Source organism: Sciurus carolinensis, chromosome 5 (assembly GCF_902686445.1).
Source record: "Sciurus carolinensis chromosome 5, mSciCar1.2, whole genome shotgun sequence".
In the NCBI taxonomy this organism is placed as follows: domain Eukaryota; kingdom Metazoa; phylum Chordata; class Mammalia; order Rodentia; family Sciuridae; genus Sciurus; species Sciurus carolinensis.
The window spans coordinates 116,269,777-116,413,955 of record NC_062217.1 but is presented as its reverse complement, the minus strand read 5'-3'; the positions used below and the strand labels follow the sequence as shown (position 1 = coordinate 116,413,955).

The 144,179-nt window shown below is 36.2% G+C and overlaps 1 long non-coding RNA gene across 1 annotated transcript; it reads left to right on the top strand.

Annotated features, from left to right (window-relative positions):
* Positions 1-35,426: 35,426 nt before the first annotated feature.
* Positions 35,427-132,445, top strand: LOC124985835 (uncharacterized). The gene is made up of 4 exons (XR_007108877.1): positions 35,427-35,885; positions 112,401-112,463; positions 129,158-129,256; positions 131,962-132,445. It is a non-coding gene; the product is annotated as an uncharacterized LOC124985835 (long non-coding RNA).
* The last annotated feature ends 11,734 nt before the right edge of the window (positions 132,446-144,179 follow it).

The following is a 144,179-nucleotide window of genomic DNA, read 5'->3' as shown; positions in this document are numbered from 1 at the left end:
ATACATAAATGGAGTGTAATTTCTCATTTTTCTGATTGTACATATTGTAGGATCACATAGGTCATGCAACCATATATGTACATGAGGTAATGTCTGTTCTGTTGCACTTTTTAATATTTTCTTTATTTTCTGTGATAGGCATTTTGATTATGATGTGTCTTAGAGAGCTTCTCATTTGATTAGGTCCTTTTAAGTTCCTGTAAGCCTGTAGTATGTGGATATCTATCTCATTTCTGATATGGGAAAAGTTTTCTATAACTATCTCATTAAAAATGTTAATCCTTTTAGCTTGTACTTACACGTTCTTCTTACACCAATGACTTCAAGTTTGATTTTTTGTATTTTCCCAGGTTTCTTGTATATTCTGATCATATATAATTTTTTTTCCTTTATCAAATTGTGTTCTCCAGTTTATATGCCCTGTCCCTATTTAAGGCCTGAAGTTCTGTCTTCAAGAGCTGAGTTCTATTTTTCTATCATCTAATCTATTAGTAATGCTTTCAAGTGAATTTTTAATTCCATTGACTATGTCTTTCATGTCTATGAGTTCCGATTGGTTTCTTTTCATTGTTTCTATTCATTGAAGTGATCTTTCATCTCCTGTATTTGGTCTCTTAATTCATTTCTTAGATATTCTTTTATTCATTGAACATTTTAACAGTTTTTAATATCTCTCTGGGATTTTGTCCACATTTATATCATTGGGTATCTTTTGGGGGGATTTGTGAATTTGGGGAAAAGTTTGTTTTTTCCTATTTCCCCATGTGCTTAGAGGTCGAGGAGTACATCAATTGAAATCTATTCCCTATCCTCTTTTTATTATACATATCCTTTGGTGCGTAATTATCTTGTTTGTTGTAGAACTTTCCTCTGTTGTTGATATATGAGTAGTTGTCAAGGGGTGAGACATGTGGTCCCTCTCTTGTGATTCCTCATTGGGTCATTATTATTGGCTTGGAGTTTTTGTCTTAGTTTTTTGAGTTGGAGTAATGTTAGGACTCAGGTGATGATGGATTATGTTTGGAGTGAGATGCACTATTGCTTGGCTCATACATGGGTATTTCTCAGTTTCAGGGTCTCTATTCTTTGATCTTGAAGAGTTCCAATCAGTTTGCAAACCCTCTTAGAGGTACAGGGAGCCAGGGATGGCAACAATGTCAGCAACAGATGTACAGCCTTTAGAGAAATGCCCAGTGTCTATTCTGACATTTATACAGCAATTGCCAACTATATACAAATGGGGGATCCATATTTAACACAGTATGAACAATAAAAAAAAATATGAACTAGATCAGGTTTTCTACAGCAGGTATCCACTATGTTGTCCTCTATATTAATAATAACAACTTAAATGGAGAAGAAATTACTTAGTCTACACAATTTCTATTATTTAATGGTATTGCAGTTTCTTAAGAGAAAATAGGGTAGGAAAGCAAGAAAAAGTTTGAAGTGTTTGAAAAAGTGTTCAGAGGAGAAGAAGGAAATAGGGAGCAGATGTCATCTGTAAGGAAGAAAGAATAATAAGTTAACTGAGAGTAATGAAAAAAAGAAAATGAGGAGGTGGAAATATGAAATTTTGGCTGATACTGAGGGAGGAGAATGAAGAAAGGGATCTAGGTGGGTCCAGAACCTAGGTATAAACATATCAGCAAATGTAGGATCAAAATAACTTTGATCTTCATATAAATGTATCCCACTTAAGTCTACTAAAGGCAAAATAATGAAAACATGAAAGACAGAGCTATTAATGCACAAGTAAAGTTATTTTTGTGTGTTGTATGCATATATACATATATATATTTATAAAACATATGTATATATAAAAGCTATCTGTGCAGTGAGAGCATACACAACCACACACAAACACAAATACACACACATACATTCACACATTTATCCATAATGAAAAATGTGAAAATAATAAAATATGACAAAATGATGTTTGAAGAAACTGAATAAAATTTTAAGATTAAATAATTAAAAATGGCTTATCTCACTTAGCATGATATTCTCCAATTTCATCCATTTGCCTGCAAATGCCATAATTTTATCATTCTTTATGGTTGAGTAATATTCTATTGGATATATATATATATCACAGTTTCTTTATTCATTCATCAATTGAAGGACATCTAGGTTGGTTCCATCCACAATCTGGCTATTGTGAATTGAGCAGCTATGAACATTCATGTGGCTGTATCACTGTAGTATGCTGATTTTAAGTCCTTTGGGTATAGTCCAAGGAGTGGGATAGCCGGGTCAAATGGTGGTTCCATTCCAAGTTTTCTGAGGAATCTCCACACTGCTTTCCAGAGTGGCTGTACTAATTGGCAACCCCACCAGCAATATATGAGTGTACCTTTTTCCCCACATCCTTGCCAACACCTATTGTTGCTTGTGTTCTTGATAATCACCATTCTAATTGGAGTGAGATGGAATCTTAGGGTAGTTTTGATTTGCATTTCTCTTATTACTAGAGATGTTGAACATTTTTTCATATATCTGTTGATTGCTTGTACATCTTCTTCTGTGAAGTGTCTGTTCATTTCCTTAGCCCATTTGTCGATTGGATTATTTGCATTCTTGGTGTAGAGTTTTTTGAGTTCTTTATATATTTTGGAGATTAGTGCTCTATCTGAAGTATGATTGGCAAAGATTTTCTCCCACTCTGTAGGTTCTCTCTTCACATTACTGATAGTTTCCTTTGCTGAGAGAAAGCTTTTTAGTTTGAATCTATCCCAGTTGTTGATTCTTGCTTTTATTTCTTGTGCTATGGGAGTCCTGTTAAGGAAGTCTGATCCTAAGTCAACAAGTTGAAGATTTGGACCTACTTTTTCTTCTATAGGATGCAGGGTCTCTGGTCTGATTCCGAGGTCCTTGATCCACTTTGAGTTGAGTTTTGTGCAGGGTGAGAGATAGGGGTTTAATTTCATTCTGTTGCATATGGTTTTCCAGTTTTCCCAGCACCATTTGTTGAAGAGGCTATCTTTTCTCCATTGCATATTTTTGGCCCCTTTGTCTAGTATGAGAAAATTGTATTTATTTGGGTTTGTGTCCATGTCCTCTATTCTGTACCATTGATCTACCTTTCTATTTTGGTACCAATACCATGCCGTTTTTGTTACTATTGCTTTGTAGTAGAGTTGAAGATCTGGTATTGTGATACCCCTGCTTCACTCTTTCTGCTGAGGATTGCTTTAGCTATTCTGGGTTTCTTATTCTTCCAGATGAATTTCATAATTGCTTCCTCTATTTCTGTAAAGTACATCATTGGGATTTTAATTGGAATTGCATTGAATCTGTATAGCACTTTTGGTAGTATGGCCATTTTGACAATATTAATTCTGCCTATCCAAGAACATGGGAGATCTTTCCATCTTCTGAGGTTTTCTTTAATTTCTTTCTTTAGTGTTCTGTAGTTCTCATTGTAGAGGTCTTTCACCTCTTTTGTGAGATTGATTCCCAAGTATTTTATTTTTTTCGATGCTATTGTGAATGGGGTAGTTTTCCTAACTTCTCTTTCTGAAGATTCATCACTTATGTATAAGAATGCATTGGATTTATGAGCATTGATCTTGCAACCTGCTACTTTACTGAATTCACTTATGAATTCTAAAAGTTTTCTGGTGGAATTTCCTGGTTCCTCTAAATATATAATCATGTCATCAGCGAACAGGGGTAGTTTGAGTTCTTCTTTTCCAAGTCATATCCTTTTAATTTCTTTGGTTTGTCTAATTGCTCTGGCTAGAGTTTCAAGGATGATGTTGAACAGAAGTGATGAAAGAGGGCATCCCTGCCTTGTTCCAGTTTTTTGGGGGAATGCTTTCAGTTTTTCACCATTAAGAATGATATTAGCCATGGGCTTAGCATAGATGGCCTTTACAATGGTAAGGAATGTTCCCACTATCCCTGTTTCTTCTAGTGTTTTGAGCATGAAGGGATGCTGTATTTTATCAAATGCTTTTTCTGTGTCTATCAAAATAATCATGTGATTCTTAACTTTAAGTTTGTTGATATGGTGAATGACATTTATTGATTTCGGATGTTAAACCAACCTTGCATCCCTGGGATAAAACCCACTTGATCATGGTGCACTATCTTTTTAATACATTTTTGTATGCGATTTCCTAAAATTTTGTTGAGAATTTTTGCGTCGATGTTCATTAAGGATATTGGTCTGAAATTTTCTTTCTTCAATGTGTCTCTGTCTGATTTAGGTATCAGGGTGATATTGGCTTCATAGAAAGAGTTTGGGAGGGTTCCCTCCTCTTCTATTTCATGGAATACTTTGAGGAGTAATGGAATGAGCTCTTCTTTAAAGGTTTTGTAGAACTCGGCTGAGAATCCATCTGGTCCCGGACTTTTCTTTGTTGGTAGGCTTTTGATAACCTCTTCTATTTCATTGCTTGAAATTGGTTTATTTAAGTTGTGTATGTCCTCCTCGTTCAGTTTAGGTAATTCATATGTCTCTAGAAACTTGTTGATGTCTTTGAGGTTTTCTGTTTTGTTGGAATATAGATTTTCAAAATAGCTTCTAATTATGTTTTCTATTTCACTCATATCTGTTGTGATATTTCCTTGTTCATTCCGAATTTTAGTAATTTGAGTTTTCTCCCTCTTTCTCTTTGTTAGTGTGGTTAAGGGTTTATCAATTTTGTTTATTTTTTCAAAGAACCAACTCTTTATTTTGTTATTTTTTGATTGTTCCTTTTGTTTCAATTTTGTTGATTTCGGCTCTGATTTTAACTATTTCCTGTCTTCTACTCCTTTTGATGTTGGTCTGCTCTTCTTTTTCTAGGGCTTTGAGCTGTAGTGTTAAGTCATTTATTTGTTGATTTCTACTTCTTTTGTTGAATGCGCCCCATGAAATAAATATCCTCTAAGTACTGCTTCAATAATGTCCCAGAGATTTTGATATGATTTGTCTTTGTTCTCGTTTACTTCTAAGAATTTTTCTATTTCCCTCCTGATGTCTTCTGTTATCCATTCATCATATAATAGTGTATTATTTAATCTCCAGTTATTGGAGAAGTTTCTGTTTTTTATTCTGTCATTTATTTCTAATTTCAATCCATTATGATCTGATAGAATACAAGGTAATATCTCTATTTCTTGTATTTGCTAACAGTATCTTTGTGGCATAAAATATGGTCCATTTTAGAGACGGATCCATGTGCTGCTGAGAAGAAAGTATATTTGTTCTTTGTTGGATGGTATATTCTGTATATGTCCATTAAGTCTAAATTGTTGATTGTGTTATTGAGATCTATGGTTTCTTTATTCAATTTTTGTTTGGACGATCTATCCAGTGGTGAGAGAGGTGTGTTAAAATCGCCTAGTATTATTGTGTTGTGGTCTATTTGATTTCTGGAATTGAGAAGGATTTGTTTGACGTACATGGATGAGCCAATGTTTGGGGCACAGATATTTATGATTGTTATGTTTTGATGATTTATGCTTCTCTTAAGCAGTATGTAATGTACTTCTTTATCCATTCTGACTAGTTTTGACTTGACGTCCACATTATCTGAAATGAGGATGGATACTCCAGCTTTTTTGCTGTGTCCACGTGCATGGTATCTTTTTTCCCATTCTTTTACCTATAGTTTATGGGTATCTCTTTCTATGAGATGAGTCTCTTGCAGGCAGCATATTGTTGGATTTTTCTTTTTAATCCAATCTGCCAGTCTATGTCTTTTGATTGATGAGTTCAGGCCATTAACATTCAGGGTTATTATTGTGATATGATGTGTATTCGCAGTCATTTGACTCATTTTTGTTTTTTGACATGATTTGGTTTCTCCTTTATTTGACTATTCCTTTAGGTTAGTTCCTCCCATTGCTGATTTGCATCTTTGTTTTTCATCTCTTCCTCATGGAATATTTTGCTGAGAATGTTCTGTAATGCTGGCTTTCTTTTTGTATATTCTTTTAGCTTTTGTTTATCAAGGAAGGATCTTATTTCGTCGTCAAATCTGAAAGTAAGTTTTGCTGAGTATAAGATTCTTGGTTGGCATCCATTTCTTTCAGGGCTTGGTAAATGTTCCAGGCCCTTGTAGCTTTTAGGGTCTGGATTGAAAAATCTGCTGATATTCTTATCGGTTTCCCCCGAATGTAATTTGATTCTTTTCTCTCGCGGCCTTTAAAATTCTGTCTTTATTTTGTATGTTAGGTATTTTCATAATAGTGTGCCTTGGTGTGGGTCTGTTGTAATTTTGTATATTTGGAGTCCTATAAGCCTCTTGTACTTGGTTTTCCATTTCAATCTTCAGATTTGGGAAATTTTCTAATATTATTTCATTGAATAGATTGTTCATTCCTTTGGTGTGTTTCTCTAAGCCTTCCTCAATCCCAATAATTCTTAAATTTGGCCTTTTCATGATATTCCATAATTCTTGTAGATTCTGTTCATGATTTCTTACCATCTTCTCTGTTTGTTCAACTTTGTTTTCAAGTTTAAATATTTTGTCTTCGGTGTCTGAGGTTCTGTCTTCCAGGTGTTCTATCCTATTGGTTATGCTTTCTATGGAGTTTTTAACTTGGTTTATTGTTTCCTTCATTTCAAGGATTTCTGTTTGGTTTTTTTTCAGTATCTCTAACTCTTTATTGAAATGATCTTTTGCTTCCTGAATTTGCTCTTTTAACTGTTGATTGGTGTGATCATTCAATGCCTGCATTTGCTCTTTCATCTCCTCCTTCAGTGCCTGCATTTGCTCTTTCATCTCCTCATTTGCTTCCCTGATTGTTTTAATTATGTACATTCTGAACTCCCTTTCTGACATTTCTTCTGCTGTGCTCTCATTGGGTTTTATTGATATAGTATCAGGTTTGTTTGGGACATTTTCTTCCCTTGTTTTCTCATATTGGTCAGATATCAGTGGGACTCTAAAATATTGCAGATTTCCTCTATTGGCTTATAGTGTCCCTGTAGATTTCCAGTATATCACCTCCCACCCTTCAGTATCCTAAAGTCTTGGAGGAACTTGATAATGCAGTGCTTCCAAAGAAAACTGCCCCTAGCCTGCTACTTTTTCCAGGACTTGGAGCTGGCTCTGTATGGAAAGGGTCTCACTGGGCTGTCTGTTCCAAGAAGCTGGCCGTGGAAGGATCCTGCCGCCGGAGGGAGCAGGGCTGCTTGGGGAAGTCCCTGGCTGCCCTGCCCTGGTCCCTGAAGCTGCCTGCGGGCCAGAGCTCACCAGCTGGCTCCGGGACTTGGATCTGGCTCTGTGCAGAAAGGATCTCACTGGGCGGCCTGCTCCGAGAAGCTGGACATGGAAGGAGCCCGCCCCCAGAGGGAGCAGCGCTGCCTGGGGAAGACTCCAGCTGCCCTGCCCTGCTCTGAGAAGCCATCCCTGTTCGGGCCTGCCACCAGGGCCGAGCTTAACCCGGTGGGGGAGACTCACCCCGTGGCTCTATGTTAGTCCGAGTCTCTCAATGCCTCCCCTTCTTGAATCCTGGGTTCTGGAGTGACAGGAGATGCAGTCACCCTCTAGTCTGCCCTCTTGGATCTCCCCTAGCATGTTTTTTGAAATTCATCCAGATACATGTAATTTGATTTAATCAGTTTATCTGTGACATTTTTATTTAGCATACTTTATCCCTTTTCTGTTGAGGAATACCTATATTACTTCCAAATTTCTGTAATTATATATGACATTGCCATGATCTCTCTTGTAGTCATCTCCTTGTGAGTATATATGAGAAATTTTGCATATTATGTAACTAGGATTGGCAGTTCAAGACCTTAGGTTTTGTACTCATCATCTAATTACTGAACAAGGTAATTTATTTACATACTTTCTCATAAATAACATATAATCTTTTATCTGGCTTTACATTTTTACTAACACTTCTTATGATTAAATTTTTATACTTTCACTATAAGTGTAAAGTGGTAAATTGTGGTTTTAGCTAACTTCTTCTTAAGTGGTAATGATATTCTGCATCTTTTCATGTTTGAGCCACTTGGGTTTCCTGTTCTCTAATTTGATCACCCAACTTGCTGTTTTTTTATTGAGTTATTCATGTTGTTCTGATTTTTAGGAGTTCTTTACTGTAGATATGAATTATTTATGATTAACACGAATTTCTCCCCAATCTGTGGCTTGTATCTGCATGTTTTTTCATGACATTTTTTGATAATAAAAAATCTTAAACTTTATTTCATCTCAACTTATTATTTTTCTTAAAAATTCATTCCTTTCTGTTGTTGTTGACATGTTTAAGGCATAATTTCCTACTCATAAAGTGATAAAAATGTCAGTTATTCTTCTAAGTATTTTAAGTTTGCAGTGCATGGATGATGTTGGTTGTTTTTGTTTGATATGCTCAAGAACTATTTTTTTTTTTCAAAATCTGACAGTCAGTTTCTCTAGAAATATATCCTCTTTAAGTTTTTAAGTCCTCGCCAGAGAGTTGAACTAGCACTTGCTTATTTTTATCTTATTCTTTCCCAGTAACCATGATTATATCTCTTTTCTTATTTTGGTCCTTCTACATATTTTTGCTCCATCTCAATTTTCTTAGCCAAGTCAAAAAGGTTGTGTTTTCCAAAATCTAAGAATAAAAACATCTCTGGAATCCATCTTTTCAACTGTTTGAAAACATTGTTTCATATTTTGTATTTTTAGATTTTATCTTAACAATCCCTTTTCCTTTACTACCTTGATTTATTTTGTTAGCTGTTTTATCATTTCCAAAGATAGATAAGTTCCTTTATTATTTCTTTCTTCTTTTAAAATGAGATATTTAAGATAAACATTCTTCAGAGAATAAGTTTTTGTGTCTCAGATTTTACTATGAGTAATTTGACTTCTTTTTACTTTCTAGGTAGTTTGTAAGTTCAGTTTTAATTTCCTCCTTGAACAAAAAGTCATATTGAAATGTTCTTTTTAATTTCCAAGTAGTTATAGTTTTTACATTCACCTTTACATTACTTATTTTCTATTTTATTGGGCTAAGACCAGAGAATATGGTCTATAAAATTTCTATATTTTAAAAGTTGTTGAGCACTTTTCCTTTCAAAAGGCAATAACATTCTCTTTCTCTCTCTCTCTCTCTCTATATATATATATGTACCTATTAAATTTAGTTTATTGACTGTGTTTTTCAAGTCCTATAAGCTTTACATTTTTATTTCTACAGAATCCTTTCAATTCTGAAAGTGATATATTGAAGTGGTGAAATTTTTATAAACTACCTTGTGTTTATACTGGTTTTCCCATTACATTTAACTTTTATTTTGACTCATGCATACAGATTTACCCTGAGTCTACTTTTTCCATCATTTGTTTCTTTTGTCATTATAAAGTGTCTCTCTTTGAGATAGAAGTTTTACCCTTATCTTAGTAATTTTGCCACTTATCCTCTCTTAACTTGTATTTTCTTTTACCTCCTTGTTTATTCCTTTTATGAAAATTAATTTTAATTGAGAGATAAAAATTGAATATATTTAATCACATACAGCATGATTTTTGAAATATGTATACAATCTATAGTCATACCACCCAGAACATGTCATCTGAAACAGGTATACATTGTGGTGTGCTAAACTAAAATACATAACACGTAGTTACCACACATGGTTTGTGTGTGTGTGTATTTGTGTGTGTGTGTGTGTGTGTGATAAGAAAACTTAAAAATCTATTTTATTAGCTATTTTCAGAAATACAATTTAATGCTAGTAACTGTGTTAGTCACCTTTCCATTACTGAAACAAATAACTGAGACAATCAACTTTTAAGAGAAAGGTTTATTTTGGATCACAGTTTTGGAGTTTCCAATGCATGACTGGTTGACCTTATTGCTTTGGGCCTGAGGCAAGGCAGCACATCTTGACAGAAGTACATGGTAGAGTAAAACCAATTACTTCCTGGCCAGTACACAAACAAAAGAATGATTAAGTGACGGGGTTCCATTATCCCAATTACTAAAGATCTCCCACTAAGCCTCACCCCTTAAAGGTTTCACCAACTACCAATAGCATCATGCTGAAGACTAAGCCTTAAATACTTGGACCTTTGGAAGACATTGCAGATCCACTTATAGCAGTAACTATAGTTGCCATGTTGGGTAATAAATCTCTTGGACATATTCGTTCTATCTAAGTGAAATTTTATATCCTTTTACCAGTATCTCTACAGCTCCATCTCTGTCTCCCAATCCCAGACAACCACCATTCTATGCTCTGCTTCTCTGATTTTGCATTTTTAAATTCCATAGATAAGTGATATTGTGTTGTATTTCATAAGTAGCATTTAGCTGTGTTTAATTAATAAATTAGATTATCAGTATACTATAGTGATGCAGCACATCCATATTTATAACACCTCAATTCACAATAGTTAAACTATGGAACCAACTTAGGCTCCCTTCAACAGCTGAATGGATAAAGAAAATGTGGTACATTTACACAATGAAATATTACTCAGTCTTAAAGAAGAATGAAATTATGACATTTGTTGGTAAATGAATGGAACTGGAGAATATTATGCTAAGTGGAATAAGCCAATCCCAAAGAACCAAAGGCCAAATGTTTTCTCTGATATGCAGATACTAATTCACAATAAAGGCAGGGCCAGGGAAGAATAGAGGTACTTTGGATTAGACAGAGGGGAGTGAAGGTGGGAGGGGTATAGGAGTAGGAAGGACAGTAGAATAAAATGACCCTACGTGTATATATGATTGCATGACCAAAAATATTTTTTTTGATAAGTGGATGATGATACATAATGGGGATGGGGGTGGGGAGAAAGAGAAGACTGTAGGAACTTTGGATTATGTAGAGAGAAATGAGAGGGGGGAGGGACAGGAGTATGAAAGATGGTGGAAAGCAACAGACATCATTACTCTATGAATGGTGTGAATCTACATTGTGTACAACCACAGAAAGGAAAAGTTGTACCCCATTTGTGTACAATGAATCAAAATGCAGTCCTTAAAAATAAAAAAAATTAAAGATTCAGTATAATTACTAATATACATAATTCTATTCTTTTCATTGACATGCTACTTTTTTATTCTTCAATTTTGCTTTTTATTTTATCAAGTTATTATTCATCAAAAGAGTTACTTGTTCCTGCTTTTTCCCCCTGTTAATTTGAGGTTCTTGTGCACGTATTACACTCCCTTTATGAGTTTCTCACCTTGTTCCATGTATCACATCCATCCTCTCATTTTTAATTTTCTTTAAAAACAGACACTATTTCCTCCACCAAGAAGCTCTAGGTTCCTTAACTTACTCTACCACTTTAAAATGAAACTTTTAAAATACCTATATTTTCTTTCTCACTGAATCTACAATATCCTGTTCATAGTTGAGAACTTTTACATGTTTTTTTTTTTCTTTTTTTTTTTTTTTTTTTTTTTTTACGTTTACATAGGGTAATGATGTTTATTATATTTTTCCCTCCCCCCCACCCCTCTCACCCCTCCCACCCCTCCCACCCCTCCCACCCCTCTTTTCCCTCTACACAGTCCTTCTTTCCTTCATTCTTACCGCTCTCCTTAGCCTAACTCTAAACCTAACCCTAAACCTAATGCTAGCACCTCCCACCCCCCATTATATGTCCTCATCCGCTTATCAGCGAGATCATTCTTCCTTTAGTTTTTTGAGATTGGCTTATCTCACTTAGCATGATATTCTCCAATTTCGACCATTTGCCTACAAATGCCATAATTTTATCATTCTTCATTGCGGAGTAATATTCCATTGTATAAATATGCCACAGTTTCTTTATCCATTCATCAACTGAAGGGCATCTAGGTTGGTTCCACAATCTGGCTATGGTGAATTGAGCAGCAATGAACATTGATGTGGCTGTATCTCTGTAGTATGCTGATTTTAAGTCCTTTGGGTATAGGCCAAGGAGTGGGATAGCTGGGTCAAATGGTGTTTCCATTCCAAGCTTTCTGAGGAATCTCCACACTGCTTTCCAGAGTGGCTGCACTAATTTGCAACCCCACCAGCAATGTATGAGTGTTCCTTTTTCACCACATCCTCGCCAACACCTATTGTTGCTTGTATTCTTGATAATCGCCATTCTAATTGGGGTGAGATGAAATCTTAGGGTAGTTTTGATTTGCATTTCCCTTATTACTAGGGATGTTGAACATTTTTTCATATATCTGTTGATTACTTGTACATCTTCTTCTGTGAAGTGTCTGTTCATTTCCTTAGCCCATTTGTTGATTGGATTATTTGTATTCTTCCTGTAGAGTTTTTTGAGTTCTTTATAGATTCTGGAAATTAGCGCTCTATCTGAGGTATGGTTGGCAAAGATATTCTCCCACTCTGTAGGCTCTCTCTTCACATTTCTGATAGTTTCCTTTGCTGAGAGAAAGCTTTTTAGTTTGAATCTATCCCAGTTGTTGATTCTTGCTTTTATTTCTTGTGCTATGGGAGTCCTGTTAAGGAAATCTGATCCTGAGCCAACAAGTTGAAGATTTGGACCTACTTTTTCTTCTATAAGATGCAGGGTCTCTGGTCTGATTCCGAGGTCCTTGATCCATTTTGAGTTGAGTTTTGTGTAGGGTGAGAGATAGGGGTTTAATTTCATTCTATTGCATATGGTTTTCCAGTTTTCCCGGCACCATTTGTTGAAGAGGCTATCTTTTCTCCATTGCATATTGTTGGAACCTTTGTCTAGTATGAGAAAATTGTATTTATTTGGGTTTGTGTCCATGTCCTCTATTCTGTACCATTGATCTACCTGTCTATTTTGGTACCAATACCATGCCGTTTTTGTTACTATTGCTTTGTAGTAGAGTTGAAGATCTGGTATTGCAATACCCCCTGCTTCGCTCTTGCTACTGAGGATTGCTTTAGCTATTCTAGGTTTTTTATTCTTCCAGATGAATTTCATAATTGCTTGCTCTATTTCTGCAAGGTACATCATTGGGATTTTAATTGGAATTGCATTGAATCTGTATAGCACTTTAGGTAGTATAGCCATTTTGACGATATTAATTCTGCCTATCCAGGAACATGGGAGATCTTTCCATCTTCTAAGGTTTTCTTGAATTTCTTTCTTTAGTGTTCTGTAGTTCTCATTGTAGAGGTCTTTCACCTCTTTTGTGAGATTGATTCCCAAGTATTTTATTTTTTTCGATGCTATTGTGAATGGGGTAGTTTTCCTAATTTCTCTTTCTGAAGATTCATCACTTATGTATAAAAATGCATTGGATTTATGAGCATTGATCTTGTAACCTGCTACTTTACTGAATTCACTGATGAGTTCTAAAAGTTTTCTGGTGGAATTTCCAGGTTCCTCTAAATATATAATCATGTCATCAGCGAACAGGGATAGTTTGAGTTCTTCTTTTCCTATTCGTATCCCTTTAATTTCTTTGGTTTGTCTGATTGCTCTGGCTAGAGTCTCAAGGACGATGTTGAATAGAAGTGGTGAAAGAGGGCATCCCTGCCTTGTTCCAGTTTTTAGGGGGAACGCTTTCAGTTTTTCACCATTTAGAATGATATTAGCCATGGGCTTAGCATAGATTGCCTTTATAATGTTTAGGAATGTTCCCACTACCCCAATTTTTTCTAGTGTTTTGAGCATGAAGGGATGCTGTATTTTATCAAATGCTTTTTCTGCATCTATTGAAATAATCATGTGATTCTGAACTTTAAGTCTGTTGATATGGTGAATGACATTTATTGATTTCCGAATGTTGAACCAACCTTGCATCCCTGGGATAAAACCCACTTGATCGTGGTGCACTATCTTTTTAATATATATTTGTATGCGATTTGCTAAAATTTTGTTGAGAATTTTTGCATCGATGTTCATTAAGGATATTGGTCTGAAATTTTCTTTCCTCGATGTGTCTCTGTCTGGTTTAGGTATCAGGGTGATATTGGCTTCATAGAACGAGTTTGGTAGGGTTCCCTCCTCTTCTATTTCATGGAATAGTTTGAGGAGTATTGGAATGAGCTCTTCTTTAAAGGTTTTGTAGAACTCGGCTGAGAACCCATCTGGTCCTGGACTTTTCTTTGTTGGTAGGCTTTTGATGACCTCTTCTATTTCATTGCTTGAAATTGGTTTATTTAAGTTGTGTATGTCCTCCTCGTTCAGTTTAGGTAGTTCATATGTCTCTAGAAATTTGTTGATGTCTTCAAGGTTTTCTGTTTTGTTGGAGTATAGATTTTCAAAATAGCTTCTAATTATGTTTTGTATTTCACTCGTGTCTGTTGTGATGTTTCCTTGTTCATTCCGAATTTTAGTAATTTGAGTTTTCTCCCTCTTTCTCTTTGTTAGTGTGGCTAAGGGTTTATCAATTTTATTTATTTTTTCAAAGAACCAACTATTTATTTTATTAATTTTTCCGATTGTTTCTTTTGTTTCGATTTCGTTGATTTCGGCTCTGATTTTAACTATTTCCTGTCTTCTACTACTTTTGGTATTGGTCTGCTCTTCTTTTTCTAGTGCTTTGAGCTGTAGTGTTAAGTCGTTTATTTGTTGATTTCTACTTCTTTTTTTGAATGCACCCCATGAAATAAATCTTCCTCTAAGTACTGCTTTCATAGTGTCCCAGAGATTTTGATATGATGTGTCTTTGTTCTCGTTTACTTCTAAGAATTTTTTTATTTCCCTCCTGATGTCTTCTGTTATCCATTCATCATATAATAGTGTATTATTTAGTCTCCAGCTATTGGAGAAGTTTCTGTTTTTTATTCTGTCATTTATTTCTAATTTCAATCTATTATGATCTGATAGAGTACAAGGTAGTATCTCTATCTTCTTGTATTTACTAACAGTAGCTCTGTGGCATAAAATATGGTCTATTTTAGAGAAGGATCCATGTGCTGCTGAGAAGAAAGTGTATTCGTTCTTTGTTGGATGGTATATTCTATATATGTCCGTTAAGTCTAAATTGCTGATTGTGTTGTTGAGATCTATAGTTTCTTTATTCAATTTTTGTTTGGACGATCTATCCAGTGGTGAGAGAGGTGTGTTAAAATCGCCTAGTATTATTGTGTTGTGGTCTATTTGATTTCTGGAATTGAGAAGGATTTGTTTGACGTACGTGGATGAGCCAATGTTCGGGGCATAGATATTTATGATTGTTATGTCTTGCTGATTTATGCTTCCCTTAAGCAGCATGTAATGTCCTTCTTTATCCCTTCTGACTAGTTTTGGTTTGAAGTCCACATTATCTGAGATGAGGATGGATACTCCAGCTTTTTTGCTGTGTCCGTGTGCATGGTATGTTTTTCCCCATCCTTTCACCTTTAGTCTATGGGTGTCTCTTTCTATGAGGTGAGTCTCTTGCAGGCAGCATATTGTTGGATTTTTCTTTTTAATCCAATCTGCCAGTCTGTGTCTTTTGATTGATGAATTCAGGCCATTAACATTCAGGGTTATTATTGTGATATGATTTGTATTCCCAGTCAATTGACTCATATTTGTTTTTGACATGATTTGGTTTCTCCTTTATTTGGCTATTCCTTTAGGCTAGCGCCTCCTGTTGCTGATTTGCATCGTTGTTTTTCATCTCTTCCTCATGGAATATTTTGCTGAGAATGTTCTGTAATGCTGGCTTTCTTTTTGTAAATTCCTTTAGCTTTTGTTTATCATGGAAGGATCTTATTTCATCGTCAAATTTGAAGGTAAGTTTTGCTGGGTATAAGATTCTTGGTTGGCATCCGTTTTCTTTCAGGGCTTGGTATATGTTGTTCCAGGCCCTTCTAGCTTTTAGGGTCTGGATTGAAAAATCTGCTGATATTCTTATTGGTTTCCCTCTGAATGTAATTTGATTCTTTTCTCTCGCGGCCTTTAAAATTCTGTCTTTATTTTGTATGTTAGGTATTTTCATAATAATGTGCCTTGGTGTGGGTCTGTTGTAATTTTGTATGTTTGGAGTTCTATAAGCCTCTTGTACTTGGTTTTCCATTTCATTCTTCAGATTTGGGAAATTTTCTGTTATTATTTCATTGAATAGATTGTTCATTCCTTTGGTTTGTTTCTCTAAGCCTTCCTCAATCCCAATAATTCTCAAATTTGGCCTTTTCATGATATCCCATAGTTCTTGGAGATTCTGTTCATGATTTCTTACCATCTTCTCTGTTTGTTCCACTTTGTTTTCAAGGTTAAATATTTTGTCTTCAATGTCTGAGGTTCTGTCTTCCAGGTGTTCTATCCTATTGGTTATGCTTTCTATGGAGTTTTAACTTGATTTATTGTTTCCTTCATTTCAAGGATTTCAGTTTGGTTTTTTTTCAGTATCTCTAACTCTTTATTGAAATGATCTCTTGCTTCCCGTATTTGGTCTTTTAACTGTTGATTGGTGCGATCATTTAATGCCTGCATTTGCTCTTTCATCTCCTCCTTCAATGCCTGCATTTGCTCTTTCATTTCCTCATTAGCTTCCCTGATCGTTTTAATTACGTACATTCTGAACTCCCTTTCTGACATTTCTTCTGCTGTGCTGTCATTGGGTTTTATTGATGTAGTATCTAGGTTTGTTTGGGACATTTTCTTCCCTTGTTTTCTCATAATGGTCAGTTGTCAGTGGGACCCTGAGATATTGCAGTTTTCCACTATTGGCTTATAGTGTCCCAGTAGATTTCCAGTGTATCACCTCCCAGCCTTCAGTAGCCTGATGTCTTGGAGGAATCTGATAAAGCAGCTCATTCGAAGAATACTGCCCCTAGCCCCCTACTGGTTCCACGTTTTGGAACTGGCTCTGTGCGGAAATGCTCTCACTGTGGGCCTGCACCGTGCAGCTGGCCGTGTGGGAAGAGCCCACTGCCGGAGTGTGGAAGACTACCTTGGGAAGACTCAAGCTGCCCTGCCCGGCTCCGCTAAGCCACCTCTATCTGGGCCTGCCACCCGGGCTGAGCTTTACCCAGTGGGCAGACTCACCCGTGGCTCTATTTCAGTCCGAGTCTCTCTATGCCTCCCCCTCTTAGCTCCTGGGTTCTGGAGCGACCGGGGGTGCAGTCTCCCTCTAGGCCGCCATCTTGGATCTCCCCGTGAAGAGAGCCCGCAGCCGGAGTGGGCAGAGCCGCCTGAAGAGGTCTCTGGCTGCCCTGCCCTTATCCCTGAGGCTGATTGCAGATCGAGGCTCTCCGCTGGTTCTTTGCAGGAGTACACTGCGCTGCAGCGGCTCCGGGACTCGGAGCCTGCTCTGTTCAGAAAGGCTCTCACTAGCGGGCCAGTTCCGTTCCGAGAACCTGGAGAAGCTGGCTGTGTGGGCGGGGCCCACCGCCAGAGTGCGCAGGACTGCCTGTGGATGACTCTAGCTGCCCTGCCCGACTCCGATAAGCCACCTCTATCTGGGCCTGCCACCCGGGCCGAGCTTTACCCAGTGGGCAGACTCACCCGTGGCACCACTTCAGTCCGAGTCTCTCAATGCCTCCTCTTCTTAACTCCTGCGATCTGGAACGAATGGGGGTGCAGTATCCCTCTAGGCCGCCATCTAGGATCGCCTACATGTTTTTATATATTTCATTTGCTCCTGTTCCCAACTCCTACATTTTTCTGCAGTCATTTATACTTTTAATATGGTTCTAGAAATAGCCTTGCAATCTATCTATTCTATTTCAAAAGTTCTTACTTAACATTTATTATATATGACACATTCCCAATCTAGTATTATCAAGTCCTACATAATTGTTAACTACACATGTGTGCATGTTTATTGAAAGTATCATCACTGAGAATATGAAGAGATAACTAACAGGATAAGAAAAAATATTTGATAGCTACCATTCTCACAGAGGATTAATATCTAGAATATATAAAGAACTCAAAAAACTTAATACTGAAAAATCAAATAACACAATCAAGAAATGGGTAAATGAACTAAACAGATGCTTCTCAAAAGTAGAAATTCAAATGAACAACAAATATTTGAAAAAAATTTCAACATCATTAATATGATTAGGGAAATGCAAATCAAAATTACACTGACATTTCATCTCATTCCAGTCAGAAAGCAGTCATTAAGAATACAAATAGTAAATGCGGGAGAGAATGTGTAGAAAAAAGAACACTTTTACACTGTTTGTGGGATTATAAATTAGTACAACCACTATGGAAATTAGTAAAGAGTTTCCTCCAAAGACTAGGAATGGAACTACCATATGACCCAGAGATATAGTTCCTCAGTGTTTATTCTAAAGAATTAAAGTCATCCTACTATGTCAATACATGCATAACCAAAAGCACAATTCACAATAGCCAAACTATGGAACTAACCTTAGTGAATGGATGAAAGGATAAAAAAAAAATGGTATACGTACAAAATGGAGTTTTTATCAGTCAAAAATAAGAAAAAAATTATGTCATTTCCAGAAAAATGGGTGGAACTTGAAAACATTATGATAAGTGAAATAGGCCAAAATCAGAAGGTCACGGTTTGTATGTTTTCTTTTGTATGCGAAAATTTGAGAGGAAAAAGGAAAAGAAAGGTGAGGGAAGAATCTCATGAAAATTGAAGGGAGACCAGTAGGAATACAGGAAAAGGAACATGGTGAGGGAGGAGAGGAGGGAAAGGGGACATGCTAGGGAATAATATGGACTAATGTATTGCTACATTGTGTGCATGCAGAAATATGTAACAAAAAATCCCAACTTTATGTACAACAATAATACACCAACAAGATATGGTGGGGGGAGAAGTATCATTGCTCACCACTTAGTTCCTACACTCACTCTTTGCCTACATTGAAGTTGAGGCCCTAATTTGTGCTTTTTATATTTTAAATCAAACTTGAATATTTTCTTCTTATAGAGTAAAATGTTTGTATGTTTTCTCAATTCTTGTATATCCATGAATAGTTATCTTTTGTCCTGTAAAGTAGATTTTATCTCTCCAGATAACAGGACTTTGAGATACAGAAAAAGGTTATTGTATCCTCTTCTAGCTCACAATATTTCAGATAAGAAATATGAAGCCAGATGCATCATTTGCCATTGAAGATACTGCTAAAAGTTTAATGCTTGCCTTTATTAATATTATCCTGAATGCAGACAGGAGGTTTCTTAGACTGAGCAGATCATTATTTTCTTATAAAAAATTAAAATGTCAGTTCCTCTGTCCCTCAACATCTCCCTTCTGGAGGAATACAATGTGAATGAAATGTAACCCTTCCTGCAGTTGCTCTCTCATAGGTGAACAATATTGAACATAGGGATTATTGCACTTACATAGGAGAAAGACTGAGTTATCTTCCCTTCCTCTTGAGATTGTGTCCATGGAAAAGTCATGGAAAGGATCCTGGATTCTTACTCCAAACATTTGAAATATAAATAAGTTTTCCCAGGGAAAGGGTAAGACTATATTTTCTAACTTTACAACGTATGGTTTTCTGCCTGGTCCTGGGTCTCTTCCCTCTTGAAATGTAAATGTACATCTGTTCTCAGTGCAGTACCTATATGTCCATGTCTGCTGTGGGCATGCAGGTGCCAGCTCTGTTAAGTCTAATCCAGTCATTACTTTCCTTGGCAATATATACTTTTTGGAGAAGGTTTCACTTTGCTCACATATAGGAAGCACAGAAAGTAGAGACCAAAAATGTTCAAATTATAAATCCCTTGGTAGCCTCTTGTACATTAGATGTGACAGCATTTTATTTAAGTCATCTTTTTAAAATTCTCACATAAAATATCTTTGTATTTATTTAGGCTTGTTTAAAACTGTTCCTACTGATGTTTGTGTTAACAGTCAGAGCTCTGGGCCATTGGTTGTTGGAATCAATTAGCTAGTCATTCAGTGTCTGCCAGTGAGAACAGAAACAAAGGGCTGGCACCAGCACTTGGCACAGTGTGTAGAGAAGAGGACTCCAGAGGGAACCTAGGAGGTTCTCTGTGTGTAACCCATCTCTCCTTCGTATGACAGGGTCTCTCCTACAGAGTTATATTCCAGAATAAAAAGATGAAAATTGTCACCATACTGGAAGAATTTGTTACCTACTTTTGGTGTTGACATTATGAAATACCTATTAGTCAGAAAAGTCTGACAGATTTGGACATTCTATCATAGACACTTTAAAAGTACCCCCCAAGGAACTGTCTTAATCCCATTACCCAAGTCAAAGAAAAAAGCTGACTGATGTTGCAGGACATATGCAGTATTACAAATTGGGAATGGTTAGACAGGTAAGAGAAACACAGTAGTTGTTTTGGTCATAGTTTACATATTTAGCTCATGGTAAATGACTTACAAAACTGATTTAAAAATCAAAAGTTAATAAAATGATTTTAAACATAAAAAAAAAGAAATGTAAATGTATCCCTCTTACCTCAGCATAGGTAAATATTTCTGGAGTTTCCACTATCTAATCAGTTATAAACTTACAGATTTGTCCTTTAGTTCAGATTCCAAGTTTCAATAAAATTTGTTCAGAAATTTCTAGTTACATAGAAACAGAAAATTGTTCTCTAAAATCCCATAGTCAGTTTCTCTAGGTTTAGGAGATTTCTTTGTATTCTCGGAATTCAGAATTTCACCAACTTATACTAGATTTCTCATCAAATCTTACCTGAAATTGGTGGATTCTCTCCATCTGAAATCCAAGTACTTATTTAGGGTGAGGACTCCACACCTATTATTGGTTTAAGTAATTGCCTGTCCTCCATTTGGTCCTTTTTTGGGGTGGTTATTAACATGTTTGATCACCCAGCTGTATCTTTTACATCTTTTTCCATCATGACTTCAAGATTGATATTTCTGCTACCTCCTTTTCCAAAATAATTATTTTAGATACAACTGAAAATGGCAATCATTTTTTAATTAAAAAAAGATTTTCATGTGTTTATAATTTTTCTTGTTAAACTAGATGCTGCTGGTGTCTTTCAGAAAATCTACTTGATTTTACAGTCTATGGCCTCTAGATCACCTAAATTTGTCATCTTCTTTGTAATAAAAGGTAAGTCTACAAGTGGCAGTGAGTCCTCATGTAGTGGAAGACAAAATCTTCCATATCCCCGTGGACCATCACGGGGCAGGGTGATGGACAGCTTCAATAGAGGGCAGGAGAAAGTCACCCTGAGCCCCAATTTTCTTGCACAGTCTGACCTCAAAGAGTAATAGAATTTTTGTTTACCATTCAGATTTTTTTCTTTTGCATTTCCTTAAACTGTGAAATATTTTGATATAAACATACATAGTGAAATAATTACTACAATTACCAATTAACATATCCATCATCTCAAACTCTTAAATAATGATAAGAGCACCTAAAATCTATTCTTTTAGTCTATTTCCAGGATACAATACCATATTATAGTTCTGACGCCAAATGTTTAATCTCCAAATTTACTATAACTTTGTAACTTTGGCCATTATTTTCACATTCCACCCTAGCTCCCACTTTCAGTAACTGCCATTTTATTCCTCTTTTTGGGTTTCCAACTTTTTCTATAGATTCCACATTTAAGTGACATCATGCAATATTTTTCTTTCTGTATGTGGTTTAATTCACTTAGCATAATGCCCTTTAGGTTCACCCATGTTGTTACAAATGGTTGATTTCCTTCCTTTATAAGATTGAAAAATATACTAATTATATTTATGTTTATATATATAAATACATGTTATTTATATTATATAATACATATTAGATAAAATACACATACACATAAATAGAAATATGTGTAAATTGTACACTTATATACATATATTTTATATATACAAATTAGACCACAATTTCTTTATCCAGTCCTCTGTTGGTAGGCCTCGATTGTTTCCACACCATGGCTATTATGAATAATGACACAGTGAACACACCTGATTCTTTTCCCTTCTGTATACAACTAGAAAAGAGATTGCTGGGTTCCATTGTTCCACTGTTAATTTGGGAGCAACCTCCATACTGTTTTCCATGTTGGCTGCACAAATTTACATTTACACCAACATTGTACAAAGTTTGCTTTTCTTCACAACCTCAACATTTATTGCCTCTTATCTTTTTTGATAATAACTAGTCTAACAAGTATGAAGTAATATGTCATTGTGGTCTTGATTTGCATTTTCCTGATGATTAGTAGTAATGAATGCCTTTTCAGTCAACAGTTGGCCATTCATATATTTTCTTTAGAAAAATGTCTATTAGGTTCTTTGCCCATTTTTAATTGGATTATTTGATTTTATTTGCTATTGATTAGTGTGGCTCCTCATATATTTTGGATATTAATCTCCTACTAGATAAATGGTCTATAAATATTTCCTTCCAGTCCATGGTCTGACTTTCCATTTTGCTGATTCTTTGTTGTATAGAAGTTTTCTGGTGGATGTAGTCCTACTTGTTTCCATTTGTTTTTTGCCTGTGCTTTTGGTGTCCTATCCAAGAAATCTTTGCCTAGACCAACTTGCTTTTCCTATCCTATCCTCTGAGAGTTCTAAAGCACTGCTGAAGTCAGACACATTTACAGGAAACTGATATTAACCTTCTCTCAAGATTCTGTGGGGTGTTATGTTCAGATCCTCTTCCTGGAGTGCTCTGACTTTTTGTCCCACGGAGAGAAAAAACAGTTACGGTCCAGATTCCCCCAGAGGCTAAGACTGAATTTCTGCTAACCCAGCAGTTACTTGACTGGAAGTCACTGAATTAGACTTGAGAGTGGAAGCAAAAAGCATAGAGCCACAATTTCAACCTATTTCTGCAATGAACGAAGTGGTAGTTCGGAACAGAAGAACTGGATAGATGTAAAGAGGAGAAATGGACAGTGTTTACCAATGATTGTAGGTTGGGAATAAGGGAGAAGACTTGAAGATAATCAAAGACTTCTAAAGTTTTGAAAATTCTCATTATATCTGATTTCTTGATTACATTTAGGTACCAAACTCATTGCTACTAGATTTTCTGTGGTCCATACATTCTTTGAACTACACATCTTTGAAGGGGTAAAATAACTGTAATCATTGTCATGAAAAGAGAAGGATATTTAAAAATCTTTTTTATCTACAGGTTTACTTTCAGTCAGGATCATCCCAACTCTAGTGTCTAAATACACCCCAACATCAGCCCTATCATTTTGTTGCCTCTTTGGCTACTGTCAGCTGAGAGCCTGAAAATAATACTGTTGGCATAAAAATCAATCCCAATTTGAGGTTGAGAGGTTTTGTTTTGGTTTTTGTTTTTTTTTTAACTTCAGATAAAGATGTACACTGTGACACATCATGATAAATTGCTTGGCATAGTGGTACTCAGAGTGCAATTTTATAGACCTAGCGCCAGCACTTCAAAGTGTACTTTCAGATTGGGTTAATAAAGTCAACTGAGATTGCCAGTACTGAGTAACCAGTAACAGGAGCCTCACCATTCAGTTTCAAAACAGTCTGTTTCATTGTCTTATTTGTCACTATATGTCTGAGAAAGCATTGGATTTGCAGTAATTTTCCTCCCTCTAAAAGTTATTAGACTATTCTACTAGTTTACTTATGAGATGTTTTTATCCATGTTCTTTTGAATAGGAACTGTTTTCAACATGGAAATATATGTTACACTCTTGCAGCAGAAGTGGGGTCTCAAAATAATAACTATAATGGGGTAGCATCAAAAATGATAAACACTGAAAAAAAGATTAAAGGATGGTTACTAAGGGACTCGGCTAAAAGGGTGGAAGATAAAAGGGAAAAAATGTAACCAAGCAGAAAATTTCATCCTTCAGTACTATGAATGCTGAGTTAGAGAACAACTGGAATGCAAAATAACTATTACTTATTTACTTATGTATTCTCTATATTATTTCAGAAAGAACTTAGTATTCCTCACATGAATTGGACAAGATAACAAAGGAATTAAAAAAAAAGTTTTAAAAAGGGATAAAGGTATAAAACTGAAATAGTTGAGTTTAAAAATGCATATTACAAAGCCAACACACTTGTTATAGGAAGTCATGAGCTTTTCAATAGTCAACCCTAAAAGGAAAATGTGGTCAGTTACTCAATTTCCAGTATCTATAAGATAAAACCTATCCCTGTGGTGATTCTGGAAAGCAGTCTGATGGGAGTATCTCCTGGGATTCCCTGTGGAGGTAACCATACAGTGTAATGGGTCACATCCTTAATAGTTTCATTACCTGAAAGAAAAGAGTGAGATTCATATACTTATTTCTGACCTTGTCCCCCAACCATTATAAGGCAACCAAAAAGTATATTTTAATTTAGAAATAGTTAACAAGGATCTGTGTGATATAATAAAGCCACAGTTCTCAATATTAGAAGTTCTTAGTAAAGACAATGTGCTGCCACATTATCCCTAAGACTCCAGGTCTCCAGAAAGTTCTTCATGACCTTTCAGAAACTGTCCATAGACCTGCACTGGGCACCAGAACATTTTAACATGTCTTAAGAAGGCATGTTAAAAGGTTTGTTAAATGGTTTGATAGGTGAATTAAAGTCTTCATTTGATTTCAGCTTTCTTTAAACCCAACTGCCCTTGGATATGTTCCTCCTCTTCCTAAGATAAGGAAGAAAATGGGGGCTGGCACCAGGATTGGGGGTGGGACAAATAGTTATGATGCTTCATGAGGCATTTGTGATCTGTGATCTGTAACTCAGGAGGAAGCTTTATACCTGTCAAGGAAAATTCCAAGTTTGGGCCTCAAACCCAAACCAGAATTTATGGAAGCAGAGACTTCAAGAGACCAGGAAGCAAACAACAAGAAAAGAGAATTGCCTGCATCTCAAGACAATTCTGACTTATGGAGTGATGAGCAAGGGAGAGAGGATGGTGGAAAAGCTAAATTGAAATCAGTGTACCTTTTACAGAAATCTTTATACCTGGATAATGACAAATCTTTAGTATTCCATGATAAGATTCATACTACTAAAGGTCAAAAATAACAGAGTCGAGACAGCATGTGGACTAAATCGGTTTTGTTTCCAGCTTTCCTGGGTATAACTAAATCTTTATAAAGATATGTACACTGTAATTGCATACTTTTCCCTTTGTTTCTAATTCTAGATGTGAGATGCAGAAACCTTACCCAAAGTTAAAATGAAACTTATAGAGATCTAAATATTTTTATGCTACTCCTTGAAGTTTTGAAATCTGAATGAATGGGAAGCCATTTATTTTAACCTCCTACTTTCTCTGCTCTCAGTCAAGTTTTACCAATTTCTTCAGCCATTAAACTGCTTTTACCCAATGGCGAAAATATTCATAAATCATATCTTAAGACCAAAAAGCTGAAAAAGAAATGCTCTTGCCCATGGCCCTAAGATCTACTCTCCATTAAAACTAATATCAATCTTAATATAATCACGTCAGAGGCCAGACATCCTTTGATCAATGGCGTCTAGGTGGCTATCAGAGTAGCAATTGGGAGCACAGAGATAACAGCAGTGAGGGTGACCAGTCTCAGAGCCAGGTTTTAAAGTACATCAAAAAAGCAATGACAAAGACAAGATAAAAGAGCAGAGACTGTGGTCTGCAGCAGGCTGAGTCCTATAATTCGAGCATCTATGTCCCAATAGCATGATTTGCTTTGAGGAAACCAAACCAAAAAGAATAGGAATCAGTTAGTCAACAATTATAAAAGACGAGTTTCCTGCATTGCCACCTGGCATAAAGATTTCATAGTTTCTAAATTAGAAGTCTAAATCTGAAGCATTCTAGAAGTCAAAATCACTTGCAAACCATTAAGGTTGAATTGATTTTCTAATACAGCAGCATCACGTTAGAAGCAGTTTCTCCTTTGAGAACTTGTCTTGTCATCAAATTCTGGCACTAAAGATTAGCAAACTTAAGAAAGATTTAGTAATTATAAGCTTCTAATTGCACACCTGGTTCTGATGAGATGACGTGGTCATTCTGAGACTGAGCAAGTATTTTGAAAAGGCCCTAGCAGGGGTCTGCATAGAAGAGGATTTTGTTTGTAATCACAGTCCTGCTCCTACCTCAGAAAATATTTTATTAAAGTATTTGATAAAACCATGCAATATCAGTATGCTTGCTCTGCCTTTTCATAAACAAAAGCCTCATACCATAGCAAGCAGTCATGCATAGACAACCAATGGGCTTTGCACTATGCATTCTTTTAAATATTCTCTCTGAAGCAACATTTCTAAGCTGTGTGTTTCCAACAAGATACTAATAGATGTTCTGTGAGGAGGAAAAAGGGTTTACATAGTTGACTAAGCTTGGGGCTGACTGGTAAAACAAACTTAAATAGATTTCTTAATTACAGGATTTCTCTTGAGCATTAAGCCTCTCACCGAAGAAGAGGCAACATTTAGCTTCAGTTAAGTCCTTTCTTTCTTTTTTCTCCCCCCAACACCATTTTTATCTTTCAGACTTAATCCGGATAGAAAGTAAGAACATCTTTAAAAGACAATAAGAAGAAATAGATTTTCTAGTGGGATTAGTGAGCCTTCCTGAGTCTTTTGGACCTGTATTACAGACACATGATGCTTGAAGGAACTTGGTTCCACAAGCCAACTCTTCCTAGTAACTAGCTTCCCACCGATACTGGATGAGGAAACTTCATCTGAGTGTCTGACACAGGATGCCAGAATCAAACTTGTTTTATGTTGCTAGTGAATATCGCCTTTATTCTGTCACCAACTGTAGTGGAGGTATAACATTGCCATCGCTCCCTTTCTGGCTATGAGTGATTTAGGAAAGGGAAGTATAAGAGTATAACACTATATTGGTCCCAAGGGAGGTAGCCTATCAAATTGGCAACCACAGTCCCATAGGGTTGAATAAGCACATTCTTAGGAAAGCAAGCTGCTTGGTATCCATGACTTCAAATACACCTCAAACATTAGGTTTTCTTATTTTGAAAGTGTTACCTTGTTGAAGAAGGAACCTTGAGCATGGATGAGAAGCCAGGACTGCCTCCAGCTGTTTTCTGAGGTCTTTACCAAGGAAGGTCCATCAGGACTCCAGCATCCCTCCAGAGACAACAAATAATCCAGTTCAGAAGTACTCACCTCTGGCAGACATACCCACACCCAATGAGGATAAATTTTGATTACAACTTAACCTACTAAAAAATATATTCTGGCTAATAGAACCAGAAAATGGTGTCTGCAGAGACTAATGTGCTTATCCAATGTCATACTCTGGAATTCTGATAAACATATCACTTTATCCCTGTGATCTTTCTTTACATTCAGGTATATATGAGTTCAAATGTCCCTTCCTTACAGAGTCTAACTTACCTCAAGCATCTCTGTTCACATGAATCTATTCTTTCACTTTATAACATTTACTAAAATTTGAAACTATTTGTTTATATATTTATAATCTATCTTATCCTGTTTTAGAATGCAAATACCTTCTCTTTTCTGTGTTTAACATTTAAATTAAATCAAATCAAACCATATTATCAAGTAAGAAAAATCCACATTTTCAGTTTGCAAACCCCTAATTCTCAGCAAAGACTTTTCTTCAAGGCAACATTCAGTGTATATAGAGAAATTGGCATGATTTTTACCCATGAGAATTTTTAATCTCCTGCCTGAAATGATTAAAGGGATCTTCAACTTGGGGGCAAGAGGCTGATTCTTATGACCCTGTGGTGGGGGGGAGTCATCTATTTGTAACTATACTAACAAATCATTTCTTTTCAACTTCTGTGACCCCCAGCTTGGATCTCCCAAGTTCCTAAAACTTAAAAGGACTAGTGCATCTTTTTTTTTTCAAATTCTACTCTGACGCATCAGATTAATGCCAAAATTTTAATTGTCAACAATTCTAGTGAAATTCATTAAATTAGAGTCAGGCTCAACCTGATCACCTGATCAGTTTCATATTTTTCATGGTAAGTGAGATATAGCAAGAAAATAATTCAAATGAAATGTAATAAATCATTAAATAATTCCAATGATTTCCAAGGGTTGGAGAGAACACGGGATTATGTCTTTAAACCAATAAATACTCTTAGGTATTCTGACTTCCTAATATGAAATCTCTAGGTATTTTGAAATGTTTGTAGTACTGACAGAATTTTTATTTTTAACCTAGCTTTTTTGAAGAGTCAGTATGAAACACAAAACATTGTTTTTTTGACAAATCAAATTTGCTAAACATTAGTAATCAAAAAAATTCAGTAGACAGCAAGGACTGGGGTCTGTTAGGTCTGAGAAAGGGAAACCCAGTTTGAAAAGACAAAATGTTAGAACAGACCAGTAGGCAGTGGGTACAGGTATCATGAGATAGAAATAAATTCTGGTGTTCTATTGCACAGCAAGGTGACAGATAACAATAATGCATATTCAAAATATCTAAAAGAGAAGTTTTTAAATGTTCTCACCATGAAGAGATGATAAATATTTGAGGTGACAGATATGCTAATTACTCTGCTTTTATCATTCTACAATATTTACATGTATGAAAATATCACTTTGTACCCTAATATAATATATACAATTATTATTTGTCAATTTAAATGAAATAAAACAAATAATAATAGACCAATGGGACATATGTTTAATTTTATGGATACCTTCCATATGCCATTCAAGCTGTCTGAGTAAATGAAGTGAAAGATAAATTTATAAGATTTACTGCACATAGGTAACCAACCTAGGTACCCTTCAATACATGAATGGAGTAATAAACTGTGGTACATATACACAATGGAATATTACTCAGCCATAAAGAAGAATGACTTTATGACATTTGCCGATAAATGAATGGAACTGAAGACTATCATGTTAAGTGAAATAAGCCAATCCCAAAAAACCAAAGGCTGAATGTTCTCTCTGATATGTGAATGCTAACACACAAAAGTGGGGGAGGGAAGAATAGAAGTTCATTTGCTTAGAGAAAGGGGAATGAAGAGAAGGGAGAGGGATGGGAATGGGAAAGACAGTAGAATGAATCAGACACAACTTTCCTATGTTCATATATGAATACACAACCAGTATAACTCCGCATCATGTACAACTACATGAATGGGAAGTTATACTCTTTGTAAGATGTATAATATGTCAAAATACATTATACTGTCATGTATAACTATAAATAACAAATAAAAATTTTTAAAAAAGAGTCTTTGAATTGAGTTGCTATAAACATTGATGTGGCTGCATTACTGTAGTATGCTAATTTTAAGTCCTTTTGGTATAAAACGAGGAGTGGGATGACTGGGTCAAAAGATGGATCCATTAATAGCTAGATTGTGGAACCAAACTAGATGCCCTTCAACAGATGAATGGATAAAGAAACTGTGGTATATATACACAATGGAATATTATTCAGCCATAAAGAAGAATAATATTATGGCATTTGCAGATAAATGGATGGAATTAGAGAATATCATACTAAGTGAAATAAGTCAATCCCAAAAAACCAAAGACTGAATGTTTGCCCTGATAAGTGGATGATGATATATAATGGGGGTGGGGGTAGGGGAGTGAGAGAAGAATGGAGGAACTTTAGATTATGTAGAAGGAAATGAGGGGGATATGAAAAATGGTGGAATGAGACAGACATCATTATCCAATGGGCATATATGATTACACAAATGGCATGAATCTACATCATGCACAACCATAAAAATGAAATGATGTATCCCATTTGTGTACAATGAATCAAAATGCAGTCTGTAAAAAATTAAAAATAAATAATTTTAAAAAAAAGATTGCTTAGCTAGTAGAGGATTGATTAAAAGGTTGTAAGTTGTCAATAAATGGAGTGTTTTCTTTTTTGAAAAACAAAAAGTATCTTTGAAAAGCAAACTTTTGAGTTTGGGATTCAAATCTAATATTTTATCTCTTTCAAACAATCAGAGAAAGTCCTAACATACAGCATAGCCAGATTTCTGTTATTGTGACAAAATACTTGGGAAAACAAATTCAGAGGAGGAAAGGTTATCCAGGCTCATAGTTTCAGAGTCTTCAGTCCATGGTCACTTGTCCCTATCACTTCAAACCTTTGGCAAAGTAGAACATCATGACAGAATGTGGGGTAGAAGAAAGGCGCTTACGTCACAGAGGCTGAGAAATGAAAAGAGAGGAAAAGGAACCAGGGACAATATATTCCAGTCAAGAACATGCCCCAGAGACCTATGTCCTTCATCGAGACCCTACTTTTTAAAGCTTCCACCATCTCTCAAGACTGTTAGGGACCAAGTCTTCAACATGTGAACCTTTGTGGGACATCCAAGATCCAAATTATAACACATACCAACCAGTAATATGCACTTTAAAGTTAAATTTTAAAGCCCCTTAAAACCACTATCTAAATAGGTGGTCGTCATTCTCTCTTTAAAATGTTGATATTCTAACTGGACCACAAATTTGATATAAATGTGTTCCTTTTTCTTTCTTCTCTGCCTTGTTGCAACATTAAATTATGATATTGGGAGAGAAGTCAATGTAACATATAACACATGGCCCTGGGCATCTGCCTAGACCCAAACGCACAGTGTTTCTAAAGTAGGCATTCAATACAGATTTAAAAGAGTAATTTTCTCCTTTTATTCACTGATTTGAAGGGATTTCTGCATAAACATGATTTAACCAATCAAAAACTAACCATTTGAAGGATGTTTTAAAAGGGAGACAACCCTGGAAGGGTTAACCCCACTTTTGTTTTGGGTTCCTTCTTCATTAGCAGAGGTCTGCCTATCCATGGCAGTAAAAACCCACATCCTGATTCTCTTCCCTTCTGACCTTCACACACCACACCATCCCTGCTTGTCCAGCAGCACTGAATCTTTTTTTACCTGTAACACCACCTTGTAACATCATGGGATCCCCAAGGGAAGCACTAATATTGATGGATGGTGCACTGATTCCCTGAGGAAGCAGGTGCTATAAACACCACTGACCTCGATAGGCAATCGTTCGACTGATTAGGAGAAACAGCAGCTCCTCACTTGACAGGGGTGATAATGGAGAAGGACTCCTGAGTTGAAACAGGAAGGTGAGCTGCTATTGCAGTAAGAAAGGCAATTCTTTATTCTGGAAACACAATTCCCAGAAATAGGAAAGAGAAGATTTTGGTGAGACATAAAAGATTAGCTAGAGATATCAGGAGAGAAATTATTTAACTTTCTGGTATCACCACTCATCAGCATAGTCATAATTATAACAAAGCAAATAAACATCGTGTGCCAGAAAATGTGCTCCTTTATACACTGCATCATTGCCTACTTTGCAATTACCCTTTGAGATAAGAACTACATTATCATTTCAATTTGAATAGTGTAGAAATGAGTAACTATATTTTCCTAAGAATAAAGGCCTATTTTTGTAGCCAGTTAAACAAAGATATAAGAATGTACCTGAGAAAGTGAGTGACAGAAACAAGGTTGTCAGAAGCAGCTTGTAATGATATCCTTACATTTCTACCAAGACTCTGAACAGGACACAGGGAGGTGGTAGATGTGTAGTACTTGGAAATGCACCTGAATGGAGGAATGAGCATTGTCATGTGGTCTTACGTGGTTTTTGAATGATTCCCAACACCTTCTGGCTAGTTCCTCCTCAAACCTCCCTACTCCACCCTGACACTTGTATGGATGATAGGGGAAATGCCAGTGTAGGACAACTTCACCTTGCTCATCTCATTCCTCAGTCATACTTGATACTTCTCAAAAGGTGCTTGTGAAAATACCAGCATCTCTTTTGCCTTTACTTTCCCCCGTCGTGATGCTAAAGAAATCAATGAAGAGTAATACTGGCTCACCCGCCCTGGATGTGCCCATCATACAACTTCTAGACAATATATTTAGGGCAGAGAGTAAATAGGAGTAATGATGATTGTTCTTTCTCAGAATATAAAGATTTACCTTTACCAAAAGGGGGATAATAATAGCAAAAAATGCAACAGTTAGTCCTGAGGGATAAAATTATTTATCAGCAAATGGTTACTTCTAATTAAATGGAGCATTAGAGGTTTGAAGAAGATCTTATCCTCCACAAATAATCCTTCAAAAGAAATCATTTGTTTAGATTAAAATATTGCTTTGTGTTAAAATATAGTAATATATCTCTAAAAGATTGATAGAGTGAAACAGTCATTATTACCTCATGTACACGTATGACTGCATGATCGATATAATCCTACAATATGTATAATCAGAAAAATGAGAGATTACACTCCATTTATGTATGATATATCAAAATGTATAAATACATTATACTGTCATGTACAACAAATTGTAACAAATTTTTAAAAACTAATATAAAAGAAAAACTGTCAGGCATGTTCACATTAGTATAAAGTAGTCTTATAACATTTTCAATCTGAAAAATTTTTTGCTCCAAGGCAAAAGGGAAGTGCATGAGGAACCTCTATATTTAAAAGGCATGAGGTACAAGGTTCCTATAGGGTCAAATCTGGTCATAGAGAACAGTCTCCACACCTAAAAGTTAAAATAGTAGCAATGGTCTATATTGACAATGCTATACCATTCATGCCGCAAGCATGATCTTATGCTTATTGTTATTTTTTTAACATCAGAATGTTAGAATGGAAGAGATCAACACAGGGCTTACCTTTACTGAAAGACCCTGTGAAGATTACAAAGAGGCTTTTGGAATTAGGGGTCTTGACAGATCTTAGATCCAACACTGAGTTCAGAAATTTAAAAATAATTCATGACCAACACACTTTATTCAAAGCATGAAGTATAGAAATTAGAAACCATGGTGTAGTAGAAACATTAGCTCAGCCTTGAGTCCAATAAGCAGCATGAGTAGCAAATAAGGATCCTGGTGAGCAGAAGGGTGACTCCTAGACTTAATAGATTCAATACTAAATCCTAGGTTACTGTGGGCAGCGTGGAGGAAGTTAGGGTGATGCAACTGGAGGAACAGGCTATCTCTGGGCAGGAAAGTGAGTCCTGATTTGGAGAAACTCAGCAAGACAGAGAACAGATGCATGCAGTGAAATTGTCATTACCATTGGGGGCCAACCAGTCATGTAGCTCTTAACCATTCCGTGACAGAAAAAAAACAGTGTTTTGCTCTGATTTGCCATTGGTTCACAGGCTAAAGGAGACTCATTGTTTTTATCTCTCTGCCTCTGATTTGCTCATCTCTAAAATGGGATATTACTTAATTCCTACCTCTTTAGGTTGCTACAAAAGTATTTTGCCTTATTTTCATAAAGAAACAGGATTTGAGCCTATTTTAAACAATGAGCTTCAAAGTGTATGAAATGGAGTGGAAAGTACACTGGACTTGAAGGCAGTATCTTTGAGATCAGCTCATGGCAATCCTGGAAACAGACCTCATGAGTTCTACTCTCTGCTCTCCTATTTACTAGCTAGGTAGTTTTGAGGAAACTGTGTCTTGATTACCTCATCTTTAGAAAGAGGATGTTAGTAGTCCTACTGTATATGACAGCTATGGAATTACATTGGTTAGCACAGGGAAAACCTTACAAAGAGGCCTATCTCATAATTTGTGCCTAATAGATATGTTATTGAATCTGAGTCCTAGAACTCCTGCTAATTCACTGAATGATGAAGTTATTTCACATCTTTAGGCTTCCAATCTCTTTATATGAAAATAAGGATTTCAATTTCAAACAGATGATTTCTAAAGTTCTTTCTCAGGCTACCATGAGTCCCTGAATTCTTTCCATTCATTATACAGAGCAAGTATACTATGTATTGCATATAAAGAGTTAAATACTTCAAAGTTCTTAATTAATAATGAAATACCATCATCACTGTCTTGGAAGGGTGTTAAGAAACAGAAAACTGTGGCTAATAAAATGGATAATGTCCATAGAAAAAGGAAATGAGTCATTGAAAATAGTAATTGAGATGTTCATTGTTATGTTAATAAATAGTACAAAGCAAATACAAGTGACTCTATTACTATAAGTCAGTCTGACTGATTCCTTTGAAGAAATAAGATTGTAATGAATGCACACCATTTATAAACATAGGGAATGGAGATAACTCCTTAACCACTAGTTGCAAATCACAATTTAGGAATTATAGCCAGTCACTGAAATGGACTGAAATCCTCATGAATCAGCAGTGACATGGATCCTCCAAGTTCTCCCATGCACAACTCTGGCATGGGGAAAAGAACCAGCCAGTTCTACAGCCTCCAGGTGCCACAGAAATGGTTCTTGGAGGGCTGTTCCATTGCCCTGGATGCTTCCTGGGGAAGAGTCCACCAGATTCATTCCTAATCTCCATTGAGTCCTCAAAGCTTTAAAACCTGCTTGTAATTTCTACCTGGGAAACATGAATGGCAGCTACCTCACATCCTAGACAAGTTACTGTCTTCCAGAAAAGGTTCTCCACTACATTACTAGGAAATGTACAGAAACTCTCAGAGATAAGTGCAGGATTTTATTTAACATTATTGATATTTAGTACAGAAAGACCATTCTCTTCAGACTTGAAAGTTCAAGGTATTTCCACATTTCGTTCCATTTGTCAATATGCTCATCTGGACCTCATTTTCTACCGTCCCTCTGAGCATGTTGATAATTCCCTGACTCCTAACATGTTTGCCCAACTCTGTGTTCCACTGCTCAGGCCCTAAACCTCTCAAGTACATGCTTTGTATGTTCATATGTTTTTGTCAGGTGCAACTTTATACAGTTCTGAATTGTTTCTGAAACCTCAATCTGGTCCCTCTTCCTTTTGTATCATATATTTCTGATTATTAAATCTCTGATTAACTAGGGTGACTTTGGAATGCAGTGTCCTTAGAAGCTGTTTTCATGCACATTTATCCACCTACTGTACCCTCTGGACTTAAAGGTGCTAAATTGGGGCTGGGAATATAGCTCAGTTGGTAGAGTGCTTGCCTCACAAGTACAAGGCCCTGGGTTCAATCCCCAGTACCGCAAAAAAAAAAAAAAAAAAAAAAAAAAAAAAAAGGTTCTAAATTATCTTAAAGTCCTTCAAAATGTATATCATCAAAATATGAAATGAATACATCTAAGTCTGTGACAAAAATAAATAATAGTGAACTACTACATTGCACTAGTAGTTGGGGTTCTTACCTAGAAAGGGAAACAATTTAGAAATAGATAACAACTATATATCTAAAAGATCAAAACTACTTTAATTTTTCAGCTTGATTTAAAATATCCTACTATCAAAACCCAATACAAGACTTCAGTATTTTTCTCTATATTGGTTTTAAAGCAATAATTTTTAGGGAGAATATTAATGTTTTCTTATACCTTCTGCCTATCAGAGCACTTGTTTGCAGTCTTCTTATAATAAAACATTAAGACTCTAGTTCACATCATGTTGCAACAATAAAATTCTGTAAAAATTGAAGGAAAATACATCTTAGTGAGATTCCATCATCCCTTATTAATACCATAATTGAGGGCTATAAATCTGTTTCTTACACAATTCATGCAATAAAATACTTAATGGATTGTGAATGGCATGTTATAAAACTAGGCATTAAGTATTGCAATTTATATTTAAATGTGCTTCAGACATAAATAAGCTCTCTATAAATAGTAGGCTTTCTCAAGTCAGAAGATATCACCTTCCATCTACTTCTAGCAGACTTGAGAACAGAGTCATTAGAGAGTGTTGCTGACACCAAATTGTTATTTTATTTTGAATGAGGTGAATTATTTCTTTTTTTATACACTCAAAATAGTTTATGATTATCAATTGTTCAAGAGCTCTACAAACAGAAGCAGCTGCAAGTATTGCCTTTATAAGTTGAGCAGCCTCAGAAAAAGTCAGAATGTCCCTCCCTGCCTTGAAGCCAGTTTGTTTGACATGAATGCTGCAGCCTGGTCCAAATGAGGATACGATGGATGGAAAAATGGAATACAGCACAAATGGGACATTTGGAATGACAAGAAGAACTATCATCCAAGACTCTTGCCTCCTTCCTTTGCTTCGCATTCTCTTTGGGTGGACTTTCTATGGTGACACCATGGTGCTTATCCCTCGGTAACTCAACAAGAGAGGCACATTCTTCTCATCAGTCAGGAGACTGTACAGCGCCTGCCACTCGTCACCTGTTAGGTAAGCAGCGTGGCTCAGATCATACAAAAATAACTAAAACAAGTGCTGCTATATGGAAATGAAGCCAGGTTTTAGTTCCTGCCCAAAGTGTAACCCCATCTCTGTTAGTTGGGATGGGATGGCAACTCAAATCCCAGCAGAGAAGCATCTCTCACTTCTGTTGTATGGTCGCACCTGGCCTTCATGCTGTGAGTGTGTGTGTTTGTGTGTGTAAGGGACGGGTGTCCGAGATCCGGTCTCTGATTTGAGAAAACCTGGCAAATCTGAATACTCCAAATACGTCAATTGACGGATGTCTCCATCCACAAGGGGGGAATGTGTTGATGTACGAATGTTTGCAAGATGAGAGACGCCATTTAAACATCAGTTCTTGGGAAGTCAATGAGTCAGAAAAATCTAAATGATGCCATGGTAACATCGCCATGGCCACAGCAGTGGATGTTGAACTTGGGCCTGAGATCTGATTCCAGGTTAGTATTTCTTGGTATTTAATAGACATCCACTCCAGGATTACACTTTGTTTTCTTGAAAGGTGGGGAAAGTCAAAGGTCAGGGAAATTGGGAAAGACCTCTAACCTCCATTCTAATACTAACACACTTGGATTCACAAGTGTGAATGTGCACTCCCATCCTCCCACTAGGTTTTACTTCATGACCCCACATCAGTCCTACCATCCCAGCCTCAACATAAATTAATCACTCTGGAAGCTCCATAGACTATATATTCATTTTTTTCAAGTAATATATTCCTTGGGATTGAGCTAAAAAATATGTGCACTTCTGGTAATGTTATGGTCTGCTTCTGTCATAAAATATGCCTGGGATGTCTGTAACCTGAGCCACTGAAGAGCATCGGCAGCCATGACTCCCACCCAGCGTCTGTGCCCACTCTCTTGCTGGGCTTTCTGACCCCCATGCTTTTCTTTTATGTAGCAATTATGGAGCATCACTGTGTGGCAGGCCTGGTCTAGATGATCAGAAAGGGATATTATTTATAAATTGCATGGAAACAGACCTTGTGACTGACATTATTATAAATCTTATTTTAGAAGTAATAAAACAAACAGAAATGTATATCAAGTTGTCTGAGGTCTCCCACTAGGATGCAAGTTCTACAAAAATGGGATTTTTTTTTTGGCCTGTTTCATCTATTGCTACATCATAGGCATCTAGGAGAGCTACTGGCACACAGTAGGCATGTAATAAATACTACTACTAATAATAAATAAATAAATAACTGCATTAATTTAAACTCACAGCCAATATGTAAAAGAGGAAAACTGAATCCAGGTCTTCTAAATCCAAATCTCTGAAATCTGATGTCGTCAGCAAAGTACGGATGCTCAAGTCACAGAGATTGCTGTCAATTATAAATGCCAGCAGCTGGGAGATCAATGTAATGTTAAATTCTGTGCCTCCATTTCATAATCTGTAAGATGGCTTATTAATAATACTTTTTGAAAGGTAAAAAGAGATAAAGATTGCAGAGAAACTCTATTAGTGCTAAGTACCTCACAAAGGCTCAGAAAATTCTTAGGTTCATTTCTTCTGTTTTTTCTTTTTCATTTTTTGCATATGACTACCCTTACTTTCTCCACCTCCTTTTATTTTCTTTCTTTTTTTTTCTGACTTTTACCTTTGTCTCCCAGTTTCCTTTACCTCTACCAAGAGTACTCTACTAGATGGCTTAACTTTAATGGTAGTTTTTTTAAAAAATAAAAGTTTCCTTCTACTCTCCCAGGGCTACTTTTTTGAATACAACCCCCCCATAACTACAAAAGCAGAGGAAATTACCAGGGTTGCCGAAGGGATTCATAGACTATGATCCTGGGACTTTGGGAAAATGAACCCCTGTCCTGAGATAATTTTCAAGCAATTACTGCTTAGTGGGGTTCCAACTGATTTCCAAAAAAAACAAAGTAATTCCAAACCCCCGTACATTTTCCTTTTAAGATTCTCCATTGATGTTTATCCACAGAGTTCCTTGGCCTCCCCACCCCTGCCTACCTTCTTCTCTCTAAATAAACATGTCTGGAACCCTTTGAGTCTGTCACTCTCAGGAAAAGAAGTTGCTGCCATTGGTTTCCCAGATACTGTCACTCTCAGTGATCTTTTCTTTGCTATACTGATTTATCTTTCCCATAATGACAGCTTTCACCTTTTCATCTAATTTTCAAAATTCATCTTTTACCACAGGAGGTTTAATGTTCCCACGTTTGGCCAGTTGACCTTTTTAATGACTGCCCTCTTATGAACTGATAATCAGTGTGAGGTAATCTGCTCTTTATTGATATGATAAGTCGAGGGGCTGTTCTTCCTTGTTCCTCCATGATTTCTCTCTGATGATTTCATCTTTAGCTGCTCAATGTTGTATTTAAAAAGTACTTCTCTGCACTGTCAATTCCACATATTGTACTCTTTTCCTTTCATCTGACTATTTTTTATGACACTTTATACTGTTGTAACAGGCTAGTTAACTGAACCCAAGGGATCTGCTTGATGCCATGTTCCATAAGTGAATTGAAAAGTTCCCATTTGACACATATACATCATTGTGATTTCATTAAATCTGGAGTTTCAGTTAGGAAATTCTGCAAGGAACACATATTGCCAGGCCAGTTTCATCAACAAGAGTCATATCTTTACTTCTTTTTTTTTTTTTTTTTTTGCTACAATTGCCTGTTTTAAAAAGAGGGGAAAGCACGTATTGATTTTATATTATCCATTTTAAAATGTTTGAGCCTCCGACAAAATTGAAAAACAGACATAGACACTTGAGTTTTCTTCCCAGAGTCTCTGCCCACTTCAGCTTTATAACTATTCTCCTTCCATCAAATTATTTATGTTAAAAAAAAAAAAAACTTTTCCTATACCCTGAACAGTCCACCAGCCCCTCTCCAATCTGTCCTCCAGATGTGGAACCACCTGATGTGCCACTCTCTGACTCTCCATCCTAAATTTATCATGACCCTCTCCTACTCTTCTCTTCTTGTCCTACTGTAGGCATTAAAGTGACTCAAAACTAATCCTCAAGTTGATGTATAACAGCCATTAATACCTGAAAAGTTGATTCTTTCCAAGTGACTTCCACTTTCAGAAAGCTTCTAATGCCTAAATTTGAAATATTATAAAATGGTTATGCTTTCAAGTTCCATAGCAGAAGAACAAGGGAAATACCTATGTGTGAAAAGAGAACTCCTGTCACCTTTCAATCACACTATATAAAAAAGCTTTTTGAGCTGAGTCTGAATATGGCTGTCCCTGCTTATTGCAGAGTGCTACCACTTAACTACGCTACGCTGTGTGAGGCGATTCTGATGGAATCTGGATGAACTAATCAACCTTCCTACCTTTGGAGGAATAGTGATCATCCATTAGCTGAATCCTAAATGCAAAAGGATGATGCTCTCTGGAGAGAAACCCAGACATGAAACGGTATTTTTTTCTCAAATCAATTCAATAAATGGTTTACATTTTCCATATAGTTTGAGCGGTTTAAATTTTTAATTCAAACTAATTTATCGAGCAATGACACTTAAGAAAATGGAATGATGCAGAGACTTTTATCAGTTGATAAGTGGATAAGAGAGAAAAATGCTGACAGATCAGCCAGGGTTATCTAAAAGCTAAGAGGCAAGCAGAGCTTTGTAGATACTCGAGCCTGGCTAGGGAACAGAGATAAATGGAAGCAGGGATCAAAAGGCTCATCCTTACCCTTCCACCCATGGTGAAAGGAGACCCACAGTGTATGAGGTACCTGTCTCTAATCATATGTAAAACTGCAAAACTTGCAGGGTTACTGTGATATGAACAAGGTTAATGTGCTACTCAAGATTAATTGTGGCTCCACTAAGAAATTTATTGAGGATGAGGGAATCAGAAAGTGAAAGGAGGAGCAAAAGCCTTGTTAGGGATTTATCACGAGGGGGTGATGGATGAAAGCCTTCAGAAACCAATAATGGGATTTTAAAGATTCACATAGCAGCATTAAGGAGAATCTCTAGTGCTTACCTTAGACAAACTAGAGCTGGTGGATGGCAGATGAGTGGCTGCAGCTGTGAGAGGGAGCACCACAGACTGCTGTAGAGTGGGCCTGGTGGCCTATGGGTGCTTTGGTTAAGTGAAAGTGGGCCCTGGGTTTAGTCCTGTATGTGGCATTTTTACATATTTAATTTTACATTGATTATTTAACAAACAACAAAGGAAGCAAAATAGCCACCAGAAATGCCGATGCTGGTTATGAACTTGAACTTGACAGGCAGCCCTGGGAGTCCCACCTGTACTGCTCATTAGCTTGCATAATCCTGATCAATTTGCCTAACTTCCTAAAACCTCTCTGTTTTTAAGAAAAAGTAATTATGCCAACTTATACTTTTGTAGTGAGTATTAAGTGAAATCATGAATTTTAAATGATTAGCTGAAGTGCTTCAGCACTCATGAGCTGTGGTCACTGGAACTATTTCCATTGTTATCAGAAGTAATAGCAACAGCAGTAGGAATACAAATACAGTAAGGGAGCTGTAGACTCAAACTGGGGTACCCAGGGCACCCACTGTCCCCACCACCCCCAAGTATGCCCTGTGATATGGCCACATAATCTACATTGCTCTTTTCTCTTCTCTAGATAAAACAGCCAAATAATCTTCCCCTTCTTCTTTATAACAAGGATTGTCAGTCACAAATAATGTCTGTTCATTTGATCATTACTTTCCGCAGAACAAGTTATCCTACTTTGGGTATTCACTGCAGATTTAGATGAACCTGACCAGGCAAGCTATACTTAACCAGCCGTTAATGATGTACTCCTTCAAGTAGTAACTTTCTGAGGAAATTTCCAGAGATGTTTAATACATATGCAGATTCTTGTTACCTTCAACTTCAGCTGACAAAATTGTAGATTATATATGGTTTTTGAATTCTGATTCTCTGTGCACTTATGAAATCCACTTCTTTCTGCCTTATGTATTTCATAGCAAGGTGAGTTAAAATTCAAATTGAAATTTTAGTCAAGATGACTGAAGTAGAAGATTGTGATTGTTTATGCAAGAAAAATTCCTTATTTTGACTTCCATGTACAAAACTAGCTTTCTGGCTTTCCAGTCAAATGGCGTCCTCAGTTTTTCTTGATTTCACTTATCACTTCCTCCTCCTCTCCTATCATTGTGTTGCAAATGAACATCTACAACCCACTCTCCCTCTATTTCTGGACAAATCTAAGTCCAACAGCCAACTGGAGCATATTCATTCACTCACCTAACAATTATCAAAGCCTATCAGATACCAGATTGTGTTCTAAGACAAGGAGATAAAATAAAGCTTACAATCTGTAGGAGAAGAAAGTTAATCAAATAATCACACACCAAAACACAAGTCCAATCTGTAACACATGACATAAAGGTTAAAAATAGGTAAGTATAAAATATTTTTTAGGGTATTATAGTTATACATAGTGACTGGATTCACTCTGACAAAATCACACATGCATGAAATTTGACTTTCTCAATTTCAGGCCTGTCCTCCACCCCACCCCCCAGTTTCTTTCCCTCCTCCCTCCCCCTATTCTTCCTCTACTAGACTGATCTTCCTTTTGCTTGTTGATTTATGTATTATTGATCAGTGCTTTCTATGTATACATAAAAGTGGATGGATTTCCCTGTGGTATATTTATATATTCAAATAGTATGATTTTGTTCTATTCACTCCACATTTCCTCCACTTTTCTACGCCTCCTCCCTCCTTCTGGATTTCCTTCTTCCACTCCACTGATCTTCCCTATATCTTTATGATATCCAATTCCCCCCCCCTTTTTTTTCCCCTTATTTTGTTCTGCCTTATTTCACTTAGCATGATAGTCTCCAATTCCATTATTTACCCACAAATGCCATAATTGCATTCTTCTTTATAACTGAGTAAAATTCCATTGTGTATATGTACCACATTTTCTTAATCTATTCACCTATTAATGAATATCTAGGCTGTTCCAAAATTTGGCTGTTGTGAATTGTGCTGCTGTAAAATTGATGTGGCTGTATCAGTATATCATACTGATTTTAGTTCTTTAGGATAAATATCAAGGAGAAGGACAGCTGGGTCATATAGTTGTTCCACTCCTAGTTTGTTGAGGAATCTCCATACTGCTTTCCAGAGTGTGGACTAATTTTCAATCCCACCAATAATGTCTGAATGGACCTTTCTCCCCACATCCTCACCAGCATTTATTATTATTTATATTCTGTATAATTGCTATCTGTCTGGAGTGGGATAAAATCTTAGTGTCATTTGGATTGCTAGAGTGTTGAACATTTATTTATTTCCTTGGCTATTTGTGTTTCTTCTTTTGAGAAGTGTCTACTTGGTTCTTTTGCCCATTTATTGGTTAGATTATCAATTTTTTGGTATTAAATTTTATTGTCCTTTAAGTATTCTGGATAGTAATTCTCTGTCAGAGGAACAGCCAGCAAAATTTTTATCCCTTTCTATAGGTTCTCTCTTCAGGCTTTTAATCACCTCTGCTATCTAGAAGCTTTTTAACTTGATGGCATCCCACATTGATTATTGATTTTATTTCTTGAGCTTTAGGAGTCTTGTTAAGCAAGTTGATGCCTGAACCAATATGATGGAGTGTTTTCTTTTGGTAGTTACAAACTTTCTGGTCTATTCCTAAGTCTTTGATCTACTTTGATTTGAAATTGTGAAGAATGAGAGATAGGGATCCAGCTTCATTCTTCTACATATGATATCCAGTTTTTCCAAAACCATTTGTTAAAAAGTCTTTCTCTAATATATATTTTGGTACCTTTGTCAAATATCAGATGACTGGGTGGGGGTGGTGAGAGAAGAATGGAGGCACTTTAGATTATAGAGGGAAATGAGAGGGAGGAGGGGGTGGAGTTATGAAAAATGATGGAATGAGACAGACATCATTACCCTACGTACATGTAGATTCACTCATGGTATGAATCTACACCATAAAAATGAAAAGTTGTGCCCCATTTGTGTACAATGAATCAAAATGAAGTCTGTACAAATAAAATTTTAAAAATCAGATGACTGTAAGTTTGTGGGTTTGTATCTTTGTCCTCTATTCTATTCCAAAGATCTTTATGTCTATTTTGATATCTATACTCCAAGAACGATTCTGTTGACAAAGAAATCAGGAAAGCTATCTCATTCACAATAACTTTAAAAAAAATACTTGGGAATTAATTTAACCAAGGAGTTGAAAAATCTCAACAATGAAAATTATAGAACACTGAAGAAATTGAAGAAGACCTTAAAAGGTGAAAAGACCTGCCATGTTCTTGGCTAGGCAGAGTTAATGCTGTCAAAATGTCCATAGTACCAAAGCAGTATGCAGAGTCAGTGTAATCCCCATCAAAACACCAATGACATTCTTCATGAAATTTAAAAATAAAATTAAAAAAAAAAACTATCTTTATAGTCATTTGGAAGAAAAAAAGACCCAGATTTGCCAAGGCAAAACTGGGCAAAAAAAGTGATGCAGGGGCATCACAATACCTGATCTCAAATTATGCTACAGATAGTAATAAAAAACAACATAAAATATTTTAAACAAGAAGAAACATGTTCTGGATAAGGATACCCATTTACTCCTAATCAACATCCCCTTAGTTGAAACTTCACTTAGTCAAAACTCTAGAAGATATATATTATTTCTCTTTCCCATTAGTCTCAGATCTAATCTATAAACAAGCAAGTCCTCTTAAATATAGACCAAAAAAGTTTTCACATTGCTTCTTCTCCAACTCATAGTCCAAGTCAAAAAACTCCTCTTCTAACAGGTTTTCCTGCATTAAGTCTTGGATCCTTCCAATGTAGGACGTATACAGTGACTAGGGTATTTGGAATATTTCCCTAACTGTGTTTCATCTCACAGGAAATTACAAATGCTTTCAGAGGCTCTCCATTTCTTTTAGGATGAAGACTTGGTCCTCCAGTCCTGTGCTATCTGACCCTGCTTCCCTCTCCTGCTTCTTTCCCCACTGCACCCTTGGTCACAAATCTCCAGGGCCATATTGAGCTTGAGTTGGCTCCTCCTGGGAATCAAAGCCCTTTCCTCCTCCTGACAGCAGCCTGCATAACTTGCCCTCCAACCTGGAGTTCTCAACTCAATGTCACTTGCTCAGTATGATCCTTCTTGACTTTCACCCCTACCCACATCCATGGTGACCTTTTCTACATGCACATGTCCTCCAAACTTCTCCTTCAAAACACTTATCACAATCATAAGTCGTTTAGAGCATGATTCTCAAAGATAGTTTTCCTTCATTGACCTATCATGTTATCGATGGAATTCAACAGAGGGACTACCACAGAGCAGAAATTTAATATATATTCATGAACTACATAAATTAGTCAATTGATAAATACATACCTCCCTATATAATTTTGCTATGTATCCATCTTATAATTTTGATTGATAAAAAAAGTCAATGTTAATTTATGAATACTACTGTTTTTGTTATTTTTTATGGTTTAAAGATGTCCCCTCCAAAATTCAGGTATTGCTAATGTGATAGGATTAAGGAGTGGATCCTTTAAAAGGTGATTAAGCCACCATGAGAGCACCTTCCTTACCGAGAGTATTAAAACTCTTAAAAGAAGCTTTCTGTAGCATATGGCTAGCTTGCTCTTTCACTTCTCTGCCATATAAGAACACAGGAGCAGAGCCTGATTTCTTTTAAAAAAATCTGGAGAACTTGAAGATAATTACTTGGTAGCATGCTGCAATGAATAATAAAAAATAAAATAAGTCCTTTCTAATTCATTGGCCAACTCTTCATTAAACTAAAAATTAAAGAGCACAATTATATACTTGGGCACCATGCTGTCAGTGATAGATGTGTAGTCCCTGTCCTCATGAAGCATACTTCCCAGTGGGAGAAAAAAAACCAGGTAATGAACAAAAAATAATAGTCAATATGATTTCATCCTATAAAGAATAAAAGCAAGATAGCCAGGTATGGTGGTGCATGCCTGTAATCCCAGCAGCTTGGGAGGTTGAGGCAAGAGGATGGCGAGTCAAAGCCAGCCTCAGTAACAGCTAGTCACTAAGCAACTCAGTGAGAACCTGACTCTAAATAAAATACAAAAAAGTACAGGGAATGTGACTCAGAGGTTGAGTGCCCCTGAGTTCAATACCCGATACCAAAAAAAATAAAATAAAAAAGAATAAAAACAAGATATTATGGTGAAGATTTACATATATAACAGACATATAGTATGGAAAGTCTGCTGATTTTACTGTTTGTGATGGTCATTATAATTTATTTTTTCCCTGTCCAACATTCTTTGCCTTTTGCAACAGAATTCCGCTTTTTCTTTGGGAAAGAAAACCCATCTCTACTCTTACTTCGAGTATCTGATGACATCCCTAACACACACATACACATATACACACACAATTACAAGTTCTTACCTCCATCTGTGGGCTGGATATATCACCATGCCTATCCAGTAGGAGTAATACATAATCCTGGTCTGAGTGATTGAATTGATTAGATAAATTATTGGCACATGACCCAAGCTGACCCAATGACAACCTTCCTCAAGAGTTTTTCTAGAACTAATGAGAACAATACACTCTTTCCTTCTAAGATTTCTGGTTCTTAGGACCACGCAAGAAGGCCTTACTAGGAATCATCATCGCAAACTCTACAGATAACCTATCTCGGAGTAGAGCAGTAGAAGAAAGCAAAATTGAAAAGTGAAGGCACATTTTATTTTCCGAAGCCCAAGATCTAGTCAAAACTAAGGTACTTGAGAACTTAAAATGTGACTTTAGTGTTATGAGAGTCAATTAATTTTGAATACTATACAAGCTACTTTAAGATGGGTTTTCTGCTCCATATGCATAAAAAGAGAAAGCAGTACAACTTAACTAACTCATAATTTGAGATTTAAAAAGTCTCCAAATTCTTTTAGTCCTGATTAGTTCAGCAATGAACTGGTCGTTCACTGTGCCCCAGCCCAATGATAATGAACACTAAGTGCTATTGTGACTATTATCACATTTAATCCTTATTATATTTTTAAATTTTGGAGACATTGAGTACAAAGTCTGGAGACCTTACATTGCTTGGCCACGTTACAGCTTACAAGTGGGAAGACCGTGAATAAACTCTGAAGATCATGCTTTTCTATATAATACTGCTTCTCGGTTCAAGCCGGTATTAGCACATGCCACTTTGTACCTGGGCACATTCTGCCCAAATCCCTGAAGCTCCTGGCTACTGGCCCAGCAATGGTTCCAACAGTGACATAATCAGGGAGAGTCTAGACCCCTGGGAACATGGGGCTTCTCTGCAAATTGCTGCCTACAGTAAAATCAGAAAGACAATAGAGGAAAGGCCCTTAGCAACCATAGCCACTAAGACCCAATTAAATAGGATGCATTCTCTATAATTAGAACTGCCTTGAGCATATCATATTCTACAGGAAGACTAGGATCTTATTGTTGAAATGAGGTATGGGAAGGTAGAAAAATTCTTCAAAATATTTTATATTGTTTCTAAGAGACCACATAATATACTTTAGAATAAATGCATATATGCATATGTATTTATTATACATTGCATTTGTTTTTACTACATATATACAAAAGTAATATAAAATGTAACATAAATATAAATGTAATATAAATGTAACATAAAACTCTACAACTACATATATACATATACATAACATACATTTATGTATATTTACTTATTATATAATATAAATATATATATTTACTTATTTGTAAATAATTACAAATAATTACTCATATATTTATATATTTATATATATTTATATATTAAGTATATTTATATATTTACTTATACATTATATACAATGTATTTTATATATATATATAAAATACATTTTCTGGAATGAGCTACCAATTAACAAACAAGATTAACCAGGCTTGCAATGGAAAATGACTTAATTAGAGCTGAAAAGGCTCAAGAAAGTAATTCAACTTAACTAAATTGTAATTTGAGATTTAAGAAAAATTTCCTTATTCTTCTCCTACAACTAATAACTATTTCTGAGCATTTAAGTCATATCTAAAAACTTACTGGAGCTTATTATAAAAAGTGGCTATTTATTTAAAAAAATAAATTATCAAAATCACTTGAGACTACACAATAAATAGAAATGAAAGTGACTTGTCAACTGAGTTCTGAAAGAATTTATAAAATAATTGCACATACAAATAAAATAAGAACCAACCAAATCATGACCAAATAAGCTTTAGTGGCAAATTAAGTTGAGAGATGGGGAGGTTACCACATTCAGCCTATAGCTCCATTAAAGTGGCCTCCACTCCTAACTAGGTTAGGTTCTAACCTAGTCCTAACCTAGTCGAATCTCTCCAACAAGATAGACCCGTATCGTTGGATCGATCTCACTAAACTCTGGAAATCTGAACAATGTTGAGCAGTGGAACTCAAGATGAAGTTCTCATGGAAGCATGGCAAAATTTAAATAATATCAAATTTATATGATGTATTTATTTTCTAGAGAGAAAAGTGGATGCAGTTAGCTAGGATTTACCATGGTTGCTTTCTTCTCCTATTTGTCTGGTCATAGTTTGGCTATTAACACTGTTGTATAAAGTTACTTCTCCTGTCTAGGCCACAAAATTCTAATCTGTTGCTAGATACATGTTATTTCAGATTAGTCCACAGATCATTAAGAGAAGTAGATATGGATCAGAAATTTTTATCCTAGGCTGTCTGTTATAATTACCCTATAGATTTTAAAAACACAAATGCCTCAGGTCTCTTGAAATCTACTGAACCACAATGCCTGGCCATGGGGCACAGACGTGCACATTTTTTTTATGTTCTAATGGTAACTTTGATGAATATCCACCACGGAGAATTTGTGGATTGGATGATCTTTACATCCCCTTTTACATTAAATTCTGCAATTTCTTTGAATTACTCATTTAAAAACTGACTTTTTTCCCAAGAAGTCACAAACATTCTGGAGCAATCAATTTTGATAAACTCTCCAAAGCACATTTCAAAAGTAATTATAAAAATAGCAGAGTTTCTATTTAGGAATACCTTCAAGTCAATCAAGGGAAAAACCATTAGCAGTTTATATAAATAGGAAACATTTTCCCCCTACACCATAAAGTGTGGAGGTAGATAGTTGTTGGCACTGACTCTGAAGTCTGGCTTCCTTTAAGGCAGGGAGAAGGTAGAATGTCACAAGATGGTGTATCACTACAGCATCTCCTTTAATCAGGAAAGCAAAGTCTTAACAAATACCTCTGATCAGGTGTTCTGATTAGGGTTTATTGACAGAACAGGATCTTAAGGCCACTGCTGGTTGTAAGACACATTGAATATTTGGTCTTACCAACCATAATCTATTGTCAGGACCAAATGTACTATCAGCCACACTAGAAAAAAAAAATGATTATGATTAATAAGGTGGATACTAGGGGGAAATATTTACAACTTATTTTAAATATTTAAATATTTACAACTTTTTATAAAAGAATTTGAGAAAAAGTTTATTTTTACCTTTAATAGCAAATAAGTGTTTTACCATAACATGAAAAGCTATTCATGTCTACATACAATTATCAAGGAATAACTTTAAAATTTTTTGAGAAATCAACCCACGAACATAACAAGTATGTATCCTATATTATAAGGAAATTAATTTGAAAAAAAATATTTACTTGAAAGTAGAGTTATTGTGTTCATCAATAATACCACTCATTTAATCCATGACCATTATGTTTTTATAGTGTTAAGCAAAGACTTTTATCCAATAGGAAATAAATCAAGAAAAAAATCAATTATTTCATATAAAATCTCTGAGATAATTTTTAAATTAGGGATCTTAAAATCTACCAAACTTTTGTTCAGTTTATCAACAGATACATAAAGGAAAAAAACTTATAATGAGGCACACTTTATGGCCTAAGTCAATTTAGAGAATCTCATATATCATAAAAGAATACAAAATTATCTACAAATATGTTATTTTAATAGCATAAAATTTGTAACTGGTATAGCTGTCCAAAAGCAATTGATTATTATAAATGTTCATTGATGAAAGATCATTTTACCATTAAAATAAAGAGATTACTTAACAACCTGATGAAATGTACTAAATAAGATACTAAATTATGTATAGTGTATTCCAAATTGTTTAAGTAATAATTTATTTCTTGCACACATACTGGATGCTAAATCCAATATTTTGCATGTATATATTTCTTTAGATTCTCACTAATCTGTCAGTTTCTGTTAACCTCCTCATCTTATGGTGAGGAAATGGGGAATTAGAATAGTCATAGAACTTATTCAACACATATCTAACAAATGATGGAGCTAGGATTTGAACTCAGGAAGCTTGGTTTCAGAAGTTGGGTTTATATCTTTACGATAATATATACTCAGAGATTTTTTTCTTTTTGCACTGGGGATTAAACCCAAGTGTGCTTTATCTTTACCACTGAGCTATTTCCCCAGCCCTTTTTTAATTTTATTTTATTTTATTTTATTTTATTTTTGAGATAGGGTCTTTCTAAATTGCTTAAAACATTGTGAAGTTTCTGAGGCTGGACTCAAACTTGCAATCCTCCAGCCTTAGTCTCCAGAGTTGCTGGGTGTGTGCCGCCACTCCCATCATCCAAAAAATAGAAGTTGTGCTGGGTGTTGAGATTACACTATGGCTCCTATATTTTAAAAACTTTTAGAATATTTATAAATAATAATCATAAAATAAAATGATTATTCATAGGCTTTCAAATTTATTAATCACTTAATAACCTTTAAAATCATATTTGACAGGCAATCAAAATTATCTGGGCTCTACTCAACAACTCCTGATAATATGAACTCTAAAAAGTATTTATGTTCTGAACTGAGAGATAAGACTTTCTAAGATCTCAGCTCATGAAATCTAACAGTTCCTGCACTGCATTGCCTATACAGTTCTTTTGAAGAGCTATGGAACTATTATACTATAAAACAGATTTACTAGAAAGCAATTAAATTCATGAAAATCCATCCCTTGTCTCATGACATTAAGAAGGAGGAAGTAAGCAAGTTATGGGACCAACATAGGTGTCTGTCAACAGATGAAGGGATAGAGAAAATGTAGTATACATACACAATAGAATTCTACTCAGCCATGAAGAAAAATAAAATTGTGGCATTTGCCAGTAAATGGATAGAACTGGAGAGCATCATGCTGAGTGAAATAAGACAGACTAAAAAGTCAAGAGTTGAACGTTTCGTCTCATGTATGGAAGCTAGAGCAAAACGGGACAAAAGGATAGGGGAGATCAGTGGAGTGAAAGAAGGGTATTGAGGGAGAGGGAAGATGGATGAGAAAAGGGAGAAACAGTGGAATTAAACTGATCACATGTTGCCATGTACATATATGAATATACCACAGTGAATTTCACCTTTATATATCTCTGTAAAGCACCAATTAAAGATATGATAAATAAATATAAGGAAGACCATTAGACTAGAAGGAGAACAGGAGGTGGGAGGAGGGTATGGAAGAGGAAATACTGGGGAATTAAGTGGAACAAATTATATTCCGTGCATGTATGATTATGTCAAAATTAACCCCAATATCATTATGTATAATTATAATGTACTAATAAAAAAGGAGGAAAAATATTCAGAAACAAAATTTCATTCAATGTAATAGCACTCATCCAGCAAAGGAACCAGGGAAATCAATAAGTGACTTATAAAAAAATCTCTGAGCTATTTTCAAGTGAAAAATCAAGAATAAGAGCAATACAACAAAAATTATATTCTAAAATATGTATTATATATATAATCAGAATTTTTCAAACCTCTAATATATATATATGAATAGAAAGTGGTCTGAAGATTCCTTTACCAAAACCTTACGGCCATACCTCCTGGAGCAGGGAGTTTAACTCACATGGGGAAGTCCATGAGAGAGCTCTTACTTTTTACTTTACATAGAACTATTTCAATACAAGCTCTTTAAATGATTTATTAAATGTATTCACTTTCTATACTTTTCGAGGAAATATAACAAATAACTGCATCAAGTTTCTCATAACTACCATCACTCACACTTGCCATACTTACCATAACCCATTTGTATTGCTAATGTTCCAAATATCTCAATAATTATTCTTTTATATGCTGTAGCATGTATTTGTCCAGTACGCTTTTAGTAATAAAAAACAGAGGGAAAATTAATTTACTTCCATAACTTTAATGAGAACAAAGCTGAATATATTTTCACTTTTGTTTTACAAAAAAAATTAAAGTTATCGTATCCCCCTGAAATAGTGCAGACTGTTAACTTCCATTGCAAAATGAATCTATTACTAAAGAAATAAGAAGACAAGCAAAAAGAAGTAGGCATAATTTGTCACGAAAAGTTTCTTTTATTCTCTGTACAAAAAGACAATTCAGGTATTCTGATTGTGGAGCTAGAAAAATACACTGACCCACTTACTGAGACCATTTGTCCCAGGACAGACTTTCTTTCTCTTTCAAAAACAGTTTTTCCTAAACATAAATCAAAGGGAAAAAACTATCAAATATATGATACTTCTTTTTGTTTTTGAAAAGCTCCAACTGCTATTTAGCCATAATATACACATGTATGAAACCTTATAGCAAATATCAGTAATGAATTAGGGGACAACGTATTATAACATAGTTGATGTGAATTGAAGAATATTTAAGTAAGTTGAATATAATTATTTTCCTCTGTTTTTATTCTAAATTGCATAAATAATTATGAGATTTTTCCATTGTCTTTTAGTGAAAGAAAATACTATAAAGGTCATTTCACAGATAAGAAATCTGAGGTCCAAAGAGAAAATGGCTTAAAGGTATAGAGCTAAATACTGTCAAAACTCAGATTATAATGGAGATGTTAAATTTAAAAGACTGTAGGTCAACAGAGGCAGCATGTTTAGAAAACAATTTGGGGGAAAATTTTAGCCAACTTAAAGATAATGAATAATTTGATTATAACAACATACTGACATTGTTTGAGCAAAAAGTAAAACACTTGACTAAGACCAATTATTTAGCATCATTAAATCCTAAAGTTCATAAATAGCCAATATATATTCATTACAGTTCAATGAGTAAATATTTTAAGTTCCACTAGAAATATATTTTAAAGAAATTAATTCTTCAAAGCATGTTGTTCTACTCTGATATCTGATTAGATAAGTTTTTCCTTTCCAATAAAATCTTGCAATAAATAAGACAGCAACTCTATTAAAATATTGTGATGTTGCTGCTTTAACTAATTTTCCAGGTGTTTTTGTTTTCTATATACAGAGTGTGATGGCTGTTTATTTATTCAGGTCTTGAGAAAAAAGTGCATTTCGGTTGATTTCAGTTCAGTAAATGGTTTCCATTACATTTTCAATTCATAGTTTAATGTGAATCTTGTCTATAATATTTAAAATGTGAATGCTTATTTCTATGGAGATAGGATAATATCTAATAAACCAATTCTGGGCTGCAGGTGATTTTGAAATAAAGAGAACCTAAAAGTTCAATGATAAACAGTGCCTGACCTAGTGTTTGTAATCAAAATGTTTGAATTTACTTTAACATTTCAAAACTTAATAATTATCTTAAATTCCAAATGGAAATGAATGAATTACCTCAAGAAGAATAACAATATCATCAAAAGATTTCCATGGAAATTGAGATTAACTATTCTCCATTATGCCATTCTCGATAGTATTTGCAATGAATACAATCTATCTCGCTAAACCATTCATTCATTCAGAACATATTTGTTGAATGCTTATCATTTTATTCAGTGTTCTAAGCCCTGGAGACACAAAAGCCAACAAGGCAAACAAAATCCTTACCCTCATAAAGCTTACATTGCAGTGCAAGAGACAAACATAAACAAGATAGAAAGTAAATTCTAGCGTATGTTAGACAGTAATAGGTACTACAGAAAATAGAGCATGCTTATTTCCAACTACCTCCTTGAACCATGGAGAATACAGCAGTTCTTAGTTTTGGACCTTGTGTGTTTGTTTACTTGATAATGTGAAGGTTCTATTCTTAACCTTTTTATCTCTGTTATAATCTGAGTTTCATTTCTTGACTTTTTCCAGTTTATTTAGACTCCTATTTTGGTTAAAATACAGGATTTACAGTATCTATATTCATCAAATCTTGATAGAAGGATGAGAGGATGTTTTTAAAGGTTTCTTTCACATATTTTTACTACCAATATCCCCTCATCACCAGCAATTACACTGATAAACTTCTGTGCCCTCCAGAAGGGTTCAGGGAATGCTAAGGAATGTAAAAATACAGTCTGCCTCCACATCCTACTGAGCTTGCCAATAAAATTCTGGCTGAAGAAGTCAAATTATAGAATGGTCTAACCCCATCAAACATGATGCTTCACCCATTAACTGGGCCACCCACTGTGTCACAAAGACACATGCAGACATCTGTAATTATTTAGTTCCAATAAACAGAAACTTCCCTCTACTACAGAGGATGGATGTGATTACCCAAATATGTTCTTCTCAGGGGTCCTATAAGACAACCCTTAGAGCAAAAGAAGCTGAATAGTTTGTGCTTAAAAACAGCCCATTGACCATCCTTAGGTGCCAATAGGAGTAATACACTATTGACTAGCCTCTGATTTCACTGAGTGAGAACTTTGGAGACCTGTGCATTTATCCCTTTCATGTGTGAAAAATCACTTCCTTTGACTCCTAGGGGCTGAGAAGAATATTAGGCACTGAGTCAATAAAGCATTGTACCTTCTCTACCAGGAGTTCACAGAAAAATAATGATGCCTTAACAGAGAATCACAATGTCCTGTCATAAGCACAATGCTAGGAGATGAACCCATAGAGAACATCGAAAGTAATTCAGAAGGAGGCTGAGGAGGGAGAAGAGGCAGCACTGAGAAAAGACCTTCTGGAAGTAACTTACACCTGAGCTGGGGTATCCAGGTGTAAGAAGAAGGGCATTCAAGGATGTGGAAATGAAACCCTGAGGCATATGCCAAGAGCTACAAGCCATCTCTGTTGAACAGGAATAAGTTTGACACCAGAGAGCAGTGAAAACTTAGCCTGCTGAGCTGCAGGGTCAGATGCTGGAAGCTGGGACTTTATTCTGTGGTCAGTAGCTGAGGTTCTGATGTGTCTTCAAGAAGAAAGTGACTTTTTCAAATTTGTAGAGGGTGGAAAGCAGACAATTGGAGGCTCTAGGTTTAATGCTGGGAGAACTTGATAACAGCCAAACTAGGTAGTAGAAGTCAGGATGCTTAAGCCAGGACGTTGGTAGGATTTTCCAGTTAACTAATATGAGAGTAAGGAAAGGAGCCAGCTATCTTCCGTGATGAGTGAGGAACTCTCTGGGAGGCCCAGCTTAAGGGGCTTGTTTTCGAAGATAGCTTCCAGCCACTCCATGCAGGGGACACACACAGGTAGCTGTAAGCATAGCCTTGACTGTCATATCATCCCCTTCTAAGTTCACCCAACGTACATTATTAAGTGAATTTTAACAATTTAATTAAACTGTAATGATTTAGACACAAGTGTTGAAGAGTCGAGGCAAAAATTACAATGTGACACATCCTGCTCACCCTTAGAGAAGTTCTGGAAAGACCATCTTCTCAACACCACGGCAGTTGTCCTGCTCACCATGTGGAGCAGGGGAGGATGAAATAATCCATTAATTGGTTTTACAATTAGATAAATAATAATATTAATAATCATATATAATTAAAAGGAAGAAATAAGAGAGGATATAGCATACATTAATTTACTTTATTCTTAGGACAAGCCACTAGACATATATTACTTTCAACTTACAGATAAGAAAAATAAGTTTGATAGAGGCTAACTAAATGGTCCTAGATGACAGTGAAAATTAGTAGCAGAGTCAGTATCTTTTAAGATGGAAGTAAATTAAGAACTATTTCTGACAAAAGGCCTAATTTACATCTAAACCTCATGTTTTAACATATTCGTTAATTTAATCTCTTGGGGTAAATATCACTGTTTAATTTTTTTTAAATTTTTTTGCCAAACTGTCTTTCAAAGCAGTTGTACTATTTTGCATTTCCACCAGCAATGAGTGAGAGTCCCTGTTGCTCCACATCCTTACTGTTTTTGTTTTTCATTATGCACTGCAATAGAGATTGTCTATCCTTGAAATAAGTTTCAGAAATTTGTAAATACTTCATTCAAATTTTATTTTTTAAAATAATTTTTAAAACTAGTAGGGAAGAGAGTTTTGTAGTTTCTTATAAAACTAAATATACACTTACCATACAATCCAGCAATCACTCTTCAGTGTTTTCTCAAGGGAGTTGAAAACTATGTCCACACAAATATCTACACACAGATGTTTATAGCAGCTTTATTCAAAACTTTCAAATAATGGGAGCAGCCACCGTGTCTTTCAGGAGGTGAATGGATAAATAAACTTCTGTCCATTAAGACAATGGAATACTTTTGAGTCCTAAGATGGAAAAAGGTATCTCATCATAATAGACACACAGTAAATGTAAATGCATGTTAAGGGAAATAAGGCAATCTAAAAAACATTACAAACTCTGTAATCCCAACTACATGATATTCTGAAACAGGTAAAGCTATGGAGACAATCAAAAGGTCAATGGTTGCAGAGATCAGCATTGAGAAATGGATGAATAAATGAAGTGCAGAGGATTTTAAGTCAGTGAAAATATTCTGTATGATACTGTAAAGGTGGGTATATGCCATTATGCATCCGTCCAAACCCATGTAACACTTATACCCCTAAAATGTACAACACTAGGAGTGAACCCTCACTATGAACTTTGGCTGGTTATAATGTGTAAATGTGGGTTCATCACTCTATCATTCCATATCATGCTCGCAGGGAAGGTTGATAGTGGAGGAGGCCATTTGGGTAGAGGCTGAAGGTACATGGAAAATCTCTGTAGCTAGCTCTCCACCTCTCTGTGAACCTGAAAGTGCTCTGAAAAAGCAAATCTGTTTTTCTGAAAATGCTATTTTAAATGACATACACATATCAATCCTAAATTATAATACTTTAGAGAAAACCAACATGTAATGCTCGTTGCCAGGTTAAATTGTTTTGTGGCAAACCTCCAAATGTAGTGTCTCTTCTCATACCTGCTTGAAAAGTATACTGCAATTGCTAGGTTTATTTATTTTTAAAAAAGTTGTATTCAGCTAATCATCTGTGTGGATGGCAATTTTCTCCATTTTATACAGTTAGCATAAATAAATAAAAATTTGGGTATTGAATTAAACTTCCATGTCTATCAAAGAAGCTTCAGTTAGGCTATGTAAATGCACCTGACTAAATGAATTTTAAGAAATATATCTTACTAAGGCATGATTTTCATCTGTTTTGTAAATTGAGATTTCCAAATAAAATTTCATTTGGCAAGAATAAATCCTGCTTTAAACAAATAGCAATAAGTTTTTTAAAAGCACCGAAATATATAACATATTTTTCTTCGAAAATGTTTTTATTTAGTTAATCAACACAACCCCAATTCTGTAATAAGATTTATAATGCATTGCTGCATAGTCAAAAAGGCTTCCAAAATCAAACTATCTATTCTGAAATCCAAGGAGACTTCCTAATGCCTCAAGACAACTTCATTTTCTGTTTTTTTCTTTTAATAGATTTATGTTTTTAGATTTGCTAATCTCAACATCAATTATATAAAATCTGAAGCTTTTAATTCTAGTTGATTGGATTTTTATGATTCATATTTCCCTATAGGCATAAGTTTAATAACTTTTCTATTTTCTGTAACACATAACACTTGGGAAGATTTAAGATTCCAATAGTTGCTGATACAGTTTGCAAGGCAGATTACCAAAGGAAAATACCACTACGTGAAACAGATTTTCTCCCCTGACATTTGAAGTTCTTCAGTATTAGAAGATATCTTTTTTAAAATCAAACTAGACACTGACTATAGCACTTCACTTTGCCCTAGATTGTCTCTAAACTAGATCTGAATATTCGAGAAAATAAGCAAACAAACAAACAAAACCCAAGCTGTCTACTTTTTGTGAATGAGAATATTCAGTTGAGCTGGTTGGTATACAAAGAAATCTGCTCACATTGTAAAGGTTATTATGAGGGTAGTTATGGCAGATGGTGACGGTGACTTACCTGACATGAGATTTGAAAGCATCGTGATTTTAAAATTGCTTTCAAAACATCTGAAGTTATGTGATTGATGTTTGCATGCCATGTCTCTTACTCCAGCTAAACCCAAGCCTTCTCAGAGGCAAAAATCATCCTTTCAAAATCCAGAATGACAAAAATAGTGTTTTGCACCTGGTAGACAAACACTGGACAAAGATTTGTTTAAATAATTTATTTAAACCTGCTCACATAATAGAAATCTTCCTAAGTCAGAGCAATGGGTATAGCCTGAAGTTAGCCACTTTTGGTAGTCTGCATTGATCCAAGCTAGTTATAGCTCTAAAAAATATGAGTTGGCTTCTTTTTTCATTTTCAAAAGTCTGTTACGGCCTTTCTAGATAATGCTCAAACCACTTCAAAAATCACAGTCCAACAGGCAGGCAGTCTTTTCTAGAACTCACATTCTATTTCCTCCTTCTGTTTTCTTTATGCTACCCTGGTAAAGTGTCTGTCACTTCCTCTTAGAGAGCAGTGGGAAGAAGGAACATGTGGAATTCATGTCAGGAGCAGCTGTCTTCTCTTTAGCTCCTAGTTCTGCTCACCAGGGTAGAGAAAGCAAAGAATTTAATTAGTCTGAGATGAACCAGACTGTGTGAGCAGAACATACAGAAAAGTTGGGGAAGCATAGCAATTTCAGAGAGAAGAAAGACCCACTCTGATAACACAAAAGAGTCATCTGTTTTTAGGTTTATGGATTGATTGTGGTTAACACCATGAGCCTTCAGGGGTCTCTGGTAAGCCCCACCTCTGGAACCTTGTACTCTTCCCTTCAGGAAAGATACATCACCAAAGGATGTGGGAGAATGGAGAGGCCTCCTATCTCACTTGGGATCCCAAGGGAAGAGAATGTGACACTCAGATGTGCATGCAAAAGGTTTAATGGATGTGTCTCAGGAGCAACTGAGAGAAGCAAGGTAGCAGGGTTGAACAGAAGGAAGAGAACTGCAATGCATTTGTAATAGTGGCCTCTGTCAATCACTCAAAGAGCTCTGAAGCTAGGAAACCCTTCAGAGATGTTTCTAATTGAAACAGGGAGGCTGGGTCTTTGTACCAACCAACAGCAATCTGTCACTGAATGCAGGTGGCCACTGGGGAGTCAGCATGAGCAACAATTACAGAAAGCGATGTAGACTTGAGCAGTCAGTGGCCAACACTGCCACACACTGAGGAATAACTGCCTCGCTCCTTAAGGGAAATCTGGATGGCATAGCTCAGTGTCACTATCTCCACATAGTAAGAGTAATAAGCACCATTGATAGAAATGTCCAGGATTGATAGTGACCCCAAGACTAGTTGTCATTACATTTCACTCTCTGCTGGACAACGTGCTGACCACGGCCAAGCACTCGTCTGCATAAATTATCTTGTTTGTTCTTCTTAATGCTATAAAGTCTTATTTATCTCTCAATGTGTGCATAAAGAAACAAGCCTAGAAACATGAAGTACATTCTCAAGTTCACATTACTAGTTATTAATAAAGATTGAAATTCAGATTTTTCTGAATGCAATGTTTTGAACCAATTTTTAGTATTCAAGATCATATATTCAAGATCATATTTTGTTGTTGGCATTGTTGTGTTTTTATCCCTGACCATCCCTCAGATACTTGGGGAGTCAACTACATTCAAATACAGAAGGACAAATACAAAATACAGGGAGTTTAGGTTTCTGAAAAGTTACCGGACTTTGCCAAACCATGTTCCCAAACACACAGCTACCAGGCCAGTGAGGGAAGAAGTGGACTTGGCCCACCAGGTGATTATAATCAATACTGTTGATCTGGAATTCTCAAATCTGAACAAATACAGTTAAAAATGATGGAGACAGTGGTAGCCATGGATCACTTCCAAAAAGTGGCATTTGTAAGACTCTTTTCCTCCTACTTCCTCCATCTCCTGTCCTCCAAGTCAAAATCCAAAAACCCACAACAAAACAGGAGATTTATTGGAAAGTCAGGAACTTAAAAAGTGATCTAACCATGTCACACACCTGCTTCTGCTTGCTTTTTTTCATTTATCCTACTGTGCCTCCTTTTTTCCCAAAATAAACATCATGTCTAGTTCAAAAGCATATCATAGCAGATATTTCCCATCTTGACTACACAAAGGTATTATGGAATTATATGTACTGGAAGGTCTTCAGAGGAAAGGCAAGATAGTTATTTAATAAGAAAAAATCAAAGCATAAATAATCAAAGAGATTTTCTAAAATGATTTCAAGCCAAGGTACAGGACCATTTTTCTACAACAACCACAATTTCATGCTCCAGCATGAATGTCTAGAATATTCCATGCATCCTGGCAATCTCAGTACCTGATGACTAAGAACAGTGTGTTCCTGACATCTCATAACAGAAGCAATTACTTGTTTCTTGCTCCTGTGCCACTGCAGCAAGACAGGTGGGTATTATAAACAGAATTTCCTAACTGGACAAAATTTTCCCAGTCTTGGAAAGTAAATATTCCTTGGAAACTATTAAAAGATTTTCTTTTCTTTTCTATTTGAATTTCCTAAGTTAAGAAATGTCATGACATAGATGAGGATCCTATCTAGAACCAAAAATAGAGTAGGAATTCAATGAATATTTGTTGAATTAATAAGTACCAACCCCTACTCCTATGAAACTGTCCCATTTCCCCTGACAGAATTAATCCTTTCCCTCTCAGTACTCTGACAGCATTTTGCACACTTTTTGTAACATTCTCACACACTGGCTTTTGCTATATTTAGTCTCTGCCTCCCCCTCTTGCTTTAATTGCAGGAACTGAACCTCATTGAATCTGTATTCACAGTTTGTACAGTGCAGAACAGGACTCAGTGTTTTACTGACTCTGGTGACCTACTATTTTAGGACCAATCAGAATGACCTGTGGAATTGATTAATCACAGAGGACAGAATTGGCAGGTTTACCAAAAATTTGCTGGGGGACAAGGGTAACATTTGATAAATTGAGAAGGAAAGTAGATTTGGCTCTGCTAAGTGCCTATGGTAGTTACATGAAAGCCTGCATTGCTGCCGGTCTTGTCTTAGCTTGGCTGTCCTCTCCTTGCCATCTGCAGGCAACGCATACTGTCGGGCTGGAATCGGTGACTGGCCATGCTGACAGTGCGCTTGGGTTGAAAGGAAAGAAGGAAATGACCATTCAAGCTAAATCCAGGCCCACTGCTGGCAGAAACACTGTGCTGAGATGCCAAGCTTCTTAGTTCTGACCTGTGATGCAGGGTACTTTGCTTCTAGGGCAAATTTAGGAATGGTTGAATGACTGTTCATTTCATGCCTCACTGACTAATCATCCTCATTTCTTTGTCCATGCCTTTGCTCATGAGAAGCAGTAAAATAAGATGGTTACAGGGTGAACTCCAGAGCGGAGCAAGCTGGGTTTGAATCCCAGTTTCACCATTTTCTAGCTGGGCCCTGTTAGGCAGGTTGAATGACATGTCCATGGTTCATTTCCTCTGCAACAAAATGAGGACAATAATAGTATTTATATTGAAGAGATGATGTAAAGATTAAATGAATGAATGCCCACAAAGCTTTTGGAATTGTATATGATATGGAATAATCTCCTAACCAATGTAAGCTACAGAGAGGGCCCTGTGTGTGGCAGGATGAAGAGTCTGGAATTTACTGAGTGCATCAGTAAGCTATTAGAGAGGAATGATGTGATCTGATCTGTTACTTAAATAACCCTGACTACTATGAGGAGCTGGGTTGCAATGGATCAGTAGAAATACAGAGAAGGGTTAGGAGGCTACCTAAGTAGACCTGGAAGAGGTGGTGATGACTTAAAGCTGGCAGTGGCTTACTCTTCACGGAGTAAGGAGCAGGAGCTCCGTCGTGGGGATGGAACCATGAGATGTACTGGTGGAAGAGAGGTAGGAGGTGAGGGAATTGAAGAAATCCAGAATGATTCCCAGTTTCTAGCTGTAGTCATAGAACCTTGACATTATCATTTACTGTGATAGAGAAGATTGTAGGGGGTATTTATTTTGGAAGAAAAATCAAACTTCTCGTAGAGAATTTTAAGTTTCCAGTGTCTATGAGAAGTACAAATAGAAAAACAAATAACCTGGATTCTAAACTTAGAAATCATATCCAATATCTATATGGAGACATAAACCCGCATCAGCAGCATATAGTCACTAAAGTCACAACAGAAAGACACCAGTGATACCTACTATGCATTAGGGGTTGACACAGGAAGGAAAAGAGGGCAGAATCATAAGTGCCTCCAAAAACTTTCAGGTCAAAGAAGTATAGAGTGAAAGGGACTAAGAAAAACTGGCAAAGAAGCAAGAAGAAACCTGGGGAGTATGGTGTCACAGAAACAGAGAGAAAGTGTATCGGGAAGAATGATGTAGTCAAATATGTCAAAGACTGTGGGTGAACTAGTTAAGAGAGGGCAGGAAACTGACTATTGGAACTGACCACACGGAGGTCTACATTACTTTGACATAAATGGTTTTAGTGGAGTGTTGGAAACCAAAGGTCAATTGAAAAAGAGTTCAAAAGCAAGAGATAGTAAGAAATGAACTTTTTGGAGTTTTATATTGAAAAATGAAAAGAGGTATAGTAAAGACTCTACTTTTGATATTTTGAACCCTGATCACTTTCATACCCCACTCCTCTTAATGCCCCTCCTGCCCCACATGTGGGCAAGTAGAAAAGAAAGCCCATGTGCTCTCTCCCGTGGTGTTAGGGGATGTTCAAACCACAGAATTCCCCTCATCTGACAAGCCCCTGTCCCACCTACTCAGCCTCCCCCACCACCACCAAACCAGTAAAGCTAAGCGCACCTTGTTGCTTTGCCCTTGGTTCACTGAACCTGAGCCCTTCTCCCTGGAGAATCATCTGGTCTATGTGTCATTCATGCCAACATTTGTGTAATTTCCTGGCAGGGCCTGCCCAGTATCCAGCAAGTGTCACTTAGCACCCAAATAAAATACAGACAGAAACAGCTTATGGGACCAAGAGAAGGAGGTGTTTTTTGTGGAAATAAGTGGGCAGAGAACAGTTTGTTATGCTGATGGAAAATATCCACCAAAAGATGAAATATGGATGAAGCAGGAGAAAGAGAGCATAAAAAAAAAAACCAAGAACTTAAGGGGCAGAGAGAAGGTGAGGTCCAGAAGACAAGGGCAGAAACTGACCATGAATAGGAAGAAAGACACTTCTACCTCTGTAACAGAAGAGATGAGGAGACCGACTTTCAACTTAAATAGCCCCTGTCAGGGGCAAATAATATAAATGAGTGTAGCAGCAGTGGTTAGCAAGACTATAGGAAGTGATTGGGTCTATGGGAAGCCAGAAAGAAAGTGTTCACAAGTGTAACAAGTGCCAACTGTCTGTAGGCTCACAAATTATAAACCCTTGGCTGCACACAGCACTCCAGAATCATGGGATTCCCTGTTAGGTCCCTCTGAATTATTTCTGTTATTTACTTCTCATAAAAGCATGAGAAGAAGACTATACACCTGAATATTCAATAGCAGCTTTTCAATGGTTACCAATTCCCAGTGCAACTCCCAAGCAAAACTTTTATCTTCATCCTAGGAAAAATGTGTTATAAGAGATAAAAGGAATTTTAGTGATCTCTACAAACGGCAACTATTTCAACTTTTATTTCCTTCTATTTTACTTTTTTGAGTTTTTTAAAATTGTTTTAACAGTTGTGTAGATATCTAAAGGTAAACTGTTAGTTATTGACTTCTAATACATTTTTTTTCCTTGAGATTCATGAACTGCATTTTCAGACGAGGAAAGCAATTCATAATTCCCTTGGGACCCAGCATGCTGAATAGAAATGAATGTATTTCCACAGAAATGGACTCATTACCCTGCCAGTATTACATAGAGTCTTATGAATAATCGTTATGAAACAAAGGGGTCTTACAGGAAAAAAGCTTTTGCATTTATCTTAGATTATATTTTTGCACCGAAAACAATTTATCCACTTGCGTTTAATTTGCGTTGATGTTAAAGTTTACTATTTTCCTTCAGCTCAAAAAATAGTCATGATCTAAAATTTGCCAATGTCAAGGGAATTGGGGAAATATATTAATATAAAATATATTAAAATATAAAATCAGCAGTCATTGTTATAACTTTTTGGACTTTTTATTCTAACATCATATAATTGACAACAAAAGAAGTATTGAACTAAACAAAAGAAAAAAACATACATTTTCATGACTCTTATGTGGCAGGAACAAGTTCTGATGTGATATATGCATTATGCCTTTGGAAGTGGGTATCATCTGCACAGATGAGAAAAATAAAGTGCAAAAAGTTTAAATAATTTGTCCAAAGTTAAAAATTAGATAATGGCAAAGACATAATGTCAACATAGCTCTCATTTTGAAATTTCTTTTATTGCTGCTACCCAAAATAGAGGTTAAAGGAAAGGTGAAGGATTCCCATTAAACTCAAAAACTCATAACATCAAGTAATTTCAGACATTTGACATTTGATGATTGACAATGACAAGTTTTCTCCTTTTAAATCACTGGAATTTGATGTGGCTAATATTCATGTAGAAGTCATAAATCTTTCACTGTGGTGATTAATCAACATTTTCTTCCTTTTATCTGATCACTAACTTTATAGTTGCCTGGTTAGAAAGTAGGAAAAGAAAAAAGAAAAGGATGGAAAGTAAATGGTTACAGGAATCTTCAAGCACAGTTCTGTGAGTGGACAGTGTTGCCCAGCTTCCAATTCAGTTGTGAATAGTAGCACAGAGGTTAGAGTCCTGGGGAAATCCATTTTAAAAGTCTCTGGAGAGGACAGCTTGTTTGCTGAATTGATCCAATATTTTTAAGTAAATATCAAAATAAAGCAATTATGCACCATTATTTGAATGAACAAAAAAAGTCAAAGCTTACCCTAATTGATGTACAAAAAGATAGCAAATGGTCCTTCCATTTGTCTATTTTTATTGACCAAACACTCTAAATGCCATTAGGTTAATGTTGAAGGCTTTCACTGATCTGATTAACAAGGTGAGTTTTGTTTGTTGATGTTGTGTGTGTGTGTGTGTGTGTGTGTGTGTGTGTGTGTGTGTATGTTTGTATGTGTCAGGGTGCTTGTGGCATTTTGTTTTTCTAGTTGAGTTTTATGACTGTTTCTTTAGTTGATTTTAGTATTTAGACTGGACAGACAATCTGAGCTATTTTGCAGTAACAAATAAACCTGATATCTGGTGGCTTAATGCCACAGTTTATTTAGGCCTCATGGCACATGTCATTGCAGATGGGCAACAGGGCTGATAGAGCAGCCGCCCAACTAGAACTTTTCCATTTGGTCTCACAGAGGAAGACGGTATGTCAAATCACAGACAGGCACTGGAGGCTTCCACCCAGAACTCTCTGCTTCTTATTCCATTGACCAAAGCAAGTCATGTGACAACACTGAACTTCAAAGGAGCAGAGAAGTGCAAGCCAGAAATGTGGGCATGGGGACAAGCAGAAATACTTGATAGAAAGTACTAACAACCTCACTGTAATCATTTCTTTCCCATAAAAATTTCACTTACCAGGGAGAAAAACAATAACAGGATATAAGAATCAGAAAACTAAAGAAATCGTTTTTAAAAGCTCACCTAGAATGATGTATAAATTAAGCCATCAGTTCAAAACAAGACATGTTTGCAAAGGAAAGGGGAAGAACATTCACTTGAGAATGAATTACTGGGATCTCAGAATTACTTGTTTCACAGCAACAATGTTATACACGGCGATTGTGTCCCTGTATTGATCCACAAGTATTTATTTAACCTATACATTTAAATAATTAGAACTACAAAGATTGCTAACCTTGAGTTTGAGGGTCTGGAGGCAGGAAACATTATAATTAAATTAAAAAATAAAAAGAAGCACAAAAAGGAAAACTTCCATTCCTGTCTTTGATACAGAGACCTGACCCTAAACATTTTTAATAGATAATGTTGATTCTGGTAAATAACTTGAACCATCAGAGACTATGTCCTCAGAGTCATAAATTGCAGAGTCCTCTGCTCATGATGGTTGTACTCTCTAACATTGTGCCAAGATCCAAAATTATTTTCTCCTTCATCTAGCACCAATTCCCTCCATTTCAGTGCATTGGTCTTAGTTAATCATTAAGTGAGAAAGCATTGTATAGTGGAAAGAGAACCCAAATAAGCATCAGGAATATAGGGTTCAATCCCAGCTCCAGAACATACTTCCCAGGTTATACTTTTGTGATATATGTTATGAGTTTCAGCTAACTAATCCATAATGTAGGAAGGAAAATACAGAAATGAGAGCTGTCACAGAATCAAATGAGATAATAGCAAATAGTCTCTTAAAATTCTGAAAGTGGTATAGAAATCTGAAGTGTGGGTATGAAGATGATGACAATGACGCTGGCGTGGGAAGCACTCCGATTAAGATAATGTATAGTGTTTGAAAAACTGACTCTTCTATAACTCAAACTGAGATACCTGAATCTTAAAAAGTGAAAGCTTATTATCCCATCTGTGATGGTTCCTTTTGGTTGTCACCTTGAGTGGATTGAGGAATGCTTAGAGAATTGGCAAAGCACATTTCTGGGTGTGTCTGTGAAGGTCTGGGAAGGTTGGCAGGTAGGTTAGTGAACTGAGTGGTAAGGCCTGCCCTGAATGGCCCCATCCAATATGCTGGGGGCCCAGATAGGAAGGAGGGATGGAAGGAACCACAGAAGGGAGAAATAGCTTGCACTCTCCCTTCTCAAGTGGGTACACTTCTCTGTGGCTGTCACTAGTGATATCAGACTCCAGGTTCTACTTTCTGCCTTTGAATGTGCACTGACACCAGCAGTTCTCCAGGAACTTTCAGGTCTCAGGCTACAGATGGCTTGTATCACCATCCTGTTCATTTATTGAAAGAAGAGATTGTTTCTTCCATCTCCGTCAGTTGCAATGCATAGCAGATATTCAACAAAGTGTGCCTTGCTCTGAAGAATAAAGACAGAAGAACATGGGCTAAAGAATGGAGCACAGCCCAGGAAGGAGGAAGAGGAAAACCTTTCTGAAAGGGACCTTCCTGTGACCTTTCTGTTACAGGAAGACAGACTTCGTGGAGCAGGTGACAACAGAAAATGACCAATATCCAGTCACACAATTATACAAAAGTCACATACACAATATACTGAAGTAATGAAACCTTTTACCATAGGTTTAGGCATTTCTTGGTAAATAGTTAACAAGTTTGTAAATGGCTATTTTCAATATCCTGGCACAAAGGAATCTTCCCCTTCATCTCCCCAATACAGTACGGTAACCCAAAATGGTTATGACCAGTACAGTAACACAAAGCCCACGGACCTTGTTCTGAGATGCAAATACAAATCACATATGCACAGAAAACTTAGTGGATGCTTCAAATGAAGTGTTTTTGGAGTAGCAATGACATATAAAGAAGTATGAGTGTGTTTTTGCCAATTAAAGACTGGGTTAATCAGCAGCAATATGGATGTCCTAACTAGACGGGTGATTAATAGGGCAGAAATACGGAGTCTTCCTCGCTTGCCTTATCCGCCACATGAAAAAAAATTAAAATTTATTTCTTACAAAATACCATTCAGTCAATCCAAATGAAGACACATATCACAATGGTGCTTAGGCAGTACCTTCATCTTAGAAGAGAATTGACTTAAATGGACTTTATACCTCGTTCTAATTTGAGGAAAAAAGAGTAGGATTAGAGAGGAACTATTTCTCTCAATTAATTTGTTTAAAGTATCACGTTTGTGATATATTTAAATCATTGTGTAGGTCAGAGTATATGCCTTATGTACATATACATATACATATACACAGCATATCTCACCAGAGGAAATTCTATAATTTGGGTCTTTTATTATTCCCCTGACTTTTTCTTATCCATTAACATTATTTCTGTAATGGGCTTCTATTCCACTTACATTTAGAAATCAGAATTTGGAAAGAGAAAATACAGTGTGATCTCATATTATCCATTTCTAATCAGCACTTAAGCCAGCAAAAATCACTTTGGAAGGTAAATTTTGGGCCATTTCAGCTGAGTAATAAAGAATGATGATCTCAACATTTAACTTCTAATTATCTCCCTAGGAAATGAGGTCAGGGAAGTTGTGTAAGAAAACCAAGTAGGAAGATATATTTTTGACTTTACATTACCATATGTTCAGCCAGCCTAATCAAATAGGAATAAATTCAGTGGAATTAGGGAAAAAACCCAGATATTTACCTTTATGTTGTAGAGGATGATCAAAGCTAGTCTTTATTCTCATCTGGACCTTCTCTACCCCCAGTTCTGGCACAAATGGATCTTCTATGTCCTATCTATGTAATTTGGAAAAACTGTAGTGTAGCAGATAATATTCTCAAAAAGTTGGGTAATATTTTGATGTAAATATATGGGTACCAAAAGTAATAAATACATTAGTTCAAACACATGAATTGAGATACTATTAACCAAGAAGACAAATTAACATTGTAAACATTAAATATAACAGCAATGATCAAACAAACCATGATTAGCTAATTCCACATACAGCAAAAACCACTAAGATCAATAATCAGCTGTAAATATTAGAAAACAGTGCCTTACAATTGCATGAGTTGGGGTTAGAGCCACAGATAATTGTGGATAATAACTTTCCATTAAATAAGATTTTTAAGCCTGTATCAGCACTTAAGAGTAAGGGTGCTTATGAGCTTTCTCTGAAGATAAAGATGTCTGAAATTCATATCTGTTTAGAGAAAATTAAATCTAGTTTAATTTGCTTGTGGGCACTAAAACCTTTAAGCAAGGCAGAATATCTGACTTGAAACAAATTATTCTTAAAATACAAAAAAGTGCTTAATTCATGAATTTTTTACCTTCTGTAGACATTAGCTGCATTAAGTCTATAGCTCTGACATTGTAATTTCCTAGACATAATAAATGTGATGTTCCTGACACAATACTATCAAATATCTCATTCCCAGCAATGCTTGGAATGGAGTTCTATGCCTAAAAGAGTGTGATGTTAGAGCTAAAAAGCAGATACTAAATCTCCTGTTTGTCCTTTTACAAGGACAATCTGTTAAAAATGTAATGCACAGATTTTATTAAAATATTGAAATATAAAACATTAAATACTAGTATTTTATTCTTCTGGAAGTCAATCATTCATGTCCTTTCATTTATCTTTTTATTTACATCACCTGTAACTTTCCAATGTCTTCTCCTTCTTGAGCCTTTCCTGGAGTCTTCCATGAAACATGTGTCTCTCTATGGAATTTTGAAAAAAAAAATTAAATTAAATAATAATGTTTATTGCTTTTATTATGTATCTTTTAACACACTGTTCTTCCCTTAGAAAGTACAGGTTTGTCAAGGACAGATGGAATATGTGCTTTCCTTATGATCCTACAGCAAAAATGATGCCGGCAATATGTTGAGTTCTCAAACCTGTTGATGATAAATACACAGAGGATGCAATCGCCTTCTATTTACCGAGCACTGTGCTCAGCATATTTGTTACATTATCTCATTTACTCTTTCCCTCAACATCCTGGGTACTGTCATTCTCATTTGATTGAAGAAATCAGGCCCAAGGTGCTTGTTAGTGTCCTAGTTGAGTCTTTATAAGTAGTAATAGAACAATAATCGAAATAACATTATCTGCTTCCAAGCTTTTTCTACCACAGCAGTGGACAGTGGGCATACCTGCAGAGAAACTTCAATGGGATCCAGCAATGGTTAGGCTGTTATACTTCCCTGGAACTGAAGGGATCAGGACAGGAGATAAAGGTATGATACAGATTGAGTGAAGTGAGTGCGGTCTGTACAAGTCTGGTGTAAATATTCACATCCAATTGGCCATAAATTAAACACAGAAAAAAAAATATGCTATCTAGATCAAAGAGAGTAAATTTATTTCTAGGTATATTCTTTGATTCTCCTTTTTTGACATTATTATATGTAACACAATTTTTGGCAAGTTTTCTTCTTTGCCTTCCTAATCCAGAACTAGTCACCTACTTTAGGGCAGGGAATGTTATCTTACTAAATTGCATCCTCCCAGACAGACCACGGTGACCATCAGAGAGTAACAGCTTAGAATGCATTTGTGGAGAAAGACCAACAAATGCAATGATGACAATGGATCATGTCCAGTCCACAACAGTCAATACATCAAGAGCTTACTCTGGACCATCCCAGCAATGCTGTTAGCCGTGTGTTCACTCCTACCCTTTCTTAAGCACCTGCTTCTAGAAATGGCTCCTCATATGTGTCACCCCTAATTGTCACACTGGCCCCATAAGATATATTTCTCAGGTAGTGTTTGTAAAAGAGGAAAACTAAATCTCAGAGACAAAAAGAAATTTAGGAAATGCCTTCTGACAAACAAACAATGCAGCAAGAACTTTAACCATAGTCTGTAAGACTTCAAAGCCCATAACCTGTCCACTAAACCCCACAGCTCCATGTGAATCAACATGGAAAGAGTTACACACTGGAAGGGAAAGGAATGTAAAACATGGTTATTATAGTGTTAGCAATTTTACTGCTAATATGTTGGTATTCAAGGATTATTTTTCCCTGACAGAGACAGTGATTGGAAGTATAAAAGTTTAGACAGTGAGGAGGTGGTGGAAAGGAAGCACATGTGGGGTCCAGGATCTGTCATTTTGAAGTGACAACAAAGTTATTTGTTTCTTTTAACAACCCTAGAATTATTTAGGTTGTTTCTGGAGTTAGAAAAAATCAGATTAGTCACAATTTTTCATTAATTCTAATAATCTCAGGTCAACCTGTTTCATGAAGATAGTCCAGAGGAAATCAAATTTGGGATATCTCTATGAAACAAGCATCTCAGATATAAACATGTATTTAAAACTATGGAGTTAAAACACACTTCACAGTAAAGTGATCTGCTGAAAACAAGTCAGAAAGTTTAAAGCAACAAAATTTTGAGCAAAATGATTAGTCTGCTTATATAAAAGTTTGTTGCTAAGCAACCACATGAATGGAATATTTCAATTATGATTTGAAGTTCTCAAGCTCCCCTTAGCAGTAGCAAAAATAGACATTCCATAGCTAATGAAATCATCTTCTCATAAAATATGGAAACCTGAGACTAATTTTCTGAAACAATGTGTCCTGAAAACAGGCAACATATTAATATTAAAATAAAGAGGGAAGGCCTGCTAACTATAACCTATTATTTTCCATTGCACATTGACATTTTTCCAGCAAAAATAAGCTCTTGTGTAGACTCCTGTGTTCTTTTAACATTCAGTAAAATAATTGGATGTATATATCCTTTTGGCAATCATAACCATAGTCATTAAGCAGGTGAGTGATGAGATAGTTATACAACCTCTAGAGTTTCATCTTTCTCTTTAAAGCACAAATTTTTTAAATTCAGATTTTAAGATCAGTATTTTATATAAAATAAGAATAAAGTAGGATGCCTGACTATTAATTGCCTGTTATAAACTGTGATATCATTGTTACATTGGAATGTATGTGTTTTCTTCTTCTACTCACCCCAGTTGGGATCTGGCCATCATTAAAATGAAATAGTAGAGGGTAGGCTTAGCAATACATGTAAAGTTATCAGTATATTCCCACTTCTTCTGGTCAGACTGTAACTAAAACAGTCCACAGCAAATGATTGTTGGTTCTTTTCTTAACAATTATCTGTAAATATGAAAAGAAAAGTTACCTGCTACAACCAGGTTCAGAAGTTATTATTTCATTTAGATTAAAAAATGAAAAGTAATGTTTTATCTACCTTAACTTGGGGCTACACAGAAGCAGATCCTGAAGCAAGGTTGTTAGGGCAGATAGTTCATGTAGAAGGTGATCCTATCATGCACAGGTAGAAGAGTAGGAGACAAAGGACAGAGGGAACATGTGAAGGCATGTTGTCAAGTAAAGTCCCATTTAGAGCAACTTGAACTTAATTCTGTTGTGGAACCCTTGGAAACAGAAATACTATAATGAAGGGCAAGGGAGCTGGGCTCTCTCTAGAAGGAGTAAAGTCTTAGAGACTTGCTGCAAGCCACATGGACAAAGAAAGACTTCGCCTAAAAAGATGCATATAGTGGCATTTGAATTTCATGCCAATATACATTGAATAGTGAGCTGTCATGGGCACTGGAAAGTTAATGCTTTTTAGAACAACTATCTACCAGTAATCAATGAGAACTGGAGGCTCCATGTATTGGCTTCCTTGTGGGTAGGATAACTCTAAGGCATGTGCTGTAATAGCATTCAGGGTTTCCAGAGTGATTAAATTCTATATGCCCACAATAATAATCTGTTTTATGCTCTCCTCTGGTCTCTCTTCTCTTCTTTGTTTTACTTACCCTGCTGGAATCATCTCCCTAAAAAAATACTTGCATTCAAAGTTTTGTCTCAGGGTCTAGTTCTGGGGAAAATTAACTTAAAATACTAGAAAACTTTTTAAATTGTGACTGGGATTTTTGCAAATTAGCAATCATTTTGTAGCAGAGATAATTAACAAGGGATAACATTGATTTCCATTACCAGCATAAAAGTAAAATGTATTTATTACTGTTTTCTTCCTGAAAATGTTCTATCCAGACTTGTTATCTTACTTCTTCATTTGTCATGTTATACTAACATTTGACAATTGGACAATGGCATATTAAAGTTATCCTATTGACAAGTTCAAAAAGATCACTACCTGAGAACCTATCAAAGTGCAATAATTATCTCAACTGGACTTCTCCAGGAGACTTATACCAAGAGCTAAGAGGGTTTTTTTTTTTTCTCTTACTAAAATTCTGCCATACATGCTGCTAAAAAATCAATGCTTTAGCACACAGGTATAATGATATCATTCTCAAGTTCAAAAACCTTTGTTGGTATTGTGTACAATGGTTCTTACAGAATTTAACAAAATCTCCTTGACCCGATATTCAGAGCCTTCCAAAATTAAATTTCACATTTTATAATCAGACTTACATCTTTAACAGAAAGTCTCCTGTTGGACTCAAGGTAGAGCTTTTGGACATTTGTTGTGGGTGGGAATTAGGGTGATGAACCATTCCTGTTTGCCTATAACTGACTGTCCCAATTTTAGCACTGAAAGTCCCAGGTTCCAGGAATACTCTCAGACAAGCAAACTGCCACGGTTTTTTACTCTAGGTGTGACAGCATGCATTACTATGGTGTATTGATTTTTCATAGTATCAAAGAAACATCTGTGCTTGAGTAAATTTATGACCCATCTTGAATGACTCATGTGACTGAAAGAAGGAATTTCACATAGTAACACTCATAGTCGATGTAAGAGTGAGTTATAATTGCAGTATGGTGATCAAAACATCAAAATCACAATCTTAACACCTTTTATATTTTCCCCAATTTCTGATTTTTTTACATTATATTCTACTAGGGTTAAATTTCCTATACCCCCAATAACTTCAAAGTCCCTACATTTTTGAGCTTCAACCATTTGGTGCACTATTCCTGTATCATCCCATCAACTCCTATCACATGGAATCTGTCCTCTCAGGTCCACTGAAATGCTGTTGCCTCCCTGGAGATATTCCAGATCCCTACCCCCAGTCCCAGGTTTCATTTCCTCTTTATTTATAAGCCCTCACCTTATTTTGTTCCTTTTTTAATGGCATTTAAAGAAACTTCATTATGTTAAACATTTGAATGGTGCACTCTACCAAAAACATGCTATAATGGATAAGATACAGAATAAAATCTTGATTGGTCAAGCAGTAACAACCATGGTCATGATAACAGTAACAGATAGCTAGCATGTACATGGTGGTCACTACAGACTTGGATAGCACATTCGCAGCATCACCTATTCTTCATAATTCCTCTGTGAGGTCCCTGCACAAAGCAGGGATTCCTATCTTCATTTGGTACCTGAAGGGCTAAGGTTGATGAGGGTTAGGCAAACTAGCTGAGCTTAGAGCTCATGAATTAGTGAACTGAAATTCAAACACAAAATTCAATCTGAGGTCTATAATAATGCTTCTTATTCATAATCATATGCACTTAATCCACCCACTAAACTTCAAACCATTTACAGTATCAGAAACTACATATTAGTCATCATTATACTTTGGTAACATTTAAGTAGAAATTTTAATTCCAATACTTGAATTCCTTCCTTAAGTAAACCCTATTTGTTTTCACTTATCGATGCAACTATGTTCTTTTCCAGGATAATATTCATTTAAATTTCTCATGAGAATCATGTCTATTCTATTATGTCCCCCAGACCCAGATATAGTTTCTAAGGGATCTCTAAGATAGAGTTCATCATCATAAAACTAATCTCTCAACTCTTGGGTACTGTGATTCATCATTTCTTAATGCAGGGTTCCTCAAACCATGACCTACAAACCATTTGTAAATGCCTGCAATAGAACCTTTAATGGGCCTTGTTAAAAATGCAGATACCTGTAACCTACTTCAGATTTACTGATTCAAAAAATCAGAAGATAGGGTTTAGGAATAAGATGTTTATGGATAAAGTTCAAACTGAACTTGTTCAAGTTGATCTCCTAAGCCTATCATGTAAATATATAAATATAAAGATCTTAGCTTCTATTTGAAACTTCTACTACCACCTTTCTTTCATTTTACAGATTCTGACTCTAGTATCCATCATTATCTACGAGACCCTTTCTCTTTTTCCACACTGTTCCAATCCTGCCCATCATCAATGGCCTAATTCAAATCTCAAATCCTCTGCCATCACCTCTCCTTCCTCTGAATTGTATTCATTTGTATGACTGTTGCTGCCATTGCTTTGGTCAAGGCACCGTGCATTGAGCATGTACCATATGCCAGTCATTCTCCTAAGCACCTTATACACTGACTCTATAAATCTTTGCAAAAACCTTTTGAGGTATCTTCTATTATTAGTCCCACTTTTAAAATGTTGAAAGTAAAGTCAAAAGTTCAGTGAATCTCCTGAGATCATCCCACCTGTGGGAGGGGTAGTATCACAACACAGACCTGGGTCTCTGTGACACCAAGACTTATACCTTTAGCACCTATTCTGCAAGTTCCCTTCACCTTTGCCCTTAGCACAGTGTATCCACCATGATAGGCAGCTGTCACTGCCACTATGAATGGTATCTCCTTGGGTGGCCTAATAAGCAATGAAGAACATTGAATCATTCTTACAGGAATGATGAATTCTAAATGAAGCTAATTCCTCAACCTGTCATGCTGGTTTGTCTTATCTTGATTTAGAAGGAAAAAGTTTCATGATCAGTCAAATGGTTTATGTTACTTCCATTGATAAAATGGTCCACTTTAAAAAATAATAATAATAATAAATTACTATAATAGCAAAGCTACTGGATAGATATTTGATTAGTCAAGCAATAACAGCAACAATGATATGAGAACAGTAATATATAGCAAGCTACATATGGTAGTCACTATAGACAAAGTTAGCACATTTACACATTATGTAATTTAATTCTCGTAACAATCCTAATAGAGCAACCCCATTATCATCATTTTCATTCTACAGATAAGGAAACATAAGCTTAGAGAATGTACAAAAATTTGTACAAGGCCAACTAGCTCACAGTGGTATAAAAATTAAGTAGACTTGAAGTTTGGTGTGTTTAACTCCCAAACTCAACTTCACTGCTGTTCTGCTCCTTTGAAAAAAAGGCTCCTATTAGAGATTAATTTTGAACTAATGATGAGAAATTACTTTTGAAAAATTTAAATACTAGAAAAAGAAGTCTATTCAGTTCCATAAATGAAAACCAGATCATAAGAATTATCTACGGATATTAAAGAAAGAGTGGAAAATAGGCTTTCCATCACATCAGTGAATGCAAATAGCTGCCTGTTTGGTTTGGAACCTGTTTTAGTCCCTGAAGGCTGCTATAGCAGAATGTCCTGGGCTGAGTGGATCATAGCACAAATGTATCTCACAGTTCTGGAGACTGGGAAGTCTAAGATCAGGGCATGGGCAGATTTAGGATCTGGTGAGAATCTTGTTTCCTGGTTCCTAGATGACCACCTTCCTGTTGTGCCTTCACATATCAGAATGGATGACAAAGTTCTCTGGGTTCTGTTTTACAGAGAAAGTAATCCCTTCAAAAGACCCGGTTAAGGCCCCACCTCCAAATACCATGACACTGGAGATTAGGTTTCAATAACAAATGAATTTAGGGTGGGGGGGACACATTCAATTTATAGTAACACCTAAATATAATGTCATTTTGTCTTTTTTTTTTTAAGTCAACTTTAGATAGGTACAGGATAAAATGAGGTTGGCATTAGACTAGAAAAATGGTCTAAATTTCAAGTTTTTACCAAAATAGTTGGTGTTTGTCTGTCAAGAATTATTTCTTCCAAATATCAGAAAGCTATGCTCGCAAAAATTTCCCAGTGAAAGAAAAGTTTCTCAAAGACTGGTCAAAAAAATAGAAAACATTTTCAAATAAAGCAAACATTTTGTAAGTGTGGTTTTACCTTTAATATTTGTATGACTGTAGAAGGAAAGGGGTAGGTAGAGACCAGGAAATAGAAGATCTTACTGATTTTATTTGATAGACCTTTGAAGAAGTTCTGTTCTGAGCTTGCTCTTCTGCCATCACTTTCCCAGCGGCACAGATCACAGAACCCACCCTCGACATCAAACATAAATGATAGAGAGTTCAAGACCTTTGGAATTTGCTCAGCATGAAAAATTTCCTAAATATACATTCACAAAGTTAAGACACAATGCCATGTCAGATTGCATAAATCACATCCTAAAATTCTCTCTCAGGAGAAAGTAGACTCTTTCTCATCTAAAAATTTAACATAAACATTTCCATTTCTATGGGGAGCATATAAGAAAATAAGTCATGTTGGCAAATGGCACCTAAAAGTTTTCCAATATTCTCAAGTGTTGCACACACTGTACTCTTTCTATCCATCACATTGATGAAGCTTTTTATTACTAGGTACATGAGGAAAGTTGTTTTGTGTGACTGATTAAAACTATATTTTCCCTTGCTAAGGAACTTTATAGCCTGTCTCCAGGTGGGATAATGGATCCCATTCATTAATCCACTCATTTCAGGCAGAAGCTTCAAATGGCACTTCCTAATTTTAATACACTTCATAAATTTGCTCTACTTCCTAAACCTTCTGCCTTGAAAGTGCCTGTTTCTCTCCCACCAATTTTGCTTCTTCAATATGTATCACCTGTCTTCCCATTGATCTGGACAATCTTTCCACTGCTTGTCAAAGAACCATCACAGTAGAAGTTCTCCCAAATAGTCCTTTTCTTTGACCCATCTTCCAATAATCTCTTTTTCTTATTCTCACTCTCAGTGAAAATATCCTACTCCATCATATTTCTCTTCATTCTTCCTTTATTTGACATTATCTAGTCCTGTAAATGTATTTTTATTTACAAACATTTAATAAAGATATGTCTTCAATGATGTTGCCGAAAAAATGTTAAAAATTGAATTTCACAGGTTTTTTTTTTCTTTTTCAGAAAAACCAAGGCCTCAAGCATTGTTCTACACACACACAAACATTGTTATCAGGTACCTTCTCAAGGTTCTAGCAGTAAATGAGTGAACACAAGGTGAAAAAGGCAGGTGAGGCATCCCTGTTGTATCCCTAGAGGAAGACAATGTCCTTAGGGTTCAGACTCTGTGAAATGTTGAAAGAAGGAAATGACTTTTTAATCCCTTCTTTATCTTGAAGCCCCCCACCTTTCAAAATTTTAATGCGATGTTTGCTTTGGGGCATGAAAGGAAAATTACATTCGATCTCCTTGTTTCATTTCTCAAAGTTTTGAAAACTATATATGAGTTTGGAAAGCCTTAGCCAGAATTTAAAAGTATCTAGACAAAGCCAAAATACTTTAGAAATAGAACTAACTAACAAAGCCCATTGTAAACACAGCTCTTATCATTTCTCATGCTGCTACTGGTTTGGAATTAGAGCAGTATTATCAAAAAACCTGGCTTCCTTTCTCCCATGTCCCTCCTGTGGCTTGTGTAGTGATTGACTCTCAAAGGTCAAACATTGCAGTCACTATAGGGCTTCCTAGAAGAGTCAACAGGCGAACCCTTAAAAATATTCATGCCTAGGCTCCACCCTAGACAGAATAAGTTAAAATCTCTGGGATTGCTAAACAGTCATGGTGTTTCTAAAAATCTCCCCAGTGGATTTAACTGGCAGCTGGTCCTGAGGACCACAGCACTCACCATAAACACACCCCTGTACTCCCTGTGACTAACAATCTGGTCAACTGATTTGTTTGAGCCTAGAAATTCAAGGAAGGGATTCTTAATAAGAGAACCCTTTTGTTCTCAGGAGGAAGGGAGGAATGTTTCAGGACTACAGAGAACAGGCTTGAGGGAAAAGAGCCCTGTGACAAAGAAACTAACTATAAAATGCTATAAAGAAGCTACCCCACACCTGTGCCCTGTGGACAAAATGAAGGCATTTGCCTCTCAAAGGAGTCTGACTTTATTTACATCATTTGAATTCATCTGATGCTCTTGAGTATTGTGAAGGGGGAAGCACTGATGACAATTTTTAAAACAGCAAATTATTGACTTTCTGATTTGATTTTCTGCATATTTTTTAAATAGTTGAAAGTTGTTCACGATCATGTTGTCTCATAGTGAAGAAAATGAATCAGAGAAGTTGAGTGAATTACTCCAAATCACAGGGATGAGAATCTAGGTCTGTTTGTTCTGAAAGAATGTCCACATTTTTCACACTCTGACTGCCTTGCAGACACTTTTAGCCCAAAGACAGAAGAAGTTCTAATAGAGAAGCTAGTCTAGACTTAATTCTGACACTCAAGAAAAAACTAATTTGACCTGTAGAAACCACAGGACACCAAGCTCAACTATGTTATCCTGGAATCTGTGAAAAAGAGAAAGAGAACACCAGATAAAGTCAAGGATAAGCTGGAGACTTTAGAAAGGCAGACTTTAAAACATAAAAAAGAAAATCAAGATTTGAGATATTTTTCCTTTAGGATTCACAAAGAAAACTGAATGCCATATGAAGGAAGATTGGAAATAAAATCTGATAATATGAATTTAACAATCTCAATGCCACATAAAAGGTACTTCAAGAGTTGAAATTTTGGGCTGGGGAGATACCTCAGCTAGTAGAGTGCTTGCCTCGAAAGCACAAGGCCCTGAGTTCGATCCCCAGTACCGCAAAAAAAAAAAAAAAAAAAAAAAAAAGAGAGAGCCAGCTTCTCCAGGTTCTCGGAACGGAACTGGCCCGCTAGTGAGAGCCTTTCTGACCAGAACAAGCTCCGAGTCCCGGAGCCCCTGCAGCGCAGCGTACTCCGGCAACGAACCAGCGGAGAGCCGCGATCCGCAAACAGCCTCTGGGATCAGGGCAGGGCAGCCAGAGACCTCTTCAGGCGGCTCTGCCCACTCCGGCCGCAGGCTCTCTTCACGGGGCGATCCAAGATGGCGGCCTAGAGGGAGACTGCACCCCCAGTCGCTCCAGAACCCTGGAGTTAAGAAGGGGAGGCATTGAGAGACTCGGACTGAAATAGAGCCACGGGTGAGTCTGCCCACTGGGTAAAGCTCGGCCCGGGTAGCAGGCCCAGATAGAGGTGGCTTATTGGAGCCGGGCAGGGCAGCTAGAGTCTTCCCAAGGTAGCCTTCCACACTCCGGCAGTGGGCTCCTCCCACACAGCCAGCTGCACGGCTCAGGCCCACAGTGAGAGCATTTCCGCACAGAGCCAGTTCCAAAACGTGGAACCAGTAGGGGGCTAGGGGCAGTTTTCTTCGGATGAGCTGCTTTATCAGATTCCTCCAAGACATCAGGCTACTGAAGGCTGGGAGGTGATACACTGGAAATCTACCGGAACACTATAAGCCAGTAGCGGAAAACTGCAATATCTCAGGGTCCCACTGACAACTGACCAATATGAGAAAACAAGGGAAGAAAATGTCCCAAACAAACCTAGATACTACATCAATAAAACCCAATGACAGCACAGCAGAAGAAATGTCAGAAAGGGAGTTCAGAATGTACGTAATTAAAACGATCAGGGAAGCTAATGAGGAGATGAAAGAGCAAATGCAGGCATTGAAGGAGGAGATGAAAGAGCAAATGCAGGCATTAAATGATCGCACCAATCAACAGTTAAAAGACCAAATACGGGAAGCAAGAGATCATTTCAATAAAGAGTTAGAGATACTGAAAAAAAAACAAACTGAAATACTTGAAATGAAGGAAACAATAAACCAAGTTAAAAACTCCATAGAAAGCATAACTAATAGGATAGAACACCTGGAAGACAGAACCTCAGACATTGAAGAAAAATTATTTAATCTTGAAAGCAAAGTTGGCCAAACAGAAAAGATGGTAAGAAATCATGAACAGAATCTACAAGAATTATGGGATATCATGAAAAGGCCAAATTTAAGAATTATTGGGATTGAGGAAGGCTTAGAGAAACAAACCAAAGGAATGAACAATCTATTCAATGAAATAATAACAGAAAATTTCCCAAATCTGAAGAATGAAATGGAAAACCAAGTACAAGAGGCTTATAGAACTCCAAACATACAAAATTACAACAGACCCACACCAAGGCACATTATTATGAAAATACCTAACATACAAAATAAAGACAGAATTTTAAAGGCCACGAGAGAAGAGAATCAAATTACATTCAGAGGGAAGCCAATAAGAATATCAGCAGATTTTTCAATCCAGACCCTAAAAGCTAGAAGGGCCTGGAACAACATATACCAAGCCCTGAAAGAAAACGGATGCCAACCAAGAATCTTATACCCAGCAAAACTTACCTTCAAATTTGACGATGAAATAAGATCCTTCCATGATAAACAAAAGCTAAAGGAATTTACAAAAAGAAAGCCAGCATTACAGAACATTCTCAGCAAAATATTCCATGAGGAAGAGATGAAAAACAATGATGCAAATCAGCAACAGGAGGCGCTAGCCTAAAGGAATACCCAAATAAAGGAGAAACCAAATCATGTCAAAAACAAATATGAGTCAATTGACTGGGAATACAAATCATATCACAATAATAACCCTGAATGTTAATGGCCTGAATTCATCAATCAAAAGACACAGACTGGCAGATTGGATTAAAAAGAAAAATCCAACAATATGCTGCCTGCAAGAGACTCACCTCATAGAAAGAGACACCCATAGACTAAAGGTGAAAGGATGGGGAAAAACATACCATGCACATGGACACAGCAAAAAAGCTGGAGTATCCATCCTCATCTCAGATAATGTGGACTTCAAACCAAAACTAATCAGAAGGGATAAAGAAGGACATTACATGCTGCTTAAGGGAAGCATAAATCAGCAAGACATAATAATCATAAATATCTATGCCCCGAACATTGGCTCATCCATTTACGTCAAACAAATCCTTCTCAATTCCAGAAATCAAATAGACCACAACACAATAATACTAGGCGATTTTAACACACCTCTCTCACCACTGGATAGATCGTCCAAACAAAAATTGAATAAAGAAACTATAGATCTCAACAACACAATCAGCAATTTAGACTTAACGGACATATATAGAATATACCATCCAACAAAGAACGAATACACTTTCTTCTCAGCAGCACATGGATCCTTCTCTAAAATAGACCATATTTTATGCCACAAAGCTACTGTTAGCAAATACAAGAAGATAGAGATACTACCTTGTACTCTATCAGATCATAATGGATTGAAATTAGAAATAAATGACAGAATAAAAAACAGAAACTTCTCCAATACCTGGAGACTAAATAATACACTATTATATGATGAATGGATAACAGAAGACATCAGGAGGGAAATAAAAAAATTCTTAGAAGTAAACGAGAACAAAGACACATCATATCAAAATCTCTGGGACACTATGAAAGCAGTACTTAGAGGAAGATTTATTTCATGGGGTGCATTCAAAAAAAGAAGTACAAATCAACAAATAAACGACTTAACACTACAGCTCAAAGCACTAGAAAAAGAAGAGCAGACCAATACCAAAAGTAGTAGAAGACAGGAAATAGTTAAAATCAGAGCCGAAATCAACGAAATCGAAACAAAAGAAACAATTGGAAAAATTAACAAAATAAATAGTTGGTTCTTTGAAAAAATAAATAAAATTGATAAACCCTTAGCCACACTAACAAAGAGAAAGAGGGAGAAAACTCAAATTACTAAAATTCGGAATGAACAAGGAAACATCACAACAGACACGAGTGAAATACAAAACATAATTAGAAGCTATTTCGAAAATCTATACTACAACAAAACAGAAAGCCTCGAAGACATCAACAAATTTCTAGAGACATATGAACTACCTAAACTGAACGAGGAGGACATACACAACTTAAATAAACCAATTTCAAGCAATGAAATAGAAGAGGTCATCAAAAGCCTACCAACAAAGAAAAGTCCAGGACCAGATGGGTTCTCAGCCGAGTTCTACAAAACCTTTAAAGAAGAGCTCATTCCAATACTTCTCAAACTATTCCATGAAATAGAAGAGGAGGGAACCCTCCCAAACTCGTTCTATGAAGCCAATATCACCCTGATACCTAAACCAGACAGAGACACATCGAGGAAAGAAAATTTCAGACCAATATCCTTAATGAACATCGACGCAAAAATTCTCAACAAAATTTTAGCAAATCGCATACAAATATATATTAAAAAGATAGTGCACCACGATCAAGTGGGTTTTATCCCAGGGATGCAAGGTTGGTTCAACATTCGGAAATCAATAAATGTCATTCACCATATCAATAGACTTAAAGTTAAGAATCACATGATTATTTCAATAGATGCAGAAAAAGCATTCGATAAAATACAGCATCCCTTCATGCTCAAAACACTAGAAAAAATTGGGGTAGTGGGAACATTCCTAAACATTATAAAGGCAATCTACGCTATGCCCATGGCTAATATTGTAAATGGTGAAAAACTGAAAGCGTTCCCCCTAAAAACTGGAACAAGGCAGGGATGCCCTCTTTCACCGCTTCTATTCAACATCGTCCTTGAGACTCTAGCCAGAGCAATCAGACAGACCAAAGAAATTAAAGGGATACGAATAGGAAAAGAAGAACTCAAACTATCCCTGTTTGCTGATGACATGATTATATATTTAGAGGAACCTGGAAATTCCACCAGAAAACTTTTAGAACTCATAAGTGAATTCAGTAAAGTAGCAGGTTACAAGATCAATGCTCATAAATCCAATGCATTTTTATACATAAGTGATGAATCTTCAGAAAGAGAAATTAGGAAAACTACCCCATTCACAATAGCATCGAAAAAAATAAAATACTTGGGAATCAATCTCACAAAAGAGGTGAAAGACCTCTACAATGAGAACTACAGAACACTAAAGAAAGAAATACAAGAAAACCTTAGAAGATGGAAAGATCTCCCATGTTCCTGGATAGGCAGAATTAATATCGTCAAAATGGCTATACTACCTAAAGTGCTATACAGATTCAATGCAATTCCAATTAAAATCCCAATGATGTACCTTGCAGAAATAGAGCAAGCAATTATGAAATTCATCTGGAAGAATAAAAAACCTAGAATAGCTAAAGCAATCCTCAGTAGCAAGAGCGAAGCAGGGGGTATTGCAATACCAGATCTTCAACTCTACTACAAAGCAATAGTAACAAAAATGGCATGGTATTGGTACCAAAATAGACAGGTAGATCAATGGTACAGAATAGAGGACATGGACACAAACCCAAATAAATACAATTTTCTCATACTAGACAAAGGTTCCAACAATATGCAATGGAGAAAAGATAGCCTCTTCAACAAATGGTGCTGGGAAAACTGGAAAACCATATGCAATAGAATGAAATTAAACCCCTATCTCTCACCCTACACAAAACTCAACTCAAATGGATCAAGGACCTCGGAATCAGACCAGAGACCCTGCATCTTATAGAAGAAAAAGTAGGTCCAAATCTTCAACTTGTTGGCTCAGGATCAGATTTCCTTAACAGGACTCCCATAGCACAAGAAATAAAAGCAAGAATCAACAACTGGGATAGATTCAAACTAAAAAGCTTTCTCTCAGCAAAGGAAACTATCAGAAATGTGAAGAGAGAGCCTACAGAGTGGGAGAATATCTTTGCCAACCATACCTCAGATAGAGCGCTAATTTCCAGAATCTATAAAGAACTCAAAAAACTCTACAGGAAGAATACAAATAATCCAATCAACAAATGGGCTAAGGAAATGAACAGACACTTCACAGAAGAAGATGTACAAGTAATCAACAGATATATGAAAAAATGTTCAACATCCCTAGTAATAAGGGAAATGCAAATCAAAACTACCCTAAGATTTCATCTCACCCCAATTAGAATGGCGATTATCAAGAATACAAGCAACAATAGGTGTTGGCGAGGATGTGGTGAAAAAGGAACACTCATACATTGCTGGTGGGGTTGCAAATTAGTGCAGCCACTCTGGAAAGCAGTGTGGAGATTCCTCAGAAAGCTTGGAATGGAAACACCATTTGACCCAGCTATCCCACTCCTTGGCCTATACCCAAAGGACTTAAAATCAGCATACTACAGAGATACAGCCACATCAATGTTCATTGCTGCTCAATTCACCATAGCCAGATTGTGGAACCAACCTAGATGCCCTTCAGTTGATGAATGGATAAAGAAACTGTGGCATATTTATACAATGGAATATTACTCCGCAATGAAGAATGATAAAATTATGGCATTTGTAGGCAAATGGTCGAAATTGGAGAATATCATGCTAAGTGAGATAAGCCAATCTCAAAAAACTAAAGGACGAATGATCTCGCTGATAAGCGGATGAGGACATATAATGGGGGGTGGGAGGGGCTAGCATTAGGTTTAGGGTTAGGTTTAGAGTTAGGCTAAGGAGAGCGGCAAGAATGAAGGAAAGAAGGACTGTGTAGAGGGAAAAGAGGGGTAGGAGGGTTGGGGGGAGGGGAAAAATAAAATAAACATCATTACCCTATGTAAATGTAAAAAAATAAAAAAATTAAAAAAAAAAAGAGAGTTGAAATTTTGAGAGTTCTTCTAAACACAAACTAACAAAGAGGGGTGGAGATACAGGACAGAAGACACGAAACCAAAGGAAATAGAAGATGATCATAAGTCTCCATACACATACTGCCACAGTATCAATGAGGTTCACAGAAATGACAAGCCATTCACTCAATAAGCATTTAGTGCACACTCTAACATGACCGGCATCATGCCAAGTAACAGAGATACACTGCTTAGCAAACCTAACACAACTCCTTTTGTAAGGGATTTCATATCCTCCCAAGGCCAATCAATGAAAGTGGGCCTATGTAAAACTATTTAATTATAAATTATGATAAATATTGTAAAGAAGAAAACCTGGAAGATCAGAAAGTGGAGGCCATGACTCAAACAGGTCTCAAACCGGGTCTCTAGGGAAAGTGTTCCTGAAGCAGTTAACTAGTGTGTGTGTGTGTGTGTGTGCATGTGTGTGTGTGTGTGTGTGTGTGTGTGTGTGTTGACTGGGAACAACACATGCCAAGGCTCTGAAGAGAAAATGTTTCCAGCCCATTCAAGAAACTGAAGTTCCAGTTGCAATAAGAAGTGGAGAGCCCATGAGATATGGGCAGGAGCTGGACCCATGTAAGGACTACATTAGGTTGTACAAGGAATCTGGATCTTTGATAATTACCTAACCAGATCTACATTTTTAGAGCTCACTCAGGTCACAATATGGGGAACAGAGAAGGAAACAAAGCAGCTGGAAGAAAATCAGTTAAAATGTGATAATAACTCAAGGAAGAGAAGTTGGATAGCCCCTTGGACAGTGCTGGCTACAATGCATTAGTGCAGAATAGACAGGCTGAGAGACATTTCAGAAACAAAGTCATCACAAGTTAGTGGATAACGATGGATTTGATGATGAGAGTGAGAGGAAGTTCAGGTCACCGATGCCATCTGAGCCAACTTAGACATTCTCATATCTTCTTTCCTTTTGTAGGAAGCAGGAGTGGGTAATGAATTGGGTAATGAGGAGTGGGAACATAACATCTGTTCTCTTTTATTCTGTAACAGTCCTCCCTCTTTTTTCTTCCAGTTACATGTTGGCATAACTAAATCATTTGACCTGTAGAAAACCTCGTTTTTGGCACATGACAGATTGCTTCCCTGTGTTATTGTTTCATTTGTTCCTCTACCTGCCTAGTTTCCTACAAAATGGTAGATCTGAAGGCTCAATTGATTTTCATTCAAATCAGTTTTTCGTTTTTACTAGAATATTTCACAGGTGGCACCCTATATTTCTTGTTACCTCACAACCCAGGAAATAGCATGCTGACCACAGAACTTTTAGTTTGCCAGGATTGATCTGAAGGTGTAAGTGCCACCTTCTGAAGCTCCTCTTTCACCTTTTATTAATGGTTTTAATATCCATCAGTGGTGGTTAACTCTATGTATTAAAAACCCCTTTAGATAAACAGTAAAAGAACAAAGAAATTTTAGCAAAACATGAGAAAACTTCACATGATTTCTACATGGAAATCAAATCCAAAGCCCTGACTAGTCGTACCAGTATGGACTCCATCTCCAAATTGTTCTAGTTTCCCTCCAGCAACTCTGGGTACCTCTTCATAATGGCCCCTTTAGTTCTTCTGACTCAAAGTAATCACCAACGTCCTGTCTTCTGTCCCTTTTCTTTTCTCTCTTTACTGACTCTTTTTGGTTAACTGCATCTGTTTCTTGCAAACTCCTTTCAGATCTATGCAAGCATTTTACAAAATCATAACTCTAGCCTCAAGCTGAGAGGCAATTCCCAGTTGCCAACTAGTCCCTTACTCTGCAATAAACCATACATGTCATCTTTAATCTCCGAAACACCTACAGAACCCTCTCTTTCTGCCAAGGATATCATAGTTCTCTCAATAATCATTGACTCCTCCTCCAATTCCCTCCCTAACGATCTATATCAGTAAGTTGACAAATCTGCAAAGTCCCCCAATACATCACTCTCACTTTGCTCTTTCCAAACCACTACTACCCCTCTAGTATAGGTCATTATGTCATTATCTCTTGTCCAGTCTATTGCAAATAGATTTTTAAGAACTCTCCCAGGTCCGAGGCTCTGCCCTGTGCAAACCACCCTGAATCTAGGGTCAGAAAAAGCTCCTAACAGTGCAGCTAGAGTGTAATTCCCCTGCTCAAACAGATTTACTTTCTGCCATTTACCAGATCCAATCTCTTTTCTGCCCTTACAGATTTTGTTCCACCCATACATTGCCCAGGTTTACACGACTGAACCATGCTAACTCTGAGCCTCTACCCAGGTGTTGTGCCCATTGCCATTCCTTTCCTGATACCCAAATCATCCTTGGTTACTGATAACCCACTCATTCCTTTTCTTCCTAAGTGAAGCATATATATTTTCATTGCCCATTATTTGAATCACTTAGATATTGTTCTTCCTGTAACAAAAACATACTCAGGTTTGTTCTCTTTATCACAAATAACCACTTCCACTTTAATTTCACTCTAATTTCAGTACAAGAATAATTTATTGTACTTTCTTGCATAATTGTTCTTTATTTTAAAATAGTTATACAAAGATATATATTTAGGGAATGATTTGGCTTATAAAGAGAACATATTAGCTACATGATATATAATATAAACATATATTGCTCTGCAACTAGATTTTCTCATATAATTTATATGGACATTCTCTCACTTCAATTTATAGAGATCTGCTTCATACATATTAATAATTGCCTCATATACTATAAAATACATAGTCCTTAATTTATTCTATCATTCTACAGATTGACATTCAGTTCATTCCCTTTTTTCAACTACTACCACCAAGTCTGCAATAAACATCTTTATATATAAACCTTTATATCATTACTTTTTTCAAATTAATTCCCAGAAGTGAATTACTGGGTCAAGTAGCACACACATTTTAAATGTAACAGAATACAGCCAGATTACTTTTGAAAAGTAATGATGTAGCCTAATGACAACGGCACACAATAGGAAATATTTATTATCACAGCTTTTCTAAAGATAATGTGTTGATTTTTTTGCTGTTGTTCATTGTAGTCAAGCTGTTATTTGCAAAATGATATTTTGGAAGCTTAGCATTACATACCCATTGTGAATTCTTTCTTCATTCTCTTATTTTAGAGGTCTTCCTTTTCCACCGAAACTTTCATAGCACACTTTTGTCCTTGTGTGGAACTTTTTACATTATACTTTAAGCTGCATTGAGTTTTCTTCTTTTATATCTCTACCACACTGTACCTAAAAAGGATAAGTCACCTTTCTTATTTATTCCCATAACTACCATAACAATAGCATACAGGAGATGCTTCAACTTTTGTTTAATAGGATTCAGTTGTCAGTTAGAGAAAAGGGAGTTCAAGGTTAGAAATTAAATGCGTGTGACTCTGGAGGAACTTGCCAGTGGATTTATTGCACATCTCTATGACTAACAAAACAGACATATGCTGTTCACTTATCAAGTCTACACTTGAATATCAAGAGTAGATGAAGTCAATCAACAAGGATATGGCAACACCAAATATTTACAGACCAGAACCCCAGGCAGAAGCAAATTCAAAAGGAAGCCTGGCATACGAAGAACAGCCATTTTGAAATTTGTAGATACCTCATTTTATAGTGGATTCAAATTAAATGCTTGCCAATAGGTAAAACAGAAAGAGTTATGGGGTTAATTAATATACCTCAATGTAACTATGACCAGAAAAAAAAAAAAAAAAACCCAAAGGCAACAAAACTAACAGACAATGAATATGGCTATGTTTGGTGTTCTGAGAATTTCTTTACTTGTGTTATTCATGTGATACACACACACATACACTCATCACTGTGCAGTGGATTATTATTATTACTGTCATTATCATTATCACCATCTACATGTGAAAGGGAAATTAATCTCCATCAAATACCAAATTATGGATTATATATACAGGGCAACTGAGTTGAAACACCAGATCTGTTTGAATTAGGCTGCCTGTATCTACCCATAGAGATAAAATTTAAAAAATAAAAGCAGAAGCTAGATGGTTCTTCATCAGAAGTGCTATAGGGACCATGATTTTATTAAGGGGAGGGGGAAGATGACATCTTAACCAGCCTACAAGTGGCACTTATTATACTATAACAGAAAACAGGTTCTCTTCAGAGTCAAAACCCAGGAGGAGAACAAAACAAACAAGCAAGCAATGCTTTACTCCAAACACTTAACCATTAATTCATAAAGACAAAGAAAGGTCCAACAATGACAGATTTACTGTCAAAAATGTAAACCATACAGATCTTCGGAAGAAGTGAATGCATCTACCAAGTACAAACAGCACAGTTATTTAAAACTGGGATAAAGTTCAGTTTCTAAACATTTTCTTGGCTGACTATGCCCTGTGTCTCCTGAACCTGAGGCATCTGTCATGTAACACAAGTGTTAAATGCCACATTAGCACTTCTTTGCTGGTTGCTCTGAGTCTCAACCAGCTCCTTTTAGTTCATTCAGTCTAATTCTCCAGTTCTCCAAAGTTACCAATGTCTGCTGTTATCTTAAACTTCAGTTTTCTCTCACTTTCTCCTTTAACCAAGGAGGTGCTGCTAGAGAAGGCATTTGAGTTTAATCCCCTCAACTGGATCCAATCAGTGAAGGCTCTTCTTCTCTGAGCATGAACTCTAGGGTCCAGTCGTGACAGAGACAGAAATGATAGAGATGGAAGTGAATAAAATAAGAAGCTATGACTCAGAGAGACTCAGTTCTCCAGCTTACTCATATTCAGAATCCTGAGCTAAACATTTAACCCTCTAAAGCCTCAGTTTTCTCTTTAATATTGATATCATAATAATATCCATTTGAAAGGATACGCTGAGGATTCGATACTGCGCATGCAACCTGTAGTAAGTCCCCCATTAGTAGAATGTACTTATCATCATATTGGTTAGCAGGGTTGGCCACTTTCAAACAAAACTAAATTAACCCTCAAATAAACTTTTAAAACCCATGAACATCCTTTTAAAAACTGTTTTTAAAAATTCCTTCATTATCCCTGTGTCTAAAGATAAGATTCAATCCAAATACCACTGAAAATGAGAAAACTGCTGAGGGGCTCACTTAGGCTCAGAGTGCACAGCTTGAAGGGAAGCATCTCACAACTGTGGATGCAGGGATCCTTGAAAAACATAGAGGTTTTGCGGGTGCGTTCATAAGGTTAATATTCTATTTCCATGAGAGAAAAATGAGAGCGGAAACTTCAAGAGGAGAATTCATACTGTGACTTATATCATACTGAACAGAATCTTGCTGAATGCATATTGATGACAAAACATGGACAAAATCTGTAAGAGGGCAACATGATAAATTCATCCTGTTTTCTTTTCCCCAACTACAGTAGCAGTATGTTCCCATCTCATCTATGTAATGATGCCACATCAAAGCACTAATATTAATAAGTGGCTCGTATTGAATTAGGTTAATATCCTATAAACTGAATCAAATAGAGCACACGTGTGAGGCACCAGCATAAGCACAATGTGGGAAGTGACTAAAGGGCAGCAGTGGTCCTCCGAGGTCAGTTGGGCAAGAAAGTCAATTCAGTATATTTGAAGCTGAAGCATATCAAATAGAAGTGACAAAAAAAAAATAGAATTTTCCACCTGTTTTCAGGAGGGGGAGGAAATAGTTTAATTTAGGAGATTAGGCAGCCCAGTGAAGGGTTTGACTAGAATTAACACAATAGGATGGAGACAGAGAATGAAAATAAAAGTGATGGTAAGGATAGCTATTAATTTTCTAAAGCCAAAACATGATTCAATTGGAAGTGATGATCTGAGTTGGAGAAATTTGACAAACAGGAGCAAAATGATGTTTTTGGTTCTATGTGCTATAATTTATTTAAAGCAGATTCTAGCCAGGCACAGTGGCACACATCTATAATACCAGCGGCTCAGGAGGTTGAGGCAGGAGGATCACAAGCTCAAAGCTAGCCTCAGCAACTTAGAGAGGCCCTTAGCAACTTAATGAGCCCCTGTCTCAAAATAAAAAATAAAAAAGGGCTGGGATAGAGTTCAGTGTTTAAATGCTCCTGGGTTCAATCATTAGTACCAAAAATTAATAATAAAATAATATTATAATAATAAACAGATTTTGTATTACTAAACAGAGGGACTACAACAAATAAGGTTAAGTCTTTCTACATCTCATTCTGTGATTACAATAACACAATCTTTTTCTCTATTTTTAATTAAAATCCAATTTCTTTTTTGCCTGATTAGAGTCTGAGTCCCAGATTCAGGCTAACCCACTAAACCATTTGAAGGCAATAATTTTAGAAGGACTTCCAGGTAAACCATAGGCTACTCTTTTAGTATTTCCACGCATGAAACCATGCTGTTGATATTTTCATTTATTTGGTTTCCTTTAAAGAAATTAAGTTGGTCCACAGTCTTTATGTTACATGTAAAGAAATATTTCAGCTTTCTCTATTCTAACAAAACTCTACTCCACCAGCAATGGAAAGTATAAATCAACAGATCAGAAGCAAGTGCTAAGTTTAAATATGTTTTCATCTTCTTTTCAATTGGTCAATCTTACAGAGTTGAGGAGAGAGACTGAGGAAGAAAGAAATGCCATGGGGTACATGGTTCCATATTGTGATAGTCAGTTTTTCACCACTGTGACTAAAATACCCAACAAGAACAACTCAAAACATGTTGAGATAGTAGGAATTAATATTATGCTATTATCGAAAGAAATATAATTTCTGGAAGAAATGTTTAAAAACAAAACAATAACAACAAATCCAAATAAAGAAGGAAATACACACATGTTGAGAAAAACCATTGGTTCCAATACTAGCAAAGCTGTAAGAGAACATGAAATCTATCTATGGAAGGTATAAAGCACATTTGAAAATGCTGATCATTTTCGGCAATTGAATCTTAAGAGAAATTGATGCTTCTTACTAACTGACAAATTAAATTCAATAAATATGTGCTGAGGGAAAAAAAAAAAAACTCAAAAGAGGAAAAGTTTATTTTGGCTCAGAGTTTCAGAGGTTCAGTCTACTGTTGGCCAACTCCATTGCTTTAGGCCTCAGATGAGCAGATCACGGTGGAAGAACATAGTGAAAGTTGCTCAGCTCAGGGTAGCCATGAAAGAGATAGACAGAGAGAGAGAGAAATGGTCACAGACAGAATGGGCCACTTCCCCAGTGACCTACTTCCTCTAGTCCTGCCCCCACCTGCCTACAATTACCATCCAGTAGTCCATTCAAATTATTAATTGATCTATCCAGGTTAGAACCCTAGTCATTGCTTAAAACCCCCACATCTGAACCTTGCTACACGGGGAATAACCTTTCAATACATAAGATTTTAGGGGGATAACCTACATCTAAACCATAACACATCCTTTGAAGTAAATTCTTTAAAATTCTCACTGAGATTCTAAGAGGTATTTATTATGAGAAAATGTTCAGATGAGTTAGTTATTTGAAGTCTTACAACAAATATTTGTTCTGGATTTTAAACTGTCATTTAAATCAAGAGAAAGCTTTAAGGAGCTGCTTTTCTTAATGTAGAGATGCACATATCAATGGAAGTTCCTTAAGCTTTAGGTTAGAAAAGACTAAAGTGATTCAGATGTGAAAGAAAAAAATCTGAAAACCCCAAAAGGGGAGATCTCAAACAAAAAGGTATAAAGAACAAATAAAACCAGTGAAAGAATGAAAGGTAATCCTCATCCTATATGCCCAGAACTTGGAGAGGAGAGATGGGCTGGGCAAAGAAAGAGAAGGGCAGGTGGGCAGGTTGGGGGGGATGTTGGATCATGTCTTATGAGTGGGAGAAGAAAATCATGACTCTAAAAGCCAGTGATCTAAAATTGTAACAACCAAGTAGAACCTGAGAAGAATGACAACTAAAAGAAAGGTTGTGTTCTGGATAGAATCCAGAACAGAAATAAAAAAGAAGTATATTGAGGGAAAGCTAAGGAATTATGAATAAAATATGAACTTGACTCAATGATAATGTATCAATTTTATTTATTACCTGTGGCTAATTTACCATATAAGGTGTTAATACTAAGGGAAACTAGAAGCAAGATCTATGGGATCTCTTGGTACTACCCTATAATTTTTCTTTAAACATAAAAGTATTCCAAATTAAAATGATTCTTTTAATTCAGTGGAATAGAAACATTTTTATGGTAACTTTGTTCCAAGGAAAGCCCTGGTATCATAGATCCAAGGCTTCCAATTCTACTTTCAAGATGGGTGAAGAGTAAGAAAGTTTATAGACAAAATATTGGTACAGGCCTTGAGACCACTGAGTTTTTTCACTCTTTTATTCAAACATAAATAATCTACCAGTTAAGACCTTAGGAGAAATCTGTGTTAAGACATACACATGAAATTTTCTTAACATTACCAAAAATTTGAAATTTAGTCCTATGAAGGTAAGAAGTCAAACAACATTCTGTTTACTGAAATAAAATTACCTGGAAAATGCAGTCTTAATCAAGTAATACCAATTTAGTGTCTCCTCAGGCATACTACACATATGTAGAGAAGACCAAGAAAACCAGACCAAATGTAATTAACTAACACTTCACACTAAGTAGATGGATGATCTTGCATCCAAAGGAAAAAAGATTAGAAAGACCTCAGTGCCACTACTATTAATGCCTTCAATAAAATTGCAATACCATTAAGCAAAAAAGGCTCAAATGGTAAGAGAATCATTGCACACATAGTTCAGTAACTAGTCAGGATACAATGCATCAGCTACTTAACAAGAGGTCCTAAAACTTGGTATAAGGAAAGAATATCCCCACATTACTCTGAACATCTCCCTCACTCTTCTCTTTTCACATCTGGCAAGGTACTTCTGTGTTTCTGCAGCAATCTTGCGTCTCCCATCAGGCAGCTGAGCCTGAAAAAAATTGAAAGGGACCTACAGTTTACTGTGGCCATTTGAGTTCACGTAAAATCAGGACACTTTCAAAGGGAGTCTATTGAATGTCAGGTTTGAGTCAAGGTTTTAATTTCACAGTAGATTTAACCGAAGAGATTTAATTTTACCAAATTAAAAACACATGCCTTACAACAGCCTTCAAACCCTCCAGGAGTGAACTGAGACAGAGAAAGTTTGATCAGAGCCTCAACTAGAAAGAAAGAAAGAAAAAAAAAAAGGCAATGATGCTAGATGCCCTAATTTAAAACCTCAGAAGCTCAGGATGGAGGAAAATGGAGAATTAACGCTCTGTATAAAAAAAAAAAAAAAAAAAAAAAAAAAAAAAAAAACTGATGCTGTTCTTGCTGACTAGAGACAATTTCTCCAATCAAAGGGCACCCACCCCCATCTCAGCACAGTCCTGCACAGTCCTCTTGTATATATGTATAACACAATTGTGTCCAAGCAACTCCCAGAAATTGATGGGGAGGAGAATGATGACTAATATTAGTAATGAATAATATGCCTGTCTTCCAGGTTTCTGGGCATAGGTGAGACAGTGAGAGGTTAAAAACTTATGTGAAATATAATCCTGTGAAGGAATAAAGAGGTAGGCAGAGGAATTGGGATAGGAATCAAGGCAAAAGATATCAATTAATAAGAAAAATGCTGAGTAGAGAATAAAACAAATACTTTTTAATATTAATACACAACTAGCATGTGGTGGACACTGTGATAGGCTTTTGTATGCATTACTTCATCCTCAATGATGCTAGAGTCTAGGTGTCATTCAATGTGTAAAGTGGAAAAACTGAGAGTCATGGCAATTAATTGGCCCTTGGAAATTATAAGTACGAGGCAAGGATCTAGTCCGTTTAACCCCCTGAGCCTTTGCTTTGTCCATTGTAGTATTCTGCCTGTCCTGGGGAGAAAAGTGTCTGGATAATTTAATAAATCAGACAAAGCAAGCTCCAAAACACTCACATAAGTGTACACATCATCGTCTACCATCCAGGCTGTAAACTCCTTAAGACAAGGGCCAACAAGTTCATGTGTTTCTATAGAAAATGATTTTTACATTTATATTAATATAATGGGTCAACAAACATGCTTCCATTAAAAAAATCGAGTTTTCAGGAACTGAGGATTTCCACCAATAAAATAAAAGAATGCTGTTCTCTAATGCAGTAAAAATTGATATATCAATCTGTACACTTAACATGGTACATTTAAATGCATTTAAATTATATATCAATTAAAATAACAAAGCAAATAGACAAACAGTACAAATGAAATTGAGCACTTTCACTTCTGATTATGCTTGATGTTACAGACCAGTACTCTTTTTAAAAACAACAGGAGAATTCAGTTAAAATATAGAATTAAATTGTTTGAAGGAGTTGAATTGCTGCTGAGAAAATGAACATTTCGATAGGTCAAAATTCAAGAGAGAAGGAAATTCAGTAAGATGAGTGCAGTATTCTGTGTCCAGCTTCTCTCCTTGTGGCATATATATTTTCTTCTGATGTGAAGAGGTTGGGAAACTGAGAAAAGGACACCCGTGATGAAAACATCAGAGAGGTTTGTCAGGGCTGAGGAGACAAAAACCGCATTTTGGCCTGCTGATTCAGGTGGGACCTGAGAGACCCAGATTCCCTAAAAGAATAAGGTGCAAAAAGGTAAAACTAACAAGCAACTGCTCTTTCCTCGGGTCGTGTGCTGAATACTCAAGCTATGCAAGGAAAGAGTCTAAAAAACAATAAGAAATAACTAAAACTCCGAATGGAACTTTGACATCCTTGTGGTGGATTAAAAAAAAAATAAACTCTCATGGTGCATAAAAATAAAAAGTGGAGTTCAGTACCCCACAACAAAAAGGGAGTTTCAGAAATTTCTCAAGCTCAAAGTTTGTGTTCTTGGAGAAATATAAAACAGGAGTGGAAATAACCCGAAGAGAGACACACTGAATGCGAACTATACCTCAGCTGCAGTCCTTATCAAGGTCTTCTCAGGCTATGCTTTGAGTTAGCTCTGGAATGGCCCCTAAAAGGTTCATGTGTTAAAAGCATGGTCCCCAGTGTGACAAGGTTCTAAATATTGACTTGGAGCTGTAAGGGCTCTGATCTCATCACTGGATTAATTCATTGATTCCTATGTGGATTACTGGGAGGTAGGCCTGGTTGGAGGAAGAGGTCACTGGGGTCATGCCCTGGAAGCAGTTATTTTCTCCCAGTCTCTTCCCTTCTCTCTCTCTGTGTCCTGGCTGCCATGAGATGACAGTTTTCCTCTGCCATACACTTCCACCATGATGTCTCTGCCTTGGAGCCAGCCAACCGTGAACTGAACCTCTGAAACCATGACCCAAAATAAAGATTTCCTCCTTTAAGGTTTTCTTCTCAGTGTTTTGGTCATGGCAATGCAAAGTTAATACAGGCTGTTAATCGACTTTAACACGATGAGGTGATCTGCTCTGTACTTCATGTTGTCAAGAAATAGTGTGACTCCTTTACTGAGATACATGGCACTAACCAGAGACTTTTTATTTGATCATACATAGAATGAAGGATTCAACTAAAAATCAACTGTTATATCAACAAATAGGATGTAGAGAAAAAATTGACCCCTGGATCCATAAAGACAGATCCACAGGTAAACCAAACATTGAAGTTGTTAGACAAAGACATTAAAGTTGCTGTGATTAATAATCAAGAAAATATATAATAAAGTGGCCAATTAGAGCTTAAAATGAGATACAAATTTTATAAATGAAAAGATAACTAACTGAAATTAAGAACCCAAGAATAGCATGAGTGGATCATGCACACAATAATGGATTACTGAACATGAAGATCAGTGAAAATTATACACTGAAGAACAGGGGAAAAAAGGATGAAAATACACAAAAGTGCAGAGGATATGTGAAATCCAGCTGAACCATCTAAAAGTTATGCATTCCTGGTCCTAGAAGAAGAAGAAAGAGAAAGAAATAGACAGAAGAAATGTTTAAAGAGACAACAGCTAAGAATGCTTCAGAAATGATAAAGCATATCAAGTCACCTACTCAGGAAGTGTTTCAAATCCTAAGCAGAAAAATCCAAACAATATATTGTAGTAAATGTTTATTTTAGTAAAGTGGCTATAAACCAAAAACAAAGAGAAAAATCTTAAAAGCAAACAGAGAGAAAAAGATTAATTGCGAAGTAGCAACACTTAGAGACTGATGGCTAAAAGAACAAAGATGAGAAAACTAAGGAATGCCATTTTAAGATGGTAAAAGAAAACATCAGCCAGTTGGGGTGCAATGGTACACACCTGTAATCCCAGCAACTCAAGAGGTTACAACAGGAGAATTGCAAGTTCAAAGTTAACCTCATCAATTTGGTGAGACCCTGCCTCAAAATAAAAATTAAAAAGGGCTGGAAATGGCCGGGTGCAGTGGCACGCACCTATAATCCCAGCTGCTCTGGAGGCTGAGGCAGGAGAATCATGAGTTCAAAGCCAGCCTCAGCAAAAGCGAGGCCCTGAGCAACTCAGTGAGACCCTGACTCTAAATACAAAACAAGGCTGGGGATGTGGCTCAATGGCTGAGTGCCCCTGAATTCAATCCCCAGTACCCACTCCCAGACAAAAAGGTCTGGGAATGTAGATCAGTTGTAGAGTGCCCCTGAGTAGTGGAGAGAGAGGGAGAGGGGTGGGACAGGGGGAAGAAGGCAGGAAGGAAGGAAGAAAGAAAAGAAAGCAAATATATCAGTAAAAGAATTCTAGACCCGGGAAGTATATTATCCAAAATGAAGGTTCATAAAAATAACTGAATCTATCACCAGTAAACCTACATTAAAGAAATATCAAATGAAGTTCTTCAGTCCAAAGAAAAAGAATAATAAAAAGATATACAGAAATCCAGTGAGAATCAAAACACAAATAATGTCCTGTAGGGTTAAAATATGTGTAGAAATAAAATTCATTGTAGTGTTAACACAAAAGGAAAGGGAAGGTAAGTTATGTGACAATATTCTAAGAAATATACATTAGGTAGGGAGTAATAAAGGTTAAAAACTAATATTTAATTAGTCTCTGATAAATCAAGAATCAATGTTGCAATCTCCAAAGTAATGACTGAAATAACCAAACATAGATAACTTGCCAGCTAATGCAAGTAAACACTGAAAATTGAAATATATTTGAAACATGAACTCTATCCAAAAGCAGGCAAGAAACTCAAGAAAAGGGTATATGTAAATATCTCATTGAAATAAAAGATAAAACTAAGAAAACAAAATATATAAATAATTTTATTAAAATTAAATGGAATAAACCTTCCAATTACAAAGGAAAGACTATCAAATGAGATAAATGTGCATCAACAGTATTTTACCTTGCAAGACAATCTTAAATACAAGGAGAAAGTTAAAAAATAAAAATAAAAAAACGTAAATGGATATAACGTGTAAATAATAACTGAAAGAAAGCTGGTATATCTACATTAAGTAGAATATACCTTAGGATAAAAATATCACTCTAAAAATACAAAGAAACATTTTTATAATGATAAAAGAACTAATTCATTTGCAAAATATAATTATAATGAATTTGTATACCCCAAATAACATAACTGCAAAACATACAAAGCAAAATGAGAGGTAAACGAATGCACAATTATAAAAGACCTTAGTACTCCTTCCACAGTAATTGGTAAAAAGAAGTAAACAAAGTAAGAACATAGAATTTCTGAGCAAAAAGATTAACAAATTTGACATAATTAACATCTATAACATCTATAGAGTGCCATGCCTATAACAACAGGATAAACACCCTCTTGTGGCAATTTTCTGTTAAATTAACCATGTGATAGGCAATAATGAAATTCCAAAAACAAAATACAAAAAAAAAGTCAAAGAATGAATTATGTAGAGAATATACCCAAACCCAAAGGAATTTGTTTCAAATAATATTTTTAAAAATAAGGACACTATGCCATGTTTGTCTTTTGGGCCTGTCTTATTTCATTTAGCCTAATGTTCTTCATGTTCATCTATGTTGTTGTAAATAACAGGATTTCCTTCATTTTTATGCCTAGATAGTATTCCATTGTGTACACATAACACATTTTCTTTATCCATTGATCTGCTAATGGACACAGGTTGATTCCATATGTTGGCCATTGTAAATAATATGGAAGTACAGCTAGCTCTTCAAACCTTCTGATTTAGTATTCTTTTGATATACAACCAGCAGTGGAAGTTGTGGATCAAATGGCAGTTCTATTTTTAATTTTTTAAGGTACCTCCCCACTGTTTTCCATGCTAGCTCTTTTAATAAAGTTTTAGTTCTTAATACAGATATGTTCACTTGAGAAAATTCAATGAACTATACATCTGTGATGTATGCACTTTCTTTTTATTAGCATTTTAATGAAATAAAATATTCTTGCACATGAGAATATTTTATATCCTACACTTTGCCTGTAAACAGGGGCCACAAAATACAGTACTGATGAGCATGCTGGAAGTTATTTAAGAAAAAAAAAATTGTATAGTACACTTTAGAAATCACCATGGAATTAAAATATTCCTCTATCTGAAATCTGTACAATTTTCAATGTGCTTTCAGTTTTAGAGGTTATTTAAAGATATTTCGTTGCATCTTTTATTAAGAGAGTCATTTAAAAGTTATCTCATTAATAGTTTCATGAAGACAGCCAGCAAAACTCTTTTTCTTCATGTGACAAATGAAAGCAGAATTAGCCTCTAAGGAATTCATTTGTTCATGTTTACATAGCTAACAAGTGGCTGAAATTAACATCTATTATTTCAGCTTGCTCAAGGTCTCTTCCCCTGTATTTTAATACCAGCGTCCCTTTCCCCTAGTGTAATGGCCTGGTCATCGTGGTTCTTTAAATCAAGGTCTCTCACCACCAGCACTTGCTATGTTTGGTCATTAGTTAATTAGATTCTATCAAGTCAATTAGATTCTATCTCTCAGGAATCTGGGATGAGTAATGCATAAATTGAAAGTAATGGTGTCTGAGTCAGTCTACTGGTCATGACCTAAAAACACTGGCTATTCATTTCTGCTATCCAGATCCTCAAAGCTTCCTAACACCTAAACAGGTTTCCCACAACATAACTGTTTGACTCTAATTTTGACTCTCTAGATTACTTAGTATCATTTTAGATTAGTTATTGTTAATTCCTGTTGTTTACTACCAAGAATGCTAATGGCATCTGTGATTTACTGATAAGTGATAAGTCACCTCATTCCAAAGTTAGGAGTCTTCTCCAGCTCACCACACTACATTTTATGTGTGCTCCAAAGAAAAACTAGTGCCATCCAATACATATGTCAAGGTAAAGTACACAAAGTTAAGTGTAACTACAACTGAAGTTGGAAGTCAATAAAATTGAATAGAGAAATGATGACCTCGAAGAAAGTCCAAAAAAAAATTAATTTACATTTTCATTCGATAACATCAGAGTTCTGTGATGATGCTAAACTAGAAATCTTGGATTTCCACAGATGCCAATTTCATTATTAAATCTCTGATCAGTCCAAAGTTGAACAATGAAAACAAACAAAACAACAACAAAAAAAAAAACCTTCACCTTTAAGACCAGAAATTCTAACTTAAAAATATTAAGGTTGGTTTTTCAAATTACCTGATTTTGTCTTTCAAAAATACTGATTGTTTTGTATTTGATCCAACATGGTGGCCTTACCTTACCTAAATCATCATTTCTATCAAAAAAACAAGGAAAATGCAAATCCTAGAGGTAACAGGATTCAATCATCAAGGTTGAAGAAAGTAACTACAGAAACAAAATGCTGAATGCAGGAGGTTACAAGGAGTAAGGGAGAAAGGGAAGGATGATTTTTAAAATACGATAAAATTTGCTAATAAAACTAGCATATGTCAAAAAAGTCAAATCTTTTTCAAAGGTGGCAAGGTCTAAAAAAATAAAATCCACAGTGGGAAGTAAGAAAACTGTCAGTACTGTCAGTGGTTATTCACTTGAGAAGAAGCTGAAATAGGAAAAGTTGAATTTATTTTTTTGGCTTAGAAAAATATAATCAATTATACAAAATACTTCAAGACACCATCCTAAGAGGTCAAGAAATATTGGAGAAATCTCTCACAGAAAGAACTTAAAATTTCAAAACACTAAGAGAAGGATATTGTCAGCCCGAAACTAGGCTTTTTCTTAGCAATGATTCAACAATGATTCATCTTTTCTGAAGCTAATTATCAAGCTACAGATCAAATCATGAGCCAGTAGACCAAGCTAAAGATGACTGAAATAATGCACCAAGTAGCAGATTCCATCTCTTCAACATAACTGACAAGATACTTACAAATGATAACCCGACTAATACCCTGGCCAGATCACATGCAGGTTGATTGAGTTTGACTTGCAAAGGAGAATTGCTCACAGAAGAGGCAGAGGGAGTTCTGAAGCATTCTTGTATATTCTCTCACTTATACATACCTATCTCTTAAAATTCTTTTGATTTCCTCCACCCTGTTCATCGATACAGACAGTTCAGCCTTTCAAATCAAAAGCATGGTATAAAAACCCACAAACTCTCATCTTTCCAAGTATACGCCCAGTGATGGGAGGCTGAGGCAGGAGGATTACCAGTTCAAAGCCAGCCTCAGCAACTTAACAAGATCCTGTCCTAAAAAAAAAAAAAAAAAAAAAAAAAAAAAAAAAAGAAAAAAGGACTGGGATGTGACTCAGTGCTTAAGTGCCCCCGCGGGTTTAAATCCCCAGTACCAAAACCAAAACAACATAAATGTGTTTTTCCTGTTCTTTGCCAGCACAGGAAAATTATCGTCCCTCTTCTTCCATCCCTTGTTGACTTATAGTGTTGGGTATTTAAAGGTATCTATGCCAAACAGAACCATTACTATGGAAAGGAGATAGTCTGATACTTTCTTTAAAAGATCATAAAATATATATGTCATATATCTAGGTCAGTGAACCCTTTGCCCAACAAATTTTTCTGATCAAAGCTCCTTCTCCCAATTCAATGGTGGTTTCATAGATGCAAATGGAAGAAACCCAGTAGGAGGACTGAAAACTTGGAGGAACTTGCAAGACCAGATTTCACCACACCAAAGCCAAAGCAGAAGTAGAAATCTAAAACAAAAGAAAATGGAGAGAATATTTCATTTTTGAGAGAGGAACCTCTGGGTTTCCTGGAAAGGGAAGTTCTCACTGCTCAGTCTCTGAATAAAATCTTATTATCCAAGATCCTGTGGGAATAATAATTCTGAGATACCAGAACAAGATGAGAATTATTTCTAATACCAAGATCCAAACAGCAAAATAGAAATCATGTCAGGAGAAAGTTTATTTGATCTAGAAGGTAGATCCTCTCTTTCCAAGCTTGAAAACTTATAAGAAATTGTTGTAGGACAGATGAGGCTGGACGCCAAAGGAATTTTCAGGTTTATTTAAGCTGTAGCAGGCCAGAGGGTTTAATGCCTAAAAATCTCTGGACCCTGAGTCTGTAAATTCATTTAGGTTTGTATTCAGTGGATAGTTACATGACAGTGGAAGTAAGTGGGAACATAACAGTTACTCTTTGTCCCATATTCTTAGACTAGGCAGAGGTTTCACACGTTACGTCTGCAAACCTGGCATTTACAAGAAAGAGGAAGCTTCGAACCACACTGAGCTTTCTACAGAACTCCTGTGAAATCCGTTGACACTCTTTGTAAAAATCTTTCTGACAAGAGGAGAAGCTTTAATTATGGTGGGGCGCTTCTCGAGTGGGAGTACCTTGTCTACTTCAAAACTGGAGCTTCCAATATGGCTTGTCCTTGAAACAACTTTCCAGTCCTGACCTTGAATTTCCTCATTTCCTTACTGAACATTTATTTTCCTATCAATGTGCAAAATTATCAGTCTATAGACCATTTCCTTGTCACTGTTGTATGATGATACTAATTGTCATCCAGATCCTGAGGTTATTGACTTCCAAAAACAGAATTATTATGAGTGAATTTTGGATGGAAGCAGCTCAATGGAAATTCAGTTTAACATGAATCCCTCATTAGCAGGTCAGGATGGGATTAATAGGATAAAGGCCCAGGAGTATTTGAGGAAATATATCTTTATATCAAGATAGACAGATAGATAGATAGATAGATAGATAGATAGATAGATAGATAGATAGTCAATTCAGGTAATGCAAGGAAGTTTGTAAATTTAAAAGGACAGTGAGTCTGTGGGTAGGCAGTACCTCAGAATTTAGGGACTTTCCTCAAGAAAGACTTCTTTTATTGTACTCCCTCTTCCCAGTGGAACATAAAAAGATACCTAGTAATCCCCCAAAATATTTTCTCTGCTCTCTCCACCTCATTGACAATCAATTTGGTAATTAAAAAAAAAAGCCCTCACCAGTGACCCTAACCCTATATAAAACTCATTCCAGCCAAGCAAGAGCCTGAAGCTATCCATCCTTATCCATTTTCTCCCACTTCTTCTCATCCCAATCTTCTGTGATGCTTCCTGATTTTCATATTTAGGAAAGACCCTGCCGAAGTCACTAATACATCAGAATAAATAGAGGATGCTTTTTTACATGCCCAATGCTGTTCTCTCTGTGATTAACTCAATCTTTATGTGTTTTCTGAGAACCTAGAGTGTGTTTATTCAACTTCTAGGAAGTTTGGAATTATTGTTATGCATCTATCTTGAGTTAGACTGTAAGCAACTTGAAGAGAAAAATCAAGACCTATAGACAAAAATCAATAGAAGATTTTATACAAACTTTTTATGTTTGTACCATAAGTTAAATAAAAGGTTTGGAGAAGCATATCAGTAAGGATCACAGTTCTCAAGAACGGATTTGTGGAGGAAGTATGATTTTTTTATTCTTTTTTACATAAGATTTTATTCTAATCGCAAAAATAATATATAAAATTTAAAGAATTCAAACAAGGTGTAAGTACAAGAAAAGACAAACTCCTTCCCAATAACATGCTTCTCAGGAATAACTACTATTAACAATATAGTTTAGGCTGTCTGTTTATCTTTCCTCACTCTATATACACATCAGATTTCACTTATACGTCAATTCTATTTTAATCCATGGTGTGCCTTGATCATGTTTTCTCACCAGGACACAGAGCTGCATCTCATTTCTTAAGCTTTCTACACAATATGCCACAGTACAGACACAGGAAGAAAATGTCGGGTTGAAATTGATGGGTAGAAAAGTGACAGAATTTCATTTTAGAAGATAAAGAACAAGAACAATTGTAGCATATTTCTTGGACAACCAGAAAATGTTGATCTAACTAAAGAAATAGTTAATGTGAAGATGGAGAAGGAGTCAAATTACAGAGGGTCTTGAAATCAAGCAGGGAATTTTAGACATGGCTGGAGATTCAATGAGTCCTTTTAATTCTGAGAAATTATCCTACTCTAATGCAATGATTGTGTTGTAGTCAGAGGCTGAGCAGGAACCAGAGCAGGGCAATTTGATTTTGTTACACAAATATTAAAAAAACATAGAATATGAATTTAAAAAGTAAATGACTTTAAAACCTGCTGAATTTGCATCATGTTAGTGCAGAAGTAACTGAACCTAGCAATTTCAATTGTTTCTGTTGCTGTTTTGTTGTTGTTGTTTTGTTTGTTTGTTTGTTTAGACCAGACAGCTCTGGCTGGCCTGCTATGTGAGGATACAGTGAGAAGACAGCAGTTACAACCTGAAAGAGGGTTTGAGCCCTACTACACTGGCTGACACCCTAATCACAGACTTTATTCCTCCAGAAATGTGAGAAATAATTTCCTATTATATAAAGCCACTGTTATGGTTTGGATGTGTGGTTCCCCCCAAAACCTCACATGTGAGACAATGCAGGAAGTTTCAGAGGAGAAATGATTGGGTTGTAAGAGTACTAACCCAATCAGCAAATTAATCCCTGATAGGATTAATTGAGGTGGTATGGTGTGGCCAAAGGTGATTGGAATTGGGTTGTGGCTTTGGGATATATATTTTGTATCTGGAGAGTGAAGTCTCTCTCTCTGTCTCTGCTTCCTGATGTTGTGAGCTGCTTCCCTCTGCCACACTCTTCCACCATGATGTTCAACCTCACCTCAAGTCCTGAGGAATGGAGCCGGCCTTTTACTGACTAAGACCTCAGAAACTGTGAGCCCTCAAATAAACTTTTCCTCCTCTATAATTGTACTGGTCATCATTTAGTCAAGCAGTAAAAAAAACTAACTAAAACAGCTACTCGGCCTATGGTACTTTGCTATAGCACCTCAAACCAACCTTCTGTCTGTGTATCTATTATCTATCATCCATCTACCCAGATCTATAAGTCTTAACAATATATGGTCTACTTGTGACTGCTCTTTTTTTTTCACCATCTCTCTTCTAAGGCCTTTTGTTTTTCCACATAAACTTTATAATCAGTTTATCAGTGTCTACAAAATAACTTGCTGAGATTTTGATTGGAATTAGGTTGACTCTATAAAACAAATTGAGAAGAATTAACATCTTAACAATATTGAATCTTTCAATCCATGTACCCTAAATATCTCCATTTATTTAGATCTTTGATTTCTTTCATTAGAGTTTAAAGTTCTCTGCATATGGATTTTATGCATTTTGCTAGATTTACATACATGTACTTCATTTTTTGTGTATAACTTTAAGTCATGTTTTGATTTCAAATTCCAATTTTGTCTTATTATTATATGAGAAAGCAATTGATCTCTGAATATTAACTTTTTATGCTATGACCTTGCTTTGTGTATTGATTTTAGTAGATCTTTAGTGATTCTTAGGATTCTCTACATAGAAAATCATTTCGCACATAAAGAAAGACAGTTTTATTTCCTCTTTCCCAAATGGTGCACTTTAATTTTTTTACTCATCTTAAGGTACTAGCCAGGACTTATAGTACAATGTTGAATAGGAGTGGGAAGAAAGTATACCTTTCCATAATTCATTATTTTAGTAGGAATGTATCCTACTGCTTATCATTGTATTTGATGTTTTGCTTTAGGTTTTTCTTTGGGGATTTTATAAATGCTCTTTATCAAGTTTAGCTACTTCTCCCTCCTCCAGTGTGCTGTCAATGTGGTGGATTACATGACTAATTTTTGAAAGTGCATCTAAACCTGCCAGACTTCAGTAAGTTCCACTAGTTCATTTCATATAATTTATTGTTGGATTCAAAGTGCTTGTATATTATTGTTGATTTTTGCAATTGTGTTCATGAGAAATACTTCTCTGTAGTTTTTCTTTTTTGCAATATTTTATCTGGTTTTAGCATTAGGTTAATTTTGGTCTCACAGAATTAATTGGGAAGTCTTCTGTTTATTTCAAATTTTTAAATGAATTTGTGGAGAATTAGTATTTCTTGCTTAAATATTTAGTAGAATTCACTAGTAGAAACACCATCTGGATCTGGAGTTTTTTATTTTGGAGGGGGGTTATGAATTATTGATTAAATTTCTTTAATAAATATAAGAATATTCAGGTTACCTTTTTCTAGTTTGTGATTTGGGTTGTTCACATGTTTTGAGGAATTGATCCATAACTCTACCTATGCTATAATGAGTGACATTTGTGAAAACTCATAGCTAGGCATCAGAGGGTACATACTTCTGTGAACCCCTTTTAACTTCTGTTAACCCCTTGCATTGATTCTGAAACATCTGGTCATAGCCCTTATCTTGAGTTCCCTGATCACATCTTCTATTTCTGGCACAGTTCAAGTTTTATACCTTTTTTCTTCAATGAATGACTGAGGTGGTTCCCTGGTATGTTCCATTTAAAGTCAACTGACTTTGCTGCCATGTTGGAGAGACCACATGAAGGTAGCGAGAAATGCCTGAAGAGCCTCAAGTGTGTTGAAATTGAAGCACCAGACATGTGAGTGTGTGAGTGTGAAGAAGGTTTTAATATGACCACAACCTCAGCTGCAGACTGGTGACAGCTTCCTGTGAAAGCCTGAACCAGAATTGCCCAGTCGAGACACTTCTGAATAATTGAACCATCAAAACCTGAGACAGAATAAATGATCTTTAATGTTTCAAGGAATTGTTTTTTGGGGGGGGTTTCATGCAGAATAGATAATAAGTAATTAATTCAAATATCTACTTCACTAGGTTGATGTGATGATTAAATTAGATTATGCAAGCAAAGGTTTTAACACAGTGCCTGAAACATAGTTAGCCCTAAATAAATGTTAGCTGCTAATATTAGATGAGGTTCTGAAGTAAACTGAGAAGGAAAGAGAGCTGAGGGCCCAGGAATTCTGAAAGCAATGTGTTTACACGTTGGCAGTGATCTGGTTGAATTTCAATAGTGGCCAATGAAGGTAGAGCAGGTGAGTGAGTGGAGAGTTAGGTCTACTTAAAGGAGCCTGGAGAGATATTTTAGGATTCCAATAGGTCAGTTATTATGAAGGGTCCATCCCTGTAAATAGCTCTAAAACTGATTTTAAAGGGAAGGAATTTTTTGCCATTTTCACTTTTTTGTTTCTGCACTTCCTTTATTTGGCAGACATGATTGCCGCTGGCTTAAGGGATGTCCACATGTGTGGAGCAGCAGGATAGATTGTGGCTAAGCTATGTGTTACAAGAACTGTCACTCTTCTTCTGGCTTTGAAATTGTTCATTTGATATGCTTTTATATAGTGCTTAGGAGTTGGTGGCCTCATGTGAAAATTGATGGAGCCAGAAGATAAACACTATATTGATTTGTAAAAGGTAGTAAAATACAAGACTAAAATCTTAATAAGGTCAAATAGATGAATACTAGTTTCATTTCAGATTCTGCTAGTAAGAAAGGAAGTGAACAAGAAAAAAAAAACTATCAATTATGAGAAGTCAAAAAGGAGCAAAATTGCAAAGACCTCAAAGAAGACAACTGATCTTTGTTCTAAATAAAACCTGGGATCCTTACAGGCAAGCACATTAGAAAAGACCACTGATCAATTATCTTGGACCAAACACCAGAGCAAGTATATAAGTTCCCTGGGTATATCTGAATTTTAAAAAAAATAAAGATGTTCTCAAGTTGAACTATAATTCAAAGTTATTTTTGAAGTTTTCGTACTTGAAGATAATAGCCCACTGTGATTGATGAGATGAAACAATGCTTTGAAACACACTCTTCTTTTCTTTCAAACATACTTTGATAGTGTATTGCTGGGAAAGATGCAACTAAAAATCAAAAATCATGGAATTGGTTTAGAGATAAGTCACCATTTGATGTCATTCTGTAGCCTGTAAGGCAGGTCACATTAAGCTCCATAAGGATCAACTTTTTTCCTCCCATCTCTGCCTTGCCGTTGAGCTTCTTTCTTCAACGTGCATTAGACAGTGGCTTCCAAACTTTTTTTTACATCATCCCCAGTAAGAAGTAGATTTTAACTTGTGACCTAGAATGTACACACCTTCATGTTCACATACTTATAACTGAAGCTCAAGATTTCTGAAATAATACAGACCCTGTGTACAATGTCCTATGAATGTTTTCCTTTTCTGTCCTCTTCTAGTCTATTCTTTTTTTTTTTTTTTTTTCTGTTTTTTATTTTAAAGGTTGATTAGGGGAGCTGAAGGAATAGCTCCTATTGGAGAGCGCTCGCCTAGCAAGCGCAGGGTCAGCGGTTCAAGTCCCAGGCTCCCCAGAGGAAGGGAAGAATAACTCTTTTCCTTTACTCCATGTACAAACAGAGAAACAACATGTATCCCATTTGTTTACAATAAAAATGAATTTTAAAAAAATGTTGGTTAGGACTCAGTAAATGGGTTTTGTAACCCATCAGTGGGCCTATGACCAACCTTTAGAAAACACTGCACTGAGGGGTTGCCTGTCCTGTGAACTGCTCCTATTTAGAGCCAACAGATCAACTTGACTTGAGGTGTTAGCTGTCTGGACATCTGCTTGGATTTTCATTCACTCATTCACCAACTTTATTGTCAAATATGATTTTCATATGTCAAATAATGTCAGGCACATAGACGTGAAGGATATAATAGAAACAAAACAGTGAAACTTTCGAAAATAATTTAGGTAAAAGGTAGTAATCAAGGAAACTTATGAATTTTTAAATCCAAAAAATATAAATTGAAAAAATGACAATTGCTATAAATGAAACCAACATGATTCAGTGTAAAAGAAAAATATATAAACATTCTGAAAGACTTATTTAGGATGAAATTGGAGAATATCATGCTAAGTGAGATAAGCCAATCTCAAAAACCCAAAGGACAAATGATATCACTGATAAGTGGATGATGACACATAATGGGGGGTGGGAGGGGTTAGTGTTAGGGTTAGAGTTAGGGTTAGGGAGGGGGGCAAGAATGGAGGAAGGAAGGACTGTATAGAGGGAAAAGAGGGGTGGGGGGGGGAAGGGAAAAAATAACAGAATGAATCAAACAACATTACCCTATGTAAATTTATGATTACACACATGGTATGCCTTTACACCATGTACAAACAGAGAAACAACATGTATCCCATTTGTTTACAATAAAAAAAAAATACTAAAAAAAAAAAAAAAAGACTTATTTAGACGGAGTGGTCAAAGAAAGCGTTTCATGCCAAGATGACACTTAAGTCCACATTAGTTGCTCTCTAAAAACTGGTCTTTTACAGTTTTAATGTGGTCTTAAAGAAGGTCATGGTGCCCAAATTAAATATTCTTTGTTTTTTTAATTCCTAAGCCACAAGGGAGAGCCAAGTGACTAAATTCTGATGAATGGGATGTGAACGAAAGCAATGTGTGCCATTTCTGGGTACTAAGTAGTACATCCAGACAAGCACTCCCTGGTCCTTGTCCTCTGCCAGTGAGCACACACTGTGAATCAGACCCAGACACAGAGGACAGGTGTGAAGATCACTGAGCTACCTACCAAACTTGGATCACTGACCTATTTGAGTTCTTATATGAAAAAGAAAAGAACTTCCATATTGTTAAACCACAGTATTACTGACCCTCTTTGTTTCTGTTCCCAAAATAAAACAGTGAAAAAAACTTAAAGACAAAAAGAAATAGCTATTTGAGGAGTAAGGTTATCGGCAGCAGTTGAGGAGTGGAGATGTTAAAGGCAGAGAGAAATATACATACAAATCCCACCCAAAAAGAGATTTTCTGGTGTTTCAGGAATAAAAGGAAGCCTGTAGTGGGTGAAGGAAGAATGGAGCAAGAGATGGAATTAGATAGATAAAAACTAGACTTATTACAATAATGTTTTGAACAGGGATGATAATAATTTTGTCAAGGTGGATTAGGAGAACTTCGCAGATCAATATCAAATATTTTGAACTCAACCTGGTAAATATTATGTTAATTGAAATTTTAATTGATGCATTATAATTGTAAGGCACTTGACTCTTACTGGCACTTTCTCTCCCCTTTCTTTGGTTCACTCCAAATCTCCAATCTGCTCCTTCCTGCCTTTTAAAATACTTGGCAGATATTAGGAGAATGCAAATCGAAACCCCATGAGCTTCCATGGCACCCTATTCAAAATGGTCATTATCAAAAAGACAAAGGATAACAAATGCTGGCAAGGATGTGGAGAAAAAGGAACAATTTTACACTATTTGTGGGAATGTCAATAGTACACTTACTATAGAAAATATTATGTAGGTTCCTCAAAAAACTGAAAATAGAACTACCATCTGATCCAGTTATACCACTCCTCCATGTACATTCAAAGGAATACAAAAAAAAGACACCTGCATACCATGTTTATTGCAATCCTATTCACAATACCTAAGATATGGAATTAGCCTATGTACCTGTCAACAAATAATGGATAAAGAAAATATGGTATATCTATACAATGGAGTATTATTCAGACAGGAAGAAGAATGAAATTCCATCATTTGCAGGAAAATGGATAGAACTGGAGGACATCATTTTGAACAAAATAAGCCAGACATGGAAGGGCAAGTATCACATGTTTTCTTTCATATGCAAAAGATTTAAAAAGAAAAGGAAAGAAATTTATGACCTGAAAGTAGAAGAGTCACTATTAGGAAATGAGAAGGGGGTCAAGGAAGAGTGGAGAAAGAGATGGGCAAGAGAGGAGAGAAGGGAAGGTGAGCATGATCAATACACAATATACACACATATGAAAATGTCACAGTGAAACTTATTAACTTGTACAACTAATTCATGTTAAAATAGAGTTATAGATCTTTTTAAAAAGACTTGACAGAGAATTTCTACAGCAGTTCAAACTTTGCCTAAGAACCTGTTTATCTCTTGAATTGATTAAATCATTGATTTCCAAAACCACATAGGACAGACGGTTGTAAGTCTTCATCCTGTATGAAAGTTAATATCTTCCAATTTTACATGAAGGACAGACCCATAGAGATGTTGTGAATTTTATTTGCACTAATTTTTGTAAGTGGTCACATCATTACTTTACTGACTATTTAGGACAATTAATGTCAACATTTATTTTTGTTTTATTGTCATGAAATAAAAATATTTCTACCTCAGTCAGCTCAAGCCACAAACAATATAATCCAATTTATTTTCATTCTCATACCTTATTTCATCTGTCTTTTATGCTAAGCCTGTCAGTAAATCAACTTTAATATTTAATACTTTACTTTACTATCTGCAAGCAAAAGGTTCTGCTTTTATTTTAATGTCAATATGTCCAGCTTGTATAGGTCTTTAAAATGATTTGAAGCACATCCTACTGGTGTGCAGAGATGAAAAAGAAATTTAATAATAATAAAACCAAATCTGTTTTCATCGATAGAAATTTCCAGCTGTTTTCTCAAAAACCATCAAATGTAATGAAAGGGGTATGAAAGATTTAAACACCAAGGTTGCCTAATTAGCTGGATACATTTGAAATTATACCACCACGTTTGCAGATCTGAGGCAAAACAGGCTGCTGTTTTCAACCAGGATGAAATTCTAGGAACACTGTAATTTACCCTCCATTATTTTTAGCAGGGAATGAATGAGAACTAACCGCAGGACTCTATTTTATTAGCATTCTGGAAAGATGTTTTCACATTTTCTTTTAATATACTAACAGAAATCTATAGTAAACACATTTGGATGCAGTAATAACTTATTTAGGAGATTACAAAATAAAAATTATTTAGGAAATTTGGATGAAATTTGATCCTTGGCTTTAAATAATGACCATTCCTCCACTAAACTTAAAGAAAAAAACAATATAATGTCCACTTTTTTCTGACAAACCACTCAACTGAGTCATCCACTCTAAAGGTCTAACACAGCTCATAAACTTGGAATAGGTACAGGAGGGAAAAACAGGATGTAGCATTTTGGATGACTGGACCATTGATCAAGCCTCAAACTTAACCTTATAACCTGAAAATAATACTAATAATAATAAAACACAGTACAGCAGATACCCCAAAGTAACAGCAGAAGTATTTTTATGGAATAACTTCTAGGAGTAGTATTCTACCACCTGGAACCTTCCAGAAGTGAATCACTCTTTATAATTGAGATTTCCTGGTAAGCTGAATACTTAAAACACTTGAGATTGAACTTTATGATCTTTTTAAAATAGAATGCGTAGAACAGAATTTATTCTTCCTGATGATTCAAGGCTATCATAGTGAAAAACAATCATCTCGCCCTGCTATGAAATGGAGATATTATCAAAGGCTATTGAGCTCAACCCCCACTAAATAACACTGAATGACTGAGTTCTGTGTCTTTGCGTCAGACTGTGCTGTGGTGATTTCTCTGTGTACAACTGGTTCTGCTTTGTTGCTCATCAAAAAAATAAAACAAAATAAAGCAAAACAAACAAAACAACAGAATATGGCTCTAAAATCCTGCAAAACACAATTTGAATTCTTGCTCTGCTTGTTAGTAGCAATATGACTTAGACCAACTTTCTTTCCTTTCTGTGCTTCAGTTATAGTATAATAGCAATATGAAAATAAACATGAACACTTAAAATAGTTCTTGCTCTGTAATTTATATTCATACATACATAACTATAATTTGATGGGTTTTGTATATATTGGGGACATGATCAAAAAAAATGTTTTATATATGTTCTCTTCAGAAGCAATGAAAATCACCAAATAAACAAACTCTAACATATTTGACTCTTAGCTCTGGCCAATTGTGGATGGAACAAACACTATATAGAAACAATCAAGATGTTAAAAAAATATTTAAGCTATTCCTTAAAGATGAGATTATAAGCTTATCTGCACTGCTGCCAGTCTAAACACAAGCCTACAAGTTTTAGAATATCAGCCACTATGTATTACATTTCTTCCTTCTTTTTGAGGTTTTGGGGTTCCTTGAAGAAGGGAGAGAATAGGAAGATAGCTACCCCATTGACTTCCCTTGGGTAAGTAATTTTATTCTATTTGGTTAATTTTTGTACTTAGACATTTTGATAAGAGGATTCTTAATTCTGAATTCCAAATTCCTAGAAAAAAGATTTTGGGGATTGTTTTGGATTAGACATGACCAATATAAGAAAATGTATTTTTCATTGAATTTCAGAATCTAATAGTTGATAATCTATTTTTCAAAATACTGCATCAACATTGATGTGGCTGCATTACTAGAGTGTGCTAATTTTAAGTCCTTTGGGTATAAACTGAAAGTGGGATAACTGGGTCAAAAGGTGAGTCCATTCCAAGTATTCTAAGGATTCTCCACACTGCTTTCCAGAGTGGCTGCACCAATTTGCAACTCCACCAGCAATGTATGAGTGTACCTTTTTTCCCACATCCACGCCAATATCTATTATTGTTTGTGTTCTTGATAATAGCCATTCTAATTGGAGTAAGATGAAATCTGAGTTGTTTTAATCTGCATTTCTCTATTTACTAGAGATGTTGAACACTTTTTCTTGTATTTATTAATTGCCTGTATATCTTCTTCGGTAAAGTGTCTGTCCAGGTCCTTGGTCCATTTATTGATTGGATTCTAAAATTTCTTAGAAAATGGTTGGGCCTAAGATGTGTCTTATACCTAAAAACAATATTGTGTGTGTGTGTGTGTGTGTGTGTGTGTGTGTGTGTATACTTTTGACCTAACTCGTAGTTGTGGAATGGATAGTAACTATTGAAGACATTTTACCTTTCTCTTGGCCATATAGAGCTCTCAGTCTATTCTGCTGGTCCACATTCTAAAGTTTCCTGACCTGTCCCTTTTCTAAAACTAGCACCTAGCAGCAGTTTTCCTACACACTCATCCCAGGATCTCTAAGCAAAGTTAGTGGGCCTGACTTCATTTAGTATATGTGCACCCTCTGTGCTTATCTGTTGGATTTTTCTGAGCATGCAATTAAAATGTTGAGTCTTAAAACAGGATTAAAATGTCAAATTCATTCTAACATTTATTAAGTTCCCTCTGTGGGCAAAGCATAATATTTCCCATAGAGTCAATCACAAAAAAACTTATATGGCAAAGTTACAATCATTTGTAGCTATCACATAGGTTAATAAGAAACGGGTTGCCTAGTTGGGCCTGGTGGTGCACACCTATAATCCCAGCAACTCAGAAGGCTGAGGCAAGAGGATCACAAGTTCAAAGCCAGACTCAGCAACTTAATGAGGCCCTAAGCAACTCAGTGAGACCCTGTCTCAAAAAAAAATAGAAAAAAGGCTGAGGATGTGATTCAGTGGTAAAGCACCTCTGGGTTCAATCCCCTAAGAACCAGAGAGGTTCAGAGAACTCAAGCAAGCTGTTCAGCTTCAAATCTTGATTCTGCCATTTAGTTATGTGACTGGAGTTCTGTGAGGAATGATTCCATCCATTCATGTAAAGCACTTAGCATAATTATCAGTGTTTGGTTTTGGTTTTGGTTTTTGGATTTTGGGGTTTTCCTGGGTAGTTTGTTTGTTTGTTTGTTTCATAGTTCTGTCGTGATGTTGGCTAAAAGCAAGGCAGATACTTCCCAACCCAACAATACGCATGGATCAGTCACAGCCTCACTGTCTTTTAGTATTCTCATCCGTCTGACATCCTAAGGCTATTCACCAACTCTTTATCTCTCGATTTGTGTTTCTCGCCCTTGTAATAACATTGGGATTTTGAAAAACCTGACCCATATTTGAAATGAACAGCATTGTTTGCATAGTTTCCCCAGGAAGGAAATTCAGCAAGTTAACTAAATTCGTATTGCTGAATACCCTAAGCCACGTGTTTTTGTCAAACCATCCCTGGTGACTTGAGAGACAGAGCAAGATCATTACTTAGGTGAACTTGGAATGTGTTTTTCATTAACCTGCTCATTACATTTGATTAGCAAACAGGTTTTGTGTTTCCCCATTATTAATGGTCAACTAAGAAAATGTTGCACCTCTGAAAGCCCCTTTTATTTTAGGCTCTTAACATCATGGGGAGACTGATGAGAAGGAAAGCAATAACACACAGGAAGTCTACCCAGGCCAAGCCTTTGTATGTACAGAAACCACATATCCCAGATTCTCCATAACATTCTTGATTTTAAACATACTGCTCCACTGTCCCCAGTGAGGTGATTCATATTTGTCAGACAAATGGAACTAATATTCAATTGAGAAAATATGGGAACTCTATTTCTGTACACCCTAATACAAGCAGGGGAAAAGTCTGTTCTATTTCATCGGCAGACTTGAACACAAGCAATTTTCATTCACTGCTATTACATTGGATGTAAAACACACACACTCACACACACACACACACAGATCGAAGTTTTAAAGCCTGATCAAGCATGGACATAGCAATGGAGCAGAAATTTTTGCTTTGGTGACCTTTGGAATAGATTAAACACATTCTCCAAAGGCTTTCTAAAGTATCTAGTGAGAGAATATCAAAAAGATGCAAGCACTATGCAAGGGTTTCTGTGAAGTGCCCCTTTTTGCATTCTTTTCTTATGAATTGACTGGAGATGAGGAGGTGACCCTTTGATTGTCTGTCAGGGTTTCAAAGCTTCTATCTTCTCTGGTACGTAAGGTCAGCGATGACACCAAAAAACCCAATTGAATATGGCACTTATTAGAGAAGTTAACCTCCAGATGAGTCATCAGAGAGCCATTTCTTTAATCCATGCCAAGGGATAGTTGGTCATTTTCCGAGGCAGTGGGGAACCTGGCCAAAACCCTGCATTCTGTGCACAGTGACTCCAAAGGCCTTGGCTCATCAAACACAAAATCAGTAAGAGACATTCCTCCGAGTAGAGGAGATATATTTGCTCTTAGAGGACAGAGAGCTGCCTGTCATTTGAACAGACATGGTGTGCCAAGTTACACACTATTTGGATACAGAAGGGCACAGAAATGTCATTATCTTCTGAAGGAAGTGAGTTTTGCAACTTTGATCAGTCCTCTGACCCATCAGCCCTTGACTTCTGATGATCACTGATGTCTGTTCTCAACTGTACTACTCATTCATAGAAAAATGAAGCTGTTCTGTTTCATCAGCTTTTCCCTCTCATTTTTTGGGAAACAGCAGGAAAATAAAAGACCAGATTTGGAATGACAAGACATATGTTTCTGAAAGTGTTAGAGCATATTTCAATACCTTTAAAAGTGGGACATCACTTAAGACATCTTCTAAAAATGGAATAAAAAGTTCAGTGTTCAGGAAAGTTCTGTCTGCTGAGAGGAAGAATTAATGATATTTGTAGTACACATTTTTCATTCTATATTAAACAATTTGACTTTTTAATGATTTGAATGCAAAAGAAACTTCAAAGGAAATCATTGAAAATTATTGAAGTTTAATTAAACTTTTTCCAATTTGTTTTTATAATCCAGGGTGATACTAATTGAAGAGTCATATATACATTTTTCTATATTTAAAATTGGAGCAAAGGGGAAAGTTGGAATTTACTTGTGAAAAATTATTTACAGAATACACAAAGGAGGAAACTTAAAGAGCTAGTTAGAATCTCTATGTAAACTACTAAGTAAACTCTAAAGTAACTTGTCAATATCCTTAACTGGCCTGCTTTATTTTACTGAGTCTGTATCTCCCTGATTATTACACCTAAAAATTATCATCCCCGCTGTTGCAGCTGGTGAGTTTATCCCTGTCCCAGGCTCTTTAAGAATCCGTTTTTAATCTGCTAGAACATGAAAGAGCCTTCCAAGACCACCAACTGAACTCCCATTCCACTTACGACTGGTCCTACTCTGACCTTGAAGTTGAATTCCTGGAATAGATTCCTGTTTTCTTTTTGAAGGTAAAAGTTCATTCCTTATGTAAAATTCTTATTTTGATAACCTAGGACTCAGTTCTGATTTTACCAATGTAATGGGTTGAATAATATAGGCCAAATAGATATGTTCACGTGCTAACCACACCATACCTTATTTGAATGGAGTGTCTTATAGATGTAATTAAGAATACAAAAATGAGATCACCTTGGATATAGCTAATCCAATCACTAATATCCTTGTAATAAAAGGGAGAGGAAGATTTGAAAAACATAGAAATACAGAAGAAACTCAAAGAAAAAGGCCACAGGAAGATGGAAACAAATATTGGAGAAATGTATTTTATGCTGGGCATACCAAGAATTGCTGGAAGCCACCAGAAGCTAGGACAGAAGCATGGAGTGAAGTAGATCAAGTTTATAGTAATACATTCTTACACACCTAGGAAACTAAAGTTAACAAACTATCCTGTGAACTAAATTTCTTCCATGAACTCTTCACTGAAGGTGGTACCTTAAACCAGGAGTCACCTATTAACCAAAACATGTATGCATTTTTTCATATTTTCTCCTTATATATTTGTCTGGCCTGACTCTACTACACCTAGCTACTAGCCATTCTGGGCCTCACTGGCACCAACAACTTATCTTTCTAAACATATGCTGTGAGCATCATGTTCTGCCAGACAGCCCAGATTTCTATTGGGCCTGTTGCCCAATGACTGAGTCCCACTGCAAGGATAGCTTTGCCTCAGGGAAGAAAAGCCCAATCTAACTAGTATCTCTGAAATAAGAATATAATTGACTTTCCTTATGTCACTTGTCCACCCCAGGTCTAGTCAGGCATGACCAGGAGGATGGGATTAAATGAATCACAGTTCATTCAACAGAATCTATGGGAGCAGATGTTTCAGGAGGAAATGTGTGGGAGGAAAAAGAATTATTGGCAGAGGAAATAAACTGCATCTCTGATACCCTCAGCCTAGTCAGTGGTTTGGTACTTGACTGACTCACCTTTTTATTGACCATTCGTCACTAGGAAAATCATTTCTGCACCAATCCTGAAATATGCTTCATTTGTTTGATATGAAATGACAATTGCTCACATTTAATGTTCCCTGTTGTCATAGAGTTTATAGTCCAGCAAGAATGACAGTAATTAAATACATAATTACACACTTAGTATCAAAAGGGAAAGTTCTAAGTATGATAGAGACATATACCAGAAGAAACCAATCTTAGACTCAGAGAAGTCAGAATGTACCAGATCCAGAAGCAAGACAGAATGGTATAGTCATATCGGGGGCCACAAAATACAGTACTGATGAGAAAGCTGGATGTTATTAAAAAACATTTTATAATATGCTTTAGAAATCAACATAAATGTTTAGAGGTTATTTAAAGATATTTCATTGCATCATGTATTAAGCTTGGAGAACTGAAAAAAGATCAGTACTTCTAGTCCACCTCAGTGGCTAATCTATCCCTAAATAAAGGGTAGTTTATCTGTCACAATAAAGTTTTAAATAAGCCTGAAACCAATCAAACTGAACCACAAGTAACTTAACTGCCTTAAAAAACAAAACATGGTCCAAAATTCCTTAATGGAAGGCAACAAAATCCAGACACTCAACAACATAAAACTTAACAATATACAACTCCCACTCAAAAAGTGCAAACATGTTGGAAAATCTAACACATAATAAGGAGAAAAATCAGTCAGCAGAAACAAACTCAGTTATAATAAAGATAATGGAATTAGCAGACAAGGGTGTTAAAACAGCTATTAGAAATATGTTCATGGATCTAAAGGAAAAAACCATGAACAGAGCGAGAAAGGAAATGAGAGATATTTTTAGAACCAAATGAAACATCTAGAGAAATGCAAACTTTAGGAAGAAAAAAGACTTACTTAGCAGGACCTTGGAGCACACAGGGAAAACTGGTGCAGGACATGGGGGTAGAGTTACATAAGACACTTCTGGAAGAACTTACAAACCATGATATGATTTGGAACTTTAAGGTTTTGGGAAGTCATGCATATTAAGATTTAAAAAAAAAAAAGTGGAAGGACCATTATTGCATTGAGCTGAAAATACAAGTCTTTCTATATTGGGTTTTCATCAGCTTAGAGAGAAAAGAAAATGGCACTCTTTCTGCCTCATCCTTTTAAATCAATGAACTGGTTCTGAGTACGGCTGAAGCTCGTAAAGAGTTGGTTGACAACAGCACTTGCATGGTGTCATGGAGTGGAGAACACTTGTAGCTCAACTACAAGCGAGAATAGCCATTGAATTTCTGATATATGCCAGGCATTAACACGTCTTTGAACAAAGGAGTCTAAGGACTCTATCCTCATGGAACTTATATTCATAACAGAAAGAAGGACCATAACTGCCATTCGCTTAATAAGAACTCACTCAAATGGAGGGTAGCATTTTTAGTTCAAGGTACAACAGCTTGTAGAGTCTGTGAGGTAATGGAGCACCATTTACTTTTCTGAATATTTAGAAAATGGATTGGCTGCATTTAAATGAAAATTTCAACCTTTGAAGTTGTATTATCTTGTGAACTTGACAAACCATAAATCCATGTCCAAGTCACCGATTAAATGGTTAGATTTTTTCAATGAACAAAAGATCAGATGCATCTCAGTTTTGTTCAAGCCAATTAAATTTCACCCTAACAAATGAATAGTCACTGTAAATGGATCTTTCCTTTGCTTTATTCTTTTGGGTAACTGACAGTCTCTTTTGTTTGAAGGTATTGATTTTGATAATATTAAGTGACTGCAAGTATGGAGAGGTGAAAAGAAGTTAAAAGTCTATACATTTCATTAGTAGATTTATCAAATATGAAATTAAGATTTGATACGAATTTAGCTTATGAGATTTTTCCACAAGAAACCATTTCAAAAACTTGCTTGTCAGTGAATCTTTTCTTTTAAAAAGCATCTTTGTCTAGAGTCTAATCTAATCAATCTCAATAAAGAGTTTGCAGTTTTCCAAATCACTTAAATTCTCTCCAAACCCTTCAAGTTCGTGACAGCATCTTGGAAGGTGAAGACTTAGCCAACTGTTAATTATTCGGGCTAATGGTGGCCTGCAGTGTGGGAAATGTGATGAGGCTCTCAGGCCAAGTTCAATAACATCAGGCTGGGTGTTGAGTGCCAGAGGTCGTGACTGAGAACATCACTGGATAAGGCAAGAACTGAGACTCCAGTGACCATCACAAGTGAACCAATTTCTTATTCCCTAGGTAGACATTGATTATCTCTGTGTTAGTTTTTTTTAAAAATGATCTTTGAAAGAGTAGCTGGTGGTCTTGTTTTAAAGCCCTTTTCTTAGAAAGTTCCAAAGTTCCTATGATGTTTTTATTATAGACTTTTTCTACCAGGGAAACTCTAATTATCTGACAATTGAAATCAATAAAGAAGTTTGAGTTAAGACCTATGAATTATTAAGAGATGAACTAATATAAGCGATTGAAATCATATTGCTCTATTCATGTTTAATCCTAATTTACTCATTTTGCTACATAATCTGGCTAGATCATGACAGAAAAAAATATCTAGAGATTCATCAAAACCCAGAGCTTAATAAATAAAAGTATGATTGATTTATCAGTCTTAAATGTAGACAAAGTTTCCAGTTGGTTCCATGGAAAGTTATTGGTTCTCTAAATGTGCCAGGCACTACATTAGGCCCTGAAGCAATAAAGTATTCTCCTTGAAGAATTCAGTTAACGGAGACACAGGCAAGTAAACTAAAACTTACAAAGCAATAGTGTAGGTGTTCTTTGATAGATATAATAAAGTCCATTATGGGAGCACATAAATAATGTGGAGATAAAAGCAAAATAACCTCTGAGCTGCAATTTGAAAGATAAGTAGAGAGGAAAGTGTTCCAAGCAAGGGACGGGTATATCTCAAAACATAGAGCCCTGTGAATTGATGGTACATATGGGTGAACTAGAGCCCCAGGGACAAGAGGCAGAAGTTGAGGCTGGAGATGGAGGCAGAGGCAAGAGCAGAAGGGTATTCTACATACATAATGACTTGGTACTTTAAGCAGCTCTTGCAATTCTATAGCAAAGTCCCTGGCACCTTTCTAATTCAGAGGACAAGAATGTGCTGTACAAAATACAAAGGCATAGCTAATAATACCCAATTCATACCAAAAGTGCACTACTCGAAGTCTGAGTAAAATAAAGCACATTCTATCCTTTGGATGTTCCTCCAAACAAACCAAAAGAAAGGGCAGGGAACTGGGGATATTATCATCTAAAGGTTTTAGTATTCAGAGTCTGTCCACAGACCTACAGCATCTGTCATCACCTGGGAACTTGTTATAAATGCAGAACCTCAGGCCACAACCTGGACCTACCTAATCAGAATTTGCAGTTTAACAAGATCCCTAGGTGATTCTTGTGCACACTAGAAATGTTGAACACTGCTCTACAGCAGAGCTCTCCACCCTGGGTCTACATTAGAAACATCTGGGGAGACTTAAAAACTACCAAGGCCCAGGGGTCCCCCTCCAGAGATTTCATTTTAATGGATCAAATACATCACCAGGTTTTTAACTTGTATGATGAGGTAAATGACATATCCAGGCATTGGAGAGAAAGTAAAAGTAAATAAATATTTTCTAGGGGGCAAAAGGAGTTCACTTTTGGCATGTTTTTGATGTTTGTGGGACATACAAAAGTTATAGTAATTGAATAAATAGAATGACATGTGGATGAATGAATGGGATATTTATTTGTAGTTTTTCCTTAAACAACTAGTTATATAGGTATGTAATCTGAGAGGAATCTGAGATAAAATTAAAAATTATGTGGAAATTTTTGAGTCATCAAGAGCAGAAGTCGTCACTGAAAGTATGAGAATAAATAAGAATGTGAATCAAGTGAGAAAAGTAATGGTCAAGAATAGAATCTCTTACATCATAGATGTTTAAAGGGTAGGCTAAGTAAGTTGAGCTTGAAAATAAAATTTCATTAGAACATCTGGACAAGAAGAAGAATTAAGAGAGAAGGGAAATACACACACACACACACACACACACACACACACACACAAGGGAAGAGACCATTTCAAAAGTATATATAAATAGCATCAAAAAACCGTAGCAACATCAGAAATTACAAGAATTCAACAATGTCCTTTGGCTTTGCCATGGAAGGGTTCATGTGTGACCTTGGCAGAATGAATGGAATAAAAGGCAGGTTGCAATTCATGAAGGCATGAGAGGGGAATGAGACAGTTGAAATGCTTTGATTTGTATTTCTTTTTTAAAAAGCTTGGCAATAAAGAGGAAATTAAAAATTTGGTGATAGTTAAAAGAAGGCATAGAATGTTAAACCCTAAGCAGCATTTAAGAACTACACACATTTTTCAGAGGTTTCAGTGTTGGATCCACTAACTGCAATGTTTCTTATGTAAACATACATGTCTCATAAGTATATTTCTTCATTCTAAATGTTTATTTTTCCCATATATGGTTGGGAAAAATAAATGTCTGAATGTTTAATATGACTTCTACGTAGACACAGCTACCATAATGCTTTGCATAAGCCATCAGAACAATAACGTGGTGCTGTGATTTTCAGTTCCTCTTATATTGGTTGACCAATTAAATATTTAGAAGAAGAGAAACATGACACTCAGATGGTGCTTTATCACGCCATATAAACACTGTGGTTTGGTCATAAATTTTTATAACATAAAGCTGTGGGACTTGGAAGACTCTATTATTTTGGTACAACTTACTCTATCATGAAAAAGAAAAATAAACCAAAAAACTAAGAAGAAATAGGACATCAAATTAAAATCTATGATTCTAAATATTCACTTCTAACTGGCGAATTACATTTGTGTATTAATTTTATTTTCATTAATTAGTTTTCCATCAGTCCCTTGAATTAAAATGGTGGAAGAATCCTATACAATAGAAAGAAAAGGCATTACCAAACTTTTATGAATTTGGAAAATGAAGAGGGGGATAATGAGACCCAGAATACAAGTGACAACGTGAAAAACCCTGAAAAGTCATTCCATTCTTACTTTTAAAATAGTACTTAAACATGCATGCTCTCTCAAACTCTCAGAATTGGCTTAATATTCAATGAGATGATATACATAAATGCCAACTAACTTTTAAAACATTATCTGAATCTGATTCTAAGCATGATTGAATCATATTTTCAGGCCCCAAATCATCATCTGTCACAAAAAAATATGTACTCTCGTAATTAAATAGAAAGCATATATTTTTGAAGAAAGTATCTCATGATATTTTTGTAGTGGTGTCCATTGCAAAGAATCATAGACATGTCCTAATCTTTCCTTAGCTTTCCCTCAATAGTCTATTATGCATATTTTTGTTTACAATGTACATAAACCTGAGTAACTGGTTCTCAGTTGTTTAGGGAGAGTCTCTTCCTGGGTTAGGTTAATTGGAACAAATATACCTGGAAAATATTTTTCAATTTCTGAACAGATCACATCTCTGCTTGCATATATGATTAGGATGGTTTCTGAATAATTGTTTTGGCATAACAGGGCTTTAATGAATTGTGTCCAGATTCAAGTTTAGACTTTACTATCTAAAATTACACCAGAATCTCTCTTTCTATGAAGAAGGTATTCACCAAAAACAAGCAAAAAATCACACACACACACATATACAAATGCTGCTAGGTCTAAGGGCAAACTTCTTCTCCATCAGCCTCCTGAGACCCAGAGCACTGGACTGGTTCTAGAAGACTTGGATCTCTGAGCACAAGAATTAAAAGTTGCTATCACAGAGTCTCCCCATCTCAGGCCAAATTCTCTAAACACCTTAAAAAGACACCTGATACTACCAGGTCTCACTAGTAATCAAGAAGTACTACATTCCACACTTTGCTTTCTCTTCTTCTACTATTCCACTTCTTCCCAATTTATCAGTGTGCAGGGTAGAACCATATCTAAATAACCTCTGTGTGTGTGTATGTGTGTAAAACAGTGTCTAAGGGCTTAAAGTCAGATAGAACCAGATTGGGATCCAGACTCTATTACTCATTAACTCTGTGACTTGGGCTGCATATTTAGCTTCTCTTCTTTTCCTCATTCAGAAACAAAGGTAATCAATTTGTTGATTGATGATGACTCCACATGCCCAGCCCACTTGACCTCAGAGTCATTTCATATTTGTCCTGTGGGCTTGTATCAGCAGGTTCAGACTCTCATTACACCTCAGTGTTAGCTGCTTTGGAGGCTATTTTTGAAGTACCACCCCAGAGACCATAAAATAAATTTTGGGTCTGAACCACTGATTATAAATTGTACCATATCTGATCATCTATATGTTTTCACAAAAGAAAGTAATAGACAGTTTAAGCTTACTATTACTCACATGGATTCTCATAAACTGACTGACTGATTACCCCAAAGATTCCCTTCAGAACTATTTAAGAGTCAGGAAACCCTGGCTGTCCTCTGGATTTTTCTAGCATCAAATATTATCATGGCACAGTGGTTAAAAGTTGAAATCCCTCTTTTGCTGATTACTGTTCATGCAAACTTGAGAAAGTCACTTGACCTCTTTGTACCTCAAGAAATGACAGTAATAGTGTCAGTTTTGCAGCACTTCTGTGAGACTAAGATAGGTATATGTGTGTGTATATACATATACACATATATATGTGTATATATTTGACATACATATGTATGCCATATACATGTGTGTATGTCTACATCTGTAGAGAGAGAGACTGACTTAGAAGAGTGCCCAGAATATAACAAGCACTTTATGTCTGTATGTTCACTTTTTTAAAAAATTAGAGTATTATACATGGTAGCTGGGTTTGTGTAGTCACTTTTGCTAACTACTTGTAAAGTAATTAATTCTTCAAACATTTGCTATTTGGTGATTACGTGCTGGTGCTACACTCAAGGCGAAGTATCCAAAGATGACATACACCCTGCTCACAAGGAGCGTACAGTAAAAACATATTGATATACATGTGTATATGTATGCACACACATATGTACATACAACACATCATGTATCTTAGGCTACAAGAACATATACCATTTTTATAAACTGAGATTATCAATCTATTCCCTTTGGTTTCTAATTATGGATGTGGTGTTTTGGTTTGTTTTGTTGTATTCATTTGTTTTGTCTATTTAACCAATAATATATGTGGACTGAAATGTGGACCCACCACTTGGGCCAGTCTTCCTAGGATGAGTGCCAAGAAGAGCATCAACTATAAGTACCTCCTATACTCATTAGGTTCCTGCATCGAATCCAGTATTTACCAATCAAGTTATTATCTGGAGGCCAATGGTTATAGAAACTGAAAAACTTATATCGATTCTTAGTTCTGTGAGTAAAAACAGAGAAGCAGCCTCAATTTAAAAGAAGGAATGAAAAAAAGTAAAGAAGGAATAAAAATAAGTAAAGAAGGAATGAAAATTATGACTGATTTTACCTGAATTGTTTAAATGATTTTTAATTTATAGAAATGATGAAAATGATATACAAACCTGAATCTACTTTCTGAAAACTGTATAATACCAAGTTCATGGACAAACCTGGTATCACACCATTTCTGAGAAAGAGAATTCTCTTCACACGGTGCCTGCCATTTCTCTTAGCATGTGGCTGGGCCCCTTGCAGGCAGCACAGCCTTGCACTTCTTTCTATAATGAATCCTGACCTCTGTGAGCTGGCCTAGCTTGCTCTCCGGCACTTCAAGGGTAAGGCCTTCTGAAAACCAAGAGTTGCTCTACCTTTTTAAGTCATGGCCTTTGGAGTAGCTGGTCTTCAACATCTCTGAGCCCTCAGAGACTAGTGGTTTAACATATATGGTTTCCATTTTGCAATCCCAGGAAACCCTAACTGTCCTCTGGATTTTTCCTGATTCCAGCCCACTGACAGAGGGGATTTCTGGCCTTCCCAGAGAAGTCCTGCTGCCTCACACATCAAAAGGCTGCTTTTGTCACCTCCTGGAGCCTCTCTTTCTTGTCACTGTTCTTTATTGTCAAACAGTATTACTGCAGTGGTCAGATACTGAACTCTGCCCCAAGGTAGTAACTTCATACTTGGACTCTACACTTTGCTGCTGAGTTGAAAGGATCATATAAGTGAATTTACACAAAGTAGTGAAATACTGCTTAGCTGAATATAAAACATTTCCTGGGAGGCATTTAGGTCAGAGATGGTCCTTTCTAGGATTGGCCACCAGTCAGTGGAGATGATAATTATTTGGAAATAATCATTAGCCTTTATTGAGCCCCTACTATATATAAAGCACTGATTTGATATTTTATCTGGAAATGATGAGGGATTTTCCCCCATTGTAAAGATAAGGAAACTAAGGTTCACAGTTGTTATGTTTGAGTTTTAATGTTTTTAACAGCACAGTGTCTCACAAAGACATTGTTCTAGCTGGTTCCCTGGCTGGGAGAGCTGCTTCTTCTCATTGTCAGCCACACTGTTGTGGCTTCCAACCTGCCTTGTGGGTGAGTCTGACCCTGTAAGCAAGTATAATGAGCTGAACACAGACATATTTTCACTTCTAAGTGGGAATTTCTGTTCTCTGTGAAAGCAGCCTGCAAAGGAGTCAGCAGCTTGAGTCATTCCAAATTTCATACAATTTATAAAGGGAAAGAAGAAAAGCCAATTACAGTGCTAAATATAAAATGACCCGTGGAGCTGCACCACGGAACTTGCTCTTGCTCTGCTGTGTATGGTGACCTTCAAAGTGGCAAACAGGCCATTCCCTGACAATGGGAATCACTTCAAGTCAATTGATTTGACAAAATAGCAACAAATTAACCACTCAGTTATGTATATGGGTGCTTTTTTTTTTTAATTCTAACAAGTGACAGAGGACATGGACACTTCTGCCACGCTAGTTTAACTTATTAAGCAGACAGCAGGAATCAAAATCAGAAAAAAACAATTCAGACTGAAGTGGTATCAAGTTTATGCAACCAACTTCAGTGCTAATGAAAACTGTTTTCACATTTACTTGCCAGTTTTGTGCCTTGCTATATTCTGGCAAATGGTGCCTCTGTTTGTTTTGGAATCATAAACATGGAGTTTTCTGCTAGGAAAAGGTTTTCCCACTTTGTGGACATGTTCCAGGCAGCTTGTCTGAAATAAGCTCTTCTCAAATAACTGTTTAAGGCCCTGAATCATTAGTAGGATACTGAGATTAAATTTAAAATAACAAGAGGTGAGTTAGGAACCACAATTGAAAATCCTTGTAATTCTAGAATGAGTTTATATTTAGTTTTCTCCCAGATTAGGCTCTAGTAAATGTGCTTATTATGCATGTTCAGGACATAGTCGTAAGCATCAATCTGTAAAACATTAATCCAGATACTGTGCTGGAGTTTAGTGCTAGTGCTATGTTGTGTCCACACTTTGAAACTCAGGGGAAGGTAGAATTTCAGAACAGTTGACCTCCGTTTATTTATGTGGTTTGTGGTACCACATTTTAAATGTCAAATGTCAATCTTCACACGTGAAGATTTTCATCCTTCAGAATACCTTTCCAGCTTCATTCTTTCCAGCTCTGATTGTGTGAGTCATTAATCTCAGATATTTTTTACCTTTTCACTAAGTGGATTGTACCACCTTTGTCTTGAAACATAAATATTAGTTAGCAGTGGGTGTCACTGCTAGGAGTTACTATTGGGTTCTGGGAATACTTCATCATTATATTTTTGTTGTTGCAAGGTAGAATATAAAAAGTTTCATGTGTCATGAAACTTTTTCATGCAGCATTATAGTAGACACGCTCTTCAGTAACACTCGAGGTCCTGAAGAATCCACCCACTCTACTATACGGATGATTTAAAAGAGTATTGAGAGAATGTTGTCCCTTTGGAGTTCTTCCTCTGGCTCCCTTGGAGCAAACATAGGGCACAAGATGGAGAAAGAGGATGTCTTTTCATCTGTCCTGTCCCAGGTTCTGAAGGAATATAAGTCTGATGCTAGTTACACTCTTGATAGAATCCCAAGCTCACTGCCATTTAGAATGTGTAAATTTCACCAGCACAATTGTTTAAAGAACTAGAATTTTCCATTCAAGGATGTACCCCTGAATTGTGGCCAGGTTAATACTTTAAAGGTCATAAAAAGATATGGCACTTCCTCCTGCTATATACAAATTGAAATAAACCACCCTTCAAAATTATATAAAACATGAATGAATGCTAAAAATTTTTTAAAAAAACTGAATATTTTTCTTTATTTTATAATTAGGTAACTTGTTCAGAAATGATATCCTCCTTTTTCCAATAGACACATAATTTCCCTGTGCCTGAAACACTGGCTCAGTCTGCAGTGGGCTAATCTTGCATTCCCCAGGCACAAAGTCAGACTATGAGAGGGAGAGGAACTGGACAGAAAGATGCTGCTGCCAGTAGAAACTACTAATTTTCATGAATTATTTCTTTGTAATAAAACATCAATCTCTATCAAGGGATCATTTTAAAGAAAGTTGTAAGTCGTGTCATTACATTCATCTTAAGAATGTCGTCCAGGACACTGCATATACACACACACAAAGACACACATATGTATAATGTATATATATATGTATATATGTATATATATGATGGATATATATTAAGGATATATATTATATCTACTACGGCTTTTGTGAATCATGCAACCACCCAAATTTCTCTGTTCAACTTAGTGGTTAAAACTCTGACCTCATCCATGGGCAGCACGTAAACCTTTATGAAAGATGTTCCCTCTCCTCCATTTGATGGCCCCACTTCTTTTGCTTCTATCCTTTTGTTCCACTTGCTATCTGATTATGTAATCTTCTAACCTCCTACATCCTGTATTTGACAATATGAGTTAAACAGACTTATCCCTGTACAGTCATTTAGCATACCATATTTATAATTCTTATACAGTTCCCCTCCTAAACAAGAAGGAACCTATGATATCAACATAAGTAAATTGTGGTAAGTTAATTTTAATGTATCTTTTATAACACTGGTTTACTCCAAACACTAATATGGTGGGTGATTTTTTTTCTTCCTTCTATGTTTCTGAATTTTCAAAATTTCTCTAGCAAGCATGCATCAGATTTACAACCTCTTAAAAATACGTCAGAAAAATCATTCACAATAGTTCTACACTGTATAATTATATAACAAAAGCATGAAAATCCTTAATTTAGAATTTGGAAGATTAAAATAAATCGGCCTCACATTTAAACTTCCGTACATGTCTATCCTTATGTTCAATATGTCATACTTCCCAGGGATCCAATATGAATAATCCAGTGATCTTAAAATTGATCCTGAGATCCTAAATTTTAATTTTAACAGATTTAAATTTATATAACAACATTTCCATCTTTATAATCAGGTTTTGAGTCATAGATGCTATTTATGGATAGCATTTCTATACTTTATCATGGAAAAATACCAAATAGTCCAAGTGGGCTGTGAGGCTCCTAGTACCACCCAGAAAAGCCCCTTTGGATCTTAGAGACTAGACAGAACAAGTAAATGCCTTCTTCCCTCACTGAATCCTATGACCAGTCTGGGAAATGTCTGGTCACTTAGTGAATAAAAAATGTAAAGTAAATATTTCAGAAGTTCCAAAGGCTATGAAAAGAACATTTCAAACAAAAAAAAATCCACACCTTAACATGAATTTTGGCCTTCTGTCTCTGTCATGAAAAGTTCTTAAAGTTCACTCACATTGTGAATATTTTAGGGTTGCAACTCCATGAAATTGCAGTCAGATGACCAACATTGGAATGATTTAAACTGAATGACAGTTTTAGGATCATGAATGCCACATTGATGTCAGTAACCAGATAGTTCTGAATTCCAACTGCAAATCTATCTTAAGAGGCACTTGACTATCCTGAGAAATAAATTGAAGAAGCATGAAGAACACTGGAAAGAAATCAGAAGACCAAGCTGTATGCCTCGTCCCAGTATTAACCATGTAGGACCTTGGTCTCCTTTTCTATACCTAAAGATTGAATTATATGTTCTCTAGGGATCCTTCTATAGCTGTTGTTCAAAGAATTTCTGAATCAAGATAGTGTTCTCCCCTTTCTCAGGCCTTATCCAGTAACCATCACAAGGTCATTAACTCTGGTTACTAGTCATTGTGCTTGTACACAGAATACTGACCTCATTGGAGTCCCCTTGGGTTTAAAATTGCTGGCAATAAACTCCCCAGAAGTAATTATTCCTGCTACACTGGTGTGTAACTCCAATTTATGACAATTACATACGATTAGTCATAGCTTCCTTATCCCTTTACTCTTTAGGTTTTAGCATTCAGAAAGGACGGTCATTCCAGAAACTCAGTGTGCATCACAATAAATATATCTGGGCTTCCATTGAAGAATGTCTCTCAATTCTCCCTGATAATTGCAGAGAAAGGAAGGGGTCCTTGTTTTCTGCATCACTTCTAAAATTTTCCACAACTCAGACAGGCAGAATTTTTGCCAAAAAGAAATAAACTAGAAGAAAATCCTAGAGGACCTTGAGATTAATTTTATGTATTTTATTTTTAAATTACCATTGATAAATATTTCTATTCTTTGAAGTTTCAGCTGTTATCCTATGGCTTGTCTTTCTGTTTTCATTTCAGCAGATAATTGCCTGCCTCAGGATATTGTTCTTTTTTATAGAGAGAAATTTCTCATATCAGATTTTAAGTGCTTTCAGAAATTAACTCTTGGGCTCCCACCTTGGCGCGTTCAGGAATTGTTCTCTAGGGAAGCCTTGTAAGAGGATGTTATGGATCTTCTTTTCCCCTTTCACCATATATGAATACGTGTACTTGGTTCTTGGACTACAGAACCTATTGGGAAAATAAAACTTGGTGCATGCACAAAATTGAAACAAGCTGTTTTGGTGTACAATCTACAAATTATTCTCCTTGTGTGTGATTACCAACTGTAGAAAAGCATTAAATCAGTGCAGTTAAAATGGCAAAGAATAGGCACTAAATAAACATCTATCAGTGGAATAAATTCATGAAGGTATTTTCATTGACATCTTTGAAGTGATGGTAGAAAACACTCTCAATATACCTTGTTGCTATATAACAAGAGCAACATGGTTGGTTAAAAAAAAAATAACTTCAAATTTTGCTAGGATTGTTAAGAAGGTTGAATTATAAATAAATGTGTGTGCTTTCCGGACCCTTTCACATTAGATACTTACACATTTAGAAGTGTTCATAGGGAAAGTACTGAAGATCATTTCAACTAGGAGAAGCAAGTTGCTCTAGCTGATGAGATCTTAGAGATCATTTGATACCAGGGCCCCTTAACCCACCACGTGCAGGCCAAATGTGGTCCAGATACACTTTCGTGTTTTTAAAATGTGGTTCAAAGCCTCTGGTCAGGGCCTGTACTTTGGTTCTCGTGGACCTCAGTAATTTTTGATGTCTTTCACAAGCCGATTTCACATTTGTTCCCTGCCTGGCACTGACAGCATTGCGTTTGTGACTTTTGTTTTAGTTCAATACCCTCAAGGCTTTTCAAACAGCTGGAGAAAAGGAGCTAAAACTTTTGAATTGCTTTCTTATTTCAGTCCACATTAGGAATGTATATTAGATTCAGAAAATAGAGTTCATTTAACTGCAAAGGAAATGAGGCCCAGAATGTCTGTGACTTGCTTAGGATCACACAGGCACAGAGGCACTGCTGCCAGCACTGCTGGGGAGCCCCACAAGCATCAGTGCCTGAGAGCAGTGTCTCCACGGGGGTCACATCTGGGACATTTTTGGTGATCACGACTGGAGGGTAGTGGATAGAAGTCAGGGGTGCTGTTAAACAACCTGTAATGCACAGGACAGCTTTCCAGGACAAGGAATTTCCTGGCCCAGAACGTCAGTCATAGAAGTTTCAACAACTCAGTTATATCTAGACATTAAGCCAAACAGGAACATCAAACTCTTTTTTGAAAGGTGGAAAGGTCGGTGAAAGGTGCCAAGTGGGCCTCTAAATATTGTACTATGGTCCTGTTCTTCCATCTCTGGTACACAACTTTATGATATTCTATACTTAGCAAGAGTGTGAAATGAAATGAATGGAAGAAAATTCATATTTGGGGGATAATCATAGTATAAAGGATGTGAACTCAGAAGTCAAACTCCTCAGGTTTAAATTCTGGCTCTACCATTTACTCACTGGGGGGAGTCACTTAACTTCTCATCCCAGGACCTTCCCTCACTTTTTCATCTATAAAATGGGGGTGATAATGGTACCTTCCTCTTAGGAGGAATGACCTATGTTGTGCCAACTTCTGGTCCATTCACAGCACTTGACCAACCTTGGTAACCCTCACTAATTTCACCTTCCCCATCCCTCCAGGAGGGTTGAACTAGTATCCAAGTTTTATAAGCAAAGTAGCTGAGATTGGCAGGCCCTCTGAGAGCACTACAGCAGGAGAAATTCCCAGTGAACTGGGGGTACAGTAGATAGGATGTGCACCCTCTTTCCCCAAGCCAGAGGGCTCTCCCTCTTCCTCCTTCACACACCTCACAGGTACAGGCCTCCAATTACAACCTGAAAATTTTCTGAGACCTGCCACTCAAAGTTTGTATTCCAAGTTTTTAAAAACCTACAACATTTAAACTGTTTCCCAATAAATAAAATTTTCACTTTTCTAATTTGTCTCTTATTTCAGGCATTATGGTGTTTCATGCTGTATCATAAAATTTTAGATGGTTGTACCACTCCATAAAAAAGAGATTAATTACAGATATAGATATAGTTAACTTTACTGTGAAGAAATCCAGTGGACATTTTCTTAACCAAGTGCAAAGTTGACATCACCCATATTTGGACAAACACTATTTGCCTCCTGGTATCATGCACTAAGGGCATGTTGTTCAAGTTATATTCCTGCCAAAGAAAGCCTAACAGGAAACTGAAATCAAAGGACAATCTACACAACAACTGGCCTCTACTCCTCAAAACATCAAGGTCATAAAACAAAGAATGGAAGAGTCATTATTCCAATGCTTGAAAACTAAAGATACAACTAAATATAAAGAGTGAACCTGGGTTGAATCTGAGATCAAGAGGGGAAAGAGCTATAAAAGACTTATTTAATGAAGTTGAAATGAAGACTTGGATTACATAATAGCATCATAACAATCAAATTTTCTTAGGTTGGTCTTGTGGAAATTATGTAAGAAAATCTTTTCATCCTCAGGAACAGAACATATTTAGGATTAAAGGCAAAGGTATGCTGGCAAACCACCTCTCTGAAAAATAAATAGATACCTAAAAGTCCCAGTATGTAGCATTTGCTTACTTTTATGGAATAAATACTCCCAAAGAGCCAATTTTAAGTACCAATGTGAAATAAATGTTTTCAAAAGAGAAAAATCACACCTTAATGTACGTGTATATATAAATCTATACTTGTATAAAAATGAGAGAAAATAAAGCAAATATTGAAGAATATTAATAATTAAAGAATTCAGTGGGGAGTCCTGGATGCTAGAACATGTGCTTAGCATGCACACTGCTCTGGGTTCAATGCCCAGCACAAGGAGGAGGAGGAGGGGAGAAGGAAGAGAAATCTAAAGGGATAAATGAAATTTCTTTATATTATACTTAATTTTAAATCACATCAAAATATTAAAGTTCAAAAACATTTAGATGGTTCCCACAAAATATTTCTCCAGATCACTGGAATGTTTTGTAGTGTTTGAGGGGAGCATTAGCATGATAACCTGACTGTGACCTGCGTAAAAGACGTGTTCATGCCTGATCTCAGAGACACTGAGTAAATTGCTCCAGGCCAACAACATTTCATCTGATGCAGGGGATTAAATGTTAAAGTCAATATCTTGTGCAGTAAAAACCACCCCTGGGGCCCTAACCTCTTCCTTGAAGACAAAACAGTATTAACCTTCAACGAGTTCATCCCAGTTGGTTCTACCAACCAGGAGCTGTCTGATATTTCCTTAATGGAACTTTAGATGAAGAAGTTTAAGGACCACATTTCAATTACAAATGAAACAACAGAAATGAAAATTCTGCTTCATGTTCAGTGTGAGATGGTTGGGAGCACACAGAGCCAAAAGGACAATAGCGGCAGGGCTCCCCACCCTGGGCATGCACACAGGATGCTGCTGAAATTTCTCTCTCTCTCTCTCTCTCTCTCTCTCTCTCGCTTGCTCTCTCTCCCAGTTTTCTGCAATTATAAGCTTCAGTGCAGAATCTGAACACCCTCTAACTGCTGATTCATTCTCTCTCACTACTTCACATTTGTCTCAAGCAGATCCCAGAATGGGGAACCACTTTGACAGACTCACCATTTGGGGCCAGAGAAGGAGAGAGACCAAACGGGGAAGCACAAGAAGGAACAGGTATTAGTTCAATTTATAGAAGCTAAAAAAGAAAAAAAAATTGAGAATATGGTAATGAATAATACCAAATGATTTCATAAAAATCAAGAAAATGAAGACTGGAAAAATATCACACAATCGAGCATCTAAGCAATCATTCGGTCCATCAGGAAAGAAATTTAGAGAGCACTAATCTCCAAAATTTATAAAGAACTTATAAAAATTTACACCAAAAATACAAAGAATTCAGTCAATAAATGGACTTAAGAACTGGGCAGACATTTCACAGAAGATGTACAGGTGACCAACAAATATATGAAAAAGTGTTCAACATCTCTAGTAATTACAAAAATGCAAATTAAAACCACCCTAAGATTTCATCCCACCCCAGTTGCTATTATCAAGAGCACAAGCAATAATTGGTGTTGTTGTGGATGTGCGGGAAAAGACACACTTAATATATGGCTGATGGAGTTGCAAAATGGTTCAGCCACTCTGGAAAGCAGTAAGGAGATTCCTCAGAAAACTTGGAATGGAACCACCATTTGACCCAGTTATCCCACTCTTTGGTTTATACCCAAAGTACTTAAAATCAGCATACTAAAGTAATACAGTCACATCGATGTTTATAGCAGCTCAATTCATAATAGCTAGATTGTGGAACCAACCTAGATACCCTTCAATAGAGAATGAATAAAGAAACTGTGATATATATACACAATGGAATATTATTCAGTAGTAAAGAAGAATGAAATTATGGCATTTGCAGATAAATGGATGGGGTTGGAGAATATCATGCTGGGTGAAATAAGCCAATACCCAAAACCAAAGGCCAAATGTTTTCTTTGATAAGTGGATGATGATACATAATGGGGGAGAGAGGTGGGGGAGTAAGATAAAAATGGAGGAACTTTGAATTATGTAGAGAGAAACGAGGTGGGGGTGGGGCAGGAGAAGGAAAGATAGTGGAATGAGACAGACATAGTACCCTATGTTCATGTATGATTGCAGGAATGGTGTGAATCTACATTGTGTACAACCATAGAAATGAAAAGTTATATCCCATTTGTGTACAATGAATCAAAATGCAGTCTGTAAAAATAAAATTTTTTAAAAAAGAAAGAAATTTAGGGATGGGGAGGTGGCTCAAGGGTAGATCACATACCTAGCATGTGTCAAGACCCTGGGTTCAACCCCAGTACTGCAAAAGAAAAAGATTTAATTATAGCAATGGAAACAAAAGTCAGAATTAGGTGATTAGTCAATGTTGAGGAATAAAATACATTGAGTACGAACTCTGTTTAAAGATAGTAGAGAATCGAAGAAAGGTTGAAGAAGTCATCGTTGTTGGTTTGTTTTCCAGACTTTTTTTCTTTGATCCTCCAAGATCACCATGCACATTACAAAAAGGTTTTATGATGGTCTATTTCTCTTCACCTGGTTAGTAGAGCTCCTAAAATATTCTCTAAGTGGATTTTAATTGTGGTATGAAGCTATACCCCTGTGACATGTGACTCCAGGGAGAAATATGACTTGGAGGAAATAGAGTCCTGTGTAAACACAATTTTATATCCACCCAGCTGGATACTACAAACGCATTCTTCATGGGTGGTGTATCTCAATCTCTAATTCTGTAAGGACAGACCTGTCACTCCTGAGTCTGTCCCTCAGATAACATCAAAACAGCACTTTGTCCCTCTACTTGACAGGATTTACTCCCACTGAGCCCTGGCCCTTCAGCCTTCTTTCCGTGGAGCTGGCTTCTCTGCACCCAGCACCCGGAGTGGTTCTTGAAGTACAGGCTGGGTGCACATGGAACGCAGCCTTCAGCTTTCCACCTCCTACTGCTCGTGAACCACTTCCACTGATGACCTGATTACAGTGGATAGAAACTCCCCTACCTCCAGCCCCACAGGTATATAATTATGATCCCTTCCTTACCAAGTTAATTATTAGTATGCTTAAAAATACTGACAAGATAAAACATGGACTACCCTGACTTTAAAGCACTCAAGCTAACAAAAAATAGCAATAATTTATAGGACATGTACATTTCTGCTTTGGTAACTAAAATAAAAAGCTAAACTTTAGATTACACAGAGGGAAATAAGAGGGAGTGGGGTATAAAAAAATGGTGGAATGAGACAGACATCATTACCCTATGTTCACGAATGGTATGAATCTACATAGTGCACAACTATAGAAACGAAAAGTTGTACCCCATGTGTGTACAATGAAACAAAATGCAGTCTGTACAAATAAATAAATAAATAAATAAATAAATAAATAAATAAATAAATAAAAAGCTAATGTCTTTAAGGAGTAGCAGTGGTCACTTGAAAGAAAATTCTACATCCCTCCAGAACTCCACTGGTGAAGCACATCCTGCCCATTTGACCAACATCAGTCATCCTCAGGACTTTTTCTCCTTGCCACTCTGTTGTCACCATTTTATTGCCCACCGACTTAGAAACCTTTTCCCTAATGTTGGATGATGTGATCCTGTTTTGAGTTCAGGAAAATGACATCAAAATGTTTGGATGCAAGCAAGTTTATTATCTAAACATGAGATAATTGTCAAAAATTGTCAGTCAACTTGGCTGTTGCTGAAGTTTTTTTGTTTTTTGATTTTTGTTTTTTGGCAAACCCGAATTTTATTGAAGTTTTGGATTTTCCTCTCAAACCCTTACACAGAATTAAATGTTGATGTCATTTTTGAACAACTTTGTCTCAATTCTGCTTACCTTTCTTGCCTGTGTGTGCCTCTCTTCCTCTCACCCCCACCTCCACACACACACACATTACTTTCAAAATATGATTAATAGTAATACTTGAAGAGCTAGTTGTGTGGTTTGGGTCACACAGGTGTTCTTGTTGGTCACTCTTAAGCTGCCCTTTTCTCTTCTCTCTGACAATGTTCTCAAGTTTTGCATCCGTTTCCTAGGGCTAGCAGAATAAACTACCACAAACCCTATAGCCTAAATAAAAGAAATTGATTGTCCTAAAGTCTACACTCTCATGAAGGGGAAAGCCTGTTTCTTGTCTTTCTTGGTGGCTGGTGTCATCTGCAGTCTTTGGCACCCTGTGGTGTGAACTTCTGTAAGTCCTATCTTCCTCTTTCACCACATGAAGTTCTCCCTGTATATTTCTGTGTTCAAATTTCTCTCTCCTTATAAAGACACCAGTCACGTGAAGTTAAGACCCACCCTAATGACTCCATCTGCAAAGACCCTATTTCCAAATAAGTTCACATTTACAGTTACTGCAAGGAAGGACTTTTCTTTTTGGGAAGAGGGTAATATGGCACATTTGTTCGTCATTAGAGAGTAAATTATCCTCAAAAGTATGGCTGTATCAATGCTGCCCAGTTAGAAGTCCAAACTATTAGAGACATGAGATTTTTCTCTTTCATAATGTGATGACATGGGACAGTGGACACAGTGGGGCATTCAGACCAACCCAAATTTCAATTAATTAATTCTTTCTTTCTTTCTTTCTTTCTTTCTTTCTTTCTTTCTTTCTTTCTTTCTTTCTAACTACTGTGCAGTCCTAACCGGCTTCACTGTGTGATATTTATAAGAACTCATAGAGTTGCCTGAGTTCTTGGAAGGCTAATAGGTGCTTGAAACAAAATTACAACTGGGACCTTTGGTGCAGCTTCTGCTGCCCCCTTATTTATTTGTCTTCACTTCTTATTTCGAAAGCAATACATATTCATTGCAATATGTCAAACCATATAGATTTTTTTTTAAAAAAAGGTTATTACTAATCTCTTTTTCCCATCTTCAATCCCACGCCCATAAGGTACCAACATCATCCTTCCACATCTCTCTCAACACTCATAAATAAACATAGACAAGCGTACATAGTTATATAGGGTTTTTTTTGTTCATTTTTTATCAATGCTATACATATTAATTTGCAGTTTGCCTTTTTTATTTAATATATCACAAATAACTTTCAAGGTCACTATGTATAGCTTTAATTCATTCTTTTTAATATCAATATAGTAGTTCCTGTTATTGCTAACCCATAACTTATTTAACTATTCTTCTTGAGCTGGACATTCAGATCTTTTTTGATAGTTTCCACAGAAAATATTCTTGTCCTTACCCACAACTATCACTGTAAAATAAATTTCTAGAAGTTGGATTAGAAGTTGGATTCCTGGGTCAAAGAATATGTGCATTTTAAATGGTTTAAGATCACAATAATTCATATTCTTAAAAATAATGTGCCTTCTTCACTGTACCCCCCCATCAGTGGTCATTGATATTCTTGTATTTTATTTTACATTAGCATCACCGATGCTTATAGAAGTCACATCACACATCACACAGCAAATATTCAGACTTTCCCCTTAAGGTTCTCAGTTCTCTATAGACAGCCAACTGATCTCTCTCTCTCTCTCTCTCATCTACACATTTTCTAAACACAGGGCTTCTAATACCCCAGTCAGTCAACTCTGGCTCCCAGCTACTCTGCTCTCTTGACTAAAGAAAGCCTCAGTTTATGTAAGCACCTGTTAGAATATAGTCCCAGGAAATGGCCAGAACCCTGGAAAGGTCACATGCCATTCAGGGTTCTCACCCCGTACCCCAAATGGTTTATCACGATACCCCATAACCAAAAAAAAACCGTAGTATACCCATAACAGTACACATTCATTAATTAATGCCCTGCTTTGTTTCAATGTAAGTAGAATTTTTAAAACACTGTTGATACTAATGTAAATCCTGATGAGGTTTGAAAGTATACCATTGCTCTTCAGAAATAGAAAAAGTTCTAAAATCTTTTTTTCTTTTTTTTTAATTTATGGCTTCCTTCTTATCTTATTCAGCAATATAACTATTCCCTTGTATGTTTCCTGATGAAATTTTTTTTAAAAAATTAGTAATGAGCTAATTTTTTAACTTAGATCTTTTCTAAATCTTTCTAATCTGAAAAAGATTAATTAAATATTTGTTTGGGTGTTTAAATCCAATATGAAGTAGATATGTAAGTAGACGTATTTAAGATAATGTAAACTGAAACATTTTGGACATTTTATATGACTACAATTTCAAAGTAATTTAGTAAAGTTACACAGAGATATATAATTGGTTTTCAAACAACAGGCCCTAGAAAATCTAATGAAAATATAAATGAAATGTAAAATTTGCATGTAAACTTGGACTCACTATCTCCAAGCTTGTAAATATCATGCTGTAGACAAGATATGAGCTATTTATTTCCTTTTAAAGATGTGTACTAGGTCACAGAAGTTACGAAAGAACTGAATAAAGATGCTGTAACATTGGTTTGACTAATTGTCAACAAATTTTTACTTCCAAGGCAGCCTCTGGCCATTTCATTAGTGATAGGATACACTGGAATTATTAAAGGAGTTAGACTTCATAAAGCTACAAAGCAGGATTAGACAGAACTGAAGCATTTCATTATTTCATTTTTCCTGAAGAAATACAGCCCCATAATAGTAAAAGAAAACCAGTTACACCATTTCCTGTGTTTTAAAGTCTACCTAACTAGATATAGCTCAGTTTTACAAGGACTCGATCTTTCCAAATGATTTGATTTATCCTCAAAAGTATAGATGCAGTTCTTAAGGGGAAAACTATTTTCTCCTCTCGGTCACTGATTTCCCCTGTGTTTCAGAGAAGAGACCTAAGTGTCCAATCTCTTCCTATGCCATCTGGGGAGGCTAAATTTGATGTCTTAATAAATAACTTGTGAGAATCGAACAATTCTTTTTAGAAGCAAATAGTATACAAAGTAGAGCAAAATTTATTAATTTTTCAAGCTTCATTGTTTCCTAAAAATGTGAAGGGCTAAATAATTCAAAAAGCTACTTAGTAACATGGTAACAGCACTCAAAAATAACAATAATCAATTCCAGTCCCCAGTCAATCTCCATGAACAAGGTATGCAGTTAAACTAAAAGAAAGAAAGTGAAGAGAAGGAAGGGAACAGAAAAGAAAAAGAAAAAGAAGAGAAAAAATCACCTCGTGGACTTAGCTCTGGGTCCTTGTACAAATCAATTTTATTTTCCTGGCTGGCTTCATCCAGGGGGTAGTTTGAGACCTAAAACAATAGAATATGGCCTTACAGAGGAAGAGCAAGCAACTCTCACCGGCAATGCAAATGAAAAGGGAAAGCTCCTTTCACAGAATTTTCATAGAATTCCCAGACAGCAAACTTTTTTGGGGGGGGTGGGGGAGCAGTAATTGTTTAACCTGAATTGAGTCTTCATCTCTCGATATGGCTAAAAGATGGAACAAGTCCAGAAGTCCAGTGGTTTAATCAATTCAGGCCCCCATCCCTAGAATTAGCTATAAAGGCAATTCTATCTCAACTGAAAAGCTAACAATGGGGCAGTCTTGGCCATTTTGTGACTGAACTAAGATTTCTGAGCATAAGACAAAATCAAAGAAATACTATCTCTGGCTAATTTGAAAATATATGTATGTTTAAGTCTATTCTTCACACCATCATTTGCATTTATTTCTTCTCTAAAGTTGACTTCCTGTTTTTTTTTTATGGACTTCATGCTATCCTAGATAAGCTTTTATGAAAGACAAACTTCACCAAGGATCTTAAGATCCTTCAATACCAAAGAGGGGGAAACCATTTTATTGAAAAGAAATTATCAAAAGTTTCACTTTGCAGGAGTTACCTTCAGCTTACTCTGATTATGAACCTATGCATACATTTAAAGGAAAATAGGTCCCAGTTATTGAAAAGAAATGCACTTATCCAGTTTTTCTGGCTCCTTTAGATTTTGTTTATCTGAGAGATTACATTTGGAAATTTAAAGGATCTCTGTAGTGGACAAAACCTCAGGTTTTTTTGTTGTTGTTGTTGTTGTTGTTTTTTTTTTTTTTTTTTTTTTTTTTTTTTTTTGATTCTTCCAAACCTGGCACTGCTTCCTGGAAAGTGTTTGGCCATCCGTCCACCATCTGCTTCCAGGGCTCCAACAGCTGCATCTTGCATTGTTGCACAGCAGTAAAGAGCAAAGGTTTATGCAGCACACCATTGGCTACTATAATAGGAGCATGTGGCCCAGTTATACAGTCCATTAAAAAAACTCAAACATTTACACCCATATTAGACTTAATGTCTATCCACTTCATCCCACTTCCTCCCCAGCACAGCCCTGCCATGATTTCTAGCTCACCCCTGGAAGCCTGGACTTTATTTATTGCTTTGCATCTGCAGCTGCATTCCTCAGCAACAGTGGCAGCAGTCTTCCTCATTAGGATGTCACCCTTGTGTGGCAGGGACATGCTGAAGCTCAGGACAGAGGTGCATTTGTGACCTCTCAATTACGTAGAGCTAATTGTAGCAGGCTGAGGTCAAGGTCCCTCTTGAGTCTCCTAGACCACTCCACAGGGAGGCCAACTCCACTGCTCTGTGACTGGTATTTATTCTTATCAATGAAAGAATGCTGGCTGGTCATAAACTGCATTGAACAAACAGCAATGCAGGAGCCAGAGAGGAACTATCTAGTGTCTTGTTTGTTCTTATTTTAATCCTCTTATCCACTTAGCACATGCATAAAAACATGGTCATTTCCAGTCTGCAGCTTTTAGACAGCAGCAAAGGCAGACATCAGGGAAAGCTTGAAAACTATGAAGCCAATATAAATTTAATGGGTCAAAACAAATTTCTTAGCACCTGTTGGTCTTTAAAGGCTCATAGCAAGTCATCCCTCTTCTTCCCAGGGGACTTTAAAGCTTCCTTCCTGGATTATTTGGATTTTTCATGGTCTTTTACCCACGATTCAACAAGTATAATAAAGCACCACATCCATTTATTCTAATAGTAATAAAAAGCATGGATCAGTGCTTCAGGAGGCTTGAATTCCAAACAGAAATGTTTTGTAGAAATTCAATACTTATAAAGCTGATTTCTACATATTGATTTTATATGAACTTCAAAGGGCATAAAAAATACAAAGTGGAATTTTAAAGAAGATACCCACAAGGTGGTCTGAACCAATTCCAAAAGATTTAAAGGAGATGGCTGATTTTGTTTTGTTTTGATCCCAGCATTCAGAAAAGGCAAGTTCTTTCAAAGCAGGGATAGTTTCTACCCTATTCCAAACAACTGCACCCATAAATTTGAGTGGAACTAAGCTGAGAAGTTTCTTCTTGGAAAGGAAAAATGCCTTACCAGTCCTAGAAATGGGTTTCTTATTATTTGGACCAGATTTTTTTTCTTGTCCTAACTGTAAGCTCATGGCCCACAAATGATGAAGGCAGGAGATGGGTAGCAAATCTTGGATCAGCAAGTTTTCCTTTATTCTGCAGCAGACAAAGTCCATCAATCAGGCACAGGGGGGCCTATTTTCTGGGTATTGAGCCCCTGGTTACAGAAGGAATGTGGTTTTTTTTTTTTTTTATTGTAAACAAATGGGATACATGTTGTTTCTCTGTTTGTACATGGAGTCAAGGCATACCATGTGTGTAATCATAAATTTACATAGGGTAATGTTATTTGATTCACTCTGTTATTTTTTCCTTCCCCCTCACCCCTCCCACCCCTCTTTTCCCTCTATACAGTCCTTCCTTCCTCCATTCTTGCCACCCTCCCTAACCCTAACCCTATCCAAACCCAAACCCTAACACTAAACCCTCACTCTTCCCCATTACGTGTCATCATCCATTTATCAGCGAGATCATTCGTCCTTTGGTTTTTTGAGATTGATTTATCGCACTTAGCATGATATTCTCCAATTTCATCCACTTGCCTGCAAATGCCATAATTTTATCATTCTTTATGGCAGAGTAATATTCCATTGCATATATATATCACAGTTTCTTTATCCATTCATCAATTGAAGGACATCTCGGTTGGTTCCAAAATCTGGCTATTGTGAATTAAGCAGCTACGAACATTGATGTGGCTGTATCTCTGTAGTATGCTGATTTTAAGTCCTTTGGGTATAGTCCAAGGAGTGGGATAGCCGGGTCAAATGGTGGTTCTATTCCAAGTTTTATGAGGAATCTCCATACTGCTTTCCAGAGTGGCTGCACTAATTTGCAACCCCACCAGCAATGTATGAGTGTTCCTTTTCCCCCACATCCTCGCCAACACCTATTGTTGCTTATGTTCTTGATAATCGCCATTCTAATTGGGGTGAGATGGAATCTTAGGGTAGTTTTGATTTGCATTTCTCTTATTACTAAAGATGTTGAACATTTTTTCATATATCTGTTGATTGCTTGTAGATCTTCTTCTGTGAAGTGTCTGTTCATTTCCTTAGCCCATTTGTTGATTGGATTATTTGCATTCTTGGTGTAAAGTTTTTTGAGTTCTTTATATATTCTGGAAATTAGCGCTCTATCTGAAGTATGAGTGGCAAAGATATTCTCCCACTCTGTAGGCTCTCTCTTCACATTGCTGATAGTTTCCTTTGCTGAGAGAAAGCTATTTAGTTTGAATCTATCCCAGTTGTTGATTCTTGCTTTTATTTCTTGTGCTATGGGAGTCCTGTTAAGGAAGTCTGATACTAAGCCGACATATTGAAGATTTGGACCTACTTTTTCTTCTATAAGATGAAGGGTCTCTGGTCTGATTCCAAGGTCCTTGATCCATTGTGAGTTGATTTTTGTGCAGGGTGAGAGATAGGGGTTTAATTTCATTCTGTTGCATTTGGATTTCCAGTTTTCCCAGCACCATTTGTTGAAGAGGCTATCTTTTCTCCATTGCATATTTTTGGCACCTTTGTCTAATATGAGAAAATTGTATTTATTTGGGTTTGTGTCCATGTCCTCTATTCTGTACCATTGACCTACCTGTCTATTTTGGTACCAATACCATGCCGTTTTTGTTACTATTGCTTTGTAGTAGAGTTGAAGATCTGGTATTGCGATACCCCCTGCTTCACTCTTCCTGCTAAGGATTGCTTTAGCTATTCTGGGTTTCTTATTCTTCCAGATGAATTTCATAATTGCTTGCTCTATTTCTGTAAGGTACATCATTGGGATTTTAATTGGAATTTAAATTAAATTGAATTGAATTGTATAGCACTTTAGGTAGTATGGCCATTTTGATAATATTGATTCTGCCTATCCAAGAACATGGGAGATCTTTCCATCTTCTAAGGTTTTCTTGAATTTCTTTCTTTAGTGTTCTGTAGTTCTCATTGTAGAGGTCTTTCACCTCTTTTGTGAGATTGATTCCCAAGTATTTTATTTTTTTCGAGGCTATTGTGAATGGGGTAGTTTTCCTGACTTCTCTTTCTGAAGATTCATCACTTATGTATAAAAATGCATTGGATTTATGAGCATTGATCTTGTAACCTGCTACTTTACTGAATTCACTTATGAGTTCTAAAAGTTTTCTGGTGGAATTTCCAGGTTCCTCTAAATATATAACCATGTCATCAGCAAACAGGGATAGTTTGAGTTCTTCTTCTCCAATTCGTGTCCCTTTAATTTCTTTGGTTTGTCTAATTGCTCTGGCTAGAGTTTCAAGGATGATGTTGAATAGAAGTGATGAACCAGGGCATCCCTGTTTTGTTCCAGTTTTTAGGGGGAAT